Source organism: Crocuta crocuta, unplaced genomic scaffold (assembly GCF_008692635.1).
Source record: "Crocuta crocuta isolate KB4526 unplaced genomic scaffold, BGI_CrCroc_1.0 scaffold235, whole genome shotgun sequence".
NCBI lineage: Eukaryota > Metazoa > Chordata > Mammalia > Carnivora > Hyaenidae > Crocuta > Crocuta crocuta.
The window spans coordinates 7,686,685-7,830,863 of NW_027531285.1; positions in this window are offsets into that span (position 1 = coordinate 7,686,685).

Below are 144,179 nucleotides of genomic sequence, written 5' to 3' on the forward strand. Positions count from 1 at the left end.
CTGGGAAAGAGATGACCTAGGAAGTAAGATACAGAAGAGCCGTCTTATCTATGGTAGGCTGACCTGCCTGAAATCCAAGCGGTTAGTCCAGATTACCACCTATATGGTATATTTCTTTTAAATCCTGAGGGTCTTTAACAATTATTTGTGCCTCTTGGGGGATAAAATCCTGCCAAATGGCTTCAAAGCTGCAATTATAATGCCTCTCCACGAGACAAAGGTGGCAGATTGGAGTGTGAGAATTGCTTAGGAGCCCTCCTGTCAATCTCTTCTTGATAATGCCCTGGCAAGGCTCTTTCTCAACTGGCTGCTTCCTCAAGTGCTAAAATGCACTTCTACCAGAAAGCCCGCATGGCTGCAGAGGAGGAAGTGTTGCCGCGAACTTGATCTTTACTCTCCATAAGCTCCAGGAAAAGGCATGTGAAAAATGCCATCTGTGGTACATGGCTCTTTCTGGTCGAATGCAGGCCTTTGACAGTATTAATAGAAGAAGACTGCAGCGACTTCTCAAAAAATACAGATGTCCAGAAATCGTGGATGGCCCCTTCTTTTTAAATCCACCAATGCCATCTCTAGAAGAATTGATCAGGGTGGGATCCAATATCGTCTATTCCAGGTTATGTTGTAAGTAAAAAGGAGGAGAGAGAAAATGCAGTGCTGCTGGTTTGTTATTCATAGCCTCCTATCTGGTCTCTGTGGATGTATTGTTAAAGCCATCCCGAAACTTTCAGATATATCTTTAGCTCTACGTGGGTGAGTTTTTAGAAATGCTTTTATTATTATTAATAATAATATAATAAATTTATATTATTTTATTAATATAATATTAATAAAAGAATTATTATTAATAAAAGAATATTATTATTATTGTTATTATTGGATGAGTAAAGGAGCAGTAAAGGTCAAGGGGGTTACTAAACCTTGGGTCCACAGAACGGTGTATCTTTTCTTGGACAGGTACCTTTTGACTGTATGTCAAGGAAGCAACAGTTTCCTAAAGAGCCACTTTATCTAAATTAAACATCATGACAGACCAATAATTAATTGGGCATTCAAATTGCATCCCGCCAGGACAATAGCTGTGGAATTTATGCTCCTACCTGTCTGCCAGCAATTAGGGATTAACAAGAGGCTAAGGAAGAAAATGAATTTAATGTGGATTCATTGGTCATTTTTCCTTGACTACAGTTTACTTGTTCCACCTGGCAGTTTAGGCCCCTAATTGCTGAACTATTCATTTTCCAAGAGATCTCAGACACATTTCCAATGCCACGGCAATAGAAGTTCTTGGGAATTCACATAGTGACATTTTGTTAGCGGGGCTTTTCAGAGAAATTTAAAAACAAACACGATATACGGAGGAGCATAATAATGAGGTGCTAATGAGCAGTCTGGGACAATAACATCCTAGAATGTGACATGTGGCATAATGAGGAATAAACTTGTTCACCAAGTTTCACTGCAAAGTTCCATGTCCTGTCTGTCTGTGATGTGCCCTTGAATGCTTTTCAATACAGTGAATAGTAGGAGGTACTTTTTGGTGAGGGGAGAGAAAATGGAGGAGACAGGAGAAGAAGGTAGAGATAGACCTAAAGGGAAATATTTATGCATTGATTGCCCGGGAGAAATACTGAAAACAAGCATACAATGAGAAATGTCTTAACTGGAAAGGTGAGTATTCCATAGAGCAAAAAATCCTTTTAAAGGGATCAAATGTTTATTCCCCCATGCATAGCAGATACAACAGCTAAAATGTGGAAACAGCCCAAATATCATCAACAGATGAATAGGTAAACAAATTGCTATAGAGGCATATAGTGGAATATTACTCAGCCTTAAAAAGAAGTGAAATTCTGGGGGGCCTGGGTGGCTCAGTCGGTTAAGTGTCCGACTTCGGCTCAGGTCATGACCTCGTGGTTTGTGGGTTTGAGCCCCGCATCGGGCTCTGTGCTGACAGCCAGCTCAGAGCCTGGAGCCTGCTTCAGATTCTGTGTCTCCCTCTCTCTCTGCCCCTTCCCTGCTCAATCTGTCTCTTTCTAGCTCAGAAATAAATAAAACATTAAAAAAAAAAAAGAAGTGAAATTCTGACACATGCTACCACATGGACGAACCTTGAAAATATTGTGCTCAGTGAAAGAAGCCAGACCGAAGAAGAAGAAGAAGAAGAAGAAGAAGAAGAAGAAGAAGAACAAGAAGAAGAAGAAGAAGAAGAAGAAGAAGAACAAGAACAAGAAGAAGAAGAAAAGACAAGTATTACATCATACCACTTACCTGATAGTCAAGTTCACAGAGACAGAAAATAGAATGGTGGTTACCAGGGCCAAGGAGTACAGGGCGCATGGAGAGTTAACATTGCATGAGACAGAATCTGGTTTGGGAAGATTAAAAAAACAGTTCTGGGAATGAATGGCGGTGTTGGTGGCATGGCAATGTGAATACACTAAATACCACAAAACTACACACTCAAAAACAGTTAAAATGTCAAATTTCATGATTGTATATTTCACTACAATGAAAAAAATGAGGGTTTCAAATAAATATTTAAAAGAACTTTTCAAATTGATCCTGAAAGCTTAACAGAATTGGGATCCTTCCTAAGTTACTCTCATTCTAGTTTGCACGGAAAATAACCGTAGGAAGATGCTTGATCAACTGCATTCGGTTCTATCTTTGACAAGATAAAAACAGTAACAGCAAGTTTGAGGAAAGTTGTTTCTGGAATAAACAAATGAGCTGAGCTCCTTCTGAATTTTTCAAGAGAACTATGTTTGCTCTTGTTTATTGAGGGAGCTAGCAGATAGGGTTGGCAGAACTGATCCTTTCTAGTTGTTATTCAAGTACTCCTTTGGGGATGGGGTATAGGTGGATAAAGGTTTATAAGACCCGTATAGTCCTTCTTCTGTTATCTTTGCTATTGCTTCTTTTCCTTTGCACTCTAATTTTTTTTTTTTTTTGCCTTTAAGTATAAGACCCTTGCAAAGAAGATCTGTTAAATAACTCCTAAAACAGGTTTCAAATGTGTACGTTCTTCCTTCTTATAATCCTAGTCTTGTAAACCATGGCCAAATCACTGAATCATCAGTTCCCCATTTGTAAAATGAAGGGTGGTAAGGATTGAAGGGGGTAGTAGGTGCCTGTTTCAGAAAGCCCAGTTACTAAGTAGCAGTTTGCTTTCTTTTTTCTCTCTCCCTCTCTCTAACCACAAGAAATGCTTATATAAAACACTCCCCTAAATTCCATCCTGTCATGGTCTGGAATATATAAAACTAAGTATCATCTTTCTATTCTTACTAGAACTTTCAAAGTAATTCCTATGATCCAGAATCTCTTTGCCCTATGGACTGTGTTTCAGCTCTCACCTGAGAAAAGCGCTCTATTGCCTGTACTTGTTAATTGTTCTCTCTCCCTATGCAATTATTTAATATTTAACTTGGCAGATGTACTTAACTCCAAAGTTATTAGGGATACAGCATGGGCTTAGACTGATAATTAAATTTAGATTGTCACACATGACAAGAACCTACCTTACCAAGGAAGAGTTTTATTTGCCTCTTTAAGGTACTGTCCATGTTCATGTTTCATGGATTTAGGAATATTGAAGAGATGGAACAATGACAAATGGGATTCTAAGGTCAAGACAAAGGAAAATATTTAAAGCCATTTGAGCCAAAAGGATGCAAATAATTTTCACTAGTTTCTACTATAGTAACATCAGGTCTAATAGACGTAGCCTTTTTTAATGTCTAGGAAGAGATTTAAGGCAAAGAAAGAAGCTCTCTGGGTTGCACTAGGAGAATACTGGCAGAATCACCATATCAAGATGACAAAAATAGACTAGCATCATGTACCAATGCACTTCCTCTAGTTAAAAAGGCGAAAGATTTATACTATCTGAAGAGCAACCAGAGTATGCACTTCCTCTAGTTAAGAAAAATAGTTAACTCAGTAAAAGAAAAATCAAAGCTGTACTCATTTACTTTTCTTTTAGGTATGTCTGTGCTAAATTTGTGGAATTATATAGTATCTAATCCATTTCAGACTGTGTATCTAAAAAGTAAGAATGAAAAGCACAGATATTGAGTTTGTGTGAGCCTTTAGAATATACTATTTGAACTTTCCAGTATCAGGATACTCTATGAATTGGATACAGATCCAAATAGCCATTGACCCTACCCTGGGAGTGCTCCAGAAAAAAAGTAAAATGATATATTATCACTTTAAAAAACACAGACACATGCTTAGGTGACAAAATATATGATACACAAACATACACACAACAACAAAAAAAGAAGTTGATCACTTTTATAAAATGGGAAAACTTAGAGGATATGAAGCCTTAGCTTAAGGCAAAGCCTATCTGATTTTTAAAATGTTAAGAAAAAAATCCAGTCACTAATTCAAAAAGAAATACCCTGTCATCTTCAATATGATTGTAGACAACATGATGCTGATATGAAGGCAATTACATTCCCATATCCCCATGGTGCTGAAGAGGAATAGCGGCACTCTGTGATTCTGTATATAAAAATGTTAGATAACAGATGACAAAATAAAACATGCCATACGAAAGACCTTCCCAAGAAAGAAAATAACAGAAATAGATATTGTGTAGACTACGGAATTTTAAAACGGACTTAAATGTAAAATGCAAATCTTCCTTAGGTCAAATGATAGCTCAGTTCTATTGTCCAGCCTATGAACTTTATAAACAAATACAATGATGTTGTAAAGTGAATTAAGGAACTAAGTACAGAATATGTAATTATACCCCATGTGATACAAAAAATCACAAATGCTCCCTAGGTAAAACTCTTATAAACAACCTTTGATCATGAAACTCACTCATTCTGATCATCAAAATAGGACATAGCCCTAAACTGCATAATCTCTATTTAGTTATTAATAAGCAATATTAATATCTTACATAGTATTTTATAGTATAAAACAACACAAGGCCAAAATAGCTAGATAAAAAAAAAAACCAATCTATATGTTTGAGTCTATATGTTAATATCTAGCCAGTTAGAAACGTATATATCTTAAGCTATCCATCTTTTTTCCCTACCCTTCCCTGGGATTTGGGGGCCTCAGGGCTGGGCAGGCATGGGCCTGGCCCAGACACACTAGTCCCAGGGCATCATGAGAAGGGCTGGGGCCTTGATTGGCAGGGGGTTGGGGGGAGGTCTTATCTTTCTCTCTTGGCTTGCCGTTACACATTAAAACTATTTACTCCAAAAAAAAAAGAAAAGAAGAGAAGAGAAGAAAAGAAACAGAAAGGGAAAGGGAAGGGAAGAGAAGAGAAGGGAAGGATCTCACGTATATAGCACCCATCTATATATTTCAACATCATCTCCCTGTTCCTTTTATTTTATTCTTTTGTTTTGTTTAAATCTTTACCATGACACTGCAGCACCTGGGTAGCTGTCAGTTAAGCCTCCAACTTCGGCTCAGATCATGATCTCACGGTTCGAGCCCCACGTCGGGCTCTGCGCTGACAGCCAGCTCAGAGCCTGTAGCCTGTTTCAGATTCTGTATCTCCCTCTCTCTCTGACCCTCCCCTGCCCACGCTATCTCTCTCTCTCTCAGAAATAAATAAAACATTAAACATTTTTTTAAAAAATTCCATAAAATCTTTACCATAACATAAATCTTTACCATGACAATCGAGGAATAGTTCTTGACCTTATATATACCTGACCTCTGGTATGCACCTGAGATTGTGCCTCACATAATTAATGATCTACAGTATCAGTCCTCATGATAAGCTATGCTCTTGTTGTGGTAATATTTTATTTTTTTAATGGGTTTTAATTGACTTCAGGTAGATCAGGTAGATCAAATCAATTTACTTTTCTTGAGGGTAATGATCCTCCCCCAAATATCCTCCTTATATTCCCTTCCATGTAGAGGGGTTTTTACTGTCATGTTTCTTTTTTCTTTTTCTTTCTTTCTTTCTTTCTTTCTTTCTTTCTTTCTTTCTTCCTTCCTTCCTTCCTTCCTTCCTTCCTTCCTTCCTTCCTTCCTTCCTTCCTTTCTTCCTTTCTTTCTTTCTTTCTTTCTTTCTTTCTTTCTTTCTTTCTTTCTTTTTTGAGAGAGAAAGAGAGTGTGAGTAGGGAAGAGAGCAGAGGGGAGAGAGAATCCCAGGCAGGCTCCATGCTCAGCACAGAGCCCCATGAGGCGTTCAGTATCATGACCCTGGGATCATGACCTGAGCTAAAATCAAGAGTTGGAAGCTCAATTGACTGAGCCACCCCGGCATCCCTCACTCTCGTGTTTTTTTAGTACTTCCCTCTCATTCCTCTTGGGCATGTGTGACTTATTTAATTAGCGGGTTAAGGAGATAAATTAGGTATGCATGGCTCAGTCCTGACCTTATTACTCAAGCAATAGCTCCCTTACAGGAGGCAAGTTTTCTCCCCTACTTCTCCATCATGTAAAGAACACGGGGTGGGTCCCCTTTGAAGGACACCAAGAGTTCTCAATACCACCTGCACCTGGAAGACTCCATCTGATCATTCATACTATGAAGCCTACTGTAGCCACAAACCTAAATCACATTCTATGGCATCAGCTTTGTGAACAACAATGGCTCTCTATCTGATATGTCTCGTCTTATCTTTCAGCTGATGCAGACAGTTGGCCGGAAAGAAAAGCATTATAATTTATTTGGGCTTCTCAAAATTCTAACATTCCTAACCCCCCCAACCCATTTTTGTTTGTGTCAGAGTCACAGCAGGAGAGAGGGACCCAAGAAGGTATTTTTTTTCACCAGTTAGAAAAAGAGCATTTTGGAACCACAAGTGTCACAAGGAGTGGGAAAAGAATAACAATTCACTTCTAGCATCAAATTCATTAGGGGCATAGAATCTGATTTTAGGACTTAGCACCTTGCCAAAATGAACCAGTATACAACTATTTGTTAAACAAATGTGCACGATCTTGCTTGCTAGTTCAATAGATGCATTCCAAATCTATTTGGTAGAGCATTTTTTTAACTAGGAATTAATTTTATCCTTTAAGAAAATCTGTCAAATCTTATTTTAGCAGTTAAATATCCACTGATTATCAATTTTTCATTAGGACCCATTAGCAAAATTAGCATATTTTTAAAGAAGAAAATCCATTTCAGTTACAAAAGCTAAAAGGTTAGTCCTTTCTCTGATTCAATGAACCCAGGAACTTGATTTGAAAGGCCAGAGTCACAGAGGGAGACTACTAACCACCCCGTGCATATTTATGGACTTGTTGTTCTTGTAGCAAGTACTCTCCTGACAGCCTGTGCTAAATCTAATCAATCATCCCTTAAATACATCATAGTGTAGATTCACCTCACTCCTTCATTAGCATTCATTAGCAATTAATCAACGCAGCAGGAGTCTCTAGAAAGTTCAACAATCCATAAGGTGCATTTACATTAAAGATGAGCAAACATGAGGAGAGATAAAAAAGAAACAGGAGATGAGCAGTGTCAAATCTGTGGGAGAAAACTAAAGTTTGATTTGATCTTCAAAAAACAAAAATCAACAGAATTTGGTTATTCAGCCTAAGACTTAAACTCTTGATTAACAAGCAGTAGCCTGCGTAACTCTATTACAGTTGTCACAGACAGATTTATGCTCCCATCAGCCTGCTGAGTACATTTGTTCCACTTCAAGTAAGCCTTATGTATTGTCATTATATCTTCAAAAGGAACGAAAAGACGTTGTATCCAATTTTTTGCAATTGTGGGCAATAGCTTAATTCAGTCCTTAACTGTGTTCTTGCGGAGAGTTGAGGGTTATAATGGAAGCCTATTTCCCTGTAGGATGAAAAGGAGTCCTGCTGAGGAGTATAATACCCTGAACCCATGGCTGAGAGCTGTATTGTGCCCACTGAAGTGTCTCTCTTCAAAATAAGAGAAACAGGGAGGGGGTGTCCTTCGCTGGTCAGTATCAGCATAGCATCAGGAATCCTGACGACTTCTCCTGTCTAACCTCACGGAATTCCTCTGAGCTTTCAACCAAACTAACCTCAGTTTTCCAATCAGAAAAGGACAACCTCAGGATTTATTTCTGAAAGGTGAAAAATTAATAATGCAAAAAAAACCCCTGCATTTTTCATGCACATTTTAATGCCTCGGTTTAATTATTCCAACTTACCATCTGATTTGAAAGTAATTCAAAATCACTGTGCTCACATGAGAAATGTGCACTAGGCAGATAATTTCTATGCTTCAAAATAATATTAAGTCACAGAAATATGTCTAAAAGTACCACCAGGATAGGAGCTACTGAAGCCATCCTGAGGTGACATCAACAATACGAACTGAGAATATAAGTGCTAAATGATAACTGACATATTTTAGCATGTGATGCATTTAATTTAGACACACAGGAGTGTACATGGACCACGATTATATAACGATAGCAAAAAATATCCACTTGTTCCACACATGTTGAAGTCCTCAACTCAGGCGGTGAATTGAAACCATTTTCCCCCCCAACAAATACCTCAAACTTCAGTATAATCCAAACACCCTGCATCAGTAAACTTATCTCAGCAAGCATGAACACAGAATTGCTACCAACAGTATTGCTTTATTTTGGGAGTAGCAAATGGCCTTGAGAGATTTGGGTCTCATACTGCAGTGGAAAGAAAGACCTAGAGTTTTTTTTTTCTTTTCCCTTTAAAGAAAATTTTACAAATGTCACAGTTTGTTGAATTGGTCCAGTCTGGTTCTCCATGGTTATAATTCAGAATATGAGTGAAGTCACTGGCAGCCCAGCGTGGTTCATCATTTGAGTTTCAAAATAGGCTTTTGAACTCTTCTGAACTACTGCCCTTCTGAGTGAGTTGTTCTGGATGTTTTCTAAAAGCAGACTGTATTCTGGATTGATTTTGAAGAAAGTCTTTTTGAAATTTTGTCTAAACAATTCATCTTTAGTTTTTTTTCAAATACCTTTTGTTAAGGTTCGAGCTCATTTTCTAACTGCACATTTCAGAAGCTGGTGGTAAGGATATGCTTAGAAAAATATTTTTTTTTCTCATCCTGCTTTTCCATTTTATCCCAGCAACTCACTGCACTGGGGAAAAACAATATAGTCTGGATAGGAAACTGAATTAGCTGATAAAAACATTACATTAGAGACATGTTAAGATATCACTCAGGCCACTGAAGACTCTACAGTGCTCTACTTAAGTCCAGAGGTAGCTCACATCCTCCTCACCAGAGCCTCTGACTGCGGTCATCGGCAGTGACTGACAGGCTCACATCAAGAGGCATCAAACCTTCATACATTTTTAAATACCCCAATGATCCTAATGGAGAATTTAAAACAATTTGGGAATTCGATATTAGGGAAATGCATTCAAATGCAAGATCAGACAAACATATTAGCCAATACTCAAAGTATTAATGGACCTTAGAACTAAATCTGTCCAGTTGAAGATAATTCATAAGGCCTTCTGGACACCAGGGATGGTCCTTAGGGTGGGGGTAGGGGAGGACATAGTCAGGAAATGGGAATAAAAGGTGAACAAGATGGGGAGAGAGGGGAGGGGAGTCAGCACCATGGAGATAAATGCAGACGGAGAAGTAAGTGATTGGTTTTGATTCTTCTAATTTTCAGACAAACTAAATCATGCATTACACCATTTTCCAACCATTAAGGTAGGTAGGTGAGTATTCTCAAACTCATAGAGTCATGAGTTTAAGAAATAGCAAGATAAAAATGATTTCACCTAGTAACAATGTTCACAATAATATGGCCCTGCCATACTGCTCCAGAGGTAGCACATTCCTAAAGCACAAAATGAAGATGCTGCTCATTCTTATTTTAAATGAAACACAGGAAGGAGAAAAAGTGAAATTCTTTATTAGTGTGATTTTAGGCACATTACTGAACCTCTGCTTCAGTTTTCTCCTATATAACAAAGATAATAATAATACCAACCTCTCTGGGTTGTTATGAGGGCTACGTGATTCAATTTTTGTAAAGGGCTTAATAAAAGGCCTGGTATATAGTAAACATGATACACAAATTGCTATTGTTATTAAAGTTCCAAGTTTTAGAAGTGCTCAAGTGCAATCTGACAAAGATATTTTCTGGAAAAGTTGATGACTACATACTAGAAAGACTTAAATTTCTTAGTTCAGTGCCTGGTTCATTAAATATCAAGTATTAGTTCATTTTTATTCTAAATATTAACAATAGATTAAGCAAAGAGCACAGACGCAAGATTCAGGAATAAAATTCAGAAGCACCTTGACCAACTTTTACCCACCTGCAGTATACATAGAAATAATTCTGGTTGTTTTCTTTGCTTTTTGGGTTTTTTTAAAAATTGTTTTTAAAACTGTATTTATTTTTGAGAAACAGAGAGAGACAAAGTGTGAGCAGGGGAGGGGCAGAGAAGAGAAAGGGAGACACAGAATTTAAAACAGGCTCCAAGCTCTGAACTGTCAGCACAGAACCTGATGCAGGGCTCAAACCCACAAACCATGAGACCATGACCTGAGCCAAAGTCAGACCCTCAACCAACTGAGCCACCCAGGCTCCCCTGGTTGTTTTTTCAATAAAGAAATAAAGATAGACTACCCTTATATCCATGGTTTACAATGTGTTAATATACATGGATGAGTTTATTAAAGCGATAAGCCATGTAAACTACCCACCCTGATTTTCTAGGGTGTCTGATGCATTCTCAAGAGGACTCTGAAGAGAGCAATGCACTTAATAAACCTCTGATAAAGGATGTTATAAGTAAATTATGATTGTATCAGAATTTAAAAATAAAGGGGTGCCTTGGTGACTTAAGCGTCCGACTTCGGCTCAGGTCATGATCTCACGGTTCATGGGTTCGAGCCCCATGTTGGGCTCTGTGCTGGCAGCTAGCTCAGAGCCTAAAGTCTGTCTTCAGATTCTGTGTCTCCCTCTCTCTCTGACTCTCTCCTGCTCGTGCTGTCTCTCTCTCTCTCTCTCTCTCTCAAAAATAAATAAAACATTAAAAACAATTAAAAACAAATAGACATTGCTGTAGTATGAACTTAAATGCTAAAACAGTTTCCTAATAAACTGAAATTATCTGGGCCACAAACTGTAACTTAGGAATGAAGAATCGTCTACCAAGTATGAACTCATCTAAGTACAGCAGTAGAAGGAACAAATAGGAAAAGAAAAAAAAAACTTTGCTTTTTCCTATTTCTTGGGACAATGCCATAATTGATACTGAGGAATGGTGGACAAGAGGATATTCTTCAAAAATGAGAGCTCTGAAAGTAGAAGTTGAGCTTTTAGGATAGGACAGGTATGCATGGATAGGAGTTCAAGGGTAGGCCACAAAAGGAGACAAAGAAAGCACCCCACCATAAAAATGTCTCAAACATAGTGGGAAATTCAACTGGATAAAGAATATAGAGGGCTAGGCTGATGCAAACCACAATGGATGCCTACAAACCAGAAGTGCAGGAAGGCGGACGGCCAGGATCAAATGCCAAAGCATGATACAAAGCCTGAAAGTTAGAGACAGGATGCAGTCACTGAAAGTAAGAAATATTAGATACTTTTCAGATAATCTACTGACTAAAAGGACAGAGAAAAACAGTAGAAGAGCCAAGTCATTGGAGAGCCAGAGGACAGACCAGGAACCTGCCACCATAGCACTGGAGCATGACACAGTGGGATTTAAGACATAAGGCAGTCACAGAGGGATTGGAAGATAAAACAATAGCTTGATTTCTAGAGAACAAGGTATCAATGTCCTATTAGGAGCAGCAGCCAAACCTGCTTGACCCTGAGTCACTATATGACCCATCCAGAGCTCCTTTTCCTATGATCTAGATTGGAAAAAAGACTAGTTCCAGAGTCCTAGATAAGAAGGAATTAAATGCTCCCAACTGTTAATATCAGGTATAGAGGGTCAACAGAGGTCTCCATTCCATGGGTACCCAGCCACCTTACTTTAGCTTTTAGCTGCCTTCTTTGTTTCTTTGACTTCTTGGTCCTTGACATTGAACTATGGCTACTTTCTGGCTTAAAATATGTTTTTCATGTAAATTGTCTCGATTCAGTGAAGTCAGAACTGCTCAATATGTAACTACATCTATATCTAGAGTTATGAGAATGTTTAAAATGAAAAAGAAGTCAGGGATCCATATCATATGTCATCAGAGAAGTGAAAATTAAAACAATAAGATATCACTATACACCTATTAGAATGCCAAAACCCAGAATACCAACAACACCAAATGCTGGTAAAGATGTAGAACAACAGGAACTCTCATTCATTACTGGTGGGAATGCAAAATGGTATAGCCACTAGCCAAAGTGGGTAGTTTTAAGTTTTCTTATAAGACTCTTACGACACAGTCTCACCTCTTGCTAATTCTCAAAGGAGCTAAAAATCTGTATCCAAGCAAAAACCTGCACATGGATGTTTACAACAGTTTTATTCTTACTTGCCGAAACTTGGAAGCAACCAAGATATCCTTCAGTTAGGTGAATGGATAAATAAATTGGGGGTCCTCCAGACATAGCAGTATTTAGCACTAAAAGTAAATGAGCTATCAAGCCACAAAAAGACATGGGGGAAACTTAAATGCATATTATCAAGTGAAAAAAGCCAATCTGATAAGTCTATATATTGTGTGAGTCCAACTTTATTGCTTCTGGAAAAGGGAAAACTCTGGAGACAGTGAAAAGATTAGTGGCTGCAAGAGGCTGGGAGGAGACGGGGGCATGAATAGAGCATTTTTATGGCACAGAGGATTTTTAGGGCCGTGAAAGTTCTCTGTATGATATCATAATAAGGAATGTATGTTATTGTATACTAGTCTAAATCCATAGAATGTGCAACATCAAGAGCAAACCCTAATGCAAGCCACGGATTTGGGGTGATAATGATATGTCAATGTATGTTCATCAGTTGTGATAAATGTACTACTCTGATGAGGGATATTGATGATGGAGGAGGCTATATGTGAGAGGGGTAGACGTAGATGAGAAATCTTTGTACCTTCTCCTCAATCTTGCTGTGAACCTTAAACTGCTCTAAAAGAATTTAAAAAGCTTTAATAAATAATATACCTTCTGAATATATTAAGGAAGAATATTAAAGGGAGAAAGAGTCAGGAATTTTTCCGGAAGCAGATGTACTGCCTACTTGGGAGTGATGTGCCGTCAGCACTATGCTCCTGCATACTCCAGTGCACTCCTGGCTCTCAGTGGTTCCAAGTTATTTGATTAAACTTCATTCGTAACAGGGAAAAAAACACATTTATAGATAACGATTCGGGGATAGTAAATTCTTTTATGAATCACATGCAAGTTAGAAATGACAAAAGAACAGTGAAGAGTTATAAACATCATAGGAAACTAGACAAAAAAGGGAAACCTATATAAAAAGGAAACAAAGGAGAGAATAAAGAGCTTTCTTCTATCTACTTTTATTCATTTTGTTTGCTTGTGTTAAATTATACTTTTTAAAAAGGTGAAACTGTGACACTTAGGCAAATGTAAAATGAACACATGTCAAAGATTTTATTTAAGTTAGTAAATAATAAGAGAGCTGGTAAAATGTTAAAGCTAACCAAAAAAAATGCCTTTGGGAAGCTAGATTTGGGCCACTTAACAAAAAATGTTTGTATAATGTGACTACATTAGATATAAAACCGGTTAGTGTTCAACAGGGCCCCAAATAGAAATATTGAGTTTATTTATTTCACTGGACAGATATTTACATCACTATTGAAAAATCTACCAGTTAATTTTTGCCTTAACAGTGTTGAAAATTACCCAGCCAATCTAGAAAGTGAAGCCAGATACTGCAATGAAAGAACACCCAGTAACCTCATTTGCCTATTTCCAAGTTTTGAATAATTTTTCTGACACCACTATCACTATATTACACATTACTTTCCTTAAAAAAGAAAACCTGTGCACATTTTAACCAGATGTTTTTATTAACACAGCATAACTTATTTGCTATCAGTGTGAAATATTATATGATGTTCTGTTCATGCAAAATATCAATTTTCCCTTAAATTCTCAGTCATTGTTTTCTTAAAAATGCAAAGCTGTTGCTGAGCAGTTTGCTTAGAAATCAAATTACCTTCATGAGTGGCACACATATATCATATTTTGCTTGTAATCAAAAGTTGTTCTCGACTAATTCAAAACCAGGAAAAAAATCTTAAACATTTCACAGTAATAATCAGTTTTGTTCAGGTAACTAGGGATTTCTGTGTTGATTGTAGGTTATATGTACTTTAATCTATAGGCTAAGATTAGATCCCTGTTTTATAAAGCAAGATATATCAAAATCAGGATCCTTGTGATCATTAACAATTTTGAAATGGCAAGTTAAGGATCATGAGAAATAAGTAATATACCTTTTGGTAATATTAAACTTCTTTGTTATTAACATTAGTTATGTAGTAAAATTACTAGTCAGACAAGTCTGATTCTAGTTTTATTTTATGAAGGACAGATGACAAATTGATTATCTATTAGCTGCAGAGTGTCAAACATGTTAGAAATGTTTTTCTATTTTGGTTTTTAATAAGACCAAACTAGCACAAGGAACATTACTCAGAGTCACGTAACTAATTTTTATATTATCCAGCCTCAAAGACACATGGAGTTGCCTGATTTTAGTTTAAAGAATCTAGGCAGCATATAGCATGTAACAGTAATTTGGGAAGGTTGCACCCTAAGCAGCAGCCATAACCTTGTCTGGCTATTTTCAGTTACAGAAGCAAAATTAGCCCTGACATAGTCTCAAGAAAGAGCTCAAACCCCAGATTTGGGGCAAATGCATTCACATGGCCATGCAATGCCCACTTACGTTTGTGTTCCTCACTACACAGATGAGAAAATTACAAAGAAAGCAAAGGGTATGGTGATTATATTCATTAAGAACTTCTCCGTATAACATATTTCCCTAAAATGTCTAAGTTGTGATTCAACTTGCAAAACTCAGTTTATTCAGAATTATCAACTAGCACATTGATTATTCACAGCCATCTTTATCATTACATTTTGTGTGGGTTCCTATAAAAATGAATTCAATAATCTAGACCTGATAAGGGTCAGAGATAACCTACTGTCAAAGTTTAAATCCCAAGGAAATTAATTTTTTTTATTTATTTCTAGGAGAGAGAGAGAGAGAGACAGCGTGAACAAGGGAGGGTCAGAAAGAGAGGGAGACACAGACTCTGAAATAGGCTCCAGGCTCTGAGCTGGCAGTCAGCACAGAGCCCGACGCGGGGCTCGAACCCACAAACCGCGAGATCATGACCTAAGCGAAAGTCGGACGCTTAACCGACTAAGCCACCCAAGCGCCCTGCAATGAAGTTAATTTTTAAAGTATCTGATTGACGTTTAAAGATGAATCCATAGGCAGTAAATAGAAAGTTTCACTAAAAAATTATTTTTAATGTTTATTTTTATTTTTGAATGAGAGAGATACAGAGTGTGAACAGGGGAGGGGCAGAGAGAGAGGAAGACACAGAATCTGAGGCAGGCTCCAGGCTCTGAGCTGTCGGCACAGAGCCTGACGTGGGGCTGGAACTAGTCGGACACTCAACCAACTGAGCCACACAGGTGCTCTGAAAATTTCCCTTTTTAATCTCATGTGAGTATCTTTTTTAATTGCATTGTTTTAGATTTCTAAAGACTTTTTAAAATAACTACTTTTCAGCTTTCTGCTAGGCTATTTATTGTGAGCCCCAAATGAAGCTATCCTTCACGTTTAATACTTGGACTTGGCAAAGTGTTTTACTTTTATGCAAAAGGGCCAAACTCAAAAAGATGATTATTTACCCCCAAGAGGTTTATATTCAAATAGTCTCAGCATCCTTGTGAACTTTACTGTTCCTTGATGTGTTATTTTCCGTTATCTCCAGTGTTAGAGTTGAGAGCTTAAAGAACTCATGCAATTAAATCACCATGGTATACTATCTTTTGTTAGATGTCAGCTTGTTAGGAAGGCCTCAGTAGTAGTTTAGATATTTGGTACTGGGCACACACACAAAAAAGAAAACTCCAACTTTGAGGGAATGCATCTGGTATATATACTTAAACTCTGTGGAGAAGCATGTGTTTTCAACTATGTCAATTCCAGATTTCCCGATTTGCTGGGAGTTACAGAAAAATTTAAATTGCGTACTCCCCTGAAACCACTCTGCAAATAAATGCCAGCTATGTGTATTGGTCAGAAAAGACGGGAGGGTGGAGGGGGAAGCACAGTAATCTGGGTTTTCCTTTCCTAGCATTGGCCGCATAACTGTCATAGGCTTGGCCCTCTTCTTCAAAAGTCCAATTAGGATAAATCCCACCCTCTCAAGAGACCTGGAACCAATCACAGTCATCTGAGGCATGCATGCTAATGATTCTCATACAGAGAATGAGGCCCAAGGCTTTGACTGTCAGAGGATGGTGCCAAATAGAGGCTTATAAACGGGCAATGAGTGTGACAGGGAACAGTCCCCTTGGGAGTCCTTGTGCTTGTTCTTTGGTATACGCTCTCTCAATTAATTATGAGATGCAATCCCACAAAATTGGTTGCAGTGTACTTGGGGGTTCAGGCATAGTGTATTCAAGAGGCATGTTCGAGGTCTGACTTTGATTTTGCATTTGCCATCTTCTTGGTTGATCTCTTCATCAGCCTAGGTGTTCTTCACCCAGAACACTGCCTGGGACATAAAATTGTTCAATAACTGATGCTGAGTGAGTGAATGCGTGAGTGAATGAATGAATGAAATAAGACTTGCAAAATAATTAGGAGATAAGAAGAGCCAGTTTAAAATATTTCTGGACTGAATACAGTCAATGAGTTAACACACACACACACGCACACACACACACACATACACACACACACACGACAGAGAGAGAGAATATCAGCATTGACTGGAGTTAAAGGAATGGGCTTTATGAAGCAGGCATGATTTGCAATGCAGTATTGATAAAGCAGAAAAAAGTGGAGAGGCCCTTGAGTGTGAGTGGCTCTCCGGAACATACTGCACTTATACTCACTGGATTTAGAGAGTTTTGTAAAAATTTGATGAGACTCAACTATTGTAATGCCAAAAATTCAGTAAGTAGCCTTAAATTGGAAAGCTCACTTCATTTTCATTGAAATTCTGGTTACTGTTATTTCTCATTAAATTTTGTCTATGAATTCATTCAATGAAATATTCCTTTAACACCTACCATATAGGAGTCTCTGTGTTAAGAGCCAGAGATTTAAATAAAACCTGCCCTTTAATGTGTTACAGTCTTATGGGATGTCTGACAGGAGAGCAGAATATTACACAGTGTTATGAATACTTTGAGAACCCTTTGAGGTTACATTCCCTCACTCACCATAAAGGCCAATGAGCTCTCATTTCCTTTTAAGTTCTATTTCTGTGTGAGCTGATGTACACCTTATTTCATTCAAGAGGAGATTTAAACAATTAATAAAATTTTACTTTTTTCTCCTTTTCTGGATTTGCATCTGTGCTGAGCTATTACTTCAATAAACTATCATACTCAAGACACAGAAGAAATGGATGAGTATCAAAGGCCATTCACCCCCAGACTAGCTGCCTTTTAATAAACTCTCCGTCATCTTCCACTGTTTGGCACTCGAGAGGTCTATGAATGTCATCTCACTCTATCCAGATAACTCTGATTAGGTAAGACTGTGAAATTATGATTATCATGAAAGAGTCTAACTTTTCAAGACCATTTAAGCATTAAACTGTTGCTTTTCCATGTTCTTACACTTCCCTAAAGGCTAAATGAAACAGACATAAAAGTCTGTTTTCTATGTTTTTTCTTTCACTAAATTTACTGTAAATTGGAGATAATGAATGTAAAACACCTGGCCCATAGCCAGCCTTCAGTTTAAGTTAGACATTATTAAGGAATGAAAGTGTCACTCAGAACTTGCTTCTCTGCTTCATTAGAGATGCAGATGTGAGGAGGGGCTGAACACCTTCCCCCACCCCAGCCTCTGGAACACACTAGCACACCACTGCCAGTGATCATCATTTATTGAGCAGTTCCTTTGTCTCAAACTCTTTACATACATTATCTATTTTCATCCCTCAAGCAACCCTTTGAAGTAAGAGTTATTATCTTTATTCCACTTTCGAGACCATGAAATAGGGGCTCATAGAGGTTAATTAACTTGCTAATTAACTCAGAGCTGGTTAATGACAGAACTGGCTTTTACTCCAAGTCCTCCATGCCCCATACCCTGTGTAATACTGTTTCCTGAACCTGTGAGGGGTCGGGGCTGAGCTCTTTCCATTTCTAGGTGCTTTCTGGATAAATCAGGTTTTTTATTCTTTTTTTAGACAACACAAGCCCCATTTATGTGAGTGCATATAGCTATAAAGGTCTTCCCCTAAAGTTTCCTTTAGAAGGTCAAGAAAGCTGGTTCAAATTCTAAGCAGTGAGAGGCTTGCACTGCCTAGTGCATGTGCTCTTTGTATCTCAGAATGTTAGTTCAGAATAATGACTTGCTTCTGTACACACTGAGTGTGTGGTGAAGAGCATGATAATATTTCACTAGGACAGATGAGTGACTGGAACATTCATAGAGGTAGCTAGGGATGTGGCATGGTTTCTATGTACCTCAGAGGCAGAAGTCACATAGGAGGCAGTATAAATGTTTGCCATACCATAGGCCCTGTGGCAGACTCTACTTGTATTCCAAAGCCATTCTCTATCTTACTTTCGTAACTAAACCTTGATTTTGTTCAGGGTGTTAAAAATATCCATGGACTCTCTTGCAGCTACAGAGGGGCAAACCAAAGTCTACTGGGTGGAAGTTTAGGAAAAGTTGTTGTTTTTCTGGCGAAAGATGACATCACCGGCTATGTTTGTTTTACCCTTTTGCTCTTTCCTTTTTCTGTCTGGAATACAGATAGGATTCTTGGAAGAAAAGCAGCTGTCTTGTGACTATGAGCACCCAACTGTGTCAGTGAAGGTGACAGAGCAGGAAGCTGGGAGAATCTGGGGTTCTTATTGAATTACTTGAGCAGATGCACCAGTCTCGAATTGCCTACTTCCATAGTAGAAAAGCTAACCCTTATTTAGTTAGGCAGTACGAGTAATGTTTGATTTGTATTACATGCATCTCCAAATTAAATAGACCTCGATCCTACTATGACTTTAATATCTTTATTTATTGTCACTCTTCAACTAGAAAAAAAATCAGTTAAATTAGCTTCTAATAGTACAAATTTTAGCTATAACTTTTACTTGTGAGCATACACACTGTATATCACCAGATTTCTCTTCAATACCACATAGGCAAGTCTTCGGGCAAAGAAGCAGAATTCTGTTTTGTTCCATTTTCCTCCCATTTAGAATGGAATTAGTCCTTCTTATGTGTACCCTACCTCAAGGCTTCATGTGAAAAAAATTAAAATATGTACATTTATACTGGAAGAATAGAACTATTTGCATATAAAATATAATCATTAGTAATATATTAATAGTTTGCTCTGATTAGTACCTGCTATTTTAAATTTGTTAAATGTTCGTCAAATATGTTATGAGAAATTTTAATGAATTATGAGTAAAACTCCCTCAGAGCATGGCACTGCTTTTTTTTTTTATGAATATGAATGCAATCAGTGGGTTTCTGTGTCGTACAACTGAGGAGAATTAGGCCCCCAAAAGGATCAATTCTGGAAGTGAGATAAAACACAAAGACCATGAGAAAGATTTCAAAAAGAGGGATGGAGAAAGGCACAGGGCAGTGTTAGATTTGTTAAAAAGCAGAGAGCTTCCTCATGAGAATCACTGAAGAGATTTTTAAAAATCAATCTCATTTAGGGGTGCCTCGATGGCTCAGTCAGTTAAGCATGGGACTCTTGATTTCGGCTCAGATCATGATCTCATAGCTTATGAGATTGAGTTCCTGTGTGGAGCCCTGTGCTGAATGTGGAGCCTACTTGGGATTCTCTCTTTCTCCCTCTCTTTCTGCCCCTCCCCCACTCTCTCTCTTTCTTTCAAAATAAATAAATAAACATTAAAAATTTTTAAATAAAAAAGTAGATTTCATTAAAGTGAAGAGAATAATCACAACTGTCTGCCAACGATTGAATAATTGTTCTAATGAAGTATTTTTTTTTTCATTTTTAATGTTTATTTTTGAGAGAGAGAAAGTGTGAGTGGGGGAGGGGCAGAGAGAGAGGGAGACAGAGAATCTGAAGCAGGCTCCATACTGTCAGCACAGAGCCCAACACGGGGCTCAAACTGATAAACTGTGAGATCATGACCCAGGCCGAAGTTGGACACTTACCTGCCCGAGCCATCAGGGCACCCCGGGCACCCCTCTAATAAAGTATTTTAAAGCCATTAAAGATCGTTTGCAAAGAGAAATTGAAAGGTGACAGCAAGAAAACAATAGAGGTGAAACTTTGCCAATGAATTCAACTAGAAATTTCATCAAATTCCAGTTCTCATTCATCTGAATTTAGGGACCCACATATTTTGCACATTGATGTTCAATAAATACTCATTTTCTTTTCCTAATTAAAAAACAATGCACTTGATCCATAATTGCAAGATGACTTTTGGAAGGAACAAGAAAATCCAGGAATAAGAAAATGCCACACAAATGTTTTCTTATCACGGATTTTTTAAAAAAGATTTTCACAGAGTTAGAATGTTCTTAATTATAACTTCTACACAAAGGGCAAGGGTGTGCCAAAAACAACATTGTTAACCTCTAAACATGAGATAAAAGTTTGCAAATTTACTTTCAAATGATCATTGGCTTTGGAGAAAATGGAATCACACGAATGTCAGTTTGGCAGAATGGTCATAAATAAAAGGTGATGACAAATGGCAACGTTCGGGGTGCAGAGTGATCTCTTGTGAGGGCCCAGGGGTCGGAGCGAAGCCCCTGTCTTCCCTAACATCTGGATTATTGATGGCGAGCATTAACGATGTGAAAGACAGAGCACACAGCATGTTAATAAAATTTGCAGATGTTACAAATTTGGAAGCTGTTGCACACACCAGGAGACTAAGAATTAATACAAATGGATCTAATGAGATTACAAATACAGGGAGAAAAGAGGAAAATTAGATTCCATTTAGAAAAGTGCAACAAATCAATCTAGGGGGAGGTAATCAGAAACATGTTCACTCAGCAGGTCTGAAGACAAACCTGGGAAGTAATCAATTTAAACAAAAATGCAAAGCGCAATCATACGACTGCTGTGATCAGAGAAGCAGCATTGCTCCAAATCACTAGGCAGCTCCACATGTGAGACTTCCTTGGATGGAACCGCCCATGGAGGGAGTAGATCTCAGGGAAGGAGGCTGAAGCCCAGGGCTATTAATTCGGAAGTTAAGAAGCAAGAGCAGTTTCCCGGTGCCATAAGGATACCAACAACCACTGCCAAAGTCTGGATTGAGCAGCCACGAGTCCACCAATGTGCTACAGTGTTTAAAGAATGAGTGTTAAAAATGCTCCCAGCATGAACGGCCCATTCAGGTGCATGACGCAGGTCAACTGTTCTGATCCCAAAGGAGCTGATGATTTCAGGAAGTGGGATAGGGTTACAAAATCATTTTGAACTTACTCAAAGGTATAAAAATACAGCCTAGGAGAAAGAAGACTGGCATAAAGGTAAAGACAGTCTTTTTGTGTCAGGAATATCAGTTATGAGTATACAACTTTGGGAAAAGAATTTACCTTGCTCTAAGTTGTTTAGCTGCAATAATATATATAAGTGCCATGAGCTTCTGTTTTTCACTTGTAAAATAGATAACAATATCTAATTTTCAGAGCTGTTGCAGGACCAAAAATGATGTTTACAAAGTGAATGGCACAAGCAATTCCAATGATGTCACTGTGAATTTGGTTGCTATTCAGTGAACCTATGAAGTTCTTTGAAACCACGAGGACAATTGGAAGTCCTTGAGTGGCTACTACGTTGAAAATATTTGCATTAAAATGTTAATTCTTAGAGCCCATATGCGACAAGCTTACTCTAAGAATTGTCAATTGCCCCCAGAAGATCATCTTCTGTCACCACGAGACAAGTGCTTTCTGTATCAAAGGTCTGCTGGGTTGAGTCAGCAGAAAGAACAACTATTAGTAGGAGTCCCAGGAATTTGTCAAAGGAAGATAATTTGTGGTCTTTTATGACAAAGCAAGCAGAGGCCAACGTTAAAGGCCAGGAGGCAGCCCAACCCTACGACAAACCAAGAAACTGCTTCCAAGGCAATAGAGAGAGACACAGGTGATGGGCTGGGAAGGTGGGCAGATGAACGCTCAAACGAATCAGGCTCTGGAGATAAAAACAACAATGGAAAATCCAAATGAAGAACGGCTGAACAAATCCTCCAAGCAGGTGACTGGAAATCATATTCAGCATACTCTCCATCGTTTCCCCATATTGAATCCTTCCTTTCATTCTGATGATTTTCCCTCTGATGTAACCCTTAATATGTCTTTTTTCCCCCCAATTTACATGACCACAAGCAAGATTTAAGTCAATAACCATCTCTCATCAGGACCATGTCATGGGCTCCCCCCGATCCCTCTGTATGCACCCAGCTTCCTCCTATAGCCAGAATGCTCTTTCAGAAGGCAAAATATTATCACGTGTACATACTCCATTTCAAACTTCTGTTTAACTACCTTCAGAGACACTCCAGTGAGTTTAAGATAAGGGTTAAGGTAGTGAAATAGGCTGCCAGGTCTCACATGGTCTGGCTCTGCCTTCTTCTCCAGCTTTATCGTGCACAACACCCCTCACACACCTCATGCTCTCTTCTGTCCAATCTTGTGCCCACCTTCACCAGGGGTGCTATCATCCTCTACCCCTTCCCCACCTTTTTTTCTCATCTAGTTTAACTCTCTTGTAATATTGAAGCTTGATCAACACCTCCTTGGTGAAGCTTTTCCTAAGTGAGTCACTGCTCCCTCTTTTACACATCACATACGTCATCACTGCAACATTTATCACAATTGAAATTTAGCGTTTTTTGTGGGGTTCTGTGATTAGAGTCTATTCCCACGCACTCCCTTTAGACTCATTGAGGGCAGATTCATTTTTCTTCATACTGCCTGAAACATGTCTAGCATATGTCACTATTTGGAAGTCTCCAGAGTTGGCTGGAATATTCAGACAGAATTTCTGATTCTTTTACCAGTTTTCTTGGTGGAAATTTCTTCTCTCTCTTCAATGAGATCTGTATTGGAAAGACTAGTATGGTATACAGAATAATGGCTACCCAAAGATGCCTACATTCTGCTTTCCAGAATCTGTGAATATGTTGGGTTACATGGCAAAGGGTATTAAGGTTTCAGATAGAATTTAGGTTGCTAATCAGCAGATCTTAATATAAGGAGATTATTCTGGATTATCAAAGTGGCTCAATACAATCACAAGCATCCCTATAGCATTACTATAAGTAAATGAGGGAGGCAGAGTGTCGGAGTAAGGATGAGATGTGGCTGATGAAGAAGGTCAGGACGATGTGGTCTGAGAATCACCTGACTTAATATCTTTGGCTTTGAATATGGAGGAAGAGGGCCAACAACTACAGGCAGCCTCTAGAAGCATGGATTCTCCCCTAGAGCCTCCAGAAAAAGATAGCTCTGTCAACACTTTGATTTTGGACAATGAGACTCGAGCAGGCTTCTAACCCGCAGAAGATAATAAATTTGTGTTGTTTGTGGTACCACCCAGTATGTGGTAATTTGTTGTAGCAGCCATAAAATAATGACCAGGAATCTTTATCTCTCTCGAATGTAAGTAGATCTTGATGGACGTTCACATTGTCTTTACTAGGGTAGTTATTTTGTGACAGTTGAGAGGGCTGGACATGGCCTCCTCAGCCTCATGATCTCTCTTCTCTTGCCATGGCTAACTCTAACAATAAAGCAAGACGTTGGTAGGCTTCCAACAACTGTCACTACTGGGCACTTCCTCTAGGCCACTTTCCTTGGGGAGGCATGTGGAGTCTGGGGGCAAACAGCAGCTTCCTGTGACTAATACTATCAGAGGGCTTTCTCTGCTCTGTCTCCTCTGCCTAGAGGCTTCCGGTCTTTACAGTTCCCAATGCAGCTCCTATTTAGTGGCTCTTTTGGGGTTCTTGTTCTCCCAGTGTTCATGCACAACAATCCCTAGTGAGCCAAAAGATCAACAACACTTCTTCCAGGAAGTTGGCTCACACAGATTGACCTGTGGTGTCAGTGGCCCACAAAATTTACTTTGTGTTTAATTTTCCTCTATTGCATGAGAGAAGCAAGGCTGTGAAGCACTACACAGCAACTCCACACAGCAGCTTCTCCTCACTGCCTCCCCTTGCTACATCTTGGTTTTTTCTGAGGTGAGCAAGGAGTGCTAATTCTCTGTTGGCTTAAGGTTAGAGCACTAATGTCTGTATGAAGCTTCTGAGAGAGCTGCAGAATGCACCATTTAGGTACCTGAAAATCATGACACTATCCCAAATTCCTCTACATATGTGTATCCACAGGACACTGGGACCACAAGTGCGAGTCTGACCCCAGAATGTCTGAGATGGCCCAGAATTCCATGGGGTAGATATGCAGATTACACATCGATAACTATCTGGTTGCCCATGAAACCAAAATGGACACATCATGAGATGCTTACCAACTCAGGCACAAAGTCAACTTCCAATAGCTCAGAGATTGAAAGATGATAAAAGAGAAGTAGTATGGCCTAATAGGGAAGAGCACAGATCACTAACATGGGCACATTAAGATAAGGTATGACTGTCTTCAAACATATTTCTTCCATTTACCATTTGTGCAACTTTGGAAAACTCTAAATTCTCAGAACTTCAGTTTCCTTACCTGTAAAACAGAGATGAGATCTCTGTCATAGTTTTAATAATTGAATAAGACTATAGATGTAACATATTTATCACAATGGCTGGCAAATGTTTAGCACTCATAAAATAAGTCCTTGATGCTCCTAGAACAAAGTATCAGTCCATTCTTCCTAAACTATAAAACTGTTCATGTGAAAAAGTCTCACTAATATGGATTATTTGTCAAATATGGCAGAATAGGTAAGTGAAGTTTGCCATCAGTGTCCTTCAATTTTTCCTAATCCTGTATCACCCTTTTCAGTCTCCTGTCTCCTTCTTTTCCTTCCATACTTGACCAGATACAATTAAGAAGCCCCAGGTCTTTCTGGACCAGCTCATGTCCCCTTCTAAGTCTCTTCTTGGCCTTCTTTCCTGTCATCAGCTTACCTGGTCATGATGTTAATGCGATTACAGTTGTCTGATGAAGGAAACTGAAGAAGGGACTCAAATCACAACCTACTTCTCTCACCAAATATGACCACCCCACACATATAAATGTACACATATTCAAGAATGCAAGATTACTGTGAACACTGCAAAGCTTAACATAGCCCTTCCTACAGTGTACTAGACAAAATGTACTTGTCTAAGATTTAAGTATAATCTGACTCAATCCATTCAGTCAAATAATAATTAAAAGTAGCATTTACTGGGTATACCCTACGTGGCAGGCATAGCCAGTCCTCACCACAATCGTGTGGGTAAAGATTTTCAGATGAGGCAACAGAGGGATAAAATATTTAAGCAGCTTGACTGAGTTAGTGACTGAAACAGAAAAGCCACCTGTTTATTGTTTGCCCAAACTTTCCAATTTCAAATGATTCACACAGGTTTCCTTAGCTCCTAATGCTGTCCCTGCAAGTCACTTAAAAGCGGGTTTTTTTCTAATGACACCTTGCAACAGAATCACTCATTTCATTTTAATCAGAGCCCTTAAACTCAGAATTTGGATAGTTAAAAGTAACGTGAACACTGTAACAAACCAAAGACTGCAGCGGGCATTATCACAATGGTAAAGCTTTAAGTGTTTTATATTTTCATATTTATTCCTCTCACTTTTAACTACTATATTTACTTCTTATTTAAACACTGAAATGTGTCAATATAAATCCTCGCTATGTGCAATGAACTGGCAGGAGTAATTTAACTTTAAAACATTATAAAAATCATAAGGAAAGGAACTATTTTTACATTTTTAGAAACTTTGATGGACTCTGTTACTGAGTGACAGTGAACGGGAGCAGACAAGCAAGGCAACATGATGAGACAACTCCTAACATACGGAGCTGTTCCATTTCGCAACCCCACGGGCAACAGAAATGGCAGAGCAGATTTTTGGGAAATTTTACACATTAGTACATAAACAGTCTGTCAAGAAATCACACTTTTCAGATGTCTGCCTCCTACAGTCTTCAAGATGTTACAAACTATCACAAATGTGATGTGCAAGGGAGAAGTTTCCTAGTCTCCATAGAAAGCGATTGTCATCCCTGACAAAGTCCAGGAATATCAAGTGAAAAATAATAAATCCTTTCAAAAATCGATCTGGCTGTGAGCTGTACACCATTATAGCTAAAGAAGAAAAATAAAATAAAAACAACAAAAAACAAAAAAAAAAATCCATAAAGTTTGTGTGTTTTTCCCCCATAGATTAAATGCGTTGCCAGCAAGAGCAGATTTGAGCTCTGTTGAGGAGGAAACCAGATTTGAAAAAGGACATGCTAAAAAAAAAAGCACCCAATAAAGCAGCCCTGAATATATATAAAAGCAAAAAAAAAAAAAAAAAAAAAAAAAAAAAAAAAAAGGCAATTGGCAACTGTTTGTAAAATGGGATGAATCAAAAGCCAATTAAGCGATCAAAATATATGGAGCCAATATCATAAAAGTGGGGGCGACAATATAGGCAGCTTGGAAGCTAATTAGAATGGAGAGGTGATAATTGTATGCGCTGGGGGAAGGCAAACTGTAGAGTCTCGAATGGAAATGAGGCAGAGATTGAGAAGGAAAAGATCTCAAACACTTCTGTAGTGTGGTAGTAAATAGTCAAAAACAAAAATGTGAGAAATGAACCCCTCAGTGAGGTGAAGAAAACCTCTTTACTAACCCTAAGGTTTGTGGCTTAATAGACTCTAAAAGGCCATACATAGCTCCTTGAAAAAAGAAATTGTGGATTTTTTTTCTTCTCCCCACTGGAAAGAGGATACTCTCCAGTCATCTGTGTTCCCCCTCTTTTTCTCTTAAAGTGGGCTTGAGGGAGCCTGAAGATTGGGGATTAGAGATGAAGCTCCACTTCAATTTCTAAACTGTTTCTCTGGGCAGCATGCCAACCTGGTGTTTTTTCTTTTTTTTTCCTTTTCTCTCTCTTTTTTTTTTTTTTGGCTGATTCAGTCTCCACAGCTCTGGGCTCTTCCTTCCTTCCTTCCTTCCTTCCTTCCTTCCTTCCTTCCTTCCTTCCTTCCTTTCTTTTCTTCCTTCTTTCTTCCTTTCTTCCTTTCTTTCCCTTTCCTTTCCTCAGTAAAGTTTGTCCCAGGCTACCTTACTGGTGTTCAGCTTTTTGTATATTATTAGCTTTATCTAGAATTTTTGCAAATGCTTGTTCTATCTCTCCTTCTTGATGACCTATTTGGTCAGAATGCCTGTAGAGCTTTACTCCAGATGGCAAATGAAGCAAAAACAATGCCTTTCTTTTAATAAAGGTGCTGAAGTGACAACTCCCAGACTATGGCTAAAAAGCACCTTGAAGTTTGGTGAGAACCCAAATTCCTATGTTCTCATATTCTTAACCCTCTGAGTCTCTGAATGTAGAAGTTCTGAGAAGTCAGCTTCCCATGATCTTTGTCAAAGCAAAACTATACTTACATAAACATTGTTGTAGGCCAACCTCTTCCAAACTGCGTCCATAAGTTCTAGCTCTTTAAGAAATGATTGGAAGAATGGCTGCTTCAAGACAAAGATTTGATGGCTTTTGTTTGGTTGTTTGTTTGATTCTTGCCCAGTACAATACTGTAATTTATGAACATCTGAAAGCATTATACAAAGAAAAATATTAAAGCCACATTTTATAATTTTTTACACTAACGAAGTGACAAAATCTACTTAAAAAATACACAGAAGAAAGAAAACATTGGGTAGTATATACATAGTGGACTGAATATAGTGAATAAAAATAATAATTTTATATATTGAACAGGAAAAATTCAAAATAGATTCAGAAAATAGTGATAGATTGAAATGAGATAAAACACAAAAGAGTGATTAGAGGTCTCGAAATAATTAATTCCTTTGGAGGACAGATATTTCTCAACCATTCAAAACAACTTTCCTCTTAAACATAAGCCCCCTTTCCCTTTAGAAAATATTTATTATAATTATGGCCTTAGTATAATATTTTTTAAAGTGAGCACAAATGCAAAACCAAATATAAATCAAAACCACACTGCCAACTTCCACATCTAACCAAGATGGAGTACTAGGTAATAGATTTACCCCCCCACCTGAAACAAAGTGAAAAAGCAGACAAAAAAAAAGAAATAACCATTTTAAGCCATTGAACATTAGGCAACAAAGGAGAATAATTCATGAGAGACAGGAAGCAAAAGGGTTGAATCCTATAATTATCCTAGATGATAACAAACACGCAATGTGTCTTGAAGGAATTTCCAGGACATGGCAAAAAGAATGAGAACACATCTTGAGTTGAGACAGAGCTAAGACTTCAGGGAAACTAAGGGGGCTCATGTCCACAAAGCAGGGTACTGAAGAGTAGAGATCTGTACACAGAGAGAATGCTGGAGGTCTGTAAAGGTCTCCTTAGGGTATTCAGCTAAATATCGATGAGCATGTGCACTGGGAAAATACTTGAGGTATTCAAAATGACCACCTGAAAGAAATAGAACAATTCCTAAAGCTCACAGAAGGCTGGGAATAGTGCCTGTGCCCAATAACCAGAGTAGAAAATTCATAGCATGTTGAGTAGAGAACTCAGAAGAAGGGTAATAAGTAGCCTGGATAAAACATGGCACAAATCTTAAAAGAAAAATTTGTAAAGATCAATCTGATTTCAAGAACTTAACTACGTTTTACAACAAAGCTCAATGTTTCTAAGGGGCTCTTGGGTGGCTCAGGCAGTTAAGCATCATACTTCGGCTCAGGTCATGATCTCACAGTTCATGAGTTTGAGCCCCATGTCAGACTCTGAGCTGACAGCTCAGAGCCTAGATCCTGCTTCTGATTCTATCGTGCGCTCTCTCTCTCTGCCCTTCCTGATTCTATCGTGCTCTCTCTCTCTCTGCCCTTCCACTGCTCATGCTCTGTTTTTCTCTGCCTCTCAGAAATAAGTAAACATTAAAAATAATTTTTTTAAGAATGTCTATAAGAATACATAACGTCCGGAACATAACAAAATAAAATATGCCATATGCCATGCTTGGCATCTGACCAAAGATTACTAGACCTGCAAGGAAGCAAGAGAGTATGACCCATGATGAGGAGAAAAAGCAACTAACCCAAACTGATCTAGAATTGATATATAGATAATAGCATTAGAAGAGGAGTAGGACTTTTAAAAGTTTATTTTCAAAACTATTGCATATATTCAATGAGCAAGAGCAAAGACTGAGTGAGCTAAGGAAAGGTGTCTAAGATATTTTTAAAAATCCAAATTGAACTTCTAACAGATAGAAACTACAACATATAAGATAAAGTGTGCTGGATGGGATTAAAAACAGGATAGACATTTGAGAAGAAAAACATAGTAAACTTGAAAACACAACAGCATTAAACACAGAGAGAGGGGAAAAAAGTCAAAAACAAGCAGTAACTAAAATCATAGCATCAGTGGGCTCTGGGATAACATCAGCAGCCTTAATAATTCTGTAACAGGAGCTCCTGATTTGGGGGAGGGGTAACAGGAAAAATATTTGAAGAAAATATAAGTGATTTTTTCCAAAATTGGATGAAAACCATAAATGTGCAGTTGCAAGAATGAAAAACATGAAGAAAATTATACTAAGGTACATCATCATCATCATCAAATATTACAAAACAGTAAAAAAGAGTAAGTCTTCAATACAGCCAGATAAATAAGAGGACATTACAAACTGAGGAACAAAATAAGAAATAAAACAGATTTATCACCGGAACTAACCCAAGTGAAACAATACCACACCTGGGAAGCTGTTCTACAAAACAATGAACAGCACTAGGGATGGAACTCCATGCCCTTGCCTTGGGTGACCACATGACAAGCATGATAGAGATGATTAACTGGCACCAAACACTCTTCTTCCCCTTTGGTAGTGAGAACGACTGCTGGAAAACTGCCATTGGCCAAGGACTGCACTTCCCAGCCCCTTTTGCATCTAGCTGTGACTGTGTGGCTGGCAGAGTGATCTGTGTCACTCTACGCCTAGCAAAGGTATGAGTTGGTCCCTCTCTTTCTTCTTCTTCTGTGTCAACCAGGACCACATGTTGATGATAACAGGCATGCAATGGAAGGAACTTGTGTAATAAGGAATTTGATTGGCTTTTGCTTTTGGTTCCTAGGAGGTAGCCTCTAAACCTTTGGAATTTCTAGAGTGATAGGAGTATCTTTGATATTCAGAGTTGAGCCCTGGTTTATACTAATGAGATGACTCAGGGTGGGGGCTGCTCATGCCAGAAACACCAACCATGTGTTTAAAGGCTTTGGGCTTTGCGCCATGTGATATCAGTCTAACCTTCACGGAGGGAAGGAGGGGGAGTTGAATAAGATGGCCAATGGTTTAATGCATAATGCTGACATAATGAAACCCCAACTGAAACTATGGGCCTCAAGGAGTGGGGGAGCAGCCCTACTTGGCAATACTCTGTGGAATGTCACTCCTCATTATGCCAAGGCCCTCCCAAATCTTGCCCTATGCATGTTTTCCTTTGGCTGCTTTAAATTTATATCCTTTTGTAATAATAAAACTGTAATTTTAAGTATAGCACTTCCTCTGTACAGTGAATTGTTCTAGTGAATTATCGAACTTCAGAGGGGTAGTGAGAACCCCTGAATTTGTAGCCTGCTAATCAGAAGTAAGTGTGGCCTAGAAACCTGCAAACTTGCTGCTGGTATCTGAAGTGAAAGTAGCCATGTGGATGACTGTCCCCTTAATCCATGACGTTTGGCTTGGTTCTAGGTAGTAGATGTCAAATCTATGTCCTAAATCACCACATGGAAGATGATGTACCTCCCGTCAGTGAACTGTTATATGAATAAGAAGCACACATTTTTGAAAAATTAAGCCAGTGAGTTTTGGGGATTTGTATGTTATAGCTCAACAGTTACCCTAACTACATTGCAGTTAGCTCCCTCTTTCCTTCAGGTTTTTCTCAAAATTCCTCTCTTACTAAGTCTTTCTCCATTCACCCTGTCTCTAATTCCAGCCCTCACCTAACATTTCATATCCCCGTTCACTGTTTTAGTGTTCCCCTTAGCACTTACACTATAGCAGTCCATATCTTTTATATATTTACCTTCTTCATTTTCTGACTCGCTTAGTAGAACGTAAGCTCCCAGAAGGCAGAGATTTATATTCCACTTGTTCACAGCTTTATATGCTGGGTTTAGAGCAGCACAGCATGTAGTAAATGCTTACTGAAGAAATACATGAATCCGTAGGCAGAATGTATTAGACAGGTAAACAGGAAGCCATGAGAACAACTCACAGAATCTATTAAATTTCAATTAGCTTAAAAAGGGAAAACAAGGGGCGCCTGGGTGGCTTAGTCGGTTAAGCGTCCGACTTTCGCTTAGGTCATGATCTCGCGGTTCGTGGGTTCGAGCCCCGCGTCGGGCTCTGTGCCGACTGCCAGCTCAGAGCCTGGAGCCTGTTTCAGTCTGTGACTCCCTCTCTCTCTGACCCTCCCCTGCTCACGCTGTCTCTCTCTCTCTCTCTCCTAGAAAAAAAAAAAATGGAAGACAAAAACTTCCGGGAGACTAGTGACAAGAGGAATTAAAAGAAAACCACAGGGTTTGGAACCTGTTGAAGAAGCATGTGATGAGAAAGATACTAATGAAATCTTCATCTTCAACCACCAAGGGGACTGAGGAAATTGTAAAGCAGCGGAGTTAGGGATGTCCAGAAACCCACTTAAGGAGAGATGATAAGCCTCAGCTTGGGACAAGGCATTTAAACACCTTCCAAAAACACCTGGCCAAATCAAACAGTCCAAACACTGTTCCCAAGGATAAAACAGAGGAGTGTTATGGAGGGAAGTTCTAAATTAAAAATGGAAATATCACAGGCTTAAGACAGTGAGAGATATTTTCTAACTCTTTGTGGAATAAAAAAGAAATCGGTAAACCAAACAGTTTTAATTTAGGTCCAATCTATTTCTCTGGTTTACATCTTTTAGAAGCCCACAAGTGAACACTTAGAGAGTATTAGAATGGTACTGAAACTATTATGTTAGAATATCTCAAGCATGGAAATTCATGTATTATAGACCATCAGGGATATTTACTACCTTCAGCATCTTCAAAACTCTTGAGAATTGAATGGATCTTATCTTTATGGCTGAAAATAAACCTAGAGTACTTCATTATTGCTTCTTAATAACAAAGCCCTTTTGCAAACAAGCAGGCCGTGAGCAGAACTGAAGATGAGTAATCACATCCAAACAGTTTAGATGATCAATCATCTTATGTATGCATAAAATATTAAACATAATGAACATGCTGGGGAGCTATCGATCTATTCTAGTCCAAGTCACAACAAAACACGAATGGTTTCTTAGTGATTGAGAGCATTGATTAGACCCTGGGGTTTCTACACGTGAATAAGTAGGATGCCCTCAATGTATGACTTCCAGTAGAGACCAGGGAGCTGAATTCCTGACTCTCAGAAGAATACAATTAACTCTTTTAATTGAATTAATATGGAAAGACTGCTCTATTATAGGCCATGTATTTACAACTGTCCCTGTTTACAGTACCAATTTTATAACCTCAAGTTTTATTCCATCCACAAGTCTCCACAATTATGGACAGTCTGGTTTCCATTCCAGAAGTCAGTCCACCCTCCAGCGTCTTTCCTCAACTTCCTTGCTCTCCTCTTCTCCCCCTTTCTTTTTTTCATTCACCTTCCCCCTTCACTCCGTGTCCTGGGGAGGTGGGAGGGCATGGTATTCACCATCTTTATCATCTTATTCATTCAAGCTTTATCCTAGTCTTTCCGTGTGGGATGCCTCTAAAGCACTAGAGAACTCCTACCCACACTTGAAAGCAGATTTCTCCAAGTGCGGTCAGAATTACCTAAAACACTTGAATTAAATAATTTAGGGAAAAAGTCCGTTTTTATTCAAGAATTTTCATTTTTAACAAATGCCTATACAAGTTCTTTTCCAGGCACATGTGATGACGGGCTCCACCTTTACCCTGTGTTACAGCAGATAAGCAATTGCTCATGTCATTGGCTGGTCTCAGATCACCTACAGTCTGATCACACACACTGTATGCTCAGTGATTGCTACATACATATTGTTAGGCTTGCAATCACATCTTTTTCACTTTTATAGTTAATTATCCCAGAATGGAGGTGTGGTACTCAAATGTCTTGGAATTATCTGGGGTCTCCCCAGACCTGGTGGCTCCTTGTACCACATGGACAACTGACTATTGCCACCACCTCCAGGTGCTTTATAAGCACTAAAAGGAAGCACCCGGGAGTGTCTCCATTCAACTGGCTCTTAATTTGGATTTTATCCTCTGTACTCTTCAATGCAGACACACTCAAACATAACAAAAATCACTTCATCCAGGATATAATTATCATTTTTGTCAATACTTTAACCAGATAAGCCTGTCATATCAGCATCTCTGGTGATTCTTATGCATACAAAAGTTCGAGAACTTTTTTTTATAGGTCTTGATAGATTGTTGCAGAGATGGATTCCCTGGTATTCATACCTCTATGTAGGCATGTCCTTTTGTCATGCGACTCTGCCATTTTGCCCATCAAGAATGAAATTGGGGCACCTGGGGGGCTCAGTCAGTTAAGAGTCCGACTTCAGCTCAGGTTCATGATCTCAGTGTATGAGTTTTAGCCCTGAATCAGGCTCTTTGCTCTCAGTACGGAGACCAGTTCAGATCCTCTTTCCCCCACTCTGTCTCTGCCCCTCCCCTGCTGGTTCTCTCTCTCTCAAAAATAAATAAACATTTTAAAAAATGAAGAAATAAATTACGTTCTTCTTTTTTTTAAATGTATATATTTATTTTTGAGAGAGAGAGACACACATACAGAGCATGAGCAGGGGAGGGCAGAGAAAGAGGGAGACACAGAATCTGAAGCAGGCTCCAGGCTCTGAGCTGTCAGCACAGAGCCCGATGCAGGGCTCAAACCCATGAACCATGAGAACATGACCTGAGCCGAAGTCGGACGCTTAACTGAGCCACCCAGGCACCCCTATTTCTCCATTTCTTGAATCTGGTCTTAGCTATATGACTTGCTTTGACCAATAGATTAACAACAAACAGTACAAACAGAGGGCTTGTGTATTGTGTATAGTCCAAACAGAGGACTCTTGTTTCTGGAAGCCCTTTCTCCATGTGAATCAGTCCAAGCTAGACTATTGGATAAAGAGAGACCACCTTAGAGGGGTTTTAGCCATTTCCCAGCTGTCCCAACCCTCATGGGCATCTCAGTTCCCACCTAAGGCAACTATAGCCCCAGACATGGGAATGAGGTCATTTCAGATATCCATCACCAGCCAAGTCGGCCCAGACTAGAAGAGCCACATAGCCAAACCACAGGTTTGTTATGTATAATAAATATTTATTATTTTAAGCCGCTATGTTTTGAGATGTTTTGTTACAGAGTCAAACCAAACTGATTCAAAGACTTAGTTCAAAAGAATTTATTTCTGCACCTACCTCCACCTCAGAGCACACCCACCCTCTTTTAGGTCTTTCAGAGTACTGTATTCACAACACTAACAAGAGATAACATTATTTTAGCTGCATATTAACCCCAGAACTGCACTAATACTCAACATATCTGTAGGAAATATAGCAGTATCCCATTTTATAGACAAGGATACTGAGCATTAAGGAGGTTATATAAATTGCTCAAGGTCATACAGGTAGATGCAATGTTTGAATCCACTGTAGATTACGGGTATCTTGAGATTCAAGAATAATTTTCATTCATGTTTTTAACCAAATACTGGGCATAATTCTGGGAGTAACCCAGGTGCTTAATAAATGCGTATTTAGATAGATTGACCTTTAATGTTATACCTACCTTCCTAAGCACTGGCTTGTCTGTTCAATTTTTACTTACCTCTTCATCAAAACAAACAAGCAAGAAGCAAACAAACAAACAGACAAACAAAACACACACACACACACACACACACAACACAAAAAAACAAGAACAAACGAGCAAACAAACACAAACATCAACCAACTACACGAACAAAAACCCAGCAGAATAAACATGACATTTTTATGGTCCGAAGTGGTCTGAACTATAGTATCCCTTCTTCAAATGCCTTTCTCAGGTCCATTCCACTTTTGGGTTTTTGGCTTTGTTTTAATTCCCTTTCTGTAATAGTCACATTGTGATGCATTCTGAATGACCAGATATTCCTATGACTCACTTGGCTACTCAGACTTTGGTATTGATTTCAAAAGAATATATCAAGAGCAAGATCGGCCTCTCCCTTATAGGATTTACTAAATTTCTAATCCTGGTCCAGTCTTTCTAGGTTCATATCAACCCAAAGCAATCACTTAGAAACCATTCATGTTTTGTTGTCATTGCATTCCATAGTGGACGATGGCACTACGCCTGGCTTAAGTATAGGACATTTAAGATTGATTTCTTTCTTTTTATTTTCCCCCTACACTCACACTGTTGAGAAGCATTGTCTAGTTAATTTTCAGTGTGTCCTATGTGCATGGACATGTGTGCATTTGGAGGAGAAAGAGCCCATGACATCACCAATGTGAGAGATAAAGAAACACAGGTCTGGAGGAATTGTGGCCAAACAGGACAGAAGTCACAACTCCCTTGAATAGTCTTATTTTTCTTCCAAGCAGTTCTGGCCTTGATTTAAGATTGTCAAGATCTTCAAACCTTTCCCCAGGCATTTGGAGTTCCAAAAGATGGATATTACTCCCAGGCAGTTTTCCTTCATTTTAGGAGAAATTTAAACAAATACAGCATTTCTTATGCAAGGAAGCTTAAGTCATTAAAAAAAATTAAACATATTCAATGCCCAAAAGTGTTTAAGAATTTTAATCTGTCTTTTGTCCCATTCCTCAGAATTACTTTTCAAATGGTTTGGATTTAGACAAACCTAAAATAGATTTTTGCCAAGAGTCTTTCCCCCCCTCTTAATTTTTAAGCCCATGTGTATTTTAAGGGAAATTTAATACATATGCTTCTAATTCATGTGCACTTAACTCATCAGAATGTTGTTTTGTAAGACCTGTTTGAAGTTTAAGAAGTCTTTCTGGAGCCTTCCTTTAATAAGTCTTTTCAAGCCTTTATTCTTAGAAGCAGGAAGTCACATTTTGCCAGGAATAAATGAATTTCAACCCTCAAAGGTTCACATTTAGTCCAAAACTGACGGCCAAGACACTTTGTGAGTTACTTGCAAAAATGAGTTCTTTTGTCCCCTAGCAAAAAGTTGTTTGATTTTCTTAAGCCCCAACTCAGAAAACGTAGAGGTACTTTTATCCATATCATTTGAACAGCTGAAAACTGCCAGTGATATTTGTGATGGAATACAATGTTCAAATAATTATTCTAAATGCATCCTAAAATGCTTAAAGGTCTGCAAATGTATTTTGCTAATAAGCCGATAGGCCGTTTCCTCAAAATGAAAACACAAAAGTAGTAGATATTGAGCCAGGAATAAATGGTAATTGAGGGGGGAGGTTGGTGAAGTGAGAGATGGAGAGAAATCACCACAGAGTTAACAGATGACAACAGTTCTGTGATATAAACACAGCGTAACAAGGACTTTGATGAGTTTTTATCACAGGTCTGTGCATCAGAGAATCTGACATCTATGAAACATGCGGATTGAAGAAGAACAAAGGGGCTCAAGACAAGATGCTGAACAAAATGCCATTAATGAGTTATGAAGACAAGAAAGACAACAGAGAAGTCTGTGTGTTTAAAAAAGTTCCTACTTAGGCTAGGATAATATCCCATCAGATTTATTTTTCACTTCCTGCTGATGGCCACAGATGTTCTCTCTGATTTTCTTAGTGCAGGCCTCCTAGGTCTGGAGCAGATACTGGGGAGAAGGGCTGTCCTGGATACGGTTGGCCAGAAGAAGGGCTAGTGAGAATCCCAAAAGACAGGAAATCGGTGCTCCCTTGGTTTCTTTATAATGAATTTATCCTTGTCAAGTAGAAAAGTAACCCTTATTATTATTGTCAACAAAATAATAAACACTACACTTCCTATTTTGCTTTCTAGTGAACAGAACTTCTCCGCAGCCCACTATGAAGATGATATCCTATCTGGCCTGGAAGCTAAGAAATATTTACTCATAAAAAGTTGTGCTTATAAGAAGATTTTTGCGTAACTTGGAGGAAGTTCTCGTTCAGTCTCTCACTAAGGAAGCAGAGAGATAGAGAGAGAGAAAGAGAGACAGACAGAGAGACGTGGCCCCACAGGGGCCCTGCCCATCAGGAACAACCTGTACTGGGACATTTTGGAGGGGCAACAACACACATTCCCTTCTTACTCTGCGCCCTACTCAGGAAGGAAGACCTTTGATGGACACCGAACTGTTAACAAACTGTGTTTGCTTCTCTTTGCTTGGCATTTTTGGTTCCCCCCTCCCATGATTTCCCTCTGATTTTATCTCACTGTTTTCTTGGGTTCCATTATTTTTTTCCTTGTCTTCCCCTCCAGTCTCCTTATTACTTCGCATTTCCTTCATCCCGTTTGTATTTCTCACAAATCTGTTTCTCTGTGCCCTCATCACATTCCATCTGTTCTTTGTCCCCGGGTTCACCTCTTCCCCTGCCTTTGACTGGTCTGGCCTGCTTTTTCTCTGTGCCTAGGAGCACAAAGGCAGCTGCTCTTTTTTTTTTTTTTCTTCTAACGTCTCTTCCGTCCCAAGCCTCAGCTCTGCACAGCAAATTGGCAATGGCAGTAAGAAAAATTCACATTAACTCTTGCTTGACAACAGAGAAGAAGGGGAGAAATGCACACATCATCAGGAACTGGCTCCACATAGAGGCAAAGATGAACTTGACAAGGCACTGGGTCAATTGCGACACTAACCATTATGTTCTCACCTGCTAATTATGCCGCAGTCCTGCTGACGCATCCACCCATCACATCAAGACTAGTCTTGACACAGTGGGTCACCTGGCCTAGGTTCCATCCGATGTAAGCAGTGGGACTGTCACATCCAGTGATGACCTTATGATTTCGGAAGTTCCCCTCTTCTGTAATTAGAAAGCAATTATGTTTAGAGTTTCCTCTTACTAAGCTCAAAACAGCTTCACTGTGATTCCTCTTACTGGTCACAAGTCTCACCTCTTAAGTATCAGAGGAGCAAAATCTTTACCATAAGAATAGCTTTCTTACCATTAAAGGTTCTGTTTCCTCAACACAGATAACACTGGCCTTCCTTACCACACTCTCAGCTCTGTGAGGACAAGAACTGTGTCTCTCGTTCACTTCAATGTTCCCAACCCTCAATAAGGTGCCCAGCATATAGCAGGTGCTAAATTAACACTTGTTGAATAAACCATTTAGGCCTTCTTAGAGAAGAGACCATGGAGCTGGGGAAGTTCAAGCTCTATGTTGAACTCAAGTTCACCCAGCTGGAAAGTGAGGGAGCCCAGATACGCATCCCTCTTACTCTTTCAGAACCCACAGGCCATTCACTTAGCCTCCACACTATTTTACTAGCAATATTCTTTGCATTAAGTTGTAATGGCTGAGCTCTGTGGATGCTATGAGCACTAGTGGACCAGAAGAAGCCAGAATTCTGGAAACGATGGCTGTGGGAACACATACATCATAAGCAGAGGGAGGCAGGGACAGCCAATCCCACACAGTGCCCAAAATAAATAGGAGGGACTAACTTTACCTAAAGAGCGCCAGGGAAAGATTCTCAGAGGTGAGATTCAACCAAGCACACCACCATACCACACCACACCACACCACACCACACCACACCACACCACACCACACAGGAAACTGTCCATTGACAAAGGAGAGCATGTGGACCAGGGCCCTCTCCTAAAGCCATTGGCATATGCCAATTTTCTATGCATGTCCCCAGATACCATCTTGAGAAAGAAGAGAACAGAAAGACTTTTTAGAGAGAAGACAAACACCTCTAAAAGGGAGCTTGAAGTTTGAATTAGTGGAATATTAAACCATGAGAGTGAGTTACTCTGAAAGAAGAGGCTCCTGAGTTTATGAAATTTCTTTCTTGATTTTTTTTTAACATTTATTCATTTTTTTGAGATACAGAGAGAGAGAGCAAGCAGAGGAGAGCAGAGAGAGAAGGAGACACATTAGTTTGAAGCAGGCTCCAGGCTCTGAGCTGTCAGCACAGAGCCTGATGTGGGGCTGGAACTCACAAGCTGTGAGATCATGACCTGAGCTAAAGTCAGAGGCTTAACCGACTTAGCCACTCAGGCGCCCCTGAGTTTATGAAATTTAATATTCTCTCCCATTATCCTATTATCCTAGTAAAGGGCTTCCAGAGCAAGGCTTTTTTTTTTTTTCTTTTGGCACATTTATGCATTGTTAAAATTTTGTAATTCTTCTGTGAAGTTATTCAACTAGTTACTATGACATATTATTACTCACCCAATGTCTGTGTAATCCATAAGATAATGTTAAATCCCTTGCCAGCTAGGCATATTTGTCAGAGTGAAAAAATCATCTATATTTTGTGTACATGCCTGTGGTATATGTTTCTATAATATAAAAACATAGAAGGCTTTTGTTCAAATGCTTGGTCTCTTTTTCTCTTTTCCCTTTTTCCCCCTTTTTTATTTCTTGACTAGTTCTTTCTCATGACAGTCTTATAAACTATGTAATATTAACATCCAGATGTTCATTCCCTGATACTTATCTATTTTTATTTGAATGATGAAGTGTCTACTGATCTTCATTTGACTACTCCTGAAAATCACAGATCATATTAATAATTATTCAAAGAACATAGGAGTGCCTGAGTATCTTAGTTGGTTAAGTGACTGGCTCGTGGTTTCTGCTCAGATCATGCTCTCACAGTTAGTGAGTTCGAACCCCACATTGGGCTCTGCGGAGGCAGCGCAGAGCCTGCTTGGGATTCTCTCTCTTTTCCCTCTCTCTGCCTCTCCCCCTCTCACGCTGTCTCTGTCTCTCTCAAAATAAATAAACTTAAAAACATAATTATTCCAATAACATGAAACCATGCCTTTAGGTTTCTGTTTCTCAGGCAACTTTTTCTAACATTCATTATAAATTCAAATATGTGCCGTGATTTTTGTCAACATGAAAATACTGCAGGTATTTGTTCCATGTCATTGACTACCTAGGAAAAAGGGATTGTGGCCAATTTGTATTTCTTTTCATCTTTATGTCAAATAAACTGGTAAGGAGTCAAGATTGCTGGTCACTCACTTTGGGGGAAATATAAGACTCTTTTCCCCTTCTCTCATTTTCCCTCATCTGCATTCCTGAACACCACAAGAGGAAAAAGACAAAATGGAATCCTCCATATTTCAAAGTGGGACACTAATGTGGGAAATAGAGTGCTCTTTGCCTTCATGCCTGTCTGTGGAACCTCAGTTATATTTAAACACTGGATAGTCAAATGATCCAAAGATGAGTGGGAACAGCCATCTGCTTCCCAGTATCCCAAATCTTCCTTTATATCAAGAGAGGTGTTGAGCGTGAGATTCTCCATCTCTATTGGGATCTCAGAAACTCCTCCAGATATTTTGGAGTGTGATTCTTCATTGGCCCCATATAACTTTTTCAAATATATTTTGTTTATATATAGTTCCCCAAGTTCCAAAAGTACTTGAAGTTCTTTTTACTTGCTACACAAACATATTAGCAGATATTTAACCAGAACAAGGGAATCCTATTAAAAAACTAATTTATAACTTGTACATATGTTCACCACTATTCTTTTTTTATAGTCTGTCTATTACTTTTATTGCTCTAAAAACAGGAGTTCCCCCGTTCAATTATCCTATTTTCAAAGATCATTATGTATCTGCAGATATCAAGGTTATACAAAGTCAAGGATAAAGTTGTTATTAACTTTCTGGAAGGGATTCAAGGCTTTACTTGTGCTGGGGACTTGAATTAAGATGTTTCTGGGATTTGTGGTTATTTTCGGATGCAAAGTCGCTTTTGCTTTCTCCTCTGTGTATGAAATGTATATGTTTAATTATAATGGTGGCAGGGTAGGGTGCCAGTTTTCTCTATGCACCATCTTTCATTTCCTTCTAGACACTGTTTGTCTTACCGGATCCTTGTACATGCCTTTCCTACCACCCTGGATGTGGTCCCCATCTTTTCTCCCAGCCAATTCCGTTTCTCCTTCAGATTATAGCTCAGTCACTGCTACAGTAGAGAAGCCTTCTATGACCACCACTCTCGGTCAGATTCTCTCTAACCAATATTCTTGATCTCCCTTAATTATTCACCTTTGCAAATTTCCTCTTCTCTTGTATTAAGTAGCAGGTACTTTATGTCAGTGACTAACTTTTGTTTAGTATTTTACTGTTTACAATAGACTGTCATGTATTTCATCTCTTATGAGCCTCAAAACCAACTCTTGTGATAGATGGATGAATGCTATCATTTCCACTGAATAGAACACAAAGCTGAACTGGAAAGTGAGGAGGAGGTGTGACCATGACCAAACATTAAGCAGCGGCTGCACTAAGATTTGAACATGGAGCTTCTAGACCAATTCCATTGTATTTGCATGCTACCTCCAAGCTGGTGGAGAAAGAACTTTGTGTGTGGCTTTTCACCAGAATTTTCACCAGATTTTTAAGTTGTTTTATTATTTATTCTCTAGTGTGGTTTATGAAATGAGATTTTTCACATTGTTAGGGTAACTGTCACAGTATTTGATATTCATATTATAGTATTTGAATATTTGTCACAAAAACAAATAAATACTCAGCCAGGTTTCAATTTCCATAACAGCCGGAGGCAGTGATCGCTGATTTCACATATAGGGGAGACAGAGAATGAAGTTTAGAGGAGAGAGCAAGAATCTAGAACAACTGCAAAGAACAGTAATCAAAGGTTGTGACCAAAAAAATGTTTTTTTCCCTCAAAACTCTCTCTATTTTAGTTAAGTATTCTTTGATGTTTCAGTGCTATATTTGGAGCCAGTCAGCTCTAGCTCCCCAAAGCCAGTTGTTAAATGTGCAGTTTTGTGAATTGGTAGCTTAAAAACTATCCTTGATGAGAGTATTTACACCCCAGATAGCAAATGCTACAAGTCAGTACTTTTTATTTTCAGATCATGTTTATCAGCATACCGCTAGATGTTAACCACGTTCATTACCAGGCATGATTTTCTGTAAGTGACATGATAAGAGCAATGAAAGAAAAACAATAAAGTTAAGAATAATGAATTTTCCTCATATTTTATATCTCACAGGTTTTCCTGTATTATCTCATTTAGCTTTCACAGGAAGCCTGTGGAAGCAGTAGAGATGTTATTTTTAAGCTATTTTATAGATAAACTGAGGCACCAGATAATTGTTAATGGTAGTGTTGAGGCTAGAATCAAATATTTCCATGTCTTTGTTCAATATCTTAAGTACTTTACTAGGGTGACAATTTGTGCTTTTGAGAGAACATGGCAGAAACATACAAGTTTTATGCAGACTTTACCATACTTGAAAATGGATGGGAATTCTGTTTTTGTTTTTCCACTGACAATCTGTGGAATCTGGAATGTTTTTCCCGAAAAAAGAATCCACATGACCATGTGCTAATGTGAGTTTTTTTAGCCCCGGTTTGCCACAACCCTCTGTTTGTTTTCTCGTAAATGTTAATTTCTAATTTGAAAAACCTGCTCAGAGAATAAACACTGAACTCTTCAGGACTATTTTTAAATATCTTTTTGGTTGCTTGGTTAATTGGAGCATGTATATGCTGGATCGTTAGTTCTAACGGTTGAATCTATTTATTTATCCCTAGATTAGATTTATTACTGACATTGTCAGGGGGTGAAGGAGGAGTGAGGGCCACAAGATGGCGGGATAGAAAATCCTAGCCCTCCTTCTCCCACTGAAACACAGATTTAACAATGATATACGTAACACAATGCCTTTAAGAGAAGTCCGAAATGCAGTTATGAATTTGCACTACATCCGATGACGCAGATCTGAGATCACACTGAAATGGTAAGAAAAACAATTTCTTGGGGTGCCTGGGCGGCTCAGTCAGTTAAGCACCAGACTTCGCTCAGGTCATGATCTTGCGGTTCATGAGTTGGAGCCCCTGTCAGGCTCTTTGCTGACAGCTTGGAGCCTGGAGCCTGCTTTGGATTCTGTGTCTCCCTCTCTCTCTGCACCTCCCATGTTTGAGCAAGTTCTCTCTCTCAAAAATAAACATTAAAAAAGAAAGAAAGAAAAGCAGTATCTCTTTACCCATATCAACCCCTCCTCCAAGCAGCCCAGTGCCCAGAGGAATTGTCACTTCTCCCTGGGGTGGAAGAGAGAGTGAATAGACAGCTTCTCTGGGCTTTCAGTGTACTCTCTGAGGGGCTGGTTTCTGTCTCAACTCACATAGAGTGCAAGGAGCTGCCATGGTCCAGACAACAGTTTGGGAGATGGGCACTTTCCACCAGCCAGCCAGCCTCTGCAGGTCATAGAGGAAGTGCAGAAGTGAGGCCTCTCCTGCAGGATGATGGGAGAAGTGAAGCATGGCTTCAGTGTCCTTAGCCTTTCGGTACACTCTCCAAGGGGTTGGTACTATAGACTAAATGTTTTTATCTGTGCCCTCCCTCCCAATTCATATGTTGATATCCTAACACTCAATGTGATGGCATTAAGAATTGGGGCATTTAGGAGGTGCCTAGATAATGAGGGCAGATCTCTCACGAATGGGATTCGTACCTTTATAAAAGAGACCTCAAAGAGCTCCCTTAGCCCCTCTGCCATGAGGACATAGTGGCAAGAAGGCCATGAACCAGGAAGCATTTTCTCACCAGACACAAAGTTTGCCAATACATTGACCTTGGAATTCCCAGCCTCTAGAACTGTAAGAAATAAATTCCTATTGTTTATAAGTCACCAGTCTATGGTATTTTGATATAGTAAGTCAAACTAACAAAGTGAATTCAACCACATGTTAAAAGGATTATGCGCTATGACCAAGTGGGATTTATTTCTGGAATGCAAGAATGAATCAAGGTATAAAAACCAAGTAATGTGATTCACCATATTAACAGAATGAAGGATAAAAATCACATGATCATCTCAATATATGCAGAAAAAGCATTTGAAAAATTCAACATTTTTTCTTTTTTTTTTAAATTTTTTAACGTTTTTATTTATTTATTTATTTCTAGGAGAGAGAGAGAGAGAGAGAGAGAGAGAGACAGCGTGAGCAGGGGAGGGTCAGAGAGAGAGGGAGTCACAGACTCTGAAACAGGCTCCAGGCTCTGAGCTGGCAGTCAGCACAGAGCCCAACGCAGGGCTCAAACTCACGAACCGTGAGATCATGACCTAAGTGAAAGTCGGACGCTTAACCGACTAAGCCACCCAGGCCCCCCAAAAAAATTCAACATTTTTTCATGACAAAAACTCTCAATGATCTAGGTATAGAAGAAAATTATCTCAACAGAATAAAATCCATATATGAAAAACATCACAGCTAACATCATAGTTAATAGTGAAAAACTGAAAACTTTTCCTTTAAGATCAACAATAAGGCAAGGATGCTTACCCTCACCACTTCTATTCAACTATAGTACTGGAACTATATCAGCATATGAATATATGTCAACTCTATATGCCAACTATAGTACAGGAAGTCCTAGACAAGCGAATAGGTAAGAAAATAAAAGGCTTACCAATTGGAAAGGAAGATGACATAATCTCATCTGTAGAAATCCTAAAGATTTCACAAATTGTTAGAATTAATAAACAAATTCAGTAAAGTTACAGTATACAAAATCATCATATAAAAATTAGTTGCACTTGTATACACTAAGAGTAAGCTATCCAAACTGGAAATTAAGAAAACAATCCCATTTATAATTGCATTGAAAAGAATGAAATACTTAAGAATAAACTTAACCAATGAGGTGAAAGACTTGTATGCTCAAAACTACAATTCACTGAGGAAAGAAATTAAAGAAGACATAAACAATTGAAAGACATTCTATCTTCAATGATTGGAAGACTTATTAGTGACAAAAATTTCCATACTGCTCAAAACTACCTACAGATTCAGTAGTTGAATCCATTGAATTATTATTAAAATCCCAATGACATTTTTATAGAAAAAGAAAAAAAAATGCTAAAATTCATACGGAACCACAAAAGATCCCAAATGGGCCAAAGCAATCCAAAGAAAGAAGAAAAAGTTGGAGGTATCACACTTCCTAATTTCAAAATTTATCACAAGGCTATAGTAATCGAAACTGTACAGTCTGGTATAAAAACAGGCAAAGAGACAAATGGTATGGAGTAGAAAGCTCATAAAGAAATCCAAGAGTATGTGGTCAACTGATCTACAGGGATGCCAAGAATACACAATGAGGAAATGATAATCTCTTCATTCAATGGTGTTGAGAAAATTGAATATCCAAATCCAGAAAAATGAAATGGGACCCTACACCATATACAAAATTCAACTCAAAATTAATTAAAGATTTAAAGTCAAACTTGGAACTCTAAAATTCATAGAAGAAAACATAGGTGGTAAGCTCCTTGACATTGGTCTTGTCTATGACTTCTTTTATATGACACCAAATGCACAAGCAACAAAAGCAAAAATAAACATGTAGGCTATAGCAAACTAAAAAACTTTTTGCATTGCAAAAGAAACAATTAATAGGGTGAAAAGGCAATCTACAGGTTGGGAGAAAATATTTGCAAACTATATGTCTGATAAGAGATTAATATCCAAAAGGTATAAGGACCTCATAAAACTCAATAGAAAAAAATAATCAAATTTTAAAAAATAGGCAAAGGTCTTGAATATATATTTTTCCAAAGGAAACATATAAATGGCCAACAAGTATATGCAAATATGATCAATATCACTAACCATTAGGGAAAAGCAAATCAAAATTACAATGAGATATCACCTGACACCTGTTATGATGATATTATTAAAAACACAAAAGACCAGGCCCCTGAATGACTCAGTCAGTGGAGCATGCAACTCTTGATCTCGAGGTTATAAGTTTGAGCCACATGTTGGGTGCAATGATTACTTAAAAAATAAAAAGTCTTTAAACAAACAAATGAACAAATGAAACCCACAAAGGATAACAAATGTTGGCAAGGAAGTGGAGAAATTTGAACTCTTGCACACTGTTGGTGGGAATGTAAAGAGATGCTTTCACTATAGAAAACAGTACAGTAGTTCCTCAAAAAATTAAAAATAGTACTATCATATGATCCAGCCACCCCACTTCTGGCTATATATCCAAAAGAATTGAAGTCAGGATTTTGAAGAGATATATGCACTCCCTGTTCATTGTAGAATTATTCTCAATAGTTAAGATGTGGAAACAGCTTTAATGTCCATTGACAGATGAATGGATAGAAATTGGTATATAAATGCAATGCAAATTTGGTATATTACATGCAATGTAATATTACTCAGCCTTAAAAAAGAAGGAAATCCTTCCATATGTTACCAAATACATGAACCCAGAGGACTATAGTTATGTTGAATGAAATAAGGCAATAACATGACAAACGCCGCATGATTCCATTTATATGTGGCATCTAAAATAATTAAACTCATAGAAACAGAAAGTAGAATGGGGGTCTCCAAGGGCTGGAGAGAGGGGGAAACAGGGTTGCTATTCAATAGGCACAAAGTTTCGGTTATGCAAGATGAATAATCCTGGAGATCTGTAGTACAACATTGTGCCTATAGTCAACAATATGGTGTTGTGAAGTTTAAAACTTGTTGGGAGGGTAAATTTCGGTTAAGTATTCTTAACACAATTTTTAAAAATCACATTATAAAAAAAAAGACAATTTATGGTACTGTGTTACTGAAGCCCTAGCAAACCAGTGCAGATATTATAAACATAAACAATGCTATCAAGCAACTCCATCTAATTGACATTTATAGAACATCCCACCCAGCAATAACAGAATACACATTTTTTTTTTTTTTATTGCAAACAGGACACTTACTAAGATGAACCATATTCTGGACCATAAAACCAAGGACACAGGTCATACAAAATATTTTCTCTGACCACAATCAAATTAAAGCAGAAATCAATAACAGAAAGTTATTTTTTTCTTTTCTTTTTTTGTTTTTTTTTTTTTGAAACACAAATTGATTATGTGCCAGTGCTTGAACATACTGTGGAATGAGAAGTTCAGATGATTATTTTATAGATTTGAAATTGTTACAAGTTTGGAAGAATTTAGGAGATGCCAAAGAAGGGGTCTTCCATTTTAACCCAAAGAAGTTCTGAGCAAAAGTCTTCATGAAACGCATGCTATTCTAACCAGAAGATTTGGGATTAAATTACACGAGTATTTAAAGACATGTGCATTCATATATGTATTATTGCCTTGTTTATAACCACAAAATATAGAAAGGATATAAGCATCAACATTAACTATTCTTGTAACAGAAGAAAAGTGAAGATGAGAAGGAAAAGGTATCAAAATAAATGTTAGGATGTTGAGCAGTTACCAGTGCTATAGTTTATGTTCTTTGGTGACTTAGCTTGTATTCCAGAAAATTCTGTATTGACCAAAAACAACCACAGAAGGTGAAGGTTATCCCAAACTATCAATTTTTAGAGAAAGCATTAAGTTGAGAAAACATTGAATAATCCCATTAAGCCATACAATAGTAAGGAAACCACTATCATTTTACATTGACGTAGGAATTCTAACTTATAAAGTGACTTCTTCTACCTTACCTCATCAAAGTTCTGATATGTCCATAAAGTAAACAAGATGTGGATTTGTTTCCAGAGGAAGAAATCAAGGCATAGAAAGAAACATTAAGAACATATAAAAGTTGGAGCTAGGAACCAATTTTTTGTGTGCCTTAACTATTAGATGACTCAATTATGTGTGAACTACAATAATAGTTTCTTTGATCTTGGAACTAAAAGTTTTATATATGAAGTAGGTGAATTTCTTAACATATTTTAGCCTTAGTAAAAACGTGTCAAAAGAAAAAAAAATTCTTCCAAATTACATCTGGAAGAGCATGATCTATGTTGCTTACCATGATCCTAAAGTTAATAAGTTCTGAAGCCCACAACAAAAATCACAATGTCTGCTTAGAACATAGGACAATGGCCCACTAATTTTCTCTCCCATGCATCCATCCGAATTTCTCTTCCATTATTAGAATCCTTGGATCCCATTACAGTGCAATCAATGTAATGAATGCAAAAATAAATATATAGAATAAAAGAAAATAATATAGATCTTTGGGAGTCTAAATATTTTTATCTGTATTGAAAAAACAATAAATGACCTATATTTCTTGGGGGGAAGAAAAAGAACCAGTACAGTAAAAGTTTTTTCAGACATCCCAGGCTGTCTCATGTGCTTGCTCTCACATGGTATCATGACTGTCACCTCATCATCAGAAGGCAAAAAAAAAAAAAGGTACACTTGTCTAGGGCCATCTTTAGCTTTTTTAGTTTAGTGTCCATAAGATGAAATGCATCCGAACAGCTTTCATGGTGTTCCCTGACTGTGAGGTTTTGTGCCGCATGTTGAACAAAGGAGGTGCCAGTGCCCTAATGGAATATAACTTTTGCTTTATGAAAAGTGAGTAAATTTGCACTGATCAAATTGCCACTTTTACCACATTTTCTTCCACTGCTATGTTTTCCCACGCAAACATGACAAATGTAATGCATCTCATTGAACCATATAAATATGGTATCTTAGATGAAGGATTGTTCTCATACCCAAGTAATAGGATGATATTTCTATCACAGTGGATAAAAATTCACAGTGTATCCTTTCTCAAATAGATTGGTTATGCAGTCTTATTTACTTAATACACAATGGTCATTTTCCTGAAACAAAACAAAACAAAACACAACACAGTAACCTATCAACCATTTGACTAAATTTATCAAAAAGAAGCAGTTGTGTGTTCGCTGGTAATTGGTGTTTAAATTTGCACATTAAGATGAATTTAGATGTAAAGCTATGTCGCTCGATGCCTAACGTTACGTTGGATTGTGCAAGTTCTTTTTTTTCCCTTCAGTTCCTTCAATTGGCAACAATTAATTTATAGTGTGTATGTGTTTTTAGCATCTGTGAAGTTCTCCTGTGGGTTAGTCCATTGAGAGTAAGGCTTTACAAGCCCAAATGTGAATGAAGTGAAGCAGTTGTTAAGAGGAGATGGAAAACATTATGTCCTTAATTATGTTCCCACACCTGCATTTATGAATTCCATTTTTGGAGAGAGAAGGAGATGTGGAGGCAATTAAAGAGGTTTCTGTATGGGCCCTATTGGTGATGAGTCATTACAGAGTTCAGGGAGGCATTACAGCACTTGAAGGAAATCCAAGTGCCCAGAGAAAGACAGAGAGAGAGAGAGAAGCACCAAGTACTTAATGACTGGTTGTAGAGGTTAGAGTTAAAAGAAAATCATGAAATTAAGTTAATAAAATCCACATTAATATTGCTGCTGATGGGCACACTCCTGTGTTTGAAAAGCTATTTATATAAAGAAATGAACACAATTTCATTATTTTTAAAATAGTAATTTTGGTTTCTGTTAAGTGCATTATGAAAAGGTATAAAGCCTATTAGAGGCTCTATTTTACGAGTGAGCTTGTTTAATTAGCCTCAGATTTTCCAACACTTCTCTTAGTTCGGGCAGCAAATATTCGTATAACGTGTACTCGCCGAAGGCCTCCTGTGCGCTCTGGCCGGTCTGGTGCTGCTGGCCGTTTGACACTTTATCCTCGGCAGATAATTTCTTCTTTTAGGCACTTGCTCCACTGTTCAAATAACTGAGAAACCGATCTGCCTCTGACTCCTGGCTCCTATTATGTGCTCCTAGAGCAGATGCCAGCTTGCTGTTTGTATAAAGGCTGTTTAACACTAGGCCTGTAAGTCCCCAGGGCTCCGGTCCATACGGCAATGAATGAGTTTCAGGCAAAATAGAAAGAGTGTTGTGATTCTTTTGTGAAAGAAGGAGCTGTTCTCTCAGTACTCAATAAAAACTTTTTTGGTAGTGCTTACCAAAACAAGACACGGATGGGAGCAGTGGAAGAGACCACCAACAGTGTCCTGTCCACCGACCCCNTTAGACTGAAGAGACTCATGAATGTGGATATTCTGGACACGGAGCCATTCCATAAAAAATGCATGGTATGTAAAGGTTCTACTTTCCATATCTTAAATCCTATATTAGAATATAGGACACTTAAATTGTTTTCCTTTCATTACAAAAAAAAAAATGAGTGATAGGAAATACCTCAAGACAGATGGTTAGGTCCCATTTTTGATATCATTAAAAGAAAATTGCATGTATTTTGCTCAGCACAATATGAGAGATCATTTAGTGAAAAGTACATTTACTAAATAAACATTTTCTGTGGCAGTGTTTCGGCATAAATATTATTACTGTAATTGAATTTCCCTGCTATTTATGGTGCTCATATTTTTAAAAACCAACTAGCTCACCTTGGTATCTAGGTGGCTTTTATTATTGTGATAATTGCTGAAATGCTTAAGATAACAGTTTTACTGGTACAAATTATGGGCCACAAATTTCTTCTCCTGTTTAACTCTTGTCAGGATCTTAAGAAATCATGATTCATGTTTCTTTTCAGTGACCACCACCCACAAATTGGCATGGACCGATATTTCCACTTATTTCTGAAACTTAATTAAAATGCATGGCTTCTTCGGTTTTATGTTTAAGGAAAATTTTCCAATAATTTATAACATTTTAGATCATTGTAAATTGGACAATTCATTTCAAACTTACTAGTTGAGCATTTCTCTCTGATTTGTTGGTACTACCAGATTCTATGCAGGCTAAATTGGCATCGATGTTGTCCCCCGTGCAGAAGATTTCAGCCGTGGACATTTCTGTGTTTGTATTTTTGTTTTTGTTTCTAGGACTTACTTCATAGGATTGTAAGAAGAATTAAGTAAAATAATCCATATCTAATGCTTAGCAAAGTGCCTGACACCTTGTGAACTCTCAAAAAAATGCTAGTTTAAGACACACACACACACACACACACACACACACACACACACACAGAATATGGTAATGCTATTTGGCTTCAGATAGACAAGGCCTTCCCAAAGGGATTTTAGGAGGCTGTGAATTGTTTACTAGGCAAAGCACATGACATTAGTTCTTTACTCTTCAGTTCTTCCTGACTCATCAATCAAATATTTGTTGACTCCCTACAATGTGTACAGAACTCTTCTGGGTGTTTAGAAAGATGCAAAGTGGTATAAAATAGTTCATTTCTTTCAAGAAGTTACAACCCAGCCACAGAGATACCACTTCACTCAAGAAAAGTAATGATGTTCAGACCAGTTGCAATTGCTTTTTTCTTAAGTCCTCAATTATAATAATGGCCCTAAGTTCAATCATTGTCAAAGAATTTAATCAAAGCTCCCAAATTCTGAAAACGTTCATCCATTGATTTCAAAAACTGTGTTTTCCCCCTATTAAACAGCACTCAGATTCTAGAACTCCTTAGTTCCTGATCATGGAGGAAATAGTGAACTGGAACATGGGAAATCTTGAATTAATTGTTGTTAGAGTCACTATCCAGTTCTGTGATCCTGAGTAACATATTTCACTTTTCTGAACTTCAGTTCTTACTTTTAAAACCAGGAGGGCAGGGCGCTTGGGTGGCTCAGTTGGTTAAGTGTTTGACTTTGGCTCAGGTCATGACCTCACGGTTCATGTGTTCGAGCTCTGCTTTAGGCTCTGTGCTGACAGCTGAACTTTGGATTCTGTGTCTCTCTCTGCCCCTCCCCCACTCAAGGTCTGTCTCTTTCTGTCTCATTCAAAAAATGAATGAAATCATTATTATTATTATTTTTTTAAATCCCAGAGCTCTCTGGAATCTATAGTAGATCATGGGAGCTTTGCCACCCAGGATGGAATGGTGCTTCTAGAGAAATTTATCTCCACTTTGCTAATATGGTCCCAATGCTCTCATTTATTTGTTTGTTTATTTCTGAGAGAGACAGTGTGAGCAGGGAAGGGTCAGAGAGAGAGGGAGACACAGAATCTGAAACAGGCTTCAGGCTCTGAGCCGAGCTGTCAGCACAGAGCCCGACATGGGGCTCGAACCCACAAACCGTGAGATCATGACCTGAGCTGAAGCCGGACGTTTAACTGACTGAGCCACCCAGGTGCCCCGCAATGCTCTTGATTCCTCAGTAATGCAGGCTTTAAAACTATCCTTCTAAGCTAAATATAATCTAAACATAATCATAATTTCACTTGGAAAGTACTGGGCTAAGTTACCAAAATCATGAGTTATTTTTAAACTGAAGCAGATAGTAGGCAGAATGATTCAATGGTTCACCATTAGAGACTTTCCAATAGTTTGGGAAAATTGAAAAAATAAATATAAGTATGCCTTATACATGCTTAAGTGAAAACATGAGTCCATCATGCTTTAAAGCTTTCTATACACTTAGTGCAAAGAACGTACCCTCTTATAAATACTAGAAGCTATTATCCTGAAGAATATAAATATAGGGAGAATTAGCAATCTTTAAAGGTCTTGATGAAAAGCTAATAAAATTTTTCTTCATGAGTGGCTTGAAAAGAATATTTGGATCACCAAATAGTAAAACTTTCATCTACTGTGTGAGTTTAATTTAAGGCCAAGATAATTGTCCATTGTTATTTCAAGAAAAAACAGCCTTTTACTTTTTTCCATCCATACATACATCTAGAACAAAGTCAATTACATTTTTAAATCAATTATCACTACAGTGGCTGCTTTTGGATCTAAATAAAAATAAATTTTAAGAAATGAGAAGATAACAGTAAAATAGAAACCATACCTTTTACTATTCCAGTGTTTTCTTTTTAGGCACTCTGGTCCCAGGCAAGAACCCTAGTCATCCTATGAAAATATGGAGGGGTGGAGAGAAGCATTTCGTTTCCTTGCTGAGAAGCTCTTTCTACAGAGGATCTGATTTTTTTTTCAAAACAGTAGACAACAATAACAAAAAATCCTGAAGCATTGCTTAAGTTCTCCAAGCCACCAGGGTGGTCCATGCATGTAGGTCTAGCCCCAGTGGGAAGCATGGGGGAGGGTGATCATAAAGCAAAGCAGGTCCTCAAGTGCAGGTCTCCTGTGAGAATCCCAAGACAATATTCTTGAGGACAGTAGTGCCCTTCCCACAACCTCTAGAATAGGATTCAGTCAGGGGCATCCACCATGATTAAGAACATGTAGAGATAATGGGGGTACTTGTACCCTGATCCACAGAGCCTATTTCTGGCCCTTGATTTTACCTACAGCTTGCCACTTACCAGCAAGTTTCAGCATCTCACATTTCTCTGGGGAACCAAATTGTTCACTCTTATTTCCAGTTCTGGTGGAATAGTGGCTGATGGGTTCTCTAGCTACCCCTCAATTCATTCCCTCCATACCTGTGAACTTCAGCCAGATAAGCACAGTTGTTCATGAAGTACCTGGACTCCCTTGCATTTAAGACTTAGCCATGTCTTCTGTCGATGTTGCATTAGTGTGCTTTATCTGCTTGGGCTCCCCTCTGATCTTGGAGAGCCTTTGGATGAGAAGTAGATTCAGGCCTATGAGTATCCTGCCTCCTTAGCCACAAATATCACACACAAGTTCAGGGGTTACCTGCCTTTAATTTCTGAGTTCAAACCTGGTACATGCAGACTGAAAGGACTCATATAAGGAATTCCTTATATGAAAAAAGGAAGAAAGATAAAGATGGGAAGTAAAAATGATGACAACAAGAACACTAGCACTTAGCTAATAATAACAATAATAACAATAGTAAAAGTAACGTTAATCTAATAGAATAAAGAATGGCTATCCCTCAGACACTGTGTTTAATGCCAAACATATTCAAGTATTTAGCCTCAGGATGATCCTATGAGGAGATATGTTATCCTAGATTTAGCGGTGGTTGTGTGTTTGAGATGGTGAGGTTAGGCAGGTAAGATTCGACAAGCTGAGATTTTTGAAAAACCTTCAGGTTAAGACTGAAAGAAAAACTCAGCAGATGAGTTATGTCTGGCAACTGGCTAATCTCCAAGAGCAATCAGCAAATTAGTAAATCTTTCCCATGTCAACCAACCTAATGTGTGTTCACAAGGGAATGGTTTACACATTTCTTTGATGATGTCTTTATCAGAGCCAAGTGCTATGCTGAAACAGTCCCCACGATTCCACAGAATTGACAAACAAGGGCCAGTTCTGCACAATTGTGACTCCTGGAGGACAGTGACTATGAACTGTTTACACTTATGTCTCTCATGGTGCTTTAAATTGCTGTTCATCCAGGGTGAGTTCAGGCAGATTGTGGGAGCACCCTGTCGAGGGGATTAGCATACCTCATAAGAGATCCCGAACTATCCATTAGCATCAGGGCTGAAGAAATTACGACCAGTCAACTCTCAAATCTGGAAGGTTGGGGTATCTGTGACAGAACTTAATAAAATTACTCTTTCATCATTTGGTGGACTGGATTTCTTTTCACAATTTGGAGAGCTGAACTTTTGCCAAGAAAGATACATTTTGTAGATGTGTGAGAATAGAGAGCCAAATATGAGTTTTAATGAAGATGACAATTTATTGGAAATGATAGAGATTATCTTTCACATCATCAGGGCTCCTGTGACTTCTGGCTTCTGACGAAGGCCAATGGGGAACACAATGAGGAGACCAGAGGAAGTAGTGGGACGGTGGGGTATTTATTCATCTGCTCTCTCCATGAATGATCATCTTGGGCTGCCTATCACCCTGCATTGAAGGTCTTTGTTCTTTCAGTTTCAGGGAACTGGCTCCTCTGCTTCATTCCTTCAGGCCTATGAATGGCAGCAGTCACTTCCAAGTTCCTACATTTTCCCTCGTGGCAGCCTACATTTAGACTCTTGAAAACAACCCAATCTTGGGGCACCTGCATGACTCAGTCGGTTGAGCATCCAACTTCAGCTCAAGTCACGATCTCACGGTTCATGGGTTTGGGCCCCCCATTGGGCTCTGTGCTGACAGCACAGAGCCTACTTCAGATCATCTGTCCTCCTCCCTCTGCCCCTCTCCTGATCATTCTCTCTCTCTCTCTTTCTCAAAAATAAAAAAATAAACATTTAAGAAAAGAAAAAAAGAAAACAGCCCACTGTAAAGAAACCATCGCTGAATTACCTGTTTTGAATGCATGGTTTGTTTCCTCTTGGAATACCGACTGACAGAAATACCACTTCCCCCTTCTCACCACCTCCCCACCCCTGCCACCCGACATATAACAGCCCTAGACTTTTTACATGCCTGCCTTCTCCACCATTCTTTTTTAGAAGAGTTTTTTTTTTTTTTTTTTTAACTCTCGGGTTAAATTGACTAATCTTTACCTTTCTGCCCTTAACTTTCTCCCACCTTCCAAAAGGCTATGGTTACCTCTCTTTTTACCCACTGCTTAAAGTTAGCATTGAATCCCATATTGCCCTTGATATACTCATAAGTCGAGTTTTCTGAATATAAAAAGTTAATACAGCCAAAGGAATTACCAAGACTCAAAATTCCCTGTGAACATAAACTGCAAATGGCATCAGTGACTTTTGCTAGTTGCAAGTGGCCTTGATAACACAAGTAGTGCTATATGCAAATGAGTGCTAATGTGAAAGTTGCTTTGTCACTTGAGACTAATGTGTTTTAGGTGAAAAACATGGCTTGTGGTACAGAAAATTTTAATTCTTATCTCTTACACTTGAATCTCTTAACTGACCCTGGAGTAGTCATGGCAATAGCTTTTGTCTCTACAGAATATAAAAACAAGCTTTCAAAGTTAAAGAGAAACATTCATCTATTGATTCCTTTGTCAAACGTATATTCTGTGCCTACTGCATGTCAGGCACTATGTTTGGTTTATAGATTTCAAAAATGAATAGGACATAATCTCTACCTTGGAGAAACTCACAGCCAGCAGCTATGGCAGAAACATAAGCAGAAAAGGGAACACAATGTGATGAAAGCAGTAATAGAGAAACCAAGTATTATAGGAACTCAGAGAAAGAGCAGTCCACCTCACTGGTGGTTATAGAAGACACTCCAGAGTAGACAAGTCCTAAACTAAATCAACGGGAGGGATATGTACAACTGCCTCTGGACATGTCCTCCCGAATGTCCTGTAGAAACTTTGAACTCATCAAGGTCTAAAGGAAACACATCATCATGTATCTTACATACCCTCTTCTGTATTTCTATTTTCAGGTGTCATTCAAACACCTAAGATATCAACCAGGGTATCAGTCGTATACAATCAGTTAATTACAAGTGGCTTCCAATTTGTGGTGTTTGGGTGGCTCAGTTGGTTAAGCGTCTGACTTTTGATTTGGGCTCAGGTCATGGTTTGTGAAATTGAGCCCCTCGTGGGCTCTGTGCTGACAGTGCAGAGACGGCTTGAGATTCTCTCCTTGCTCTCTCTCTGCCCCTCTGCCCCTCCTCCACTCATTCTCTCTCTCTCTCTCTCAAAAATAAATAAATAAACTTAAAACAAATGGCTGCCAATTTAGTTCCTTCAGAGGAATGGAAAGAGAGAACTGACACAAGGATCAGAATTGATAACAATGTTGACAGGTCAGCTGTGGTGGGAGATTAGGATGGGCTCACCCTCGTGTTGACAGGGTTCCTCCAATAGTATACAAACTTTACTGAAAACAAAACAAAACAAACAACAACAACAACAAAACAAAGCTAATCATCGAATAATTTAACTCTTCAGAGACAACTTAAAGAGAATTTTATGTTAGACTTTCTGGGGTTTCGTTTTCAAGCCAGTGTCCTTGGAAATTTAGATATTCTTACAAGAAGTGAGGGTGGGAAATGTAATTGCTTCAGACACTCTAAAGAATTGCTGCTTTTCCAGAAAGATGTTACATATGGAGTATGTTTCATATGTGAATATTTTTTAAGCTGAAAAGAAGCTGAGACTCATTGAGAAAGGCCAAAAGAATAAGAGGAAATAGAGTGTCTCTGGATACCTCTCACTGGTCATGATACTTGTCTGTCCCTGAAGAGACATATTATTTCTCTTTAATTTCTAGTTTTATCATAAAGCCTTTAATATTTGACTAAACATAGGATATAATGTCATTTCGTTTGAAATAGATTTTTGTCAAGACCTAAGTGTCATTAAAATGCCTACAAAATATTAAGGGAGTCTATTTGGAAGTGATAGCAGTTTAAAAAAAAAAATCTATCCATCAAAAACATGTTATCAGTAATGGGAAGGTAATGCAATTTGAAAACAACATTAGGGTAAAATAAATGAAATTCACAAATTACTTAAGATACAGCACTGAATTTTGACATTTTATGCAAAAATGGAATACTATTTCTGCTCTTCAATTTTTGTTCATTTTACAAAATAACCAATCTCACACGTGAATATTCTAAAATTGCTCATGCTAAATAAAATGGATTCTGTGTTTCTTTCACAGCAGCAGCAAATGCTTAGTAATTATGGCCGTTCCTGGGACGTTATACCGCATCAATCCAGGCATTGAACTCTGATGACGTCGTTTTGTGCTTAAAGCTTGAATGGAATTTAGTGAAGAGTCTCATGTTCCCAAGAGGAGATGCTCCTTGCTTTGTGTGTTTCCATCATCCCAGGAAAATGCCACATAACTGGGAAACTGTCAGTAGGTCATGACCTTATTTATTTTAGTTTAATATGTAGTAATGTCTTATATATGCAACAATTTTTCTCTTAGACCATTAAAGAACTCACTACAATTATTTAATCTTAAGCATGCCCATGTCCTAGTGCAGAAGAAGAACAAATTTAATACTAAACCTTTAGCTGGGAAACTTTGAAGCATAAAAATAAAGAATTATCCTGGGGCGCCTGAGTGGCTTAGTCGGTTGGGCGTCTGACTTTCGCTTAGGTCATGATCTCGCGGTTCGTGGGTTCGAGCCCCGCGTCGGGCTCTGTGCGGGCTGCCAGCTCAGAGCCTGGAGCCTATTTCAGTCTGTGACTCCCTCTCTCTCTGACCCTCCCCTGCTCACGCTGTCTCTCTCTGTCTCCTAGAAATAAAATAAAAACATTAAAAAAATTTAAAAAAAAATAAAGAATTATCCAAGATTTATTTCTGTCTTCTATCTATCTCTCTTTCTCTGTCTCTCTCTCACACACACACACACTAGAACACATACAGAAAATTATTTTACTTTAGGTTCAAATTGACACATTGCTTTCTTGTCCCTCTCTTATACTTCAAAATATCACTATTTCTCTCTTTTTTTTTTTTTTGAAGGGGGCTGTTTATGTTCCGTTTCCTTACAGATTTATTAGACTCTTTTCTTTAAAGCTTAGCAACATAAGGCAAAAAGCTTTTGGATAAGAACAACTTAACACCATTAGAAAGGCCTTTATGTAGTGCCACCATTAGAAAACCATAATTATAGGAAGACTATTAATTATTATCTGAGAAAATGGGAAAGCACAAATGCCGTTCCTTTTGGAGACAGCTATTCCCGAACTGACTTCAAATAGTAGGTTTTTATTAAAGATGGAAGACAAAAGTGAAGAGGAGTTTGAATCCTAAGATTCAACCTCAGCACATGTAATCCAGCCACTGGGGTCCAACAGTAAGTCAGTTCTAATGTCTAATGAAAAAGAGGCCTCACAGAGTCTAAAAATTCTGATGGCTGGGGCCCTTACATGAAACACCCTTTTTTCCATTGTGTTCTTACTGGGAGGAACAATATACAACATTTGATGTTGTTAAGTTTATCAGGAAACATTTACTTATGATGCTTTTGAAGACTCCAAAATAATTGTTAATTCTTTGAATTTTGGAACCTAAGTCCCAATTTCCAATGGTTCTTGAATTTCCTAATGCTTTATAGGGATGGATCCCACTTTCAAGCATTCTAGGAGGGATTCTATTAAGATGTTCTCATAATGGTAGCAGAAGATGACATGATAGATACATGTTAAAAGCCTACAACATTTTAATATATGCATTCCAAGGAACTAAAATAAGTGAAAATTTGGAAATTTTCCTATTCTGTTCCCTGTATGCACATCAATTGTTCCTAGCTAGCTCCCCAACTATAGTAAGGTTAGTACACCCCCTAACTTAGCTAAATGGGAAGCAAAGCAAACTTTTTTGGGACATCTTGAATTCTCTCAGTAAAGAAAACCCATGTTGAGTGACTTCATCACTTACTAGAAACAAAAGACAGCATTCCACACTATTTGTCTTAAAGCCCAAAGCAAGAAGCCCAGTTTTTCTCCTTAGTCCTCAACTCAAATAGCCTTATTTCATATTTGTACATCTGACCTACCATAGAAGCAACCTCTGAAATGAAATGCTGTTGGTGATTCAAAAGTCATATTTGTTGTTTTCAAAGAGGAAAAGTAGTGGCTTTGCAGTGGAGAAATCTGTCAGTGGACAAAGTGCCCATCATGTGCTTCCTGGTGTGAGTCTCTGAAGAATACATGCATTACTTATGTGGCATTCCTGCCCCAAATGTGTAACTTGAGTCCACTCACGGGGATATATCAGATAAATACAAATTGAGGGACAGTCTACCAAATCAATGGCATATGGTACCAATGTCATGAAAGACAAAGACACAACCAATGTCATGAAAGACAAAGACACAAAAACTAAATACAGTGTATTCACCCCAGGACTGGGTGTTGAGCCAAGACAAAACAAAATGAGATGAAAACACCAAGGAACCTTTGATACTGAAGTGGAAAATTGGGAACAAGGTCTGTAGATTAGATGATTGTATCAGTGTTAAGTTTCCTGGTTTTGATCCATGTACTATGGTTACATAAGCAAATATCCTTGGGTGACTAGATGGCTCAGTCAGTTGAGCCTCTGACTCTTGCTTTCAGTTCAGGTCATGTCCCCAAGGTTGTGGGATCGAGCCCCATGTCTTCTATCTCCCTTTTCCCCTCTCCCCTGCTCATGTTCTCTATCTTTCTAAAATAAAATTAAAAATATATATAAGCAAATGCCCTTGATCTTAGGGAATATACCTTAAAATATTTAAGAGTAAAGGAGCATGACCTGCAACTTATTCTCCAATGGCTGAGGAAAGAGGGGTGCCTGGATAGCTTGGTCGTTTAAGAGTCCTACTCTTGATCTCAGTTATGGGATCAGGCTGCTCATAGGGTTCCGAGCTGACAGCGCAGAGTCTGCTAAAGATTCTCTCTCTCTCTCTCTCTCTTTGCCCTCCTCCACTTGCACATGCACTCTCTCTCACTCTCAAAATAAATAAACTTTTAAAATGTCTTAGAAAAGAAACACACATGGGCGCACACACACATGGGAAGAGGGAAGACAGAAATGGAGATACGGCAAAGGTGCCAAAATGTTAACAATTGGTGAATCTGAGGAAAAAAAAGTATATAGGACTTCTTCATACTCTTCTTTCAACTTTTCAATACATTTCAAATCATTTCAAAATAAGAAAGGTTTTTTAGGCTATATAGGTTATGTGTAAGTGGTGTTATTAATGCTTGAACGTTTTGTTAGCTTATTTGCATTTCTTATGATATATATTCCACTGAGGTAGGATGGAGTCTGATGAAAATAATTCTTTGCCCCAGCCAGGGATTATTTTGCTGAAGGTGTGATAGTTTCTTGTGTGTTTTCTTTTGGCCAGTGCAACAATACTGTGTATAGGAAGGCATACACCACAATGGAATAGTGTTACTCTTAATTATTTTCTTAGGAAAAAATGCTTTTTCTAATCATATCCTAAGTAAATGGCTGGCATCTATTAGCACTTGGAAAACATCTTTCATGTAGACTCAAACAAAAGCATTAACAACTTGACATTCGTCTCTACCTCTACTGTAGTCACTGTCTCAGAGATACCAAAACAAACGTGGGACCTACAGATCACTGAAGTCAAACAACTGATCTCCACTTTCTGGGCTAATGGGAAGCAAGGGACAGAGCGACAGGCCATGGGCCTCTCCAAGCTTTCTCAAGCTGACTCAGCACAAGTCTTCACCGTGGGTACACAGACCATTTAAGAGAAAGAGTAGAACAGTATCTTTACATGCCAGTGTCTTCGGCTAAATCTAATGTTCATTCTTTTGGTTTCCTTTTAAGAAAATTAAGAATCTCAAAGTAATATAACATTGTATGTCATTTATATTTCAGTAATAAAAAAATGAAAAAGAAATGAGAGTCTCTTAGTTGTGGGGTAGAAGTGAACCATGTCTAAAAGAAGAAGTATATATTTCTATAATAACCAAATGTATCATGCCTATGGTAATTTATGGCTACACAGGTAACAGGACACTATGAACCCCAGATAATGCAAAATTAAACACATTTAGTGTGGCCTGGCTGTGGCTGACACCAAACAGGAGTGTCTGGTTACAAAGGGCCCACTATGGATTATCTGGGTAATGTTGTTTGACCTCCCCATCTCCCCCTTACTCTGAATTGTTCCTTGTACCAGGATAACCATTTAAGATAAGGAAACCCTATGGACAGGCAGAATATCAACTAAAATAATGCCATCATAAATTTGTGCTATCTTAGTCTCAAATGTTCAACATAAGAGTCGATTTCCTGCCTCTAACTGTCAGAGGACAATGCAGTCTTTCATGAAGTTAAAATTAAGTTTACCCTGAAAAACAAAAACAAAAGCAAAAAACCCTTGACCATGAGAGCTGAACTGTTTCTTGTGCCTGAGTTACACCCTCCTAAGGAACCATACATATAGGATGAGTTAGTATTTGTTTCAGCCAGTGGAGTACCAGTGATATCTAATATTCTCACGTTGAGATGCATAATGACCTAATGAATTAAGAACTTGGAGAAGGACAATCTCAGTTCCTTAACTCTTTGTTCTAGTTACAGGCTGTGTCAGCTTTGAGCAAGTTTACTTGATCTTCTTTCTCAGTTTTCCGATCTATAAAATGGGTACCGAAAAAATAAAATTGGTATAAAAATAGCACCTACACAATAACAGGACTGATGAGAGGTTTAACTGAATCAACAGTTTTAATATTTTTAGCACCACGTGTGGCATTTAATTATTATTAAATACATATTGGCTCTTTTTCTAGACACAGAAATGTAAGGGGGTCTATCAGGACATCTATATAACATCGAGTCTTCGGACTAAAGTTACCAAATTGGAATATGACAAAAAAGGAAGATTTTAGCTTCACCAACTCCTTTATCTATTTGTTTATCTCGATTTTCATAAGGTCTGAGTTCTCTTCTGCTTATTCAAACATTTAGGTATATGAAATGTCGAAATGGTTTTCATCTATGTCAATTGGTTTATGGTCCAGACTGCTTTGCCTTCCATTTCTGCATCCCACCCCTCGTTCAGGACAAAAAGGAAGTCCGAACGAGGTGGTGCCTTGGCAGCCTGCCTCCCCTCCCCACCGGGGAAGCGGATACCAAGACAAATAAAGGTTGTGCTGTTTGTCTCCAGAGAGCATCAACACAGCCCGCAGCGGCACTGTCAGCACCAAGCCTGCGATGCCAGGGAATCGCTGGGAGTGCCAATTTGCTGCTGCCAATTTGCTGCCTGGGCGCCTTCAAAATCCACGTCAAAGTATCTGCCAGTTTCTAGACTTCTTCCCCAAGCTTATGAGAGAGAGATTGGGGCCTCTGCATAGGATCAGATATGCGGTTCTTCACATTCCTCTCTCCGCCTCCCCGACTGCAGGCCTGGCGAGCCCCGGATATTCTCGGTGCCCACAGGTCTCTTCATCTGCCTTACAATGGCATGCGTAATAATACTTGAAATGTGGGATAATTTTTAAGAAACATCCAATAGATTATGTAATTTGGTTATTTACCCTATTCTGGAGAATTTGAATCCCATAAATAACTGCAAAATTTAACGATAAATACTTTTCCAAGGATTCAGATGCACACAATTAATTTGGGAGTTGTGGAGAAGAGCATTCCTGAAGTGATCGAGTGAAAAAGGGAAGAGGAGTCCCGTAAGCAGCTGTTAAGTCATCACAGTGCGCAACTAAGGCTAAGTCGCAAAAGGCAAGCGGCATATGATGCTTGCATTTTATGTGTCACTTGCCTAGGTTATGGTATCTGGTTGTTTTTTCAAATACTAGTCTAGATTTTGCTCTGTAAGTGCTTTTTAGATGTGATTATCATTTACAAACACTAGATTTTTCATTAAGCAGATGACCCTTGGTAATGTATAGGGACTTCTTGCAATCAGTTGAAAGCCTTGTTTAAAATATGTTTATTTTTATTTTGAAAGAAGACAGAGAAAGCACGAGTTGCGGGGGGTCAGAGAGAGGGAGACCGAGAACCCCGAGCAGGCTCTGTGGGGAGCCCTGCACAGGGCTTGTACTCCGGAAATGGTGAGATCATGACCTGAGCCAAAACCAAGAGTCAGACACTTAGCTGACTGAGCCACCCAAGCACCTTAATCAGTGGAAACCCTTGAAAAAAAAGACTGAGGTTTCCCGAATAAGATAGAGTTCTGCCTCAAGACTGCAACATAGAAACCCTGCCTGAATTTCTAGCCTGCTGGCCTACCCTGCGGAGTTCCTATTCAAGACTGAAACATCAACTCACCTCAACTTCCAGCCTGCTTGTAAATTATATACCCACCAGCCTCTACCTGAGCCAATTCTTTTTTTTTTAAAGTTTCAATCTCTCTCTCAAAATGTATCATACAAAGACTAAAAGTGATGAATTAGTGATACAGCTACTCTTTCCAATCATTGATGAGTGGTAAAGTACCGGCATCTCTAGCCTGTTGCATACACAGCAGAACATCCTTTTTCTTCTGTACATATACCTGACATATAACATTGTGTAAGCACAATGGAGACATTGTGATGATTTAATACACATATATATTGTGAAGTATTTACCACAATAAAGTTCATTAACACTTCCTTTATCTCACATAATTACTATTTTGTCGTTGCTGTTGTTATGATAGAACATGAAGGCTCTACTCTCCTGGCAACTTTGAACTATACGCTACAGCTCTGGAAAAAGCATGAAAAATTTTCAGGCACAGAAATAAAGATATTGAGGACTGGAAGTGGGCTGGAGTTCACCCAAGTGGTTGCGTTCAAAGGATATGAAAAACATTAACTTACCTGCTCAGTCCATCCCCTGTACCAGCTCATTCAAACTGATAGCTTATCACAAGTTCTAATACTAAAACAAAAACATAAAAAGTATCTAGAAGATTTAGTGGGTGAAACTCCAAGCCATGTTATTGCAGTTGGTCCCTTCCCAGTCTTTCTCCTCCGTACTTCCTTTCTCAGCCCACACTTCTGCTCGTTTTTCATTGCTTGCCTGGTTGGGGTAGCCCAGACCTTCAAGCGTGAAGGGTCTACTTACCAGGCTTTTGTCAGGTCATCATTGCTTCAATTACCTATTTGGAGTTTTTACCAAATATGGAAGCAGCCAGAATCCCCTGAGTTCCAGACATACTTCACCCTGAAACCTTTATATTAGAGGAAACCCTGTGTCTCAGAATCAGGATCCTTTCTCTGTTTGCTGATCTACTGGCCTGATGGTCCCCAAATGACTACACAGCAGCTGTAAGTTCAGGTTTACTAAAATTCTTTTTTTCTTTGTTTACGGATGATATGATCTTATATATAGAAAATCCCAAAGACTCTGCCAAAAAAATGATTAAAACTAATCAACAAATTCAGTAAAGTTGCAGGATACAAAATCAACATATAGAAATCAGTTGAGTTTATATTTACTAATAACAAAACGCCTGAGAAAGAAATCAAGAAAGCAATCTCATTCACAATAACATCAAAAACAATAAAAGGCTTAGGAATACATTTAACCAAAGAGGTGAAGGAACTGGACACTGATAACTACAAGATATTTGGGAAAGCGAACCATGATGTTGAACACTCCCCATCCAAGGCAGAAGCACTACGGTATGATGAACCTGCCAAGTGGATGCTTGATTTTCTTGAGGGATTATATCACACCACCACAGTGACGAGGGTCTGATATAACCAACTGTCATTGCTGGATTTAATGTTATAAAGGGAACCATACTTGAAAGGAAGGGCATAAATGTGAGCTACTCAGGTGCAGAAAATGTAGATGATTTGGGGCTCTGGGACACCCTTGTCTGTGACTCATGGGTGCCTCCAGACCTGTTTGGCCTTGATCCTAAATGTACCATCTCTATTTGTGCAGTGGATCACTCTGCCACCTGATTTTATGACTATCAGTATGATAGAACTCAGAACAGGATAAGCATTTCTTCTTTCTTTTTTTGTTTTTTTTGGTAGTATTTTTGAGAGAGAGACAAAGACAGAAAGAGACAGAGCATGAGCAGGGGAGGGGAAGAGAGAGAGGGAGACACAGAATCCAAAGCAGGCTCCTGGCTCTGAGCTGTAAGCACAGAGCCTGACGCAGGGCTTGAACTCATGAACTGTGAGATCATGATCTGAGCTGAAGTCAGATGCTTAACAGATGAGCCACCCAGGCGCCCCAGGCATAAGCATTTTTTACCACATCATTTAATGTCCCAAAGTGAGGCATTCAGTATTCTGTAAGCAGAGAAACAACATGTAATGGCTATTGTTTCCATGTATATACCACTTCTTAAAGGAGTCACTCCAAATGTGCAGAATATCCTCGCAAGTTAGTGCTTTAGATAAGCCTTTATGTGGCCACTGCACTCAGAACATGGCATAGCTTCTACGGATTCACTTAACAGACTGGTTGTGGGGAAGGGGGCAGCTTTGAAGGCTTCTACCTGTTCTATTGTAATATTATGTTTCTTATTCTACTAGCCTGAGAACCAAAGTGAAGAACCATCTACTGCTAAGTATATCCCTTCCAAATGTGCTTACAAGGAACTGCAAAAATGATCGGACCAACTATACAGTATAGTTGGGCCAAGATTTCAACATGTCACATCTTAACAAGGAGCCATGATGGATTCAACACTGCGTATCCAACGAGTAGGAAAAGGTGCATTTTTAAAATTTTTATTTGTATTTATTTAGACGTTATTTTTGACATTTTTAATTTGCTTTTTATTTTAATTTGCTTGCTATTTATTTTATGTGTTTTTATTTAGACTGCAAGGAGCCATATCTGAAGCTAATGAGAAGACTGCACATCACCTTGGCTTTGAACTAGATGCAGTGGTTGGAGGAGATTTGGTGATGTCTCCCTTAAAGAATGGATATATTCTTTGTGAGGAAGGAAAAATGAAACAGATACACTGTGACAAGGTGGTAAGGTTCTGGAATCTGGTCCTAGTACTAGATGGTGTTCAATTCCATTTGGTCTCCCAGCGAAACTTGGGGATGGTTTAGGGCCACCAGAGTAGGTGAAATGTACACTGGTAAAATGTACACCACTTCCTGGCCTAGGCACTGAACATGTCACGTGATCCTCCCCTCTTTCACTGTTCTTGTCACCCAGCAGAATGCAGCATATCTGGGAAGGTCCCTGAGGAGGCTTTGGGAGATGGGGGTGCTACCACATGGAAGGAACTAGAGTCCCTATCTGATGTGAACAATCACATGAGCAATAGACAAATCTTTATCGTGCCATTGGGAGCTTTAGGGAGGATATTTGTTGTAGCAGATAACACTGATTATGTGAACACAAACCCTTGTTTACTTGGCTGGCTGAAGTCCCCTGTCTAATATTTTATTTAGGGAAGTTTAACTGAAACTATATTACTTGGTTTCTGTCCTATTTAAAAGTATTTATCTGTAGCTTTTAGGCTTAAATAATATCTTTATTGGGTATAAAATTCTTTGTTTATATTTCCTTTTCCTGAGAATGTCATAGGCAATATTAAATTCTGTCCTGGCATTTAATGACACCGGGGAGAAATCTGAGACCACTTTGAATTTTTATGCTTTTTTGGGGTCAGTTGATCTTCCTTTTATACTGTAGGCAAAGAGAATTTTTATTTTTTAACAGCTTCATTAAGGTATGATAGACATATAAACATTGATTAGGCTTAAGGTTACAACTTGTTGCTTTGATATATATACATTGTGAAGTGATCACCCCAAGCAAACTAATAAATGTATCAATCACTTCCATATAGTTCCCCTTTCCTTTTCTTTATGTGTGGTGAAAAGACTTAACTAAAACTATCCTCTTAGCAAACAGCAAATATGAAACACAGTGTTGTTAACTATAGCCATCCTGCTGTGCCTTAGATCTCATGAACTTACTCATCTTGCATAAGTGACACTTTGTTCCCCTGGACCAACATCATCCCCATTTCTCCCTCTCCCCAGGCCCCTGGCAATCACTGTTCTATTCCCGACTTCTAAGAGTTTGACTGCTTTTGATTCCACATATAAGTGAGATCATACACCATTTGTATTTCTCTGTCTGATTTACTTCACGTAGCATAATCTCAAGTTTCGTTCATGTTGTCGCAAATAACAAGAATTTACTTTTTTCATAAGCCTGAATAATCTATCTATATATCTGAATGTATCACATTATGTGTATCTATGTATATCACCTTTTCTTTATACATTTATCCATTAGTGAACATTTGTTTCCATATCTTTGCTATTGTGAATAGTGCAGTCTTTTTTCCGAGGTCCATTTTTATCATTCTTTATGTATATGTATTGATTGATGGATTTGCTCACTTTTTATTAGACTTTTGTTTTTAGCACAGTTTTAGGCTCACAGCAAAATTGAGGGCAAGGTACTGAGATTTCATATACACTTCTGCCCCCCCCATACATGCAAAACCTTCCCCATTATCAGCCTCCCCAACAGAGTGATACATTTGTTGTACCTGATGAGTCTACAGTGACACATTATCACCCAAGGTCCACAGTTAAATTATTGTTAACTCTTGCTATTGTACATTCTGTGGGTTTGGACAAATGTATAATGATATTATCTATTATTATGGTATCTGCATTTATTTTTTTTAATTTTTAGTGTTTATTTATTTTTGAGAGAGGGACAGAGTGTGAACGGGGGAGGGGCAGAGAGAGAGAAGGAAGCACAGAATCTGAAGCAGGCTCCAGGCTCTGAGCTAGCTGTCAGTACAGAGCCCGATGTGGGGCTGGAACTCACGAACCGTGAGAACGTGACCTGAGCTGAAGTCAGATGTTTAACTGATCGAGCCACCCAGGTGCACCTCTGCATTTATTTTTAAGGACAGCATGCCTTCGGCAGCTATAGATTTAATTCTTCCTTTCTTTTAGAGGAATTCTCTATGGTTAAAAATCATCCTCAACATCCCGCATCCCCTGGATCCTGGGATTATGATGAGTTATCTTTCCCATGGCAATGTTGCATTAAATGTCATAATTGATTTTACAATAAGGAATTTATCTTGGTGGGTCAAATGTAATCACATGAGCCCTTCTAAAAAGCAGAGAGTTTTCTCAGGTTGATAACCGATGTCAAAGACAGCAGAAGCGCTCGCACCCGCACACACACACACTGCACTGTTGCTGGCTTTGAAGATGGATGGGGCTCCATGACAAGAAATGCAGGAAGCCCTCTAAAAGGTGACAGTGACCCACAGTTAAGAGCCAGGAAACAGAGACAGTAATGTAGCTGCAAATAAACGGAATTTTGCCACCTACTTGAGTAAACTCTGAAGCCGGTTCTTTCCCGGGTTCTTCAGATGAGAGCACAGTTGGTCCACACCCTGATTTTGGCCCTGGTGAACCCAACAAAGAACCCAGTTGAGCTCTGCTGGATTTCTAAACTGCAGAGACTATGAGATAATAAGTGAGTATTGGTTTAAGCTGCTACATTTGTAAAAATCTGTATTACAGTGATAGAAAATGAAGTCAATTTTAAAGTATTACTCCCATGTGGTTTTTTTTTTTTCTCTCTTCCTCAAAACCACCTATTACACTTGGGTTGAATTTTCTTTGTGCCCAATATCGATTTTTCTCTATAGGCTTTGTTCATGACCACTTCATCTGGAACGGTTTTCTCCATTGTGTCTTTATTCTTTCTTGCACTTGCAGCGGGGACTTATCTCTCCTGTGCTACTTGCAAATGGTCTTTATAACTAGAATGGTATTTTATTTTCTTCTTCTTCATTCCAGAATTATAGCTGCTTCTGTTTATCTCCTGGGGTTGTCATCAGATCTTCCCTACGCTCCCAAATTTCTACTGTACGCTTATACTTGTAAAAGATTTATATTTGTCTTATATGTCACAACAATACATTTGGTCTCAACTTTTTAGACACTCCTTAGTAACATTTTTCTAGGGAGTGTTCTTCATCTGTCATTTGTTTGCCCCTTTCCTTTCTTCTTTTTTGTTGTAGTACTTTTGTATAGATCCAATGTTTTTGTCTTGTTTATATCCTTTTTGAATGATTATAGTTTCCCCTGGACCAGCCATTTGGAAGAAGTCTGTAGAGAGAGGCCAGGTCAAGGTCCCAGGACAGCAGAAGTTCTCCCTGGTATACCCTGGGGTTCCTTTGCATAAAGGGCTATGCATGTGAGGACACCTTTTCAGTTTTCACGTTTCCATCACAGTAGACCCTCCGTATAAGGCTGATACCAACTCCAGGTCCTCCTCCACTCTGCCTTCACCACAATTCTCTGCAAACATAGGGTGTCTATTGTTTTCCTCACCATCCCCACTGCACCCTTCCCCTTCCCTCTTTTCATCGCCTTACCCAAATAATGATGGAAGCTCTGACGACCGGCCTATATACCCTATTTTTATTGTTCCAAATAGGGGATTCTTTTTTTCTCTCTCTCTTTCAGATTGTGCCTCCTACTTTGTAGAGCTGTTCTCAACTGCCTTATCTGAGACCTACACCTCCAGGGATGCTTTCTAACTATTTTCCAAGCCCTCTTCAATCTGACCTTTATTTTTGAGAGGCACAGAGTGCGAGTGGGGGAAGGGCAGAGAGAGAGGGAAACAGAATCTAAAACAGGCTCCAGGTTCTGAGCTGCCAGCAAAGAGCCTGAAGTGGGGCTCAGACTCATGAACCATGATATCATGACCTGAGACAAAATCAGACAATTAACCACCCAGGAGACCCTTGATTAAATTTTTTAAAGCCAGAGATGCAGAAGATGGTCAAATGAAACTGTTTTTAAGCCGCTAAAGCAGGACTGAGTAAGGTATGCTTGTATATGAGTGAAGGGTGAAGAGAAAAGGAGAAATGGCTGGGCCGTCTACTTGGCTGGCCCAGAGTTTTCAGGATGACAGACAATCTGGCCACATATGCTTTTAACTATAGGACTCATTCTGATAAACGAAAGCATGAACATCAACATTTCACCCTTTTCCAAATACACAACGTGAAGTGGCCATGAGTAGACATCTGAAAGCTATCCTATGATAGAGGATACGCAGAATATGAGTGGGGATAAGAAAAGCAGTTCAGAAAATGTACATAAAGCCATCAGAAGAATAATTCAGGAGTATTACATTATAGACAGAATTTATTGGCAAAAATTATAGATGTCATCTAAACTATTCTCATGACTCTCAGAATGATTACTCTCGAATGTTAACGTTAGAAAACTCAGTGTGATGGAGATGGTAGCATTGCTTTCCTACTTATGGAAGTCACAAATATAGACTGCAAAATGGCTTGTGAGCCAAAACTTATCACCCCAATCCAACATTTGTTGTCACAAAGAACCAAATAACTAGTTTCTTTCTCTTTCCTCCACCAAAGTAAATGAATCAATGGAAAGGGAAGGTATAGAAACATGCAGAAGTCGATAGAACCAAGAGTGTCAAATGTCAGTTGTGTCCCTGGGCTAGAAGAAGAACTCTGAACCATATTGGTCCAAAGTAGAATTGCTATTAAAATCCTAAAGGTTCTGTTTATTTTATCATTATTTATCAAGCACGATCTTCCCTCGGGAACTTTAGAACAAACTGCTTTAAAACCTCAAGTACCTGTATTATTTACACAAAAACATCTCTGCGGTTTCCTCTAGCACCCGCATTGATCCAGTCGCCGACAGCATAGAAGCAATTTGAAAAGTCATTTTTTCCTTTTTATCCTTCCTCATCTGGCAATTTTTTAAAGAGTTTAACTGTTCACTAAAGGCTACCCAGATGTTCTTTAGTCTTTCTGTAAGCTCATTTTAGAATTATATCTTAAACTCTTTTTCTTTTTGCTTTCATTTTCTTTCTCTAACTAAACAATCTTCTCTTTTCTCTGTTTTTGTCTTGAATGAATATATCTGTAATAATCTCATTCTTAGTTTTATGAGCAGCAGAATTTATTAAATAATTCTTTGGGAAACTTCCAATGGCTTCCCACAGCCTTAGAAATAGTATTCTCCCTGACACATCTGCTACAGTATGTTTTAATCACATTTTTTTAGACATTATGAGTGCAATGCAATGTATCTCATTAAGTCAGGCAGTAGTAAGAACTCAAATAATGTGATGATCTAGTTGAGCAGGGTGAGGAGAACTAGGGAGAAAGGAGTGAAGGGCAGAGAGTAAGCGTGTGTGTGGCAAATATACAAATAAAGATCAACACACTCTTAGTTCTTTAGGAAGAAGCCCCTTTTAGTTTTTTTTTTAAGTTTTTATTTAAATTCCATTTAGCTAACACACAGAGTAATATTAGTTTCAGTGTACAATATAGTGATTCACCACTTCCATACATACCCAGTTTGTGTGTGTGTGTGTGTGTGTGTGTATGTCAGTGTGTAAAGGTCTCTAACAAATACATAATATGTAAATATGTAAAAGTCCCTCATATATATACATATATATGTAAAAGTCACAATGCTATATATGCTACCATTAACATACCAAAAATTTTCTTTAATGTGATTGTTTCTCAAATAAAAGTGGTCTCATCTAAAAAACAGAGGAGAAAAAAGAATTTAAAAAATGGACAGGGCTGAAATAATCCATGGAACAATATTACAAGTTCTAATATGAAGGCAATTAGAGTTTCATGTGAAAAAGAAAGACAAAGTATTTGAAAAGATAATGGCTGAAATAATCTCAGATTGAGTGAAAGGCATAAATTTATAGATTCAAGACATTCAACAAACCCTAAATGGGATGAGTTCAAAGGAAATCACACCTAATCATGTCACAAGCAAACTCCTAGAAAACAAAGATAAAGAAAGAAATCTGAACAGCAGCTAGAGAAAAATTGCAAGGTACTTACAGGGGAAAAACAACATTCAAATGATGCTTGATTTCTCATTAGAAACCATGGAGGCCATAAGATAAAACATCTTTAAAGTGATGAGATAAAGAAACTGTCAACTATTTGTTGACAATTTGTATACAAATATACAACTATATAGTGAGATTAGTTTTGAAGAATGAAAGAAAAATAAAGACATTTTCAGATAAAGTAAAATTAAAGGCACTTCTTGCCTATGACTTGCTCCACAAAAGAAGTGCTTCAAGATTAAGGAAAATGATACAGAGAAAAATTGGATCTTTAGGAATGAAGAGCAACAGAAATAGTCAATAGTGGGGTGTTGTGGGTTGAGTTATGTTCCCTCAAAAGATATGGTGAAGTCCTATCCCCTAGTACCTGTGAATGTTGGAAATCAGGTCTTTGCAGATATAAATGAAGATAGGGTCATTCTGGGGTTGCCTGTGTAGCACAGTCGGTTAAGCATCTGACTTTGGCTCAGGTCAAGATCTTGCGGTTCATGAGTTCAAGCCCATGCCAGGCTCTGTGCTCACAACTCGGAGTCTAGAACCTGCTTCAGATTCTGTAGCAGATTCAGATTCAGATTCAGATTCTCTCCCTCCATCACTCCCCCACTTGCACTCTGTTCATCTCTCTCTCTCTAAAACACACACACACACACACACACACACACACACACACACGAAGATAGGGCCATTCTGGAGTTGAAGGAACTCTTAAGCTAATACTACTGGTGTCCTTATTAGAAAAAGAGAAGGGATACCAAGAAAGACACATGCCAAGGGAAGAATGCCATGTGAAGACATATACACAGGAGAGAAGAGACCATGTGAAAATAGATTAAATAATTTAGAAACTCTAAGGAAAATGCAGGGATTGACACAGCAGATTTTTGAAAAGTAATGGGATCCCTGGGTGGCTCAGTTGGTTAAGCACCTGACTTTGGCTCAGGTCATGATCTCATGGTTTGTGGGTTCTAGCCCCATGTTGGGCTCTAGGATGACAGCTGGAGCTGAGAGCCTGCTTCTGATTCTGTGTCTCCTTCTCTGCCCCTCCCCTGCTCATGTTCTGTCTCTCTCTCTCAAAACTAAATAAACATTAAAAAAAATAAATAATAAAAAGCAAGATACTATTAAATAATACCTATGGGCAAGACACAAAAAAATTTAGAACACAGGCTGAAAGTAAATAGATAGAGTAAAATATACCTGCAATCAGTAAGCATAAAAAAAGTTGGGGTGGTTATTTTGATATCAGTATAAAGGGAAACAAAATGTATTACCATATATAAAGAAAGATAATTTTTAAAGTAAAAAGGACATTCATCAGGAAAAAATCAATGTGTATGCAATTAAAAATGGTGCCTCAAAATATATAAAGCATAAATTGACAGAATTCATAGGGACCATAGACAATACCAAGATCATAATAGGAGATATTAACACTTCTCTCTAGATACTGAAAAAAACAAACAAAAACTAAAGAAAATACATAGAAAACTTGAGCAGCACTATCAACCACTTGATCTAATTGAAATTTTTAGAGAGATGAGTATTATTATCAGTTCTTCCAAGAAGTTATATGATTTATAGTTAATATGCCAAATTGGAAAAGCATTAAGTAACAGAGCTGGAAATCAAATGCAGGGGTCCAGCTTCAGAGTCTATATCCTGACCTGCCTTACCTAGTCATTGTTGGTCCAGCTATTAAATAAGATGGCCATCATGGGATTCTAAAAATTCCCTGAAGGGGGCGCCTGGGTGGCTTAGTCGGTTAAGCGTCCGACTTTCGCTTAGGTCATGATCTCACGGTTCATGGGTTCGAGCCCCGCGTCGGGCTCTGTGCTGACTGCCAGCTCAGAGCCTGGAGCCTGTTTCAGTCTGTGACTCCCTCTCTCTCTGACCCTCCCCTGCTCATGCTGTCTCTCTCTCTCCTAGAAATAAATAAAACATAAAAAAAATTTTTTTTTAAAATTCCCTGAAGAAAATGCTAGGCTTAGAAAAAGTTATACATATTTAACATCATTAATTAAGTTCATTGACGTGTTACATAAAGGAGGTTGAAAAGATTATTCCTACCCTCAAAATATCAATATTTCCATTCCTTGATTCTTACAAAGCCATAATTAGAGAATCATTACAAATTAGCATAAGATTTCTTGTGCTTGATTATAAGGTAAGTGTTCTCAAGAATAACAGAGCATTGATCTTACACTTTGTATTTTGTTATGAATGATTCTATAAAACCCTCTCTTGAGTTTTGATTTTGATCAAGAATGTGAAGGTCTGTAGACAGTTTTGACGGAGGGGATAAGTTAAGTGGATTAGGAAACTGAGAATACTTTTGGGTAGAAGAAATGAATAAAAAATAAGTTGGGGATTTCCAGAAGTCTTCCTGTGCTCATCAATTTATCCTAGGACCAACTTTGATGGAAGTCATTTTTTAAATGAAACATGGCAAATGAAAATATAGGCATTTTCTTTGCCACGTATGTAGTGACTTCATTGCTTTATAAAAACACGGGCCCCTAGATCCAGCTGGGATTGGGAGGAGCTGCTAAGGATGCATAGAGTGATGACTACAGTAGGTATACAATTTGCTCTGGACACTACCTGCTCTCCACAACCTGCCTTCAACCTTTGCTCTAGCTTTTGTAAACCTTAGGAGAGTGTGCAAGATGCAAGCAGCATTTATATGGCATTCACCCTTCTGCCAATCACAATTTTGTCAACCTACTCTTTACCTGAATATCGATCTGGATGCCAAGAACTTTACCATTCCAATCATTTTTATTAAAATACATATTTTAGTGCTTCAATGAGCAACAATATTTACTGCTTACTAATAAAGCAATCAAATGTATCACTATTTGATATTCAAAGCTACCTCTTAACAAACCACAATTTTACAGCCATCTGTCTTATAATGTGACATTCTATGAACCAGAAATATGGCGAGAGGACTTTCAATTTCCTACAGCAAGGTTTATGTAGGCTGGTCACACTCTTCCACAGTCCATATGCCATAAACTAACAATTTGATTCACACACTTTTCAAACATTTACTGAACATACAGAATGTGTCTAGCTCCATATAGGATACGAGGGACAAAACAGTGAATAAGAAGCTACACCTGCCTTTGAGGAACTTACAGACTAGTTTCTACTAGGTCCCTGAGCATCCATCCTACTTCCACGTCCCTGGTGTTGTGAACAAAGTGTAAATGATACTAAGCATTTGCAGAAGAGGTTCTAGAAGTGACATCTCAGTAGAGACTTTACAGATGAAGAGATGTTATCCACATGATTTGGGAGGAAGACGTACTGGGCACAAGAAATGGCTTGTGCAAAGCTGAGGAAAAAGTAGAGTGTGTAGAGTGTAGGCTTTTCTTTAAATAGCCAGTTTATGAAAAAAAAGCAAAGCAAGCCCTTCAAATCTATCCTCCAAATACATAGGACAATATGAAGGATGTACTTTTATCCCCAAGTGACATGGGGCTTGGAGGAAGAGTACTTAAATTTCAGTCAATTTCATTCAGAAGCGTTTGAGTATCCTCATATGCCAAGTAGCATAGTATTAGGCACCATGGAAAGGCCTTGTGATCAGTGCTAAAAACAAAACAAAACAAAACAAAAACAAAAACAAAAACAAAACACCTGTATGTGAATCAATGCAAGAATGATACATGAAACATGAAACAATACAGGCCGCAATGAAGTGCCAAAAGTAGAGGCTTGGAAGACTCTGTGCAGCGACATTAGAAAAGGAAGGAGTAATTTTGCACTGGTATCCTCCAGGCTGGCTTTGTGAGGATAGGAGGTCTCTTTCAGGCTCCAGAGGAAGTACTGGGATTGGCCCAAGCCCAGAAGAAGAATACACCAGAATGTCAGATACAGAGCATGAGACTGGGAAGCCATGTTTAACTTTTCTTGGGGGACCAGGTTTGTACAGGTTTTGAAACAAATGAGATTAATGAGAGAACAAAGCCAAAGGGATATGAGTGCAATGATGGAAAGGGTGCTGAACTGAGACTGGGAAATGTGGGTCCTTCCCTTCATGCAGTCAGTAATGCAATGTGTGACCCCCGTCCACGGACTTAACCCCTGCGATGGGGGCAGGGCTCACAGTTTCTTCCTCTATAATATGAAGGCATAGAGCCTAATGGGTTTGAGGGGTTCCTTCTCATTTCTATGAGGGCTTGTTCTCAGCTAAATTGAATGCTCAGCTGTATTAGTTTATACTAGGTTCTTCTGATTTCTGTTAACACAGGAATGCCAAATTTATGCAGACTGGGTGAAAAATAGCTGGCAGTCCTTTGAGTAGATTGCAAGCAGATTAAAATACATTTCAATGGTTCTACAAAATGTAGGAAATGATCCTACTTTCAAAAAGTCTAGCATCCCTTTATCATAGAACAATTCATACTCTTTCTTAATACTACCTGGTTATATGTCCACTTTTCAGCAGTTTATGAAATCTCTGACAGCAGGAGCCGTGTTTTGTGCATTTTTGTGTCTTTAACATCTAAGCTTAAAGTTTGGCTTGTACTAATAGTTAATTATTATTATTATTGTTATTATTATTATAAGATGGCCAAATAGATATACAAATACTTTTAAAAGTATTATTTCATTTAATCTGCCCTCAAACCTTGTAACATAGGTATTATGATTATCTATTTCAGACGAGAAAACTGGATCATATATAGAAGTTACATAAGCAAATCACCCAAGTTCATACAACCACGTTCATAGATCAGGCAAAGTGTACTCAAATCCAAACCCTGAACTCATACTTTTAAGTACTTGGAGAAGTTTGACTGGTCCTTGTTGAATAGATGAATGCAGCATATTTATTTCAATGGGAAGGGGGTCTGACCCAGGGATGGGGGGAGGTAGACTGAGAGGTGGTACCCAAAAGGAAGAGTATGTATGTCAGTCAGAAGGGAGTGCCATCAATAAAGCCATGGAGGATAGACACCGTGTCATGGTAGGGAAGGAGCACAAGCACTTAGATGGTGTTGGAGAGAATGGGAAGATTGTTGCTGAAGAGATAAGCAAGGATCATATCACACCAGGTTTTATATGGCTTGTTAATAATCTGGGGAACCAGGACCTTGGTAGCTGTGACCAATACAAGTGTTCTAGTGGGGCAAAGATCAAAGATCTGAAAACAGGGCTTTTATGATAAATCCTGACTATGTTCAAGTAGTTGCCCATGAAGCTCTTTAATATCTTTCCTTTATTTCGTGTCTTTGCTATTTCTTTTGCGTCCTCTCTCTTCCTAGTTTTCTTTAATCATTGATCCTGGGTCTTTAAAATGCAGTTTAAATGTCATCTCCTTTACGAAATTTTCTCTCTCTCCTCTTCCCCAGTATCTGCCCTACCTAGCATTCTATCATAACCTGACATTTTGTTCACCTACCTTTTCAGCTTTTCTCCCAGAATGTGGACACCTTGCTGCCGGCCTGCCCTTCATTCTTTTGTTTGTCACTTTGGGGAACAAGATAAGAATTAAGTAAGTGCTGTTCAATCAGTAAATTGTTAATCTGATTTTTAATCAACTGTCAATTTAATTGCTAATTCACAATTGCTTCACTATAGTATTTATATATAGTCTTGGTATAAGACATTAAAAATAACTTCCCACATTACATCTACCCCATGACTTCTACTTAGGATATCAAAATGTCTACACAGAACAAAATAAAGTGCAAAGGTAAACAACTATATGGCAAATGCACGGAACATCCAAATTCAGTTTGAACAATTTAGCACAAAAGAAAATAGCCTACTCATCTCAGGTTTACTGCCCAATCTCTTCTTCCTTATTTTCCAATAAAAGCTTATTTCCTGTCAACACACTGCAGTTTAAAAACACCACACTGCTGTTTCTTCATTCAGCCTCCAACTGAGTCCACCACACAGTTCTCCTCAGCTCAGTCGGTGAGAAAGTTCTCCCAGGATAAGAACGATCTCAAGACAATTCCCTCTAGTCTCAATATCTTCCTGTAGTCATTCCCAACCATTTCTCCAGAACATTGCTTATTTTCTGTCTCCCCCATTTATTCAATGTTCAGCAAATATTTACTGCTCAGTATGCTGGGCACTATGCTGAGAACTGAAGATATGAAACGGACAAGGGAACCACAGACCCTGCTCTCCCAGAATGTACAGTCCCCAAGGGAGTTAAAGATCTAAGACAGGAAAAATACAGGTGCTACAAGGTCAGGGACAAGGGAACTTCACCCCAGATTTGGTTATCAGGGAAAGTTCTGGAGTCTGAATGGTAAATTCAGTTTAGCTAGAAAAAGGGAAGGGATGAGATGATAGGTTTTGGAGAAACAAGTAAGTAAAGGCAACCAATACTGAAGGTTCAAAGGCAGATAGGGGTTGGCAAACTAAGAAACTGGGGGTAGTTCTGTGATTAGAGCCCAGATGCAGGGAATGTGATAGGAGTGAACACAGAAGAGGCTCAAGGGGTAGCCTTGATATATGGAGATTTATACACCAGACTGAGGGGGGTGGTTTTTGCCTAAGGGTAACCATAGCATGGGATTTAAACTGGAGTGACAGGTCAATTTTTGTTTAGAAAGATCACTCTGGCCTTCTTCCAAAGAAGGGATTGATGAGGAACAAAGCTGAAGCAGAGACAGCAATGAAGAGGGTGTGGTGGTATACTAGTCAAAATATTTTGGTTTTCTAGAGTTTTGTTCATAAAGATGGACTAAAGAAGATCCAATGACAGATATTTAACATTTGGGACACACCAGAATTGGTGAATAATTGGGAATAGGAAGAGAAAGGCTGGAGATGACCTCCTGGACCCCAATAAAATCCCTTCTGCCTGGTTAATCCAGTCCAACATGAATCTTCTCACTTCTGGGCTTCTGTAAACACCCCACATGCTGTTCTCACTTGGTACGTGCCATGAATTCTGTGCGTTAACTATAGTTATCTGTCTATGTGTAAGTTGCTAAGTCTATCCTTCTTACCCTATGAAATATGATGAGAGGACTGTGGTTGGGCTTATTGATTATGTTTATTTCCTCTCTGTTGGGATATTTAAAAAGTTCTCTTAGTGCTGGTCACTTCCTCTGTACAACCAGCCTTGAGTGCTACCTCCAAGCTCTGATCGCCCCCACGCATGCCTCCATCGTTACATTTCACTGCAACTGTACCAGTCCCCACTCGATTGCAAGGATTTAAAGAATGGTATCTTTTTATCTCTACAACTCCAATGCCCAGCAAAATGCTAGGAGAATATGGTACAAATTTAGTATGTGTTGATTTAATATATTACTTCCTTTCACTGGTACTGCCATTGTAGTTAAGAAAATCTTTTTTTCTGACACAGTGCAGACTTGGCTGGAACAAATAGATGCTCTGCGTCTCTTAAGTCATTTAAGCATTTGTATTAATTTAAAATGAGAAAAACTATCATGGGAAATGATCCTAGACTGTTTTCCCAGCTATTTATTCTGCATGTTGATGGAACCAATAATATGAAGGGCAATGAGTATGAGTAGGTTATGATTTCCTAATGCGCCACACACCAATCAGATGACTCCACGCAAGCCATTTATAATGTCCTTCACTTCATATTCAGGCATTGACAATCAGAAACGGAAGCTAAAATGCAATGATTCATTCAAAGTAGACCTGACATCCAAACCTTTCCAAGGTGCTCATCTGCATAATTGTATGTGTTATTCATTTTCTCTCTTGCTCAGTCACTCCTCACTCTCTACCAGGAAAATGCCATGGCAATGCACTTGCTACCAAGGCCCCCAGTAGCTCCTGAGAAATCAGAGCTGGGGGAGAGAGAATGACACAAATAAAAACACCCTAGTGGCAGTATTCCCGTTCTCATGTCGTTTCCTGCCAGCCTGGCCTTCCATTTATGTCTGGGTGCTCGTTCTATCAAACTTCTGTCTTGTATCAATTTTTAGCAGCATGGATAATTTATTGCATCTAGGATGATAGAAAACCAGCTTTATACATCATTCAGCTTGCAAAAGATGTGTAGCTTCAGTTCCTTAATGGTGTCATTTTGGCTGAATGCTATTAACAGATTACCCCTGCCTAGGGCAGTGGAGCATGTGCGGCAGAAAGATAACCTTGTGTTCGTAATTTAATATTAACTGTTTTCTCCATAGTACCTCTTTCCAGTACATTAACAACAAACCAATATGGCCTTGTCCCCTGCGGTCGTATTCTTCAGCAAAAAAATGGATTACATGATAGCAAGTTTCTGAAGATTTCCAATGAAGTATTACAAATCACTCAACACCCGCTCTGCAGAAATGAAAAATAAACAGGCTTAGATTCAATCAAATTTAATTCCTCCAATTTAGCTTTACCGCACTTCAAAGGGTGCTCTTATTAATGTCTTGGTGAACAAATTTAACAGCCATTTTTTCCTCCCTCTTATACGAAAGCCTCCAGTTGTGTTCAACATATAGTGAGATCAAGAAACTGTTTTATTTTATTTATTTATTTATTTATTTTTAGTGAGTACTCTGTCACAGTTTGATATAAAAGTGTAAGCCATTTACAGAAAACTCTTTATGGAATTTGTATCCTATGCCATTCCCGGGAGCTCAATTTATATCCTGCCTTAGCTATCATAGCACTGGAGTATTAGTCTTCTCCCTTTGCAAGCAGCTCAGGGCGTCGGAGGGCCCTATCAGTCTCCACCACTCACATACACAGGCATTATGAGTTTATCTCATCTTCTGCAGCAAGTGCTAGGCCCAATTCATTCCTTTAGGCTACTTTACTAATAACCTATTCCTTATCAGGGCCTCTCCACCTCAGCTTGTGATCAAAGACCCAATTAATGGAATGGAGAAAGGTGAAGCATTCAAATAATGGAGACAGCTGTTAGAGAAAATCCATTTGTATTGTTATCACACTCGCAAGTTCTGCGGCTCCCGTTTAATTCCGTCTCCCTCTATTTCCGCTGATGATAAAAAAAAAAAGTCACAATGAACTCAGAAGAGAATGGCAGAACCATCACCGTGTTTCAACTCAGTCTGGGCGTTATCAACTCAAAAGTGGAAATACAAGCAGATAAGGGGAGGAAATGTCCAACAAAGACCATATCAAAAAAATTTTTAGGTTTTTTTCAAGCAGCATTCTCTATTCATCATTTTGATTTTTTTGTTCCTTTTCTGCCCTATACTGTATTGCTCGACTGTCTACCTCAGCAAAGCACGGGCTAATAATATCTTGAGTTCCACATCGGTTGAAAAGTAATTAAAGGCAGAGAGTAATCATAATTGGTTGGTGGGGACATTTTTGTGAACTTCATGCCCTTATGGGCCCAGGAAACCTTATTAGAGCTCTGACTTGAAGTCGGGTATTTTTCCATGAGTCACACCGTTTTCCCCTAAACTGGTTTTTAAACTTGTTTATTTTTCCCCCCTTAAACATTTGAAGCATTTCCTGCCCTCAGTGACGTGCATACTTTTATTCACTGAGCCTCAACATGAAAAGATTCTATCAGTGATTCTCAGACACAGAGTATGGCTACGGCCCTGCCATCCCTCTGCTAAAAAATGTTTACTCCTCTGTAAGTGCTCTGTCCCTTCTGTCTGTAATGGAGCAGGAAAGCCCTCATAGTTTTAGAGCCAAGGCTACGCTGCCTACATTTTCTCTTAATAACAGTGGGCAGGACTTCAAAGCTGGAAGAGAAACAAAGATAGTCCTTTGCTCTTATTTTGTGTCGAACATATTTCCTTGTAAGGGTCTAAATCCAGGATTGTTTTTGGTTTTGTCAAATAAGAAGAGAAACATGTACATTGTTTTTCTCCCCTCAGGAGAATTCTCTTGGAAAGCAAGAATGAGAATCACATATTTGAATTCCTGCCTGAACACATATAACTAGCAAAATAAACACGTACAAAGCTACAGTACATGCAATGAATAGAGACAGCAAAATCTTAAAGGGATGTTCTCCCAGGCTGATAGCTCCCAGGGGATTCCAGGATGTGTGTGAGACAGAGTGGGAAAAAAAAAGCATTATACATTTGCATGTGTGATGAACATTTAGAAGAAGACTTTATGGAAATAAAGAATAATATGGACTGGTAAACAGGTTGGTCTTCCTCTCATTTTCCCTTGACTTCGACCTTTAGAAACAAAAATGTTAAATTGGCTATTCACTTCTGTATTGGAATAAAACAGACCTTTTATTTGCAATATCATAGATCTTTATACCCTTTTCTTAATGTTGAACCCAGGGCAAATAAATATAAAATAAAAACAAAGCACCTTTCTCAAGAAGACATAAAATAGTAAAAGCGGAACTATCAATAATTTCCCTTAGGCATACTAAAAATACAGAGACACGGCTGGTGTCAATGGAGTAGAACAATGAAAGCAAATTAGGAAATGCAGCTCTAATTCTTCAGCCACAAAAGAAAAGAAGTGTAAACCTTTTAGTTTTTAGTGTATTTTAACTTTATCTATATACAGGCAATAACATTGTCATACAGAATCTTTTCTTTTCTCTAACAATTTTAGAATTCTAGGGAAAAATGCCCTTTTTTTTTTTTTTTTTAAGCAGAAGGACTTAGTCAGGATATACTAGATTATATTGTGGTGGCAACCAACCGCAAGAATCTCAGTGGTTTGAAACATTTTTCATTCACACTGTGTCCAATTGGGGTCAGCAGGGTGCGCTGTCACCGTAAATGTTCAGGGACACAGAATGACAAAGGCTCCATCATCGTAAGGCGCCCCACCTTTTCAATATGATGCTTCAGAATCTACCAAGGCAGGAATGAGAGCGTGAGGAGCATGACCACCATGCATAACATACTTTGACCCAGAAGTGATCTCCATCACTTCCACTCAGTTTCATTGACCTGAACAAGTCACAGGCCAAACCCAATTCCAAGGGGGCGTGTTCCCAGAAGGAGATCCCGGAGTCCTGGTGAGCTCGAACGTTTACCACAGAACTATTTGTATTTGTTCCAGTGACTAAGAAAGGGAAGTGTACTTAAGGTAATGTTCTTCTGTATAATCCCCTGTTTAAAAAGATGCTATATAATAACATGATGTCAGGGGAGCCCACATTCCAAATTTGTTTTTTCTAATTTTTTTTTGTTTTTTAAGATAGATGTTATGTGTGCTATGTATAGGAAATATGATCCTACCCAAAGTATAACTTAATCTGTGATAGAGAAAAATCATGCAGAGTTTTACCTCATCATATAATGAAAAGTCCTTAAAAGCACATATACAGAATTTTTGATTCACATCTAGTAGGTTTACTGAATAAAAGTACTTTATGGGGGTGCCTGGGTGACTCAGTCAGTTAAGCGTTCGACTTCGGCTCATGGCTTGTGGGTTCCAGATCTGTGTTGGGCTCTAAGATGACAGCTCGGAGCCTGGAGCCTGCTTTGGATTCTGTCTCCCAATCTCTCTCTACCCTTTCCCCTCTCGTTCTCTCTCTTTCTCTCTCTAAAAAAAAAAACCCAAACACTTTATATTACAGTTAGATTTTATCATTTGGCTGAATAGTTTCTAAGATGGAGTAGTCTAGCCCAAAATATGCAAATCTCTATTCTTTTCCTTCCTCCCTTCTTTTATTCATTCACGTTTCACACTTTGATTCACTGATTTGTATTTATTCCATAAATATCATTGAGGGTCCCATATAACCAGGTACATTAATTTTTTCATATCCAAGGGCCAGGGAGAAAGAAGCTTCCTAGCCTTGAAGAAACCTACTTTAGAGAAAGAGTCAGAATATAAACTGTAACTATACCATATAAGGAGAAAAGAAGGGAGCAATTACTTTTTTTATAACCTACTAATACTACAATTGGCTAAGAATTGTAAACATTTAATGTCAGGCAGTACTCAGTGCTACTGAGCTTATTTTTATATAAGTGGACAGCAGGTCTATTACCTTGAGAAAATGTGCGTGGCCATCTCTTCCACCTGAGCTGTTTATTCTTCTCCCTGCCTTCCCAATTTCTCTGGGCTACTCACCACCCAACCACTTGCCAGAGATATCCTTACCTACCACCAACATTGCCTCGCACAGGCCTCGCCTCAGGTGCTTGATTTCCTTTGACTCTAAATATCTTCTGTTTCTCCACTTCTTCAGTGCTCGATTCTATGATCCCTTCTCTTCAGTGCCATTTTGAACTCTGAGCCCCATAGGCTCTCAGGTTTATTAAAACTATGCTATTTGACTATTACGGTCATAAACATGTTTCGATCCACCGATGAGCCTTTGTAATAATCTTTGGCTGCCTTGAAGAGCAAAGGTCTTTCCTTTGTCTCTTACCTCATCAAGGCATAATGGTCATGGACTCACCCAAGTTACCTAAATCCAGTTACCTAAATTTGCTCTGGAATATATGAAAATCTATATACTAAATTAATCCAATGATCCTTCTTGACACCAGATTCTTCCCTCAAAAGTTTTATTTTTGCTAATGGTACATCCAGACATAAAGTGTTTGACTCACGTATTCACCTCCAGGCCAGTCACCAAATATAAGATTCCTCCTATAAAACATACCTTTGACTTTTCTTCCTTCTGCCATTATTCCCATCCAGCCTTTATAACTTCTTTCCTATTTTCCTGCCAGAGCCTATTTATTGGTCTGCTGGCTTCTCCTCTGTCTTGCCTCTGCCCACCTACTACCGCAAGTTAATTTTTCCTAAAGGGAAGCTTTACATATTTTGTTTTGAATTATGTCACTCCCCTATTCAACAACTGTGATGGTTAGTTTTTATGTTAACTTGCCTGGACCACAGGATGCCCAGATATCTGCTTGAACATTATTTCTGAGTGTGTCTGTGAAGATGTTTCTATAAGAGATTAGCATTTGAATCGGTAGACTGAGTGAAACAGGTGGTCCTCTTCAATGTGGGCAGGCATCACTCAATCTGCTGAGGGTGTGAATAGAGCAGAGGTGCAGGAAGGGAGACTAGGCTTTCTCTGTCTGACCTGGAGTTGAGACATCTGTCTTCTGTCCCTGGATAAGTGGGACTTACACCACCATCTTTCCTGACTCTCTAGCTTTCAAATGGCAGATCATGGGACTCCTGAGCTTCCATAATCACACAAGCCGTTTCCTTAGAATATATCTCATTAAATTTAGGTGTATAGTACTCTACTTTATTTATATATATTATAGATAAAGATAGAGATACATGGACACAAACTGGTTTTGTTTCTCTGGAGAACACTGACTAATACAACAACTGACAAAAATTTCTTGTGGTCTACAAAGTTAAAATCAAAGTCTGTGCCCAGGTTTTAAGGCATTTCTTAATCAGGCACCTCTAGTGCTCCCTCTCAGTCCTCCCTCCCAGTTATGTAGACTTCACAACACAAGAATTCCCTGCTCCATTTGAATTATAGAAATGGACCCCATGCTTATTTTAGCATACAAGTCATTGCTCGTACTGTTTAATGAATTGAAAAATCCTACTGAGTCTAAAGTACAGGCCAAATTCTACTTCTTCCAAGAAATCTTCTTTATCCTTCAATTCATATTTGTTTCTTCTATACCACTTATATACTATACTACTCACTGCAGCTCAAGCAATGCAGTGGCGCTTTGTTACTGGATTCCTCATTTTCTTGTTATTTCCGTGTAAGCATGCCACATCTTTCCTATTGTACTATAAGTTTCAAGTCAATTGAGGACCATATTTCCTGTTTTTTTCTACCTTTACAGTAGCTCACAAAATGCTTCACATATGAGGTACTTAATAAATCACTGTTGATTGAATGAATAAAAAGATTTAAGATCTTTTTCAGGACTTGACCCATATTCTCTTAAGTCCAAACTTCAGAATATGCCTTTAAATTATTTTACAATCCTTTGGCATATTTTCCTAAATATCATTTAACAACAGAGTTATGTTTTATAATGTTAGATGAGAGCATTAAATGAGAATAACAAATAAAGGATCCAACTATGATATGGTCTTAAAATGTTTTTATAGACAATACTAGTATCTTTAACAACATTTTTTAGGCAGAGAAACATATTCCAAAGTATGTATTAATAAGGGAATCAGTCTGTTCTGGATATAACCAAAAATTGAGAAAATTTGTTCCTATAAGATTGGCTCTAAGTTTTGGGAGATTCAGAATTCCGAAACACCTCCTCTTTCCTATAGTCATGAGAAAAGTCTCCTCACCCTGGTATGGCATCAGTCAGGCATTTGTTTGTACCAAAAATAGATAACCTGAGGGAGGGGGCATTGGGGGTGTGGGCAATAAAGCCCATTTTGATCTAAAAAATGGGCATTTGTGTTCTCCAGTATTTATGTTCATCTTCATTCCAGTCTGACTCAATTTTCCTTTTTTGGTAGTTATTACATAATTATTCTGTTTCTTCTATTTCTAAGCAAAGTCTTTTTTCTTTTGAAAAGCTTGAATTTGTTCTAGAGAATTCTATACTTGGATTACATTTCCACACACTCATCCAGAGTAATATGTGTATAAAGATAACATGCATTTACAGTTGCTTGAATTTATCAAACAATAGGGTATCATTCATATACACACGAATGTCCATCCTATCTCACTTGATAACAGGTTCTGGGAGGCTGGCTTTCCACACCAGCATCTCTCTGGTGTCAGCGAAACCACTCTCTGTTTAAAGAGCCTTGTGTATGCTCTGGGCAGATAAAGCAATAGATTTCAACAAATCCCATAGCCTGGGCAGGTCTCACTTCTTCCAGATGATCTTTAGCTGTCAATTGACAGGCAGTTGTCAATGGACGGTCCTCACCAGACTCAGTGAGAAACCGAGCTTGTGGGTCATCAGCCCAGACCACATACCATACTCTAATGGTATAAATGTTCTCCTGGCAGCTTGGCTCCACTCAGCTCCTGACGTGGTGGATGGGCTAAGCTGGGACATCTTCTGGTGCTGTCTTTCAGAGCCAACACTAGACCCGTTTTTACCTCTGAGCAAATTAGAATAAGACACTCTTCCTCAAGACAGTTTCCTTTCATCTGTCAGAAAATTGTCATAATATCCTCATTTTGTTGGAACAAGATGGTCTTCTGCTATCTCCAGAAAGTTGTCATATCGAATACACAAATCTGTGCTGTCTATCATGTGGCACTCTCTTAGATATGTCCCCTTGTTCCACGTATGTCTATACATTTCTATGCAGAATGCCCTGTTGACCCATCACCCAGGCCTCTGAGCTTCTCCAACATCCTGCTGCATCCAACCCTTTGGTCTTTGGTGAGCATTTTTGTCTTGTTCTTCATAGGAATGGAAATTCTTCTAGTGTTTCTTTGTGAATCCTGGCTTTTGGTTTGAACTACCTATATTTTTCATCATAAATTTGAAATGTCCACCCAGACCTATTTGTCAACCGGTCTATTTTTTTGACCCAAAATAGTAAATTTGAAAAAAAATTAATCTTTAAAAAAGTATAAACTGGTATAGCTCCTATTGGGGGCAATTTGGCAATATCCACCGAATTTTAAATATATACCCTTTAACTCAAACAATTCTAGTTCTAGCTATTTAACTTACAGATATGCAGGTGTACAAAGGTGTACATATAAGGATGTTCAAGATAAGAAGAAACACTCAAACTAACCAAAGTATCCTTCAATGGGAGACTAATTAAACTGTGGTACATACCTATGAGAGAATATTAAGCAGGCCTTAAGGAGAACATGTTCTGGCAATATGTGTAAGTCAAAAAGGATTTTTAAGATTCATTCACACATTCATTTATTCATCCATTTTTTATTTCAGCAGATATTTACTAAGTGCCTACTTGCATGATAGGCCCTGTTTTAGATATGGCCGTTCCACAGTGAATGAGATAAACGTGACCCCACCCCACGGAGCTCACAATAGGGAGAAACAGAAAATAAATAAATTAATAAATAATACAACATTATACAGTAATAAGTGCTCGAAGGAAAAATAATACCGAGGAAGGGAATAGAGAGTGGTGGAGGCAGTATTATTTTGGATTGCATTGTCTGGGAAGTCTGCTCTGAAAAGGAACTTATCTTGCATGGAGGTAAACCATGCAAATTTCAGTAGGAAGACGGCACAGGAGGGAGAACAGTAGGTGCAAAGACCAGAAGTAGGGATGGCACCTGTCCATGATTGAGAAATAGCAGAAAGGGCAGTGTGCTAGGAGCTGGTAAGAGAAGAGAAAGGTAAAAGATGACATTGAAGATTTAATTTATTTCATAGAGTTTGACACCTTTTTTTTAACGAAAAAACATTTAGAAAAGGTATAACAAAAAAGATTACAGCACGAAAGGACAAGAAATTGGTCAAGGTTGTGTGAAAGCCATCAAATAGTTTTCTATGAAATCCATAGCAATTTGAAGGTCCACCCGCCGTGTATTCCCATGAGAGTGGATCCTCACCAACATGCAAGATTGTAACTTTTAAAATAACTGATCATTTCATTGTTTTAAGTTGCATTTTGAAATTAAAAACAGTTAAATTCTTTGTGATAGTCAATGCTCTCTTGCACATATTTCCCAGATCCCAAACCGGAACGTATCCATGTCTATTCCTTCTGTGGCACTGCAAGCTCTGGCACTGTCATACAGAGAACCAATGAACTGATCCAGGGATATGCTGGGGCCATCTCCTACCGCCTCCCGAGATCCAGCTGTGAAATGTTCAGGAGTTTTGCAAGCCAGTTGTTAAGCGATCGGTGGCATGAAATTGACCACAGTGGAAGTATTCACACCACGGAAATTGAAAAATGCTACAATTCAGGGTGCATTTTTTGTTGTTGTTGCTGTTGTTGTTTTTGAAGTAGAGCCAGCCTACCAGTACACCACTGCTTTAAGCAATCTCTTAAATTACAAAATAATTAAGACAAAATTATTGCCTCTGGGAATTATTTGAGGCATCCAAACCTCCACCAAGAGCTTAATTCTTCCCTCTAATCCCTCTGAAAGGGATCCAGCCCTTAATCAGCCATGGTAGAAGTAGGGTTTTCCACAGGGGAAGCAAAGAGGTAAAGAGGTTAAAAGATCCTGTTTTACTATGTGGTTCCCTTTTGAGAAATCCCCCCCCCACCCCAATATCAGGCAAGATATTGGGCCTGCCTTTAATCTAGGTCAAAGCATCACTCAAGTGCCCCCCACCCCAACCCTCCAGGTCGTCAGAGTAGGAGGGCAAACACTGAGACCACTGGCCAGATTTTCCTTGTTACAGATGGAATGTTTGTACTCCACCACATTCATATGTAGAAATCCTAATCTACATCTCCTAATGGTATTAGGAGGTGGGTCTTTGGGGAGATTAGGTCATGAGGGTGGAGCCTGCATGATGGAATTAGTGTCTTAATGGAAGTGGCTTTGAGAACTCCTTATCCCCTTCTGCCAAGTGAGCACACAGTTGAGGGTGGTAGGGCCTCTCCAGACACTAAATCTTGGACTTCCCGGCCTCCGGAACTGTGAGAAATAAATTGTTGTTTCAGCCACCAAGTCTTTGGGGTTTTGTTATTGTAGTAGCCCAAATGGACTCAGACAATTCTCTGGTATATTTTCACTGCAGGGACTGGCCAATGATTCAGGGCTTGGGGAACCATAGCTGTAGTAAGTGGAATTGTGTCCTCCAGAAAGAGAAGTCCCAGCCTCTACTACCTGTGAATGTAACTTTTTTGGGGTTAGATGGGTCTCTGCAGATGTAATCAAGTTTAGATGATGTCACAGTGAATTAGGGAGGACCCTAAATCCAATGACTGGTTTCTTTATAAGAGAAAGGAGAGGAATTTTTTTTTAATGTTTATTTTTGAGACAGAGTCCACACGTGTGCGTGTGAGTGCGGGAGGGACGGAGAGAGGGGGCAACAGAGGATCCACAGGGGGCTTCTGTGCTGACAGCAGGGAGCCACAGGGGGCTGGAACTCAAGAACCTTGAGATCATGACCTGAGCCAACCGAAGTCAGGTGCTTGGGTGCTTAATTGTTTAACTGACTGAGCCACCCAGGTGCCCCAGGAGAGGGATATTTAAATCGAAAGGTACAAAGGAGACTTAGAGAAGAAGGCCTGTGATGGTAGAAGCAAGAGTGGAGCGGATGGAGGCAGCTATAAGCCCAGAATTGATGGCAACTACCGAAAATTAGGAAAAGTCAAAAAACGACCTTTTCTTAGGGTCTTGAGAGAGGAGCATAGCCCTGTAACACCATGATTTTGGACGTTGAGCTTCCAGAACTATGAAAGAATAAATTAATTTCTGTTGTTTTAAGCCACCAAATCTGTGCGACTTTGCTATAGCAGCCTAGGAAACTAATAACATTGGCCATCTCTATTGTCTCTTCCATGATGAAACTAATAAATTATCACATCTAAAATGATGGTTTGTAACTCTCCCCTTTCCTATACTTTATAAAACAGAACATTACCTTCTAAACGACTATGTATGTAATACTATATTTTTGTGAGTAAAATTATTTGGAAAACATACATTATAAGCATGTCATAGTGTGGATACACATACATTCGCCAGAAGAACTGCTTAATCATGTCATGTTAAATGCCATTTTAAAATCAGGACGAACTGAGATAGAACAAAGAAATCTAAAAATGTAAACCTCATATTGATTTCCTGAAAACAAACAAACAAACAAACAGTGTGATTTAGGTTTAGTAATAATCTACCAAAATAGTGGAAACATACTGAAAAATGATTCTGTAGAATCCAGAGGAACTCAGAATAAGCTGTAAACAGCGTGAGTTTATAACAACCAACCCATGCCAGAGGAACTTGATTGATTTCCTTTCAGTTTCATTACAAAATTAGAGCACAAAGGGAATCCTGTAGTAGACACTGTATATTTGAGCATTAGAAAAATACTTAATTGGATCTCATGAAATCCTGCTTTAAAATTGAAGTAAAATTGGCCTGCACACAAACACATTCGCACAAATGGAAACGGGTGAGAGGAATATAAACAAGGAATAATGATAAACAGCAACAGACTGAGTGTATGAAAGAGGCATCCAGTGGTGAGTCAAAAGAATCAGGCTTAGATTCAGTTCCATTTAGCATCAACTATAATAATCTGGAAGAATGGATTGCATTCCATGTGGTCATTAAAATAGTACAGGATACTGATTAGTGGAGTCCTTGAACCCCACGGAGACTAGTAATCCAATGGGGTCAACACAGCACAAAAATGTAGGCCAGATGTAATATGAATTTTTCCATTAAAAAAAAAAAAGAAAGAAAAAGATGAAGGCCTGGGGGTAGCGATACTGGCAGGAGGGGTTAAAGCATCCACAGAATAACTACACAATGATGAGTAAAACATAACACAATGGCGTTAAAGCCTAAACAAAAGACTTCATATTGATTTAGAGACTGGAGTGTGATGTATTGTTAAAAAAGCTCACTTGGGTCTGAGACTGTAAATAAATGAAGTCGACTAAAAAATAAAGACGTAGTTTTCTTCACTGATTTGTGGCATGAAATTAAATATCAGTGACAGTGCACCTGGGTGGCTCAGTCAGTTAAGCGTCTGACTCTTGGTTTCAGCTCAAGTCATGATTTCATGGTTTGTGAGTTTGAGCCCTGTATCGGGGTCTGTGCTGACCCCACGAGCCTGCTTGGGATTCTGTTTCCCTCTCTCTCTCTGCCCCTCCCCTGCTTGCTTTCTACCTCTCTCCCTGTAGAGCATAAATAAACATTTGGAAAAAAAAAGTTTAGAAATATCAGTGACGACCTTTATCATCTCCCTGGTAGGGATTCTCCAGCAGATTATTAAAGTAATTCTTACTGCCATATGTCTTAAAGTAGTAGAGCTCCCTCCTGGTACATACTAAGGGTACAGTTAACAATAAGAAGATCATGTGAGTTGACCGAAACATAAGTAAATATCCATTCGCTCAACAAGTATTTACTAAGTACTTATGTGATAGATACTCATCTAGGTGCATATCATTTATTAGTGAACAGAAGTAAGGTCTGTTCTCATACAGCTTACATTCTAATGGAGTTAACCAGAAAACAAACAAACACGATGTAGAAAAAGAAATGAGACTAAGATGAAGTAAGAGAACGTGAGCTATTTTGGACAGATAGTCAGGGACAGCAACTCTGATAAGGGAACTCTTGAGTGGAAAACCATACACATACATTTGAGGGAGCAAACCATACACATATATATGATGAGAATTTTCTAGGAAGATGAACTAGCCAATGCAAAGGCTGGAGAATATTCCGTGTGTTCAGGAAGCAGCAGGAGCAGATAAGCCAGCAGGAAAGTGGCTGATGATAGAACCCAGAAGTAGTCAGAGACTAGATCCCGTACAGCCGTATTATAGCTGCAGCAGTCATAGAAAAATACTACTTGGATCCGCTGTATGGAATGTGGTTGCTGCTGTACCCCCTAAGACACCCCCACATTTATGCCACAGCTATGCTGCCTCTAGGTTGCTCTCAGTCAGTGCATGAGCGCAGTCGTAATACGAGCACGAGCCCATGCCTGCCCGATGCAGGGCCTCTCTGAAAGTTGCGTTTGGCTTGGACACCTGTCACTACAATGTCCAGAGCTGTCTTCACTGGCCTCCATCAGTGCCCACCACCACCAGTGCCATCCTCCCAGCCGCCAGACAGAAGATACCAGTCACCTCTTGTCTACATCTTCCCAGGTGTAGGATGGGTCCTTTCCCTAAAATCATAAAGACCCTCACAAAATAAATTGGACCATCTGTGTATTTAACTTATGTGAACCGTGAATCAACTGCCATTACGCAGCACCACGAAAAGGCAGAGACGGGGGAGAGGGGCGAAAGAGATAATTGAAATAATGAAGTATGGGGTATTCTGCCCACAATGTCTTTTAATTGGCTTTTCACCAAAGGTTGGTCTCAGGCCCTCATGCCACTTATTGTATGAACATTCTGTAGCCTGTAGTGTTATTTAAAGACATGTATTTTGGGAACTTTATGTAAGAGGATCGCGGATACACAGCAGCACTGAGACATGGTATAAATATTATTGTGGGAAACACTTAGAAGAGAAGCAAGAGGGCATATGCACTGGGCCGTAGTTATTATACAGCCAGCCATAGGTAGTCGGCACACAAGATTCCAAGAGAAGGGGGCCTGCCCAGGCCCGCAGGCTGGCACGTAGCAGCAGACCAAGAGAGAATGTGCCCCGCTCCCATGTCGCTGTACCGCTCAGCCTAAGAGAGGCTAGAGAACACCTAGTTTCTTTGAGAACAAAAAGTATTTCAAGGGATCCCCAGGCTCAGAAACAGTGCTAGCAGTTACATCTATTTAAGGCCAAAGTGCACACATGAGGGCCTTGGGAAGATCCTTGCCTACCTGTAGGTAATGCTGACACCAGCTAACAGCCTTGCTGTGTCTTCACAGGCTGCCTCAGTCCAGCTGAGCCAGCTCTCCGCTAAGCCACCAGAAGGAAGGAGGAAGTTAACTCCCAGACTTGTTCAAGTTTTTCTGTGGGCAGTACACGTAACCTCTAAATTTGACATCTGATAAACAATCAAAGAAACAGCAATGTGATGGGCTTTCATTCTTAACCCATTCATTCCTTTGTCTTTCCCTGAATCAAAATCGCTCTCTTGGCTACCTTAAAACTATGTACATAAAAACTAGAACATCCAGAAGTCTTAGATAGATGTTCTAGGAAAGTGAAACTCAGATATAGATGGCTTCTTTCTAAATTGTCCACTGACAAGTGGTAATATTTATTTTAGTCCCTCCTCTATCTCAAGCTTTGTCATTTAAAAAAATATTTCATGTAATTATAGTTGTTATTTTTCTCATTTCACCAATAAGAGAGTTGAGAATAAGGTTATTAAATGATTTGTCCAAGATCCAAGAGACAGGGCCAGGATTTGATTCCAGAATGTCTGAATCCAAACCTCAAACTCTTCACCAAGCCCAGAATGAGGCTCCCGCCCAATCTCATCTGAGGCCTTCTGCCCCCATAGCCACCAAGAGCCTTGGGATTCCACTTGAGATGAGACCCACTGATGAAGGCAGCAGAGGCTTTCTTAAGCAAGGAGTCTTTGTGATCAGCTCTCCCAGAGAAGAATCTCTGCAGACATTTTTGGCTTTGCAGCCTTTGCAAATTCATTTATTTAAATACTGATGTAGTGTGTGCTGGGTGCAAATGTGTTGCAGAGATAAGCTCATTTAATTCAATTTCCATAATAAACCCATGAGGTAGAAACCTTTATCTCCATTGTACAGAATCTTGCCCAAGGTCAATAGATCCTAAGCAGTGAGGGGAGGCTCATCCCAGGCAGCCCAGCTTCAGGTCAGTGGTCCTTACCGGCCTCCCTGGGGCAGCCCAGCAGTGACTTTCCCATAGACTTCCCTTGGTGGGAAAATGACAGATGAATCCTAGGGGCAGACAAAAGAAATGGGAATCACTAGCAAGCTGTTTTCTCAAGGAAGTATTCCCTAGCCCACCTTTCCTCCACAAGACCAGATCTGGGCTCCCTCTCTGCGTTCCTTACCTGCCCCCTTCTTGGCCAGACAGTGTCAGGGAGAACTCAAATCATGGCCTCCGAAGCCACACAAAGCTGGGTTTGCATCTCCACTCTCCCACTTATCAGCTGGGTAAGCTTAGAGACATATTTAGTCTGTTTCAGCTTCAGTTTTCTCACCCATAAAATGAGGCAATAATAAGTGTAAAAGATAATAGTGATAGAAATAGTGAACTTATTTAAAGACATGTATTTTGTTTTGCCAAAACACCCTAGATTTTTATGAAGTTAAATAGATAGAAAAGCATTTAAGTGGTAGATTTTTTTTTATCATTGCTGTCACACTCCTTTGTGACTACCTCTTTACTTTCTCTATCCCCCAATATACAATAAGCTCCTCGTAGCTCCAGTGTTTGACACAGTAAACATTCAGAAAATATTCATTAAGTAAACCATGTCCTTATTCCTCTTTCTGAGCTATTCCTTCTTTTAGAAGTTCATCTTTCCCTCTGAGCTCACAATGCACCCTTAATTATCCCAGCGGAAACATCGACGTAAAGATGTCCCCAGTATGTACTGTGCCACTGTTGATCACATAGTTTGCTCTGTGTCTGGACATACGTGAACTCCAGGCTTTCTTTCTCCACAATTTCTCTCTAACTGCTCATGTTTCTTGTACAATGTGCCTGTTGAGTACAGTCTGAAAATGGAGAGTGAATGGAGATAATTTGGTGTATTATTTTGTAGAATATAAAAGATAATTCCTGCATTCCATTCCAGATGTCTACACAAAGTGAAGTTATTTATTTTTTTTTCATGATCTGCTTGTCAATAAATGTAATTTTAGGGAAAATGCTATTTTTTTCTGCATATATATTTAAATGTTTTTGACGTTGTTTTTCAAAGAGGAGTGATATTGCCCCAGGGAAAATTATGTGAGATACTAGGTCTAGAGCTTTTTATAACAAGTTGAGAACAGTTAAAGTCACCATCTTAACATTACTTTTAAACCAAATATCTAAAGTGGGACAGGATCTAAGAGAGACTCCCTTTTTCCCAGTCACTTGCCATTTCCTGTCTCTCTCAGTTGACTCAATGTTTTTTCCCATAGTTCACTCACCGGTCCTTGTCCTTTGATGACCTCTAAAGAATGAGATGAGCAATCCTCCTAAACTCTGCTAGTGTGTCAATTGACTTGTTCTCATTCTGGATCTCACAAAAGCTTTGGGACCCAAGATCATTCTCATCAATGACTTGACCTGATCATGTTTATCAATGACTTCACCTGACCATTCTCATCAATGACTTGACCTGATCATGTTTATCAATGACTTCACCTGACCATTCTCATCAATGACTTGACCTGATCATGTTTATCAATGACTTCACCTGACCATTCTCATCAATGACTTCACCTGATCATTCTCATCAGTGACTTCACTTGAGGAACCAGTGAAGCTTCCAGTCTCCATTTCAATTTGCTCACTATTCTCACCATTTCTACCTATATGTATCCTAAGCTTTATGGTGAAAATGTGTTTTAAGAAGCCCTGTTCCAACTAATCATCTAAGCATTACTTTCTTAACAATTTTTACAGCTAGTATTTGCAAGGTTCTCCTTTAAAATTGCATTGTTTCTGTTGTGCTCTCCTTCTTGATAAAGTTAATGTAAACCTTAGGCTTGATATGATCTAGTTGAATTATGTTGAACTTTTGGACCTCTTATATGGCAGATGGACACTGAGTTACTGGGTTGTTTGATGTGCCTTTGGATAGGCAACTTGGCTACAAGACTTTCATCTCTACTGGGACTAGTTCCAAAGGAAGTTTTGATGTTTATAAGACACTCAAATTCAAAGACAGAAATAACTTGTGGCAATAATAAACTGAAATATATATACCAGTTTGCAGAAGGACTTTGTAAAAAATATTAAACATTTAGCACATGAATTTGAAGAACACAAGAGGCACAAAGAAATCTAGCAAAACAAACTCTCACACGTTCTTTTTTTTTTTTAATTTTTTTTAATGTTTTTTTATTTATTTCCAGGAGAGAGAAAGACAGCGTGAGCAGGGGAGGGTCAGAGAGAGAGGGAGACACAGACTGAAACAGCCTCCAGGCTCTGAGCTGGCAGTCGGCACAGAGCCCGATGCGGGGCTCGAACCCACAAACCGCAAGATCATGACCTAAGCGAAAGTCGGACGCTCAACCGACTAAGCCACCCAGGCGCCCCTCTCACACGTTCTTAAAGAAAAATCTTAGTGCCTCCCTTCTTTACATAACTTATATAAGTAGTTCTTTTCACTACATAGACAGTCACAACAACAACAACAACAAAAACAACAACAACAAAATAGCTCATTTCCACCACTGCTAATAATTGAAGATGAAGCTAAGACCCCAAGCCACTACAAGAAAAGCTATCTGGACCCAACTATTTTCATTATCACTCTACACCTTAAGTCTCCACTAAATTTCATCAACTTAGGTAGCATTTCCCGACAACACTGCTCCAGTCAACAAGGCCAACAATTCCTGAGACATAGGAGTCAAAACACTGAGGTGAGGTGGCCACGATCTATTTGAGCAACTAGAAACCATGCTGAAAAGTGATTGGTTAAAAGATTCTTTGACACGACTGAGTTGGAATCACAGGAGGACATCTATTCCTATTTTTGCTCTTTTCCAGACCACACAGTGGCCCTTACATGGCTGTTTATTTCATCTCATAATAACCCTTGATGTCTCATACTTTCTTCCAGACTCATCTGGGTATTTGTCTTCCAACTCTTTAATGTCAGCCATGATGGCCTTCTTTCTTTCAGCCCCCTGAATACATCAAATGCTTTCCTTTAGTACAGCTCGTATCCCTGCTCTTACCTCCGCATAGAACACTTCCTTACCGGTTCCCAAACATACACCTGCACCCCACCACCAGACCCCACTTGACTGTAGAGTTTCCACAACTGTTCTTTAATTTTCAGCTTAAGTATCACACCTTTAGACTTTCCCTAGCCACCTTATAACAGTAGGTCCACTGAATTCGTTGTCACAGTGTTCCACCTGTGTCCCTTACAGCATTTCTCATAATTTATAATTAGATATGCATTTGTTTCCAGCTTAAAAGTCTACACTTGTTTCTTTTTCTACCTCCAAGTATAGCACATGGCATGTAATAGACACTTAGTAAATGAATGTTAATTTAAAGTACAACTAAATGCACAACTGTGAAATAGGAGCAAAAAGGGAAAAGAAAAAGAATGCTATAACAATGTCTGGTAGTAGCCATCTCCTAAGTATTTAAAGATCTTACATTCAATATCATTGTCCCCTACCCCCTTTCCTCAATCTTCTCAGCTTATTACAATCACATGGCAAATTTTTTTAAATCCCAGGTGCATAAGCTTCATCTCAAAGCAATTAAATCTGAATCGCTGGGAGATGCATACAATGTGTTGGTAGTTTTAAATGTTCTCTAGGTGATTCTAATGGCAAACTAACTCTAGCCTATTCCAGTGGTTCTCAACTGTGAACTGTATTGGAATCCTGGAGAGCTTGTTAAAACATTAAAAAAATTAAAGTAAATAAATAAAACATAGATTTTTGGGTCCCACTTTCAGCGTTTCTGAGTCTGCATTTCTAATGAGTTCCCAGGTGATGCTGATGTTGCGGGGCTGGCAGCCACACTTGGAGAACCACTAGTTTATACTTCCATGTAGATTGCATTGGGCTTAACTCCTATGGAGGGAAACAAACAAACAAAAAAAGGCTTGAAATGAAAATAACAGGATGTTTTAGGCACAGTTTCCAAGTTAATCACTTCCATGTTGCTCACAATTGCGTAGAGATGCCAGAAATCACAGAATGCCATTCAGCTGAGGGATGGAGGCACCAGGAGCGCCAGTACATTGGCAACACACGCTGCCCTAATTGTATATGAAGAATCATGAGAAGAAAAGGCCCACAGCATACTAATGAAGAGTGACGATGCCATGTGTCTCCAAATAGCCTATAAGTTCTCTATCAACACAATCATAAACTGGTAATAATGCTATCTTTGAATAGACTAATTCCTCTATGTGATTTTAAGAAATATCTTTGCATCTGCATGCAGCATGAAGCCTGTCGGGTTTTAGCAAGTTAACATGCACTTGGAGTAGCAATTAACTGTGCCACTGCTTTAAACTTTTCCTTAATGTTTAATATTTATGCTTCATCCCGGGTGTTCCAGCAGTCCGAGGGGGTCAGTTTCCTGGGGAAAGGCAGGGGATGCAATGCATCTTTAAATGCAGCTAGGCTGATCTGCACACTTAAGAGCTTCAGTGCATCGTTTTGCAATCACATATCTCAGAATAATTTATACAATCAATTAAAGAGCATTATCAAGGGATGATTTGACAACTGTTGCCATGCCAACCAGTGAAGTAGACAGCGCCTTCGTGTTTAAAGGCTGCACCTGGTGATGGATGTAGCAGATTTTGAGGACTCAGACAGAATCACAGATGTCCAAAGGTGTGGAGGGAACATGATTTAAAGCTTTGATGTTGTGCCATTTTTACTGGCAAAAGGGTGTTGATGGCATGTTGTTCACTTTCTCATTAAAATTCTGTCATTTTTCACAGTGTTCTGCATTCAGAGCTGAAAACCGAAGTGAGAATGCACTTTACAGACTGATAAAATATGATAGCAAAATGGATGATGTTCATTTGCAGGCTGAATTAATTTTTTAAAAAAAGTTTGTGTCAGTGCATTTATGAAAAGCCCGTTAATCAGACACAACTTTATCAGCCTTAATGGACACATCTGAAACACTTGTACATTAATAATTAAAATTTTGGATGGCAAATGGCTTTCAGTGCATTGAGCTAAGAAGTATTTGAAATGGGTTGTGATAGAACACAGCAGAAATGGAAAGTACCCTTTTCAATGTCCATATTGCCTGATTTCTTGAAGCCAGTGGCCATGACTGAATCAATAAACCTTAAGATTTTGCAAGACAAACTGGTCTTTTCTCTCACTGAGTCATTTTAGAAACCAAGGGAGGTCCATGGGCATCCCCAACTGTAGACCTTACACTGGTAAGCAACAAAGATGAGATTAAGAGCTTTTCCGTATGAAATCAGCAAACCAGTGCTCCTTCCAGCAGGCCATAAATTCCTTGTCCTATTAAAACATGCCTTTTGCAAACCAATTGGTTATCTATTAATAAACCTGATAGATGCATTGCCCACAATATTTTTATCAATAGTGTGATGGTTATAAATTTAGACTCTAAAGCCAGACTGTTTGAATCTCCACTCCACCACTTGCTACCTATGTGACATTGGACAGGTTATTTGATCTCTTTCTGACTCAGTTTTCTCATCTATAAGATGAAGATAACAGTGCCCATATCTCAAAGTTGCTGTAAGGATTAAATGAGTCACAATATGTAAAGCACTTATAACCATACCTGAAGTATCTACCCTCATGGTCATTATTATTACAAGTATCCTCATTATGTCTATTTTGTCTATCAAGGCTCTTAGCCTTTCTATAAACATTTGTTGAAGCAATCACTAATTTTTGCTTTTCCATTCAAGAACATGAGTTGATGTAACATGGGGAGTAAATTGCAAAGTCCTACCAATGATTTTCTGTATCGAATGATCACAGAAAAAGTTACATTGAGATAAAACAACTTAATAGAAATGAAAGGAAAGGTGGTAGATATAGGCATAAGAGGCAGAAAAAGTGATGGTGTATCTAACGTTCTGTGGGAGAATTTGGGTTCCTCCCACCACCACCTTCTTTCTGGGGTGAAACTGGCGAGACTAATAGAAGGGAGTCTTTTGTAGAACAAAAAAGAAGTAGAAATGCTTTAAAGCAAAACCACTTCCTACAACTGTTCTCAGAGGTCAATTCAGCAATAAAAATGTCTTTTAGAGGCTTCAGTTCGAGACTGGATCTTGAAAGCCTGCTGTCCTTTCCCTTCTATTCTCAGAGGCAGGAGGACACTCTTCTCTGCTTGAGGGAAACTAAGTGAAACCAAAGAAATGATGCCCTGGCTTGAGGCTCAGCAAAAAAAGAAATGGAACCCTTCAGGTCTGGGTAAAAGGAAAGGGCAACCTGTGTGAGGCACCACACATGGCAGATACTCCCCATGCCAATCCCACGAGGAACTCACAGGTGACTTAGGAGCAAAACAACGTGTTTTTAATTCATTCTCTGGATTCTCGATATGTGCTTAGTCTACTATTAGCAAGATTTTTTTTTTCTACTATGGACCATGCCTCTCCATCCTTCCAACATTAGATGCACAAGAAAAGGGGACAATTTACATAACTAAAAAACATTCAAAGATAAATGGTTTTATCTTGGCTGATGTGAAATGCAATAATGATAAATTTAAGAGTAACCACTGGACGCTAAGCACACTTTGAGTTCAGTAGCTTTAGCTCTTAGCGTCAAATGGTAGTGTCCAGATTCGAAAAACCATCTATGTACTGTCGTCAGGAGAAAAGACTCAGGTCTTAAATGCCTTCAAAAGGCATCGAAACTATCTTTCCAAGTATGCTAACACTATAGTCGATTTAGAATGCCACTAAATATCTCTCTAGAGTTGGACACAACCAATCATTCGTAGATAGATTTGCCCATCTGCAAATGGACAAGTTTCCATGTAAGGCCAATTATGTACGATCAGTTAAGATATAAAGCACTATAAATATGTATGAACATGCAAGTAAATGCCATTGATATGTATATGTTTTTATGCCACCTAAAGATTATGCCACCTGCATCATTAGTTCTTGGCTTCTCCTTTTGGTGTTCACCTTTCCTAAAATGTAATGAGCGTTTCAAAGGATGCCTGGGTGGTTCAGTTGGTTAAGGGGCTGACTTCGGCTCAGCTCATGATCTTGTGGTTCCCAATTCAGGGCCTGAATTGGACTCTATGCTGACAGCTCAAAACCTGGAGCCTGCTTCAGATTCTGTGTTTCTGTCACTCTCTGCCCGTCCCCTGTTCACACTCTGTCTCTGTCTCATCTCTGTCTTTCTCTCTCTCAAAAATAAATTTAAAAAAATATATGAGCATTTCTGTTTACATATATACAGAAACATACACAGACACACACACACACTGTATAAAAACGTTCTGTGTATGTGATAAAACATACAATGGTCTCTGCTTTCAGGAGCTTACAATAAAATTGAAGAACAAATAATAAATATATAAAAAGTTAGATAAGAACAGAAGACACTGAAATTAAAAGTATCATGAGGTGGTATAGACATATTTGCAAATAATTGGCATGAAAGATGTATAGAGTAAGGTTAATATTTCTCCATAAACAAGAGCTTTTTCTCTTGGGCTTTCCACTTACTTCATTTCTCTTTCTCTTCTTGATTTTTGAGAAGTTTCTTTATTTCCAGTTTTATTTAAGGTATCCAACATGTATTTTTACTCTTGATATACATGAATGCCTCTATCTGATTATTTACACGTGTTCTTCAATATCTTGGAAATAGTATAAGGACTGTATGTTTAGAGCTGTTGGGGGGAAAATTTTTGCTTTCTAGATATTGGTTTCAGTTCTTTCTATGATAATTGTCAATACCTTTTCTTATGGAAAAAGGTTTACCAGCTCATTTACCAAATGAGCATTTTGAAAGCCTACTACGCCCCAGGCCCCAACATTACAAAGAAAGAAATATAAGCCATGATATCTGCCCTTAAAGAAAAAGGTTGTTTTAAATGAAGCTAACACATGAGGACTAACCTGTAATCAATCCCCAGGGGCCATTGAACAGTGTGAAATTTTTGAAGGTTTAAAAGTTTCTAAAAATCCTCCCAATTTGCTTGATATCTGTGTTGGTCTACTTTGGTATTGTTTTGGTTTGGTTTGGTTTTGGAGGTGCAATTTTTTTTGGCTGTTGTTGTTTGTTTACTGATATCTCCCCAGATATGTTGGTAACAGACCAAAAGTTTACAGCATCCTGGGAATTGGAAGCAAGCCTCTCTGGTCATACTTCTGCCCTCTTTTCTTTCTGTCCCCTTTCTGCCTTAATGCCTTTCCTTCTGTCCTGTCCTGGAACCATTAAACGTACCTCTTATCTTCTGGAGAAAGAGGGGACGAAAAGGAGTAACAAAGACATATAAAGTAAGATGCACAGGCTTCTGAAGCCTGTCCCACAGAAAGGACAATGGAGGCATTGTTGCAAAGAATTGAATATTTCTGAAATGAATCTTTTAACTTGTGTTAATGACCAGTCACTGTTCATGACACTGGAGACGTAGCCCTGCCTCAAAGACAAGTCAGGGGGTAAGTGGGGGACGCGCTCCCCAAACAAACGTGAAAGCTTTAGGCAAAGGGATTTCAAAACCAGTGGTTAAGGGAAATGAAATACACATGGAAAGACAGAGAGAGATAAAATGCAAATTTAGTTCAAAGTTACTTTACGACATACAGATGACTTGACTTATAAAGAGCTGAAACACAAAGTAATTATGAATTTACTCATAAGACAAAAATATGCTAAAACGGTGCTAAGATTAGCCTTGTGCAGGTAAAGGCCTGTAGCTCTCCATCACTTGGATCTGCCTCCTTCAAACCTCAAGTACAAACACCTTGAAAAGAATGATTGTGTATGTTGATTTCATGGTTAACCTGTGAACTTTTTTTTTTACTTCTCCCTTTAAATTTTCATTGCCACCACGGCAAGAAAAATTAATCCATTTGAAATCCCACAGTACCAACTCCATTCAGAGGGCACTAGGTAAGTGATTTTTTATTTTAAAAAGTGGCTCTTAAGCATTATGAGTAGAAACCATGATGTCATAAATTTGAATCCTGGGGCGCCTGAGTGGCTCAGCTGGTTAAGCGTCTGACTTCGGCTCAGGTCACAATCTCACAGTTTGTGGGTTCGAGCCCCACATCGGAGTCTGTGCTTAACAGCTAGCTCAGAGCCTGGAGGCTGCTTCAGATTCTGTATCTCCCTCTCTCTCTGATCTTCCCCTGCTCATGCTGTCTCTCTCTCTCAGAAATAAATAAAAACATTAAAAATAATAATAAATTTGAATCTTATTTTAAAAATGCATTTTGCAAGGGGCGCTTGGGTGGCTCAGTTGGTTAAGCATCTGACTTCAGCTCAGGTCATGATCTTACAGATTGTGGGTTCGAGCCCTGCATTGAGCTCTCTGCTGACAGCTCAGGGCCTGGAGCCTGTTTCAGTTTCTGTGTCTTCTCTCTCTGCCCCTCCCCTGCTTGCACTCTGTCTCTCCCTCTCTCTCAAAAATGAGTAAACATTAAAATAAATAACTAAATAAAAATGTATTTTGCAGTCTTGATTCTGCTATTGTAAAACTAGAGTTCCTCAGTCATAGGTCTGATGTCTGATGAGTAATAGGATTAATAATTTTAATTAATTTAAACAGAAAATTATTTTACGTGCCTAATTCTGTCTCAATTGTTTTATTTGATCTCTACAACAAGCCCTATGAGCTTTACAAATGAATTGGATGCACTAGAAGAGGACAGGAATCAACCTACACTGACAATTAAAGTGTGTGTCAGACCCTATGGTAGACTTTACATGTGTTGCCTTATTAAATCCTTTATTAAATCTGTGAAGAAGCTTTGGTCAAGTCACTTACTTGCTCTGTAACTTGATTTATTTATCTGAAAAATGAAGATAAGAGTAGTATCTAACTTATAAGATATTCATGAGGATTAAATTAATTAATACACATTTGATTTTTTAGACTCGGACACTTAAGTATGTCATATTTGTTACTATTATTACTGCCATTTATACTATCTTGATTTATAGATGGAGAAACTGAGGTTTTTAGAAATTAAATATCATGGATGAGCTAAACAGTTCAGAGGGTATTTCAACCTAGGTCTGACTCAAATATCCATATTACTGCAGCTTCTAAAAATCACTGCAGAGAATAATGTTTATCTGTTCATTTGATTAACAGTTATTGAGCTCTTAGCTTTGTGCCTATTACTGAACTGGGTACTTTGAGTGATAAAAGAGGTATAAAAATACTCCCTTGGGAGATATACCCACAGAGGTAAATAGTAATAACATTAAACATGTTAAGCAACAATGAAATTATGTGAGATGCATTTCATAGGGCAGGATAAAGTTCAGTTCCAAAAAAGCAATGGAGACATTAAGTGTTTCGCACTTTGTGCATACAAGGCAGCACCCTGGGTGGAGGTGTTTGGCGGCAATGCAATGGAGAGTGTAGGAATTACCCTGGACTGCTGAAAATAGCATTTAAAAAAAACCCAGAAGAGCGAAAAGCATGATCATGGTTTTAGGAGATGTAGCCATAATACGACTATGTCAATACTAGTACAGACTAGTGTTGTTTTATTCCAGATTTTATTAGAAACAGAATCTGTATGAAATATCAAAATCTCAGAGGCCATGATAAGGAAAACAGAGAATAGTAGAACTGAGTAAACACCATAGAATGTGGGTGCCAAGGGGTTTGAATCTCTTACAGAAATCAATGTCATGGGAGATGGTCACCTCCCACCTCTCATATATATAACAGACTCTTTGGATGGGAGTCAAGAGCAAGCAACGGGAAAACTGTGAGAAGAAGGAGAGAGTAGGTGCTTAGTAACGGGGTGCCCGTGGCAAGGGCTTGACAGGAGATCATCTAAGAGGCCAGTGAGCCTACTAATGGCTGCAGGTGTGAAAAGAGGGCCAATCCATGACACATAATGAAGCAAGTCCCCTTCCAGCTGGGACAGTCTTTCCAGAAAAGTGCTTGACTCCCGGGAGGTATGTCTCTCTTAAAGAAAATGAAGCAGGGTCGATCCTATCCTATCAAGGAGAAACCTGCAAAACTTGCCCTTTCCAGCTCTGATTTCTCTGCCTTCCCATATCCAAGGAATAAGCGTTTTTAAAGACCTATTACTTAAAAAAAAAAAAAAAGGACTCATAAGGATTTTTTAGTCATTTAATAGCTCTTATGAAACAATATCATGATGAGTTAAGTGAAAATTAGAGCCACATGCCTAAAATTTCCCTGAAAAAATACACATATCCTTTAAAATGAGGGAGGAAAGTGCCAGGAAAAAAATATGTTTTTAATTTGTTTGAGTTGAAAACATTTGAAACATATTTTTAGACATTTGCCAAAGATTTTCCAAAAGCCATTGGATTTTTCATAACCCCTAAAAGATGTCTTCTTTTGAGGAATGGCAGGCAGTAACTTCTCATTTACTAACTCAAAATCCTATCTTCCATTGCTTTGGACCATTTGCTATCTTTCCTCACACCTTCAAGTTTATTTTGGGTAAAAAAGAAAATATTCATAATTATGGCTTTGGGGAAGGAAGGAAAAACATTTCACTTTTCTTTCTTTTCATTTTTAAGGAAGAAAATGTTAATGACCTTAAGAAATTTGGGGCGAGTATTGGAGCTACATGTAGAAAAAGTGGATGACCATTCTTCTAATTTAGATGATCAAGGCTTGGTGACACACCCAGCTGCTGACTGCTATCACCGGTCTCCATAAAAGTCACAGTGAAGTTTTCCATCTCTTTCTGTGTGATCTGAAATGTGTATAAGGAGAACCACTAATGCACTGAGTGACAATACAATTCAAAGGGATTTTCTATAGAGAAATTGCTCCTATGACAAATATTAATGGGCTCTCATCTCCTTCATTAGTTATCAGGGAAGATGTGTTTATTAAACCTATTGCTTGATCCTTTGGCCCTAAGAGGAAAGCTATAGAATCTTTAAGTTACAAATCTACATAGTTCTATCATGCTAGAGATGGTGGAGCTTCAGGCATGAACAGTTTTAACATCTGGCCTGTTAAACATAAACAGTTTTAACATGTGGCCTGTGTGTGTGTGTGTGTGTGTGTGAAAGAGAGAGAGAAGAAAAGAAGAAAAGGAGAGAAAGCGAGAGAATGTGTTTGTGTGGGTGTATATGAGCATGTGCATGTGGGTATGGGTGGAAGGGGAAGGAAATGACTTACGTGACCAAAGGGTAGCTCATTTTTTAAAAGTTTATTTATTTATTTTGAGAGAGAGAGAGAGAGAGAGAGAGAGAGAGAGAGAGAGAGAGGTGGGGGTAGAGAAAGAAAGGATCAGAGTGAGACAGGGAGAGAGAGAACCCCAAGCAGGCTCCACACCTTCAGCCCTGAGCCCATGCAGGGTTCCATGAACTGTAAGATCGTGACCTGAGCAGAATTCAAGAGTTGGATGCTTAACCAACAGAGCCACCCCAGTGCCCCATAACTCATTATTATTTTACCTTCAGAGAAAACTGTGATGTAATGAAAAGTCCTGTGCTTAAACCCCAGGGGTCAGAATTCAAATTACATTTCCATGTAATTTGGGATATTGCTTGCGAAAGTGCTCAGTGTGTTTGTCATAATTCCTGACCCACTCAGGTTTTTCTCAAAGGGAAGTTGTCCCTAACAAAGACACTGGAGGCTAAACAGCAGTATTGAACTTCATAAAGTCTCTCTTCCTGGGGCGCTTGGGTGGCTCAGTCGGTTAAGCTTCTCACTTCGGCTCAGGTCAGGATCTCACAGCTTGTGGGTTCAAGCCCCCATCGGGCTCTGTGCTGACAGCTCAGAGCTTGGAGCCTGCTTTGGATTCTGTGTCTCCATCTATCTCTGCTCCTTCCCTGCTCATGTTTTGTCTGTCTGTCTCTCTCTCAAAAATAAACATTTTAAAAAATTGAATAAAATTCTTTTTCCTGAATGTGGCTGATTGGGCCAGATGTGCTCACCTGATCCCAAGGGCAACCAATCACTGGGAAGCCCAGTGACCTGTGAGCCTGACTCAAAGAAATGAGATGAGCTAATAAGGCTCTCTCTGTCTCTCTCAAAAATAAATAAACTTTAAAAAAAAATAGAATTTGGCACCGAAGACTATTAGTCACCTGCATCTTTGTGATGGGCATGGATTTCAAGATCTGAATGTGTGAGTAAAGCTCAGAGACTCATAGAGTTGTTAATGCAAGAACTGTAAGAATATTAGCAACAACTACTTCTAACTATTTTTAAGTGTTAATATGCACAACCACTTTCTGTATCATTTAGTGCTTACCACTATCTTATTAGGAAAGCATTATTTCCATACTAATCTTACTCTAAAATGAGAGAGGTCAGAAAGAAAATGCTTAAAGTCACAGAGCTAGGACATGGCAGTCCTTAACTATGAATCACGATCTAATTCCAAATTCCTTGCTTTTTTGCCCTACACATAGTTGATTTCTTTTGCCTTTACCTCCTCTTTTAAAAATAGCCAAGTGCACTTCTTCCAGCCTTGTTGACACCGACTGCTGGTGGCAGAGGTCACCATAAACACTCAATTCATTCCCTCCAGCAGGCTCCGCTGACCTGATCCCAGGGTCCACATGTTGGAGTGAGTTTCCCTTTCCCTTGTGCCTTTGGCATTCTGATAGAACCTGATGATTTTTTCTCTAACCAACCCCTAAGTTAAGCTTGAAGTGTCCACCCTGTAACTAGTAATAATAACTATCTGCTTGATCAGAGACCTACTCAACAACACTGAACCAAGCCCATGCCAGGTGCAAAAGGGACAGCTGGACTAACTGAAATTGGGTGTCCACATGTCTTCTGATCTTGATCTTTTAGAAACTGAGCTCTTGGAGAAGATTGGGATAAGGGGGAAGAAATCTTACATTAGTATAGCACTTTATAACTGTGGCTCTCAACTTTACTGTTGATTAGAATCACCTGGAAATCTTAAAAATATTGATGCCTGGCTCCCAACCCCAGAATTGTGATTTGTCACCTGAGCATTGGGATTTTTTTTTTTAAGTTTTCCAGGTAATTCTAACATGTAGCACTTTGGGCATCATTGGCTTATATTGTGTCTAGTCCAATGACAGAGAGCTGTGAATGCAAGCAGACACGACCCCATCTTACTTTTGAATCAGCCAGACAAAATGCATAAGCTCTATGGTCAGTCTGCACTTGCTGCATTTATAAACCTTGGCAAGGCTCCTCGTCTGTAAAATGGGGCTAATAACAGCGTCTGTAGTGCTGAAAGTGTTTGGAAATTTAAATAAAATCTGGCTTAAAAAACACTTTGAACAGTAAGCATTTTTTAAAGTGCTAGCGATGATGATGATGATGATGATGATGATGATGATGATATAATTCAATTACATCACAAATCATCTTGTGTCATGGTAATATATTTAGTATCTGTTTTCTTCACTGGCTTCATAAATTCCAAGAAGACAGGACCATGACTTTCCTCTCTCTGTTTCTAGTGTCCAGTGGAGGTTTGGTCCACTGAAGACAACCAGTTGGGATTTGTTTGGTGGATAAGTGGATAGATGGGCCCAAACAAGTGGCATCGCGTATGGAAAGGACGATGGGAATAAAAACTGAAGACTACGGTTTGAACTGTGACTCTGTCCTTTACTAGCTGTGTGGACATAGGAAGTTCTCTAGCTATCTGAGAGCTTGATTTGTGCTTCTGTATCCATTAGCCATGATTCCGATCACTTAGGATGTGCCCCGGTCAATGGCAAACGGGGCATGAAGACAAGTAAGGCAGAGGCTCCTTTGCTGAGCTGCTCCCACATCACAGACAGAAAATTATTTTCTTCTTCTCTTCTTTTCCCAGCCTCAGAATTGACTCAATAGTTGTTAAACAATAACAATTGTAATAAGACAATAGCGTCTTATTTCAAGAGCTCCGCTACTCATCCCCTTACTGCCCGCCTGGTTTTTTTTCCCTTAAATAATGGTATAAGGTGCTAGAAGTGACACAATCAGAAGCTTAGCAAGATGCAAATAACTGTTAAACCAAACGTGTGAATAAATAACAGTTTTTGAGAGCATCTATCACATTCATTTCATCTGGAAAAAAAAAAACCCATTCGGTTTTTAATAACATTCGGTGGAGAATAGGACAATAAAACCTTTACAAAGGCCTCACATGAAGAGTTTCTTTGAGTTTATAGACACTCTATGTATTCAAAGTGAAGATTTTAAAATGCTTAAATCTTCAGCCCCAAAGCACTTGTCATCTGAAATGAATAGGTTTTTAATATGACTTACCCAGATAATTGTCTAAATTACTAAAGTTACATAAAGAAGGGAAAAAAAGTCACTCGTGTCTTAACTTTCTCACATAAATTCTATAAATATTAAAGTATTTTTTAACATTTATTATTTATTTTTGAGAGAGAGAGAGAGATGGAGACAGAGCAGGAGCAGGGGATGGGGCAGAGAGAGGGAGGGAGACACAGAATCTGAAACAGGCTCCAGGCTCGGAGCAGGGCTTGAACTCAGGACCGGTGAAATCATGACCTGAGCTGAAGCTAGATGCTTAACCAACTGAACCACATAGGTACCCCTATAAATATTTTAAAATCTTCTCTGCACATGCACTTTCTTTTCCATCAACAGGTTTGTATATTCCAAGGCATACACAAAATGAGTTCTTCTTGGGGCGCCTGGGTGGCTTAGTCGGTTGAGCGCCCGACTTTCACTTAGGTCATGATCTTGCGGTTCGTGGGTTCGAGCCCCGTGTCGGGCTCTGTGCTGACTGTCAGCTCAGAGCCTGGAGCCTGTTTCAGAGTCTGTATCTCCCTCTCTCTCTGACCCTCCCCTGCTCACTCTGTCTCTCTCTCTCTCTCTCTCCTAGAAATAAATAAAAAAAATATTTTAAAAAAATGAGTTCTTCTTTTCCTTCTTTGTTTACTTAATATATTCTCAACAAGGTGTTTTATAAAAATCACAGACAGATCCAGATTTGAATCTAGCCTCTCATACCTACTGACTGTGTTATCTTGAGCAAGTTATGTAAGTAAGCAATATCATCTTTGGTTTACTTACTTGTTAAACAGAAATATTAGGATTTACCTGTTGGGGTAGTGTGAGAATTTCATTAATTAGTTAATTATGTATCATAAAATGTATTAAATTTATTTAATTGTGTGATTAATTTAATTGTATATTATGTGAGAACACTTGACGCAATACAGATGTTCCATAGAGAGGATATTCCCTTCAAGAACGAGCTCCTTGCATTCTGACCCACAAACAAACTTTACAATGTCAAATGGCTTGTCCACAATTAACTTCCCTTCCAGAGAGCAGTGTCCTTTGGAAATGAAGGGATCCAGAATATACCACTGGATATTCTGGTTTTTCTGTTTTTGGTTTCTCTGAACTCTCCTTATCTGACTGAAAGCAGAGCCATTGAAAGAACTCATCTGTTACAAATCCCCTCCCTGGGAGTTTCAAAATCAGGGAAGACAGACTTCTGTCACTTCAAACAAGAAGCTGGCACCAGGAAAAGGAATTACCTTAACAGACATTGTCACAAAACTATCCTATCTCCCATCTCTCCTCAGAAGGGCCCATTTACCTTCCCTAAAGGTCATTTGTTTTCCATTCGGTGCCCTTCTCCCTCTTCCCTTCTATTAAGATGTGCTACAAGACCCAAATTCTAACTGCCCCCACAAGGGACATTTTTTTGTGAACATCCATTCAAGTACATGAATAAAAATGTCTTTTCTCTTGGAAAAAAAAAAAAGAAAAACAAACAAACAAGCAAGCTCCTTAAGCACAATCCTTACTATGCCAACCACTCATCTAGAAAAACAAATGACATGACTCACCCATTCCCTACATAATGAATTCAACACTGTTTAGCAGTTAGACCTTCCCACATCTGGTCCCAAACCATGGAGCCTTCCCAAGCACAACGACCACATGCTTCTCCTCAGACACCGACCCTGCAAGCATCCCGCGTACCTACCTCATTCCTCATACACAGTCTTACTTCCTGCCATCTGTGCTTGTGCTCATTCTTTACCCCTCACTCCCACAACATTATTTGTAAATTATAACTCTTTGAGAGAGAGAGAGAGAGAGAGAAAGTGGGGGACGGACAGAGGGAGAGAGAGAATGAGAATCTTAAGCAGGCTCCATGCTTAGAACAAAGCCTGTTGAAGGGCTCAGTCCCACGATTATGAGATCATGGCCTGAGCTGAAATCAAGAGTCAGATGCTCAACCACTGAGCCACCCAGGTGCCCCCCACAGCATTGTTTTTATTTCTTGTATAAACCAAAGATAGTCTTCCTAATACCGAATTTTTTGTACAAATATCTATCTAACAGTATTATAGGTTTCTTGAAGGCAGAGATGGCGTCTTACTTCTTTTTGCATTCTTTTTTTAAATTAAAAGAATTTTTAATGTTTATTTATTTTTGAGAGAGAGAGATAGAGCATGAGCGGAGGAGGGGCAGATACAGAGGGAGACACAGAATCTGAAGCAGGCTCCAGGCTCCGAGCTGTCAGCACAGAGCTCCATGCGGGGCTTGAACTCACGAACCATGAGATCATGACCTGAGCCAAAGTGGGACGCTTAACTGACTGAGCCATCCAGGTACCCCCTCTTTGCATTCTTCCTAACACTTAGCAGACAACTTCACTCATAATGAATGCATCCTAGGAGCTTGCTGAATTGAAATTACTTATTTGACATTAAATAGACACAGCAATAAGTGAACTTTGTTTTTCCATTTTTCAGCTGATTATGATGACAGATATTAACATGAGCTCCAGAACAGTTGCTCTCAAAGCTAACAGAACTCAACAGGTTTGCATACTTGCAAAACAGGTGTCAAAAGAAGAACAAAGACGGTCCTGGAAGAAGTTGCACAAATGGCATTTGTTGAGCTGCACTGTTTTCAAGAAGGTGTGAGGACATCGGGGATGGAAGGCAACACGGACTAAGAGTTGGGTGGAAGGGCTCTGGAGCCACACTGCCGAGGTCTGAATTCTGACTCTATTGGTTCCTGCCTTGGGGCCCTAGAGCAAGCAACACGATCTCTCTTTACATCATCTGCAAGTTAAGGATGGACTTCATGTGGGTCATAAGTGAGTTGATATATGTGAAGCATGGAGGACAATGCCAGGAACACCGTAAGGAATTCATAAGTGTTTATAAACAAATAAGGGGCATGTGTTTTATAGAAACTCCTTAGGGAAAGGAAAAGTCAAAGCACTGACAAAAGAGATGATAATGAATGAAGCAAAGATCTGTAACAGTGCTTTTCTTATTAACTTTTCATTTCAATTCCAGTACAGTTAACATACAGTGTTCTCTTAGTTTCAGGGGTTCAACACTCCCATACAACACCCAGTGCTTATCAGCACAAGTCACTCTCATCACATCAAGTGATCCCCATCATGTATTCCCCATTCCCCTGCCCACCTCTCCTCTGGTAACCATCAGTTTGTTCTCTATAGTTAAGAGTCTGTTTCTCAGTTTGTCTCTCACTCTCTATTTTTTCCTTTGTTTCTTTATGCTGTTTCTTAAATCCCACATTTAAGAGAAATTATATGGTATTTGTTTTTCTCTGACCAATTTACTTCACTTAGCATTATGCCCTCTAAGTTCATTCATGTCATTACAAATGGCAAGGTTTCATTCTTTCTTATGGTTGAGTAATCTTCCACTGCATGTATGTGTGTGTGTGTATATATATATATATATATATATATATATATATATACCACCCCTTCTTTATCNATACCACCCCTTGTTTATCCATTCATTTATTGATAGAGAGTTGGGCTGCTTCCATAATTTGGTTATTGTAGATGCTGCTGGTATAAATATAGGGGTGCATGTATCCCTTTGAATTAGTGTTTTTGTATTTCAGGGATGAATACTCAGTAGTGCAATAACTGGATTGTAGGGTAATTCTATTTTTAACTTTTTGGGGCACCTCCATACTATGTCCCACATTGGCTGCACCAGTTTGCTTTCCCACCAACAGTATACAAGGGTTCCTTTTTCTCCACATCCTCGCCAACACTTGTTGTTGCTTGTGTTTTTTATTTTAGCCATTCTGACAGGTGTGAGGTGGTATCTCATTTTGATTTACATTTCCCTGATGATGAGTAATGTTGAGTATCTTTTCATGTGTCTGTTGGCCATCTGGATGTCTTCTTTGGAAAAAGTCTGTATAACAGTGCCTCTTGTGTGATTCCCAAATGATCTATATCAAAATCTTCTACAGGGTTTAGTAAAAGCAAATTTCTGGGCCCTATACTAGAACTACCAATCAGACTTTGTAAGAGGGACTTAGGAACCCAGGAAGTTGCAGTTTAAACATTCCCAGGTGTTTCTGATACAGTTTAAGAACTACTTGTCTAGAACCTTGCTGCTCAATGTGGCCCTGAGGAGTAGCACCAGCGTCACCTGGAGACTTGTTAGAAATGCAGAGTCTCAGGCCCCGCTCCAGACCCACTGGATATGAATCTGGATTTTCACTACCCCCAGGTGGATCATATGCATATAAAAGTTTGTGGGTTGTTTTTTTTTCTCCTTTTTTCTCCAAATTTGTATTTAAATTCTAGTTAGCTAACATATAGTGTAATATTGGTTTCAGGTAAAGAATTCAGTGATTCATCATTTGCATATAACACCCAGTGCTCATCATAACAAGTACCCTCTTTACTACCCATCACTCATTTAGCCCAGACCCACCCACCGCCCTCTAACAAACCCTCAGTTTGTTCTCTATCATCAAGAGTCTCTTAGGATGCCTGGGTGGCTCAGTCGGTTAAGTGTCTGACACTTGATTTCAGTTCAGGTCATGATATCACTGGTTTGTGGGTTCAAGCCCTGCATCAGGCCCTGCACTGACAGCATGGAGCCTGCTTGAGATTCTCTCTTTCCCTCTTTCTCTCAGCAACCCCTACTTGTGCTTTTTCTCTCTCTCAAAAGTAAATAAATAAACTTAAAAAAAGTCTCTTATGCTTTGCTTCCTTTTTTTAAAAAATTTATTTTAATTTTTTTTTACCTTGGCATATTAAAGTTTGAGAGGCCTTGGTTCTAGAAGATAGATTCTTGGGGAATTAGGGAAGGGTTTTTTTTTTTTTTAATTTTAACATTTATTTACTTTTTGAGAGATAGAGACAGAGACAGAGGGTGAGTGGGGGAGGGGCAGAGAGAGAAGGAGTCACAGACTCCGAAGCAGGCTCCAGGCTCTGAGCTGTCAGCATAGATCCCAAAGAGAGGCTCGAAGTCACAAACTGTGAGTTCATGATCTGAACTGCAATTGGATGCTTAACCGACTGAGCCACCCAGGTGCCCTGGGAAGGATTTATTTTAAACATGAGAAGGGGATCTCTTTCTTTAAGATGAGAGAGAAATTGTACATGTATATCCATTAATTGATGCAATAAATATGTGTTAAGTGTCTACCACATGCCAGACACTGATTCGGTACTGACGAACAAGGTGACATACTCTCTACCCTGTGGAGCACATGGGCTCAGGCAATGATGTGACACATATATTCTGAAACCCCACAGGTTTAATCCCATGTAAATTTATTTCTCAATAAAAATCAATGAGGATATTCCTTTTCGGTGGATGGAGTTCCCTAGGGTCATTCAGGGACCCAGGCCCCTCCTATGGCTCTGCCCTCCCTGGGTATGACAGTGCCCCCTGAATCCTCTGCATTTGGCTGGTTAATGGAAAAATGGGGTTCAGAAGATCTCACGGGAGGTGTCCACAGGCTCTGCCTAAAAGTAGGGCACATTGCTGCTGCCCGAATGCTGCGGCCGCAGCTCAGACACATGGCCACCCTATCTGTAAGGCTGGGAAATGCAGTAGAATTGTAGTCAGCAGAGGGAGGACCTGGGGTTTGGGTGAACACATGGCAGCCTCTTACTATCTAAAGGCTAAGAATGCAAAGTATAAGGGAGAGAAATAAAGGAGCAGAAAGAATGAAGTGAGCATTGGCAGTCAAGTAAGAAACTCAGTTAAGAGAGATAGTTGGTGCACAAGTCATGTCAGACAGACTCTTTTGAAAGTAAAAATGCAATTTTACTAAGTTAAAAAAAAGATAGGTTTTATGTTAATCTATCTAATCTTGACAATAACTCCCTAAAATGAGTACCATTACTTCCTCTACAGATGGAAAAACGAAAGCACAGGGAGATTTAGTAACTTGTACAAGTTAGTAAGTAGCGGTTAGGATTCAAATTCAGGAGCCCATGTGCTTAGCCACTAGGGTGACACCCTCTATTCTTGGCTGGCCTCACACAGCTGGGTTCTAAGAGCTTGGCAGCCATGTGGAAGCTGACAACACAACACACAGCATCACTTTAACCCAGACAGAACGTAGACCAAAGTCGGGTATTTTAACCTATGCACAGAGAATGACAAATTATCACCTTGGAGAAATACAGATTTGCTTGGGTTAGTACCTATATCCCTCCCTCTCCGTGAGATTTCTTTTGGTGCTAAACAACAAAAAGCAATTCTGATTAATTTAAACAATTGAATCTTTGGAATGATACCAGGTAGCTCACGGAATAAGAAGGCTGGAGATAAGAGAACTTTCCTCCTAGTGCTATTGTGCATCTTGAGTTATAGCATTTCTGTGCCTTAGCCTAGTTTCTCTGGAAAGTAGAGCCTGAGATGAGGGCCTATGAAGAAGGTGGAATACTTGGGAAGTCATCTCAGGGAAATAGAGAAAGCCAATATGAGGACAAGTTATTGAGTTGGCTACCATAATGGACAACTTCTGAGGTATCTTATAAAATGTTCTCAAAAATGTTCTCTTCCCAAGAGCTACAAGGAAAATGGATTATCTTCTATCCATCTGGGTCAAGAGTGGCTCCTTGGGATCAACTTCTCCTTCAGGCTATAGTTGCAAGAGCATCCCACATCAGAAAAGCTCCAGGTCAGAAACGAGCGGTATTTCCTGTAGGCCTGAAAGAAGGTGATCTCAGGCTACTCCTGGTAAGAAAGGTGGAAGCCTCAAAGCTGTCGCTGAAGCAGTGGCCAGAGGAAAAGTGAGTCTGAGAAGCCACCAAGCAGCAGACACTGTACGCAGCCCATTCAGCATACAATTCCTTGGTGCACAGAAAGTACTGAGTAAACAAGGGCCAAGCAATAAAGCTGGTTCTGTGTGTGCAGAGGAAAGAAGACTTCCCAGATGATGCCACCCTGATGGGGGAGGGAGAACATTTTCAGTGGCACTGAAGAGCCAGCTAAGTGGTCCAGTCCTTGGAGAGGAACCATGATTCCTTGTTACTAAATGTCCTTGCCTTCCAACAACACTTCAATTTACATGAATGTTAATTACTAAAAATTTAGCCCTATCATGATGTAATCAAACAGGCAGTCCCCAGCCCTGAGTGGATAAAATAAATTGCCCTTCTTTCAAAATCACTTATATCCAATCTCTACACTTTTCCCTTGATTGGAAGACTCATACGGACAAGTGCAAATCATAACGCAAAGCCATACACGTGCATAATGCATATAGTTTTTTTTTCAGCAAAGGGTGCTTGATTAAGGGAGGATGACAAGGAAGATTTAAATGGAGCAGGATAATCTCTGGAGCAGCTTTTAAGAGTCTGCTGGTCAGAGATAATCACCCAGTAACTTTGCATTTCAGAGTAGCAAGACCTTTCGAACTGAATTCATGATGAAAACATATGCTCTTCTTGTTAAACCATCATTGAGTACATCTGGGAATCAAAACTTAGAAGGGAGGAAGACCAGGCATTTTCTCTTAACTGAGACCATTAAAAAGTTTCTTCAAACCAGCTAGAGAAGAAAAGGGGGAAGTGAAAGATTTTGATCAATTTTAGTGGTTTTTCCTCTAGACAGTTTGAAACAGGTCATATCACAGAGCTTCCTTTCTCTCCTCATCTCTCCCAACTTGGATATTTGACTATAAGAAATCATTTCTGGCCCTGAGAGTTCAGATATTTAGAGAATTTGCTTTGCAATCAGAGGGAAAACTGAAAAATAACTGTTCCAATTCATGACATGAATTTATTTTGCCATGAAAAATCTGGTTAAGAAAGGACAGTTATGAAATGCAAATCATTTCAACAAATTTGGATTAGGATGCCTGACTTTGGCAAATTACAAAACTACCTGGTTTCTGGAAAGAGTCAATTGGGCAGGAAACAGATGTTTGTTTCAACTCTCACTGGGCTGCCAAAGAGAAGATTGTTCCAGTTGATGCTTGCTGTATTAACTACAGAAACATAAAGGCTATAACAATTTCAAACCACTTTTCTCAGGGATTAAAATGGCCTAATTAAATAATTAAATTAGACTCTTGAATGACAAAGGCAAACTCCTTACAAAGAAAAGAGTATGTGTCCCACGCACATTGGGAGGAACATGAGGATAAAGGATAAAAACTGTAAGGGTTCAACTGGATCATTTATGCACTTGTTTTACCTAATTTTATCATGTCACCTCAGAATTTGGTCCCATATGGAATATGAATAGATATTTTCAAATGTCTTTAAAATGACATTAATATGACCCATCGTATAGAGATAGGCAGTGGCCATTTACTACATTTTTCTTCTGTGCTCAAAAGAAAAATAGACATGATAAATCTTAGCCTCAGAAAGATTAGAAGTACTACAAGTCAGCTAGAAATAGCTGTTCCTATTTTCCTGAACTACCGTGGGTAGCAGCCCCTAGCAACGGGCTGTGCACAGCCCGCTTGGCCTCCCACGGCCATCTTGGAATATGAGATGAGGTCAGAGAGGCAGGGAAGAGCTGGATCAAGGGGACGAAAAGTGTCTAGGGGCCAGACCTGGTAGGCTTTGTAGGGGTTCAGAGATTTCCTTTTTCCTAATTGCTGTAGGAAACCACTAGAATTTTAAGTAGAGGAGTGACATGACCTGATTAATCTTCTTTAAAGGGTTGTTCTGTTTGCTGTGTGAAGAATGGATTTCAGAGAGCACAGATTGGAAGCTGGGTATAGCTAGACTGAGCATAATGGCAGACCACCTTGGGGTCTGTGTGTGTCACTTTGCTTAACACTTTGCTTAAAGGGGTTTCATTTGTCTGGAATTAGTGAATCAACTTAGAAAGGCACTTATTTCTAAGCTTTGCCATCTACATACCTACAGGGAATTTATATGGTTGCAAACATTGAAAAAACAACTGTTGAGTGGCTTAAAGAAAGAAAAGGTTTATTTGCCTCATATCTCAAGAAGCTGGGAGGTACCTCATGGTTGCTTGATATAAGCTTTACTTCCGGTTCTCTTGATCCCATTCCAGCCAGGAATAAGGAGAGACAGAAGAGAGGAGAAGGACTTTCTTTTCAGATTTCCCTCTTCCTATAAAGATACTAGTCTCTGGATTAGGGAATGCCCTAGACCTCATCTTGGCTTCATTACATCTGAAAGGACCTTGTTTCCAGCTACGGTCACATTCACAGTCCCATAGTGGGTAAGGACTTCAACATATATTTTGGAGGATACAATTAAAACCACAAAACCTCCTAATGTCCTCATTACTCAAATTTACTATAATAGCCTCACACACTCTCCAACCCCCACCCCCACCCCCACTCTCTCTGAATTTATCTCTTAGTGTTCACTGTGCTTCTTTCTCTTATGGGGCATGCGCTCTCCTCAGGCCCTTGAACATGCTCTGTTCCTTTTGCCTGGTACACTCTTTCCTGAGGTACTTGTCCTCTACCTCCCATCCTCTTTCCCCCTCTGTAGTCACCTCCTCAGTGAGGCCTTCCTTGGCTATCCTATTTTAAATTCCTCCACTTACCACCTTGCCATCACCTGACACTCTCTTCTCTCTTCTTGACACCATTTTCCTCTTCTTAACATCCCCAGTGCACAGTAAGCTGAAGTATCTTGCTCAAGATCACAGAGCTAGGAAATGGAAAAGCCGACCCCCTATGAGCTTACTCCAAAGATTGTTCTCTTACTTAGTGGTCTGTGAAGTCTCTTAATGACTATTTTCTATAGTTAGTTCATTATCCACCTGGCTAGGATGTAAAAGGCCCAGGCTCAGTGACAATTCACAGATGTCCTATGAAGAATAAACCATACTTTGCCTCATTTTTAACTTTTTTTGTCAACATTCATAAAAGTTTGATTTTCAGTGAAACATTCAGGGTGGAAATTCTGAGCATGAGAGTATAAACCAATATTTTCATTTTCTTTGACCAGTGATCCAGAAGGCTGACTGAGCAATAAATCAAGGAGAGTTTATATTTTATTGAGTTCCCATTATGTCTACAACACTGGGGGGTCCTGGGATTTAAGGAACAGCAGAGACCCATAGTTAAATGATTTATTTCACCAAGCAATACTGTTTATACAAATCAATCAGACATAATTGTCAATGGCACCATGTCTAAACAAAGTCTGCCTATTGGCATGATGTCACATAGACAATTATTGGTATGATGTCACATGCATACATGTACATTTGTTTATTTTCCTGATATCACACCATGAAAAGGGTCACCCATGGCTAAAGAAGCATCTGGGAATTACCCAAAGCTATAATAATATTCATAATAAATAGTTACTATTCACTGAGTCCTGCCCATGTGCCAGTCACTATGGAAAGTGCTTTTGATGTATTGCTAATTTAATTTCCATAACAACACTGAGGAAGGTACTTTATCTCTGCTTTCCAGATGAAGAATCTGAGCATCTGGGATATTCAATAACCTGGCCCAAAGTCAGCCAGAAAGTCAGGATATGAAAATAGTTCTAAGACTACAAAGCTTTAGTATACAAAGATCGTGCAGTACATTTATTAACTTACAGTGCAAAAAACATGAACATAGCAGCCAAGAATATTCATGTTAGCTAAATACACACACTGTCTCCCCCGTAAGAATGTCTAGACTGGTAACCATATCACTATGAGACACGGTATTTATGAGCATCAGGACACTTCTATCTTAGGCAGTCTTCAAAAGGCACACAAAATCTTTTGTTTTCCATTTCTGCCTTTCATGCACATCATCATCTTTTCATTATTTTGCAATTTGCCTCAGGTTTTCCACCACAACTGCAAAAATGAGAGTTTTCATTCTATCACTTGGAATACAGTAATATTTTCTGGGAAGACACTAGGCATCTTGATTGAATTTGGGAACACTTGACCTTTTGCTAAGACACCTATAAAATATCCTTCCCTCCCTGACTCAGCTTTACAAGGCTCTATGGCCACAACTGACTAGTTGAGACCACTGATCTCATAAGGGAACACCAGAGTAAGACAAGAAAAACAAGTCAGAAGTCAGAATGAGGTAGCACCTGAGCTGAGTCTAAGAAAATATGGTTTTGTGAATGAAAAAAAGTTGATAAAGGCACTCTAAGCATTGGGAGGCGGGGGAATATATAGATAGATATATAGATATAGATAGATATAGACATATATACATATATGAAGCAAAACAGAAAGAAAAGCCTATGTATTCAAAGACCTGTAGTAGTTCAGCCCAAGGTAATGAGAGAAACAATAAGATTCAATGAATGGGTGGATGTGGTGAACAAGGGAATGGCATACTAATTAGCAACATACCATCCGTTCACATTGCATGGGAGCCTGGGAGAAAGATGAGATCATTAGTCTTTATACATTGTTGGGTTTGAGGTTCCACAAAAAGAATCCCATGGTTGAGTGATTTTCTCTAGCACACCCAGCAGCCTAGAATCAAAACCAATATGCGCCGACTGATCCATAATGGGTGAGGGGCAAAAGTTGAGGGCTCGCGTGCTGGCCATGAAAGGAGAAAAGTGGCTTAATGATCACATCTCCAAGACCGCTAGAGAATTAGTGAGCATCAAACTGGGAGAAAGAGGAGGTTTTGAGGGATTGGAGGTCTCTGCAGAAAAAAACATGTATATCTACCTAGGAGTGAGGCACTGAATGAGCTTGAAAGTTAGGGGTTTTGTCTGAAGTTTGTCCTAAACCTTGTGGTTTAACATTTCCAGAGTTGTAGAAATCATGGCAACATGTCTAGTGGAGAAAGTTTATGACATCACCCAGTACACCTCCACTGGTTCAGTCGCTGGTACTTAACAAAAGACCGAGTGGTTTTTTATAGAAGTACATGAAATCCATGTGGTGTTCTTTGTTTTCTACAAGGCTATCCTGAAAAGTGGCATCTGTGATCAATTGACATGAGAAATTTCTGTGACTTCCAGCTATTTGATATAGAACTATTTAGTCGTAACCTCCTCCAGAAGTACCGAACAGATAAAATGCATCTATGAAATATGTTAATCAATAATGTAATTTGTTCTTTCACTCACCATATGGAAAGTACAGTAGAGTATGTCGTTTCCCAGATGAATTAGAGATTTTTATCTGTTTCATTTTTCTTTTCTTGAAGGGTTTTCTGATACAGACTTTAAAGACATCATCCCTCAGTTAGGTTTTGACCTGTTGAAAGTCAGGCTCTCACATCCCTAACGACAAATCGTGTGCAAGACATGTCAATCTCTTGAAACTGCTCTATGCGAACTCAGGCTGGGAGAGATTTGCCAAATATTTGCTGAAAGGCAAAGAGTTGATCTCCTCCAACATTTTGTAATACAAATCAATTTTCTCTGAGATGCCTGATTTAGATGAAAATCAACTCATTGAAAACTCATATAATAATTGCAATTCCCTCTGGGAGCAAGTTCAAGGAAAATATTACTTATGAAAATGAAGCTAAATTATAAAATTAGAGATCAAACTGTATTGTAGGAAACATGAAACCAGTCCTTGGAACCTTGGACTTGGACTTTTTTGTAAAATTATTTCAGTCATATCTTAAACAGAAATAGGTAACCATTTGAACCAACAGAAAACCAATACCATTCATTATTCGAAAGAAATAACATATGTGATTTAACTTAAATAATTTTTTTAAAGGTCTCTAGTCTATCTTGTTTGTGAGTCTCTTGTCTACCTTGTTTAAATTTATTACTTAAAGGTTTCTATAAACTATAAACTACCAAATAAAAGCTTTAAATTTCTAGGATGAGCACTGGCTGTTATATGGAAACCAACTTGACAATAAACTATAAAAGAAAAAAAGAAAAAAGAAGAAAAATAAATTAATTTTTTTTAAAAAGCTTTAACTTAACTTTTAATTGAATAATTAATAAGAAATGCTTTCCTATCCTAAGAGGACTACATTACACATGGCTTATATGTACAAAATTTGGAAAACATTATTATTCTTCTATGCTCAATTTCCTCACCTGTAAAATGAGCTTATGTAGATGAGAATTAAATGTAATATATGTGAAATATCTTATACAAAAGTCCTAAACAGGAGCACCTAAGATAAATTTGGAGGTAATTTTCTTTGAGTCACTTCCCATGGGCCAATTTTTTAAAATTAATTTGTTAATTACCCAACATATTTAGGATAGCTATTTAAAACGAGTTGGAACACAATAGAAGCCCTTTCACTCATCCTTAAAAGGAATATACCATACTGTCTTATTCATAAGACTGGACTAGTAAGACTTCAAATGTTTAGAAAAATGAATGTGATGAGAATTTTTAAAACTCCATTAGTGACCTTTTCAGACTGGGAACTTCTAAAAACTTTACCGTTAATGTTTCCATGTCTTAATCTGTTCAGGTTGCTGTAACAGAATACTATAGATTGGATGGCTTAAAAACAACAGAAATTTATTTCTCACAGTTCTTGAGGCTGGAAATTCCAAGATCAAGGTGCTGGCAGATTTGGTGCTGGCTGAGAGCCCATTTCCTGGTTCATATATTGCTGTCATTTTGATATGTTTTCACATGGTAAAGGGGACAAAGGAGTTCTCTGGGGTCACTTTTTAAGGCACTAATCCCATTCATGAGGGCTCTATCCTCATGACCTACTCACCTTTCAGCAGCCCCACCTCTTAATACCACCACATTATGGATTCAGTTCCAACATATCAATTCAGGGTGGGGGAGTTGGTGAGAGACACTAGCATTCGGTCTACAGCCCTCAGTGGATAAAATGTCCCCATCTGATGTTGTAATGGTATATTGTTGGTAAACTAAAACTGGTATATATACTATGAGTGTTGTTGATCATGGGGCTCACCTTCTCCTAGTCCTTTGTTTGAAGAAGGCCACCAAATGGCTAAACTAACTCTTGACCAGGTGCGAACAGTAACATAGGAAATGAAATTTGGAAATACGCAGGTAGGTGATTATTTCATTTAAGTTGTACTATATTTTTTACAGCCCTTACAGTAAGACATGATTTAGGCTTTTAGAAAAGAAAGAGGCCAGATTCTAAGGGATGTTCTTTCTGGTTATGAACGTGGCAAGCACGGAATACAATTATAAGAGTGCCAGTCTCTATTGACATCTAGAAAGGCTGTTTTTACCACGAAAGAAATGGCACAGTTTTGTAGTCCTATGTTTCTGTTGCTGGAATTTCATTAAACTCATTCTTTTTGGTAGGTCCTGATCATTGACTTTTCTTTTCTTTTTCTTTTTTTCCTTCTCTCTCTCTCTCTCTTTTTGTTGTTAACTCTACGAGTGTGACTTCCCCAATTGTACCTTGCAGGTGACCAAAGTAGACTATCACTTTTTCAAGGAAGAAATTCCACTTCTGGAAAATAAAACCACTATGTTGAAGAGATAACTGCACCCTCATGCTCATTACAGCATTATTTACAATAGCCAAGACATGGAAACAATCTGTGTTCATTGAAAGATGAATGGATAAAGAAAATGTGAGATATATATAAAATTTTCTATATATGATTTTATGATTTGTATATCATTATATATAATTATATATATGATATATAATGGAATACTGTTCAGCTCTAAAAAACAAGGAAATTCTGCCATTTGCAGCAATGTAGATGAACCTTGAGGGCATTATGCTAACTGAAAAAACTCAGAGAAAGGCAAATACTGTATGATCATGCTCATATATGAAATCTAAAACAAACAAATAAACTCACAGAAAAAATATCAGGCTTGTGGTTTCCAAATGCTGGGGGTGAGGAGTGGGAGAACTGGATGAAGGTGGTAAAAAGGTATGAACTTCCAGTTATAAGATGCGTAGTACTGATGATGTAATGTATGGCATGATGAATACAGTTAACATTGCTGGTACCTGAAAGTTGCTAAAAGAGTAAGTCCTAAAAGTTCTCATCACAAGGGGAAAAAAATTGTAGCTATATATATACGAGGAGCTGGATATTAACTAAACTTGGTGTCAACTAAACTCATTGTGGTAATCATTTCACAATAGAGGTAAGTCAGGTTGTTATGTTGTACACCTTAATTTTGTACAATGCTGCATGTCAATTATCTCAATGAAAATAAAAAGAAAAAATTCCTATAATCAGAAAATTATGAATATATTGATTTGTTAAAGACATTTGTCAAATTTCATGCCAGTTTTTGATAAATTGTAAATTTTGGCCAGTATGCTATACAAGGGGCAGGTGAGCTCCTCCATAATTGATGACTGTTACACGCTGACATCTTTTTAGAAACTCAGAGATGCAGCAGGACAGTGGCAACTCTTCTTGATAGACACTCAACCTTTGACTATGGAGAGAAACAGATTATATGTGAGTTCACCTAGATTCATTTTTATTAATATACATAGAGGATATCAAATTTGAGGTATTTAAAATGGAGATGGGTTTCAGTTTCCTTCTCTACCATCTTAATGATTTGAAGGCAATGCTTAAAAAGTAGGAACTATAGCCATCTGCTACCAAATATAGAGAGCTAAATGTTCCCTGTTCATTGTTTTCAGATGGGTAATTGAATGATCTAGTGCCACTATTTGTCATCTCAGTGCTCATCATGGTCGATCTGATCAACTAGTTATGATAGTTATATGCTGTCTCCATGGCAATGACCATCCTAGATAGTGAAGAATTAGGCTAAAAAGAGTAGTTATTAGAGGAGGTCATCAAGAGGATGTGACCACTGGTTGACATGACAGCTGGACCTGGGCAATTGGAGGTGCCTCACTCCTTTCCCTATTCTTGGAATATGGTTCTACTTTGCTTTTCCCGAGCTAGAAGCTGCCCCATGGACAACACCTTGAGACAGTAAGGTGTTGAGATCATCTGGATGGTGTATGAGACTGAACCCAGGTACGTCCTCTACACACACCTTAAGATTCCAGCAGGTGCTGTGAAGATTAACTGGTCTTGAAGCCACCCAAGACAAGCCTCCTAAATAAGTTCCCTTGCTTATCAAACCTGCCATCTACTAATCCAAAATGGCCTGCCTCTTTCTTTGGTCTTTTCTTGTCCTTGGTGGACAGGGGTCAATTTGGAAACCAACAGTAGCTGAGGTTTCATGTGATTTGCATTTTAAAAAGTGAGTCAAAATTAATTAATCTAGAGGCGGCTGGGTGTGTCATTTGGTTAAGTGTCAGGCTTTGATTTCAGGTCAGGTCATGATCTCATGCTTCCTGAGATCAAGCCCTGCGTTGGGCTCTGCACTGACGGAGAGGAACTTGCTTAGGATTCCTTCTCTCCTCTCTGCTCCTCCCTTGCTCAGAGGCGCACATGCTTGCTCTCTCCCTCTCTCTCAAAATAAATAAATGTACTCAAAAAAATAAAATTAACTATTCTAAAACCCAAATAATCAGTTTTGACAGGTGGCCTTCAATATTTAATTGGCAAGTATCTGTCAATTCTCCATATGGAATCAAATCATTCCATTATCTGGGGTTGCATTTTTCTCATTAATCTTTATCTGATTTTTGTAAGGAGCTAATAAATGACCTTAAACTAGTTAGCCTGTGTGTATTTCACTGAAACTATTTTATAGTTACTATAGGCAGTTGGTAATGCTTCATTTGAAAATACTCTAAAATAAAAAGGTATAGCATTGGTACACATTGGACTTTGGAACCTCAACTGGCCGTAGCCATAAAAGATCAAGTGGGTCTAGAACATTTTCTGCATAAAACCTTGTCCAATCAAGGACACCTGGGTGGCTTAGTCGAGTAAGTGTCTGACTTTTTTTTCTTTTTTTCTTTTCTCTGTATGAAAGAGAGCATGAGGAGGGGAGGAGCAGAGAGAGAGAGAGAGAGAGAGAGAGAGAATCCCAAGCGGGCTCCATGCTGTCAGCACAGAGCCAGATGTAGGGCTCAAACCCGCATACCACAAGATCCTGAGCTGAGCCAGAACCAAGAGTAGAATGCCCAACTGACTGAGCCACCCAGGTACCCCAAGTGTCTGACTCTTGATATCTGCTAAGGCCATGATCTCACAGTCTCACATGGGGCTCTGTGCTGAGTGTGGAGCCTGCCTGGGATTCTCTCTCTCCCCCTCTCTCTCTGCCTCTCCTCCACTCTCTTTCTCTCAAAATAAATAAATAAACTTAAGAAAAAAATCTTACCCAACCTGTACTTCAGACTGCCTTGATATCAGCAGAGTGGCACTAATTGCTATTATAATTAACTATTCTTCCTCTGACCCATTTATCTACTTATTTCATCCAGTTATGGATGAAGTGCTTTTTAAGCCATGACCTTAACAGTTTTTAATAAGATGGGTTATAAATAAACAATGATAAGAATAATAATAGCTACTATTAACAACAATCCGTTTATATCTTAAACATTTTAAAAAATGTCCATAGAGATTACCCAACCTTTTAGTTGAACAGCGGAGATCCAGGGTAGTCAGGCAAGTTAAATTTGTGTCAGGCTAGGGTGATTCTATACTTTCTGATTTTCTGTTTAATATTGTCTTCACTATTCCAGGATGCCTCTTGGGTCAGATGCCTCTGGTTTTTCAGGGCAACAGTTTTGACTCTCCTCCTTGGACCCGACTGAACAGCTGGAATTGTGTCCTCTGCCAGAATGTCACTAGAAACCGTGAAGGTAAGGCTTCCCTTCCTTTCACCCTGACCCTTTCACAAACCTGAACATTTTTAAAATAAAGATTCCTGTTTGATGTTGTTCAGATCAACAACAACAAAAAGTCTTAATTTGGGTTTTCAAAAATGAATACTGGTAAAAATGTGTCCTAGCATCGTGAAATGTTCGTAGCCCATTCACATGGTTCGCAGTTGCATTTACATAAACATTAGGAATCTGAGGGTTGTTTTAAGTATCTGTAGCTGGCAAGAGAGAACAGAGGGAATCCAAAATTAAAGGATTAAATCCATCCAAGAGGCTATTATCAAAAGGAAACTCCTCTCTTTCTCTGATAAAGACTTCCAAAGTGAACAGCAGCCAAGGCTCCCAACCCCCCATCAAAGATTGTGTCCCCAAGTTTAAAAGTCTAATAGTTCTGGCCTCTTTCTGGATCCATCTGTGCTGTATCTGGACTCTCTCTGCCAAAGAAACTCAGGGTCTGGTTTTGTTCAATTGTACTTTGCTCTGTGCTTTCTTTTTATGTACCCTTTAAATGGTTATTTTGACTATAGTTCTCATCAAACAAAAGATGTCTATCTTTTATCATTTGGAGATACTGAAAGCAATGTTTTTTTCTCTCACTGCCTCTCAAAGCATTTGCAGCCATTATATAATGAGAAGGGAAATTCCACAGGGACCAGCTACTATCATGTGTAAGTTAAAGAGATGTGTACATATTTTATATTTGATATATTCAGTCCCATATATGAAAAGGCCTAAGCAAATTTATGATGTTCTATTGCAAGCTATGTGATTTTTATATACTCCAGGGAAAAACTTTTGCTTCTTCATATCAGATGTATATAGAACAAAAGACAGCTTGCCTTCTAAATGCACCTGATCAGACTGAAAGCCTAAGTATTTAAGTAATATTTTGAGGTGTACTCTGATTCTAAAAATGCGCTCTTTTTGCCTGGTTCTCTTCTGCCACAAGACTAAACATAGATGGACTGTTGGTGGGAATGGAAACTGGTGCAGCCCCTCTGGAAAACAGTGTGGAGGTTCCTCAAAAAATTAACAATAGAACTCCCCTATGACCCAGCAATAGCACTGCTAGGAATTTACCGAAGGGATACAGAAATGCTGAGGCATAGGAGCACGTGTACCCCAATGTTCATAGCAGCACTCTCCACAATAGCTAAAACATGGAAAGAGCCTAAGTGTCCATCAACAGATGAATGGATCAAGAAGATGTGGTTTATCTATACCATGGAATACTACATGGCAATGAGAAACAATGAAATCTGGCCATGTGTAGCAACATGGATGGACCTTGAGGGTGTTATGCTGAGCGAAATAAGTCAGGCAGAGAAGGACAAATATCATATGTTTGCACGTATAGGAGGATTAGGAGGAACTTGACGGAGGAACAAGGGGGAGAAGAAGGGCGGAAATGGTGGGGGAAAGGGAGAGAGGCAAACCATGAGAGACTCTTGAATGCTGACAAAAACTGAGGACTGATGGATGTGGGGGGGAGGAGGGATGGGCATGGAGGAGGGCACTTGTGGGGATGAGCAGTGAGTGTTATGTGGAAACTAATTTGACAACAAACTATTTGTAAAAAAAAAAAAAAAAGACTAAACATAGATGGAGTCCACAGTTTCAATATTCCAGTTTCATTATCAATCCTGCTGCGTAATGTGCAAATTATGTGATTTGGAAATGTAGCCTGCCATGACCTAGGGTCTAGGAATGGGGGAAACCAGTGAATGCCATCAACAGTGTCCACACGAGCTGCTCCTGGGACAGAGGTAGAGATGGTGATGCCAAGGGCAAGAGGTGGCAGGACACCACAGGGATGCAGTCTTTGCTGGTCCCGGGTGATGAGAAGGGTAAGGAGGCTGTCTGCAGTCAGCTTGTGTGGGTTTGAGCCCAGTTCCTTAAGTGTACGAATGATGTTCCCTTAAGCAAGAGAATTTCTCTAAGTTTCAGTAGCCTCATTTGTGAAACAGGAAAACAGTAGAGGCCACCTCAATGAACTGTTGAGATTTAATAAGAAATGTACATAAAGTTCTTATTCAGAGACACCTTTATTAAATAGCAGTTAATACAAAAGACTCTTGCCTCAAAGCATCTACGGATTAAACATAAGCCTGTTACTTACTATCTATGCAAACCTCTTAACTTCCTCCAGCCTCAGTTTCCTCTTTGGGAACATGGGAATAATAAAGAACACTAGTAGCGTTGTTGTGCAGGTCACATTAGTTAATTCACATAAAGCACTGAGAAAAGTGCCCAATGCAAGATAAGTGCTCAAAAATATTAGTTGCTATTCTTAGCGTTCTTAAAAATGTCAGTTGGGAAGCACCCAGAGCCAAAGAAAGTGTTCATGCTTATCTAGTTCCCACAGCAAAAGGAAAGAGAAACATTCCCCCTCTCTTTCTATCAATGTTCCTTCTTCTCTAAACCTATTTGCCCTGGTCCGAGGAGGAAGAAGGTGTATGTGCTTAGGTTGTGGGAGGAGGGGGAGGGGCACACATTAGGCTGGCATCCTGACCCATCCTGACCCATCTGTCTGGCAATACCCCCGGAACATGGTATGTGTTGTCCAGCAAGCTGTGAAATCAAGTAGTTGCAGGCACATGCATTTTCCCAAATGATATTATGAAGGACTCTCTTTTGCCTGGACTTCGTCTAAGAGGTCTTACTGAGACTTTCATCTTTATTCGTGAAGTCAACAGGTGTGGTCCCTACTGCTGGTGAGCAGTTGTCTATGGCTCGGCACTTGACAAAGGTGATTTTGCTGGATGATGAATCTTACCAAATGTTACAGTTAACAACTCTATTGTCTGTAAGTGGATAGGGTTTGAGAAACAGCCAGGTGTATCGGTCCTGAGAATGACAATACCGTGGCACATGTTACCGATGTAATAAAGCATGTGCTTGCTGTCAGGAATATTTATCTTTCTAAAAAATACACGTGGTGGGTAATACAGTTCTTTGAATTGTGGCATATTAAGCCCTTGAACTCACAGCTTCAGCTATATCAATATGATGAAGCATCTTACACAAATGTTAGCCTTTCTCACTCATCACTCAAGGACATCCTGAAAAAGCAGGTCTGTATATGTGTAAGCAGGGACTGAGATGGCTTGAGTAAGGAGGCGGGGGACAGGCAGAAAGTGATGTGGAGCTAGATTTCAGTAGAAAGCAATTTCCTAAGGAACTTTTACTATTATTGGGGTTCATCATCCATAAAACTTGACCTTTTTTTTCCAGAAAATAAAGAATCTACCCTCTTGTAAAACTCGTGTCTGTAAATTTTTCCTAAGTTTCTCAGCAGCATAACTTGTTCTTCATCCAATTGTAACGGCCATTTTGCCAAGGCTAGAGAACTTTCTACATGGTTAATTTACTGAGTGTCTTTCCAGGCTAGGAATGCAGCACAGGACTCTTTACATTAACTGAACAATCAGATGGTAAAAGAATCACTTTGGCCATTCAGTGTGAAGTGAACATTTTTTGATGATACAATAAGTAATTCCATATGTACATGAACTGTTAGTATTTGATTCCTGTTTCTCTTGTAATGTCCTTGGTCTTTTCTTTTGAATCAATTAGGTCAGTCTCAGGGGAATAAAAAAAATGAAAAAGAGAGAAAGAAAAACAGACCATAGTTGAAGCCAGAACACTCTAATACTGTCCACTCAACATATGGTGTTTATAGATCTTGAAAACAGAGGAGGAATGCTTCAGCTTAGAAGGGCTCTCTCCACATCAGAGATGGTTTTAATTTGTTAGCCTTTTAAATCTTTGGTCCTGGAGTAGTTCTTATTACAGTCAATAAAATGGTTAGTGAAATGAGGGTAAAATACCATAATTGTGTTCATTAAATAAGATTTGTATGCCTCTATTGCTATGCAAATATGCCACTTTGTGCTGTTTTTTTACAGCACTATATGTATAGTATATATACTATATGTAGTATATATGTACACTATATATGTATATAATAAATATATATTACATATATGTATATAGCAAATATATTATATACATATATAGTAAATATATATTATATGTGTATATAGTAAATATACATATTATATATATATACATACATACATATATATATACATATATATGTATGTGTGTATGTATATATATATTAGGAGAATGGCAGACTAGCTAAGGATAGAGGAAGGAGTCACCTAGCAATTCCACATCTCTTTTAAGACTAAATGTGAGAAGTTGCCGTAACAAGGTAGAGCTAGCTAGAAAATCTTTGCTCTCAGCCAGGGCAGCATAGCTGACCTTTGACTCGGCAGGAAAGCCCGCCCTCTGTCCAAACCCTCTTGGTCCAGACAGCGCAGCACAGATGGCGTGAGTGGCTCTGCCGAGCCAGCTGGTGAGAACAGTCAGGCAGACATCTGCAGGTGAAGGCCGGGAGGGAATCACGGCTGGAAGGTCATTGAAAGTCGATGCACAGAAAGGCTGTTTCCCCGGCAGCAGACATTACCCTAAAAGACCTATGCAGGTCCACATAGGCAGTAGGCCAAGGGCAATGTACACCACACAGTTACACCATCTTAAGAAGGGGATCTGAGCCTGGTGTCTATTAAAATCCCAAACACCTGAATCATATCTGACTCTAAGATTATAACAAGCTTCCACCTAAGGTTCTGAGCACCAAGCAGCCCAAGGAACGAGAATGTTAGCACATTCAAACCACATAGGGAGTTGCTAAAAACCCCAATGTCGAGGTTATATCCTAGACCAATTAAGTCAGAATCTCTGGGGGTAGATCCAAAATTCAGCACCTATTTCTAAATAGCTCCTGCAGAGGGCAGGGCTCTGACAGAAAGGACCACTCCTCCAAGCACAAGGCTAGAGCATTTTCTTGAGGTGATGAGTCAGGAGAGTTCCAAAACTTAAGCCAATGGGGCACCTGGGTGGCTCAGTCCATTAAGAGTCCAGCTCGTGGTTTCAGCTCAGGTCATGATCTCACAGTTCATGAGTTCGAGTCCCACATCGGGGTCTGCACTGACAGTACGGAGCCTGCTTGAGATTCTGTCTGCATCCTCTCCTGCTTTCTCTTTCTGTCTCTCTCTCAAAAATAAATTTTAAAAAATTAAAAAGATAAAACACCTTAGGGTAATGGCTGTAGAGATGTTATCTTCTTCCAAGAGATTGTATTTTAAGAAAAAGAGAATGGGGCTGAGTGTAGAGCTCTGATTAGGAGCCTCGACTTTTCCAGTCACTTCAACTGAGAACCTCAGTTTCCCTGTTTGTATAATAAGAGAATTGGATGAATTGATCTCCAAGGCCCTCCTATTTCTGTTGTCAAATTTTAGTGTAAAACTTTATACAGTCTATTCTTTTCTTTCTAAAATTCTGTTAACTGATTTTTCCTGAGGATTAAAAAATAAGAATATGTAATTTTATATTTTGAAGCCCCTCCTCCACCTTTCCAAATATTATATAATAGTATATAAAACTTTTTTTTAGATTAAAAAGAAATAGCCCTGTTCTCATCACTCCTACTCAGCATTGTACGGGAGATCATAATCAGGGCAACAAGAGAGGGCAAGGAACTTTAAAGCATACAGATTGGGGGGAAATAATAAAGCTGATATAATTGTCTATATAAAAAATGTCAAGAATTTGACAAACAGAAAAAAAAAACCAACTATTGGATCTAATGAGTGGATCTAAGGTCAACATTCAAATGTCACTTTATGTTTAAGCTCTGAAAAATCACAAATTAAATTTTTTAAGTACTATATAAAAGAGCATCCAGCAAGTGAGCTAGTACGAGACAAATCCAACAAAAGTATGTTAAATCTAACAAGATGTGTATATTAAAGCTACAAGAACAGTGCTAGGAGTAATCAAAGTAGATAATGTTCATGGATTAGAAGGATTGAGGTTGTCAAAATGTCAGTTCTTCCTAAACTGATCTATATAGATTCATGCAGTTTCAATCAATAACCCAAAATGCTTCAGTAGAAACTGAAAAGTCAATCTTAACATTTAGATGGAAATGCAAAGGACATAGGATAACTAGAACAATTTGGAGGGGGAAAGAAAAGTTGAATCATTCATACTATCTACTTTCAAGACTTACTATAATGCTTCAGTAATCAGAACAGTGTAACAAGACGAATTTGATGTTCAGGGTTGGGGGGGGCAGGAAGAGATGAACTGAAGAAGGCACCTGAGTCACACTACATGTGTCCATTAGTATGGGCAAGAACCTTACCCATGCACTGGACCTATTTTTATAAATAATGTTTTATTGGAAAACAGCTGTGTATGTCCATTTGTTTACATACTGTCCATGGCTTTTTTTAAAAAATAATTCATGTTTATTTTTTAGTTTTGAGGGAGAGAGAGACAGAGTATGAGTGGGGGGAAGGACAGAGAGAGAGGGAGACACAGAATCTGAAACAGGCCCCAGGCTCTGAATTGTCAGCACAGAGCCTGATGTGGGGCTCGAACTCATGGACCGTGAGATCATGACCTGAGCCGATATCAACACTTAACTGACTGAGCCACTCAGGTGTCCCTATCCATGGCTGTTTTTTTAAAAACAACATTTTAAAATGTTTATTTATTTTTGAGAGAGAGAGAAACAGAGTGCGAGCAAGGGAGGGAGGGCAGAGAGAGAGTGGAAGACCCAGAATCCAAAACAGGCTCCAAGCTCTGCACTGTCAGTGCAGAGCCTGATGTGGGGCTCAAACTCACAAACTGAGAGATCATGACCTGAGTCAAAGTCAGAGGCTTAACCAACTGAGCCACCCAGGTGCCCCTGTCCATGACTATTTTTACCGCAATGTCCAAGTTGAGTAGTTGCAATGGAGTCAAAGGCCATATGAATAAGGTTGCCAGATTTAGCAAATAAAAAATATAAGAAGTTCAGTTCAATTTGAATTTCAGATAAATTGAAAAATAATTTTTAATATAAGTATGACCCATGCAATAATTAAGACATTTATACAAAGAAAATTATTTGTGGTTTATCTAAAATTTAAATTTAACTGAGAATCTTGTATCTTATGTCTATGGATGAACTCTAAAACTAAAATACTTATTCTCTGAAGCTTTATAGAAAAAGTTTTCCAACCCTTTGTTCAAGTAAAGAAAACTTTATTTAAAACTTAATTATATTGTAAACAAATCATATTGTCAATATTTTAAGTCACTTAAAATTGCTCTATCATTAAACTAAGTTACACAATTAATAAAGCATAAGTATATATTAGCTTCTTTTAGCTACCAAGATTAAAATATAACACCTAAATTTCTAACAATTCACTAACTTTTTCACCAGCTTCAAAACTTCTAGTAAACCCCTCTAAATAGAGTAGTATATGGTGATTTGAAGCAATGGATCACAAATAGACACAACAGATTTAGCTAGGATGCTCTTTTAAAAAAATACAGTCCCAGAAATTCTGATTCACTTGTGTCTGAAATGAAATCAGGAATATATTTTTTTATTGTTAAAGTTCTATGAGATGATTCTGAAGTCTAAGTTGGAGAACTGATGACTTGCAGTGGTGGTCTGAAACTTGAACATGCACGGGAATCTGCTGAAGGGATTGTTGAAACACAGTGCTAGGCTCCAACTCCAGAGTTTCTGATTCAGTAAGTCTGAGATGAGACTCAAGAATGTCTAACAATTTTCTAAGTGATGTCATTACAGTTGATTTGGGGACCTCATTTTGAGAAAAGAAAAATGCCTTGGAGAATTTTATGTACCTAGTTTGTGGCTTTCCAAAGTTTAGGTCTAGATTATTAACTAAACCAATAATATACAAAATAATGGAACTTCATTACCACAAAATGGATTACACTGCCTGTAATTCCACCATAGTCTCAATTTACCTAAAAGAAGAATGAGAACGTTTTTATGTGTTTTTCAAACAATGTATTGTCATAACCCAGAATGTCCTAATCTTATCAAAAAGCTTTAAGAATGTGATCAAATCCATGAGTGTTAAATTGTTATTGAAAAGTTGTTGTAAAAATAGAACTTACTAATAAGCTAGTTCAGCAAAGTAATGAAATACTTAGCAATAAATTTAATCGAAGAAATGAAAAACTCATACAATGAAAATTATAGGCATTGTTGAAAGAAATTAAAGATCTAAATAAATAGAAAGACATCCATGTTTATGGGCTGGAAGGCTTAATATTGTTAAAATAAATTGATCTATGGTCTCAGATCACTGCGTTACAGAAATTAGCAAATTAACTCCAAAGTTCATGCAGAAATGCAAAGGAACTCAAATAGCCAAAAGAATTTTGAAAAAGGAGGAACAACATTAGAGGGTTCACATTTCCCAATTTCAAAACTTTCTAGAAATCGACAGTGATCGAAAGAATGAGGTACTAGCATAAGAACAGACATATAGAAAAATGGAATAGAATTTATATTCCAGAGATAAACCTTCACATTTATATTCAACTGATTTTAATAAAGATGACAAGACAATTAAATAGTCTTTTCAGCAATTGGTGCTGGTTCTGTTGAGTATTCTCATGGCAAATCATAAAACTGGACCTCTATCTCATACCATATGATATGCAAACATTAACTCAAAATGGATCAAAGAACTAAACCAAAATGGTAAAAATTATAAAAATATCAGAAGAAAATTTAGGTGTAAATTTTTGTAACCTTGGATCCGGCAACGGTTTCTTAGCTATAGACAACAGCAAAAGAAAATAATATATAAACTAGATGTCATCAAAATTAAAAACTTTTGGAGGAGGGGGCAAGATGGCGGAGAAGTAAGGAGCTCCGTACTTGCACTCACGCCCATACATCACACAGAAAAGATCCGAAGCCATTGGAAACCTTACAAAACCTGAGAGATTGGGAGACAAAGGACGNAGGGGTGCCTGAGGTAGCTCAGTCAGTTGAGTGTCTGACTTCAGCTCAAGTTGTAATCCTGAGGCCTGTGAGTTCGAGCCCCACATCAGGCCCACTGCTGTCAGTGTAGAACCTACTTCACATTCTCTGTCCCCCTCTCTCTCTGCTCCTCCCCCATTCATGTGCACATGCTCTCTCTCTCTTTCAAAAAAAATAAACATTAAAGAAAAGAAAGTGAAAAGACAACTCATAAGAGAAAATATTTGCCAATCATCTATCTGATAAAGAACATGTATCTAGAATATACAAACAGCTACTAAACCTCAATAATAAAAAGATAAATAACCCAATTAAAAATAGGCAAAGGATCTGAATAGATAGTTCTCCAGAAACCCAACAAGCATATGTAAAGATACTCAACATCATTGGCCAACAGGAAAACGGAAATTAAAACAACAGTCAGATACCACTTCATAGCTGCTAGAATGACAATAATTCACACGCACATACACACACCCCACAGAAAGAGAGAGAATAACAAATACTGGACAGGATATTTGGAAATTAGAATGATTATACATCACTGGTGGGCATATAAAATGCTGCAGCCACTTTGGGAAACACTTTAGAAGTTTTTTTAAAAAATGTTTATTTATTTATTTTGAGAGAAAGCAAGAGCATGAGTAGGGGAGAGGCAGAGAGAAAGAAGTAGAAAGAGAATCCCAAGCAGGCTCCCACTGTCAGCACAAAGCCTCACACAGGGCTTGATCTTACAAACTGCAAGATCATGACCTGAGCTAAAATCAACAGTCAGACACTCACCTGACTGAGCCACCCAAGTGCCCTGCTCTGGAAGGTTTTAAAAAGGTTAAACATCGGGGCATCTGGGTGGCTCAGTCGGTTGAGTATCCGACTTGGGCTCAGGTCATGATCTCATGGTTTGTGGGTTTGAGCCCCGCGTCGGGCTCTGTGCTGACAGCTCAGAGCCTGGAGCCTGTTTCAGATTCTGTGTCTCCCTCTCTCTCTGCCCCTCCCTCACTCATGCTGTGTTTCTCTCTGTCTCAATAATAATAAACATTAAAAAAATTTTTTTTAAGGTAAAAAGGTTAAACATCGAGTTACCATATGACCCAGCAATTCTACTCCTAGGTATTTACTGAAGAGAATGAAAATATATGTCCACCCAAAAACTTGTCCAAGAATGTTCATAGCAGCACTATTCATAATTAAAAGGTAGGAACAACCCAAATATCCATCAACTAATGAAGAAATTAATAAAATGTGGTGGACCCCTACAATGGGATAATATTCAGCAAGAGCAACAAAAATTAATTAAGTATTGACACATGCTACAATAGGGTTGGACCTTGAAAATACGACACTAAGTTAAAGAATCAGTCTCAAAGAATCACATATTCCATTTATATGAAATGTCTAGAGAATTGGCAAAAGCATAGAGTCACCAAGTTGGTGGTTGTCTAGGGTTCAGGAGAGTGTGAGGGATTCGAGAGTGATGGTGAAGGGGTGCTGGGTTTCTTTTTAGGGCAATAAAAATGTTCTAAGATTGAGACAGGTACACTACTCTGAATATTTTGAAGGATATTGAATTGTGGACTCTAAAAGAAAAAATTGTATGGCATGTGAATTATATCTCGCTAAAGCTCTTAAAAGAAAACTACTAATGTTAAGAACCTGGTCTTGAAATGCCTAGGCATTTTGAGGTTCAGACACCATTTTCTATTTGCTAATTCTGTTTGAAAACATGCTCTTGAATTTACATTGAATTGACTGTTTCTTGCTTAATTTTGTAGTCTTCATAGGAAAACTCCAGTACCACATATTTCCACTGTTTGTGCAAATAAGCAGCCTTTGCTTCAAATGGATGTTTCTATTAACACTATGCCTAATTATTGAAAATAAACATGTGCAAATATGAGCTTCTGCTGACTGCCTCTCAACCTAGCTTTTCCTCCTGCTGATTCATGCTGTGGGGTCTCTGCTTACTGAATCTTGCCAGGGACCCTGGGTTGAATGAACAAGCCCTTAACTGGCAGTAATGTATGGAGTCCATTTTGAGAATTTAAATGTTTTCATCATCCTGATAAAGAATAAGTATAAACATATACACGTAATAGAACAAATACGGAAGCTCCATTCAAAATAAATGCCTCAGTTCATGAAAGACTACATTTTAAGATTATCCTTTTTTTTTTTTTTTTTTTTTTTTATGAAAGTCAACACCCAANTGACACAATATTTAAAATAAAAAAAAAATAGCTGGACACCTAATAATTTTGACTAAAGATACTGACCATTTGTGAAGTGTGGTAAAGCTTGTTTTCTCCTCTTTGTTTTCAAGTTTTCAAGGCATTAATCACCTTCCTTTCCAATAGTTTATATTTCACACAATTTTTTGAGTGTGCCAGAAGTTTCCAACCCTTACTTTCACACACTGTATCAAGACCATTCTAATATGAGGGAGATTAACTCTCATGAGTGACTGGGAAATGGTTCTCACAGACACAGTACATAATCCTAGGAGGTCTCTATAAAGGGGGGCACAGATATATTCCATTGAAATAAAAAGATTTAAGTCAATATGTAGATACCAATATGTAAGATAAAATATTATATTTTCCCCTTCAGTGATTTGGGATTCGACAATAAATATGAAAGAATTTAGCAACATAATACATGCCAAAGGACCCTATAAATGGCAAGGTATAATAAATACCTTGCCATTTGGTTGGTTCACTAGGGATCTGTAAGAAAAACTCCTCAAAATATAAAGCTTCCCCTTATTTCTTCAATAAAATAATACCATATTCCATAGAATCTAAGACTGCACAAACCACAAGAAAAACAAATGTTTTTTATACATTAAGACATGCCAGTTATGGGCGCCTGGCTCAGGTGGCTGGGCATCTGACTCTTGATTTCGGATCAGATCATGATCTCAGGGTGGTAAGATCAGCCTCATGTCGGGCTTCATGCTGATGTGGAGCCTGCTTAAGATTCTCTCTCTCTCTCCCTCTACCTGTTCATGTTCTCTCTCTCTCTCTCTCTCTGTCTCTGTCTCTCTCTGTGTGTATGTATGTAAAATTTAAAAAAAAAACGAAAAAGGAAAGGAAAGAAAGAAAAAGAAATGCCAGTTAAACTGTGGCACAGTTTAAATCTTAACACTTGTATTTTATATTTAATAAAACGTATCATTGAGACTTACTTGGACACAGATATTTATCACCATATTCCTACATAGAAAGGAAAATACAAGCAAAATAAAATCATTATGGCTTCAGTAAATAATGGCATTTGTCCTTTAACACACATCGTCCAGAGCAAACACAACACAACTTCTTTGGGGCATCTTCCTTTCTTTCTAAGATCCCATAAAGCATGTAGTTATTGCATAATTAGAAAGTGTGAACTTGCGGGTATTCCTTCAAGGATGAATGTGTTCTTCACTATATCACATTTATGCTTCATTGCTCTGTTTCTCTGTCTTTCCGTTTCAATGTCAAATCATAGTGTAATGCTTTTGATAACATTTTACATAGCATTTATACTCAACACATGTACCAAAACCAATTGAAATAACAAGAAGAACAGCAATGACCAAGTTCACACATAAGCAACTAACAACTACCATGTCATGATTGGCCCCCGACCATCTATTTTAAGATGCACGGTGATTTTAAGGGTGTTAAAATAAGAAAACAGATGAATCTTACAGTTGATGGAATCCCCTATATCTGTATCATGCTGGCTCATAGCATGAACTTGGTAGTGAGATAGACATAGGCACTAACTCAGTCATTTAATGACTGTGTGATGTCGGGCAAATTACTTAACCACTCCAACCCTTAGGATTATAGTAGTAGCTGCTGTACAGAAATAGTGTAAGGATTAAACAATATAGTTTCTACATTAACTGCTCATTAAATGTTAAGATACCATGGTTTTTACTATAAACATTACCTGCATGAGTTTTCACAAGTAGCTGTGAGGTAGGTTGGAAGACAATATTATCTCCAGTTTGCTACTGGGGAGAACAAAGATCAAAGAGGTTATAATCTGCTCAAGATCACAAAGCCAGTAAGTGGGAATATTAGAGCTTCCTCCATATTCCTCCCTGGACTGGAACTGGGTAATGTGTATAAATTTCCTATTCTCATTTAAAAAGTTGAATTCACCTGATTAGAACAAAAAATGATGTGAGCATTGAGGATGTTTCGGTTCTCTGGCAGGCCACTCCTCTTTCTTCTAAGAACAATATGCCTGCCCAACTTTTAAACTATGTGCTTTGAATTGGGCCTCAATTCCAAGTTCCAGAGATGGAACAGAAGGCCTGGATCTAACCACTGAGAATTCTGAATTCTCCTGGCCACAGAGGTTGATCTAGGAATAGGCACTTAACTCAAGCCAACTAAGTCGGAATAAATCAGAACTAATCTCAGGACTTTTATTTGAATAACCAGAGGAGATATTTAAACAGAAAGGACATTTCCCCTCTCTGTTTGGCTTTAACTTAAGGAGGTGTGAGGCTGGAGCATCTGCTGCCATCTTGTGACCACATGGATCCTAAAAATGAAGCCAAAATGAGGAAGAAAGCCTGGCCAAGCTGGGCAACAGAGAGACACCAGCTATTAAATCCAATATGCGAGCTTCTAAATCCAACCATGCTTGAATTTAGCCCTAGTTTTTTACTTCTCAGTAAAATTTATTCAAGAAAATAAATTTCTTTTCTCTGCACGAATTACAGTCTTGGCCTTTTGAACAAGGGGCTTAAGGTAGGGCAGTGGGAGCCAAAGAGGGTATGTGTCTGACAGGTACCTTGACTGCCGGCTCCAATTTATAATCCTTTCATCTTTGTTGTGAAAAAGCAAAATTAGACAAACACTAAAGATTAAACACTACCAGTGTGCAGTGGACACAATTCTAAGAACAGTAAATAAATGTTTACTGTGTCCATTTCCATGCCACTAGCCAGGCATCCATCCTGAGGGCTTTCTGTATTAATTTGTAGTGAGCAACATTGCAGGAAGACTTGGTTTGAATATATTTAAATATCTTGTGATGTGAGTGACATACATACGGAATTGTTTATTTCAACATAGCGAAGTCCACTCTGATTGGTGTCATTGTGCATTTGGAAAAGATTGACACTATGCAATTACGTTTGCTGTCTTTTAATGCTCTAAAATCTGACTAGTCAGAAACCTAAATGTAATTAACCCAACTGGCTAGTTACAAGAATTTATTCAGACTTATAAAATCTATCTAAATATGCTACAGAATAGAATCTAGGCTCATCAGAGCAGCACTAGCACTAATATATGAATATGAGAAGGGCAAAACAGTATATTCAAACATTTCTTACTAGGTAAGTAGTTCATTTTCTTTGCTAAAAAGTAAAATAATATTTATTGAGAAGTTTAGTGTATCTAAGATTCTTCCAGGAGAAATCAACAACAGATGGGACATTTGTATACATATAAAGAAATCTATATGTCCCCACATTTTAGGATTTCCACTAGCAGAGAGGAATTACAGTACTATTTTGATTTTCACATTCCTTTAACATGCTGACTTAAGTTGTTGCTTTAACATAACATTTTTAAACTATCTACTCCCACCACTAATCCACATGTGTTGCAAAAATGTTTGTACACAGAATGGGGTTCCAAAGAGAAACAGATTGTGACTTAACACCATACACATGAAGTTTAGTTGGATTTTATATATAATTATATACAGTAGAGATAATAAATCTGCATAAGCACATGTGTTCAATAAGTATGAATATTAACAGACACATACACTTCTATTTCATATGCCATTCCTCTTTCCCTCCCATTACAGGACAAAAATCCAGAGGGAAAGATTGTCCCTCAATTTATCACTTCAATAAATGATCCACAAATATATTTTCTCTTGTAACAGTAATTGCTCCTGAATATTTTCCCTCGATATGGCAGATGAAGGGTTAAATTAAAGAAGCATTGACAGCTTGCCATGAGTGAAATGAGGAGGGAAAGAACTGGTCAGCTGTCCTTCCACAGTCCTCATGGACTCTGATGCTTACCCTCCCTATTATACCCTTGTTGTGATGGGCAACTGGTGTGTTGGTTACCCGTGAACAATCAACTTCATAGGAAGACATTAGGAATGAGGTGGAGTAGTAAGTGTGATCTGATCTTTACTTCACTGGATGGGTTTTTCAAACTTTTTAAAAAGTTTGAATCAACAGTGAGAAGACTACAGCTAATAGTGAAAAGTACACTTCCCATCACAAATTAGTACACAGAAATATTTATATTTATATTTATACATATATATGTCTAGCCAAAACAACAATTTCAACCAATGCTAAATGCTGTACTATTTTATTTCATTATGTTCCCTATATTTTATTTTCTTTTGTCAAATGTCAGTTAAGAGCCACTAAATTGATTCCATGATCCCTTATTAAGTTGTAACCTTAAAGGACTTTAAAATAGTTTATCTAGGGATTAGAGCATCTTAAACTGGAAAAAGCTTAATTCCTGACATACGTTTGAAATCTCGCTTTACCATTAATTACCATGTGACCTTTGGTAAGTTACCTCACCCTGTGTGCTCAGTATCCTCATCCAAAAAATGAAGATAATATTCCTACTTTGCAGGATGACTGTAAGGGTCAATGAGATGCTGTGAATACCCGAGCCCATTCTCTGACACATGGTGGGCTGAAAGCCAATATTAATTCTTGGAGAACCCAGTATGTCTTTAAAAACCTGAGAAGGAGCAAGGTGTTTGCAGCAACACTGCTTTTCAAACACTTTTACACCTTTCTTTTCTTCCTTCTCAGTCTTTTTCATGAACCTAGAGACTAAACACCCATTTACATTGGTCTCTTACTCTAAGGAGTGAGAAATCACTAAAGCAATTAAAATCTCATATTTCAAGCCTTTCCACAGATTTCTGTGCAGAAGTCTAGATAATTACCAATATTCTTTGGAATTTTGGGGTCAGACTTCAGTATTAACTTCAAAATCCTTGGAGTGACCTTATCAATCATGATCCAACCCTGATCTTCTTCCACATTATAGCAAACCACTTTCTTCACGTCCCAGAGCATTCCTGACTCCAATCCATTAGTTGCTTCTTTATCATGCTCCGTTATGTTTTGGATTTTGCAAATGCTTCCTCTGTGCTGGTCTCCTCACCTCCTCCCAGCTTTCCACTCTGCCACTTACAGCCTGTGTAATCTTGGATAACTTACTCATTAAATATTTCTAGATACACCTCCTTATCTATAAATAAGAATAATAATATTTACCACATGAGTTTTCTTGTAAAGATACAATTACATCAGGCTTATCACCCAGTATGTAATGAGTACTCAATGAAAGATGCCTTTCAATATTACTTTTATTCTTATAAAATTTATCAGTCAATGCCAAGTATACGTGACATCTATTCTAGCAAATCTTCCTGTCCCTTCTGGTCTAGATTATGTGCACTACTTCTGAACTCCTCTGGAAGCCTGTGCAAATGTTTTGCCAGTCTTCTTGCACCATGTTCTAAGTGTGTTATTTTTCTTGATGCCCTCCCTATAGAACTGGAAACCTCTTGAGGATAAGTACATGTCTTTGACCTTCAAATCTAGACCACCTAGGCATACTAACAAAGTGCCTGGAACATAATAAATCTTTCAATATGTTTGTTTATTTAACTTGTTTGGTGGGTGACCAGGATACAAATCTACCATCTCTACCATCTCTTTTAGAACCAAAGTATTGTAGGAAAAGAAAGATTAATTGTTGGAGTGAATACCATTCAAAATAAAAATGCTCTTCTGT